The sequence below is a fragment of the Dunckerocampus dactyliophorus genome, chromosome 11, assembly GCF_027744805.1.
Source record: "Dunckerocampus dactyliophorus isolate RoL2022-P2 chromosome 11, RoL_Ddac_1.1, whole genome shotgun sequence".
In the NCBI taxonomy this organism is placed as follows: Eukaryota; Metazoa; Chordata; class Actinopteri; order Syngnathiformes; family Syngnathidae; genus Dunckerocampus; species Dunckerocampus dactyliophorus.
In genome coordinates this window covers 30,046,493-30,160,672 of record NC_072829.1, presented here as the reverse complement: position 1 = coordinate 30,160,672, position 114,180 = coordinate 30,046,493, and the positions used below count along the sequence as shown (strand labels likewise).

General features: G+C 43.4%; 8 protein-coding genes across 18 annotated transcripts in view; 4 read left to right on the top strand and 4 right to left on the bottom strand.

The window, feature by feature from the left end:
• Window positions 1-3,039: 3,039 nt before the first annotated feature.
• sparc (secreted protein, acidic, cysteine-rich (osteonectin)) lies at window positions 3,040-18,523 on the bottom strand. The gene is made up of 10 exons (XM_054792735.1): window positions 18,409-18,523; window positions 11,240-11,305; window positions 11,047-11,115; window positions 10,360-10,444; window positions 8,186-8,307; window positions 7,907-8,027; window positions 6,142-6,275; window positions 4,004-4,152; window positions 3,783-3,931; window positions 3,040-3,659 (listed from the first exon to the last, which is right to left on the bottom strand). The coding sequence occupies exons 2-10, from the start codon at window positions 11,294-11,296 to the stop codon at window positions 3,631-3,633; spliced, it is 915 nt and encodes a 304-aa protein (XP_054648710.1). The 5' UTR covers window positions 11,297-11,305; window positions 18,409-18,523; the 3' UTR covers window positions 3,040-3,630.
• A 7,440-nt stretch (window positions 18,524-25,963) lies between these two features.
• On the bottom strand, window positions 25,964-41,833 carry efemp2a (EGF containing fibulin extracellular matrix protein 2a). Its single transcript, XM_054791553.1, has 11 exons — window positions 41,660-41,833; window positions 35,065-35,247; window positions 33,117-33,165; window positions 32,832-33,020; window positions 32,372-32,494; window positions 31,371-31,487; window positions 29,607-29,726; window positions 29,419-29,538; window positions 29,223-29,349; window positions 26,587-26,782; window positions 25,964-26,503 (listed from the first exon to the last, which is right to left on the bottom strand). The coding sequence occupies exons 2-11, from the start codon at window positions 35,155-35,157 to the stop codon at window positions 26,330-26,332; spliced, it is 1,308 nt and encodes a 435-aa protein (XP_054647528.1). The 5' UTR covers window positions 35,158-35,247; window positions 41,660-41,833; the 3' UTR covers window positions 25,964-26,329.
• Window positions 41,834-44,121: 2,288 nt separating this feature from the next.
• fibpa (fibroblast growth factor (acidic) intracellular binding protein a) lies at window positions 44,122-58,963 on the bottom strand. Of its 5 annotated transcripts, XM_054791558.1 has the most exons (12): window positions 58,641-58,963; window positions 58,467-58,551; window positions 57,676-57,710; window positions 55,456-55,654; window positions 54,523-54,649; window positions 53,122-53,222; window positions 52,825-52,958; window positions 50,415-50,523; window positions 50,232-50,295; window positions 47,446-47,532; window positions 47,225-47,322; window positions 44,122-44,393 (listed from the first exon to the last, which is right to left on the bottom strand). In XM_054791558.1, exons 3-12 carry the CDS (start codon window positions 57,683-57,685, stop codon window positions 44,324-44,326), a joined length of 999 nt encoding a protein of 332 aa, XP_054647533.1. In that variant the 5' UTR covers window positions 57,686-57,710; window positions 58,467-58,551; window positions 58,641-58,963; the 3' UTR covers window positions 44,122-44,323. The 5 variants fall into 5 exon arrangements, with proteins under 5 accessions (XP_054647533.1, XP_054647531.1, XP_054647529.1 ...); XM_054791556.1 differs by lacking the exon at window positions 57,676-57,710 and having other exon boundaries at window positions 58,641-58,962; XM_054791554.1 differs by lacking the exon at window positions 57,676-57,710 and having other exon boundaries at window positions 58,895-58,962.
• Window positions 58,964-60,843: 1,880 nt separating this feature from the next.
• Window positions 60,844-66,782, top strand: ccdc85b (coiled-coil domain containing 85B). Its single transcript, XM_054791560.1, has one exon. The coding sequence runs from the start codon at window positions 61,529-61,531 to the stop codon at window positions 62,129-62,131; it is 603 nt and encodes a 200-aa protein (XP_054647535.1). The 5' UTR covers window positions 60,844-61,528; the 3' UTR covers window positions 62,132-66,782.
• Window positions 66,759-71,335, bottom strand: fosl1a (FOS like 1, AP-1 transcription factor subunit a). The gene is made up of 4 exons (XM_054791559.1): window positions 70,604-71,335; window positions 70,083-70,334; window positions 68,721-68,828; window positions 66,759-67,373 (listed from the first exon to the last, which is right to left on the bottom strand). Exons 1-4 carry the CDS (start codon window positions 70,721-70,723, stop codon window positions 66,768-66,770), a joined length of 1,086 nt encoding a protein of 361 aa, XP_054647534.1. The 5' UTR covers window positions 70,724-71,335; the 3' UTR covers window positions 66,759-66,767.
• Window positions 71,336-77,292: 5,957 nt separating this feature from the next.
• On the top strand, window positions 77,293-88,332 carry yif1a (Yip1 interacting factor homolog A (S. cerevisiae)). 4 transcript variants are annotated; one of them, XR_008572899.1, is made up of 11 exons: window positions 77,293-77,401; window positions 77,726-77,778; window positions 79,135-79,367; window positions 80,869-80,973; window positions 82,566-82,644; window positions 82,723-82,780; window positions 82,871-83,026; window positions 83,103-83,196; window positions 86,417-86,487; window positions 86,598-86,823; window positions 87,773-87,917. XR_008572899.1 is itself a non-coding variant. In XM_054792078.1 (9 exons), the coding sequence occupies exons 2-9, from the start codon at window positions 77,748-77,750 to the stop codon at window positions 87,929-87,931; spliced, it is 915 nt and encodes a 304-aa protein (XP_054648053.1). In that variant the 5' UTR covers window positions 77,294-77,401; window positions 77,726-77,747; the 3' UTR covers window positions 87,932-88,332. The 4 variants fall into 4 exon arrangements, 2 of the variants coding, with proteins under 2 accessions (XP_054648053.1, XP_054648054.1); XR_008572898.1 differs by having other exon boundaries at window positions 86,417-86,823; XM_054792078.1 differs by lacking the exons at window positions 86,417-86,487; window positions 86,598-86,823 and having other exon boundaries at window positions 77,294-77,401; window positions 87,773-88,332.
• A 152-nt stretch (window positions 88,333-88,484) lies between these two features.
• On the top strand, window positions 88,485-98,006 carry LOC129189896 (forkhead box protein N2-like). 2 transcript variants are annotated; one of them, XM_054792077.1, is made up of 5 exons: window positions 88,485-88,925; window positions 90,889-91,504; window positions 94,174-94,295; window positions 94,380-94,435; window positions 95,692-98,006. In XM_054792077.1, exons 2-5 carry the CDS (start codon window positions 90,929-90,931, stop codon window positions 96,030-96,032), a joined length of 1,095 nt encoding a protein of 364 aa, XP_054648052.1. In that variant the 5' UTR covers window positions 88,485-88,925; window positions 90,889-90,928; the 3' UTR covers window positions 96,033-98,006. The 2 variants fall into 2 exon arrangements, with proteins under 2 accessions (XP_054648052.1, XP_054648051.1); XM_054792076.1 differs by having other exon boundaries at window positions 88,485-90,055.
• A 9,468-nt stretch (window positions 98,007-107,474) lies between these two features.
• atl3 (atlastin 3) overlaps window positions 107,475-114,180 on the top strand; it is a 20,549-nt gene continuing 13,843 nt past the window's right edge. Inside the window, exons 1-4 of one of the 3 annotated variants that reach the window (XM_054792484.1) lie at window positions 107,523-107,634; window positions 108,875-108,976; window positions 111,170-111,392; window positions 112,376-112,510. In XM_054792484.1, coding sequence (XP_054648459.1) covers window positions 111,189-111,392; window positions 112,376-112,510 — 339 coding nt within the window. In that variant the 5' untranslated portion in view covers window positions 107,523-107,634; window positions 108,875-108,976; window positions 111,170-111,188. Of the gene's footprint in view, window positions 107,635-108,874; window positions 108,977-111,169; window positions 111,393-112,375; window positions 112,511-114,180 lie in introns of all 3 variants that reach the window. The other 2 variants (XM_054792483.1, XM_054792485.1) reach the window with 2 other exon arrangements.

Below are 114,180 nucleotides of genomic sequence, written 5' to 3'. Positions count from 1 at the left end.
TGAGTCTCGCGCCAAAGTTTAAAAACTCCGCCTGTCAACCCGAAGCAGTCAGCTGACTCCCGAAGCAGTCAGCTGACTCGGTCGGAATGAAGCAGTGAAGTGGTTCAAACGTCATCAGTGACGTCAACTGAGGCAAGCTCCGGCCCACTGCTTCACTACAGGCCGCCTATCGAGTTTGGAGCGTGTTTCGGAGCTTCAGTGTTAGAGGTAGCATCACTAATACCCTCCATAGGATGGGTAAGCCACAAAAGTTCATAGCTCAGGAGGCTGGTTGTTCACAGAGTGCTGTGTCCAAGCATATCAATGGAAAGTCTAGAGGAAGGGCAAAATGTGGCAGGAGAAGATGCACCAGCAAAAGAGATGACCGTGGGCTTCAGCGGATTATCAAACAGGGAAGATTCAAGAATCTGGCAGAGATCCAGAAAGAGTGGAATGAGGCGGGAGTCACAGCTTCAAAAACCACCACATTCAGACGCATCCGGGAGATGGGCTACAACTGTCGGGCTCCTCGGGTCAAGCCACTTCTGAACCTGAGCCAACGTAGGAAGCGTCTCCACTGGGCCAAGGAGAAGAAGGACTGGACTGTTGGCCAGTGGTCCAAGGTCCTCTTTTCCCATGAAAGTAAAGTGTGCCTTTCATTTGGGAATCAAGGTCCAAGGGTTTGGAGGAAGACGGGGGAGGAACAGAACCCAAGCTGCCTGAGGTGCAGTGTGAAATATCCACAGTCCATCATGCAACAGTCTACCAGAATGTTTTAGAGGACTTCATGATTCCTTCTGCTGAGGATCTGTATGGAGATGCAGATTTCATCTTCCAGCAGGACCTGGCCCCTGCCCATACCGCCAGAAGCACCAAAACCTGGTTTGATGCCCATGCCATCACAGTGCTTGACTGACCAGCCAACTCACCGGACCTAAACCCCATTGAGAATCTATGGGGTATTCTCAAGAGGAAAATGAGGGGCACCAGACCCAACAACAAAGAAGAGCTGACAGCAAGCATCAAGGAAATCTGGGCTTCCATAACTCCCAGGCAATGCCACAGGCTGATTGCTTCAATGCCACGTGGCATCGAGGCAGTGATTAAGGCAAAGGGATTCCCAACCAAGTATTGAAGATTGACATATCGTTTTGAAAGTACCATATTTTGATTGATTTGATGTGATCCTAATTTCTTTCTTTTTTTTCCTGCAAAAACTGAGAAGTAAATGGTGATTTCTTCACAGTATTCTAATTTTTTGAATTCCTGTTTTCATGGGTTTTATGAGCTGAAAGCCCAAATTATGTAAAAATAAACAAATAAATACTTGAAATCGTTTAAATTGTGGGCCCTGAATCTATAATCTATGAAAGTTTAACTTTTTGAATGGAATTATGGAAATTAAAAACTTTTCCGTGACATTCAAATTTTTTGGAAAGGGTCTGTATATCACACCCATATTTGAAACTTTGTCCAAATTTAATTTAACATGACGCATGAAGCGAGCAAACTATACACATTTGAGGGCTAGCGCTGCCCATTTACCAGGGCAGACAGCACCTTTAATGTCTGTAGTATTAAATGGGGATAGCGCCATACCTTTGGGTCCTGCATATACCTTATATAAAGACGAGCCGAATAACCGTCACGGAATTGAAAAGTTGTTCCTGTAGTTGCAGTATGACTTTATACCTCTACAGTTGTGCAGTAAGAGATCAATCATTTTTTTTCTCCATGTCCCCTCGGGGCTTCTGTATTCTTTTAATTGTTATTGCTTGGGCTGCTCCGCTGCCGCCTCTCTGCTCTCTGTTGCAGTCCACTTGCTGGGAGTTCCGGGGGCGGAGCCACCTGTGCACACCCGGGAGCAATCATCATCAGGCCTTCTTACGCGGCAAACCAAATTGTGATGTTTTCTTTCAAACTCCCTTTCATAATATTGTATTTAAGGGACTGAGGACAGCAAATGGGCCTGCTGCTGTGAATGTATGTGTGTGCTAATGATACTCTTCTTGCCACTTAAATGTAACAAGCAGATCCCGACCAGTGGTGTGGTGTGATAGTCCATCCTGAAAAAGTAGGTGTAAAGTAAGTCAATATACTGTAACTACAGTAAATTTGTCAAAGTAAAGGAATAATATGAAATAGATGAAAATAACTGACAAGCATTGTTGTACAGACTTGTTTACATTTTGGAAATTCCCTTTTAGGAGCACAGCTGCACATTCTTCAGTCTGGATGAGCGGGTGCGGATGGTGGCAGGGTGCGGCCTCCATTGCTGTGCTCACTGGAAGCTTATGTCCTCATATGTATGCGTGTGTGTTCATCTTCATATGAGCGTTCATTCCCAAACACGAGCCTGTCAGTCGCATTCACATCGCAAAGTTGAGTGATGTTCTGTGCTTTAGCATAAGGCGGCGCTGTGTCCCATTGTCTTCTGCGTCTTGATTGGCTGTAGACCATTGTCAATCAGTCTCCAAGTGTCGTCTCCTGTTGTGGTCATGGCTAGCAAACTAGCTACCCGTGTGAGGAAAATACAGCAGGAGCAAGGAACGGTGCCATGATGACGTGGCACGGTCAGGAGTGAAACACACGAGTCACTTAATAATTTCTCGTGTCCAACTTAGGTTGATCATTCAAATTCAAACGAAATGAGAACTTAGAGTGTTTAAACAAGATAGAAATGTGAGAACATGTATCAAGTGTATGGTGAGGGGTTTTACAGCCTTAAAAAATCATTGTGAACAAATAATGTTGGCTATTCTACTTAGTGGATTTCACTTATTGTGGGCTATTTTGGGAACCTATCCCCTGTGACAAACGAGGGAACACTGTATTTTCAAGGGGGGACACTTAAGACACTTACTATACTGTAAAGGTCAAGAAGGTGGTGGTGAAGGTGGGCTCCATCCCACACAATTTAATGGAGGGTGTGGGAGGTTCCATTTTTGGTTCCTGCTGGGACCCCCGATGAGGCATCCCCCACCTCCTGGACGAGAACGTGGAGGTCCACAGTGTCTCCTGAGGTTCTGATGCTGGACACGGACATAAAAGGCATGCAGAGATGTGTTCATGTTTTATTTCTTCAAGGAAGCTTTGCTGCTGTTGTCAGAAATACTTTCTTGACAAAAAAAAAACCTCTCAGCCTGCAAGATTTTCCCCTTGTATAACATTTCAGTCTTCTTTATTTGAACACGTGTGTTCTACGTCTCCACGGCAACCAGACAGCACAGTAGTCAGCCACAAAACAGACAACCAAAGTACATGAAGCAGCAGAAAGCAAAGCGCAGGGAATTATTATTATTATTATTATTATTATTATTGTTATTTATTTCCCAACTTTATTTTGGACTTTACACTTTTGTCTCCTCGGAGTTGTAATTGATGTTGATGATCGGAAGGCCTCAAACATATTTAAATATTACAAAAAATACATTTACATCATTACATTTACTGAACATACATTTACTGAACATCATACATTTACTGAAGTGATGTTAGTACATGTTTTTTGGGAAACTTTTTAGTGGTATAGGCAGCAAAGATGAAGGCAGTTAGCACCAAACTGACTTGGTTTTTTTTCCATTTGGGGATTAATAGCACCACTTCCCGAAAGAAGCAACTAGCTGTGGCACTGCTGCTGGTGGGCGGAGCTTAGATGATGAGGTCTTGGTCCACATCCTCTGTGAACACATGAAGTGCAACTTTTCAAACATCGATCATGATGGAACATCAGCCGTAACCTCGACTACAGTTGTGCGGGTGAAACAAGGAGAAGCGGGCTAGCCGTGGTGGTCGGTACTCACGCTCCTTGATGCCAAAACAGGCGGCCCACTCCTCCAGGGCGATGTACTTGTCGCTGTCGGCGTCGCACTCCTCGAAGAAGCGCGTGGTGCAATGCTCCATAGGAATGAGGGGGGCGCGCAGGGGGGCCAGCTCGGTGTGGGTCAGGTAGCTGCGGTGCAAACAAACGCCGGGTCAACGCGGTGTGAGAGGGACAAGGGCGGCGGCCGCCGAGCACTCTTACCCGTCGGTGGGGTGCTGGTCGAGCTGTCCAAACTGCCAGTGGACCGGGAAGATGTACATGTTGTAGTTCTTCACAAAGTCGTGGGCCAGCAGGTCCAGAGAATGCTCGCCGGCCTGAAGCCTCTTTTCGTTCTCGTAGATCTTCTTCACCTGAACGCCAACGACAGGTCACATGATCAAGTGCCTCCTTTATCCAGTCCCACACAAAATGAATCGGGGGCTGTGTCTCAATTGGTGCACGCCCGTACTTACACTTGTGAGTGCAGACGTACACTGTGTTCCAAATGATTATGCCAATGATATTTTTGCCAAAGAATCAATAGAAAGTCATCAACCTTTAGAGAACAATTTGAATGTTATTGGACAAACCTCCCAATTTCCAAAATAAAAAGTTCAAATTATGCACAGCAGAGTTTCAAAGCATTTCCCTGGTTGAACCGAAAATGGTCATTTGTTGAATTTGCAGCATCAGGAGGTCTTATTTAGTGAAAGCAGAAGCTACTTCAATCACTAACGTTTGAACGGGCTGAGTTACATGTTAACATAAGATCCCTTCTTTGACATAACCCTCATAATTGTTACATTGAATTGGGAGTTTTTGGAGCATTTCTGCTTGAATTTGTCAGAGTAGCCTCCCCCAGCTGCTTCCTCCCACGCTCATAGATTTTTTTCTTGACGATGCTCCATAGGTTCTCGAAAACAGGGTTCTCGAAACCATGAGTTTGAATGACAGAGAGGTAGGTATTCTTTGCATCACGAGATGGTGCATTGTCATGCATCAAGGTCATTTTGGTTCTTCATATTGTACCATGGAAGAAAGTGGTCAGTCAGAAACGCTACATACTTTGCTGAGGTCATTTTCACACCTTCAATGACCATAAAGGGCCTACCAGCTCTCTCCAAATGACTGCAATTCCAAAACATGACTCAGCCATGTCCTTGCTGACATCACAGCCTGGTTGAGATACGCTGGCCATCTTCTACTTCACTCTTATCCATCCGGACCATCCGAGGTTGCACGGCCCTCGTCAGCAAACAGGATTGTTTTCCATGCATTTGTTGGCCCACTGCAAGCGTTTACACTTGTGAGTATTTGTTGGGGGTGGCCAAATAGCAGGTTTATGCATAACTGCAAGGATAACTGGAGGGTCCTACACCTTGAGGTTCATGGGACTTGAGAGGCATCAGCAGCTTCAAGTACCTGTTTGCTGCTTTGTGATGGCTTTTTAGCAGGTGCTCTTGATTCCATACAAAACCTTTCTCATGATGCCTTCACCAGCACAGTCCTGGCTGTCATCTGAATCAACCATACGGAGGTTTTTGTGAATTATTGAATGTTTTCATGCCCTGTCCAAGGCATCGCGATATTTGACGCATTTTTGTCAGCAAAGATCCTTTTTCTTTCCCACATTGCTTGAAATCTGTGGCATGCTTAATAATGTGGAACATCATTTTTAAGGAGTTTTCTTGTAATTGGGCTCACCAGTCAAACTAATGATGAAAGTCGTCCGACACAATTCCATCCATCAGTTTCAGTGAAAAACAAAAACGTTTATCTTTGTGATACTAAAATCCTATTGGCATAATAATTTGGAACACAGTGTATGTTTGCACTGACAAGTACAGTAAAATGCACCGTCAGTACTCAGATGTTATACTCAAAACACTCAACATGGCGAATGAGCAGCCAGTGACCATCTTGGTTACGTAGCGCAACGGAAGCGGCAAACTCAAGTGGCTGCAATTCACCATTAAAAGGGAGAGAAGAAGAAGCAGAAACAAATATTGTGATTGACATTTACAGTAAGTGCGCGACAGCAATGGATTTGGGACACTGCGCAGCACACGGTGTACACAGCATACATATTCAAGTGTACCGGCGGACGACGTAGTCTCACACTATTGTACTTGCACTTCGTCTTCTTCAATCTGGGAAAAAACCCAAGACCCAAGACACTTCTTCTCTTGTAAAAACTAGACACTTGCAAGAAGCCTTAATGACACCTGCAGGACCGGAGTGGAACAGTATCGCATGCTTTCATCTGAACAAGCAGACTAGCTGCTAAATGAGGTGTGCAGGTGACTTGTTAAAGTAAATGTGTTCAGTCAGTGAAGGACACTCAGTCCGTGTGGACTCACCCTGAGCTTCTGCTTCTCAGTCAGCAGGTTGTTGTCCTCGTCGCGCTCATACAAGGTCACCAAGACGTTCTTCAGCCAGTCCCTCATGCGAAGAGGAAACTCGTTTAGCTCGTTATCCAGGCAGGGCTCGATGTCTGCACCAAACACACACGAGAGTTTTAAATATTGTTACTATGATTTGGTGACATGAAGAGTCAAAGTTCAAAAAGGTTCAAAGAGTTTGCGTGAAAATTCCCTCCTCTGGTTCTCCACTTGAGCCTTGCCAGCCCAGTGCCGACTGAGGTGTGTTCCCGAACAGCTGCACCAACTCGGCAGGCAGGCGTGTTTGAACGCATCCTCTGGTGACTGAGCTGACTCACACACACACACACACACACACACACACACACGCACACACAGCAGCAGCCGCTCAGTCACACGGTCCCACCTCAAAGTGGTGTGGTCCAATAAGAGAGAATGTAAACAACACCAAGAAAAACATGGCTGACGGCTGCTATTTGTGGCGTGTCTTCATTGCAGTGTGACGTCACACGCCCTGATTACGTCCACACGAGCACAGCTATTTTAAAAATGCACATTTCTCTATGCATTTGGCCTTTCATCCGCTACCAAATGTCATTTGTTTTTTTTGTCCTTAAAAACTGAGCTTTCGGAACTTGTGGCCACGGTGAAGTCCAGTCGTCCCTCGCTTGTGGCAGTTAATCAGCTCCAGACCCGACCACCAGAAGTGAATTTCCATGAAGTAAGATTCAATATTAATAAATGGAATATTTTCATACGGCGTAGAAAACTTTGACCATGATTAGAGCCCTCTAGACAGGAAATAACACCCCAATAATCACCTTTATTCTCATATGATCTAATATAGTAGATATGATCAGCGATAATAAAAAACGTACCACTTTTTTCTACTATGTAATGCCAGACTCTGCATCCACTGCTGGCTACGTGCCAAGGTCGTGTACTGCAAGGTCATGTTTCATCAGTGTAACATGACTGATGCCAAGTGACCACAATATGATAGTAATAGACCGTAGTAAACCACCAAACAGACATCATGATGGAATTCATTCATTAGTTCATGAATTTGAGCCATGTTCCAACGGTGCTGTGGCGAGGGACAACTGTGTTGTGGGTGTTTTTGTATGTGGAACAGCTTTTTTGGCTTGTGTCGTAAGAAATGTGCATCACTATCTCATGCATTAAAACCTCATCATTGACACTCCATCCATCGTGTATTTTAAAAATAGAACATGAGGCGCTGATTTGACTTTATGCAGTAGTAGAGTTCGGTACGGTGGCTGAGAAGTGCAAAACACATTCACGAAAAGGCGGGAGACATGTTCACTGACCGCTGCAGAAAAGGGGCGGTCAGTGAACATGTCTCCCGCCACGTACTATAAATGTCATTTGTAGGAATTTACCGTTCACTTTCAAAAAACAAAAAACGTGGAACATAACTACAAACAATATAGAACATATTTAAGCAAAGTTGATAAATCATGTCAGTGACCCTTTAACAACTCCAACAATCAGCCGCACGTGCGCGTCAAGCAGCTCAAATGTGTGCCACAAAACATGACGCCAATGTCCTCCGCCAACACCTGCCACAACTGCAAATGTCACCACTTCATGTCTGATTCGTGGGGGTGTAATTGGTGTAATTGTGGTTTGTTTTGCTTTTTGTTAATGTGTTTTGCGCTTCTCGGCCACCGTACTTAAGTGTGGGCGATGGAAAAAACATTCATGTTGTTTCCTGGTTCACCTTTGCAGGGTCCGATGTAGTCCAGGTGCAGCTTGTGACCCTTCTTGGTTCCCTCCAGGGTGCATTTGGTGGCAAAGAAGTGGCAGGAGGTGTCGTAGGTCTTGTTGTCAGTGCCACAAACCTGCACAACAGCAGAGCAGTGAGGCACAATTCTTTGGAATCTTTTAGCCCGTCCTGGTCAGTTCCTGTTTTGGGGGCCACTTGGACATCTCCCGGTCTCGATGAAAACACGGCACTAAGTAGGGCTTTTCTAGAAATGCTTGATGCCGATGAACTCACATGCTCAAATGGTCCCTCTGCGGGGGAGCAGGTGGAGGGGTCCTGACACACGCACATTGGGGTGTTGCTCTCGTCCACCTCGCACACTTTGCCCTTCTTGCAGTGGTGCTGCAGGCATGGGTCTGATGACAAAACACACCTGGGTCTTAAAATCATCACGAATATGATCACAGAGTACAACGGTGGACGCACTAGTGGTGCAACGATACACAAAATTCACTGTTTGTATACGTTTGTATTAACGTTCGATATTTTTTCGCTACAAAAATAAATTACCTTACTTTTTTTATTTTAATTTTATTGAAATTGCCAACATTTTTCAACATTTTCAGCTTGGTATGAATGTGGGAGGCGGAGCTCAGCGGCTCTGTGCTTGACAACGCAACCTAAGCCAGAGTAGTCGATTGCAGATACACTGAGCTTTCGGCACAGAGCGCCGTCAGAAGTTGATGAAATAAATACGAAACTGCGTATTGTTCGATACAGGGGTCACGGTTCGGTACACGTGTGTATTGAACGGTTCGATACACATACACGTATTGTTACACCCGCAGTACGCACACTAGGCCATTTGTACCGCGATGGACCTGAGGTAGTTACACAGAAGCTAAGCTAAGCAAAGGAAACCAGTTCATAGTATTCATGTGAACACTGTTGGTTTGATTTTAGCCGTTGTTAAAACCATTACTGTTGCTCTGTCATTCTAAATGAGAGTTCCAAAGTCTGGTCCCCTTCACAGAAAGAGCAGACTGACAAAATGAAGTCTTGGGACAAGGCAGTCACCACTGGTGGAGGCTCGTGTGGTGGCCTAGTGGCCACTCAGAAAACAATGGTGACACGTGAGTATTTAGACCAGCGGTCGGCAACCCGCAGCCCCTTGTTGAGGCTCCTTTTTTTAATACCAAAGTAGAAGAACTGTGCATTTTCAAAAACAGTGTGAAATATTCGACTCACCGCAACCCCGTGAATGCATCTACACCAGGGGTCACCAACGTGGTGCCTGCGGGCACCAGGTAGCCCCCACGACCACATGAGGTGCCTGCAAGCCTGCTTTTCATTCAGGTTTTCAGTTAATAATGAAAGAACAGTAGAAAGAATTGCATTGTGAAATACAACATGTGAGTTGTGGACGCCAGCATTTTGTTCATGTTTTAGTAAAACAAGCATATTTGATCTGTTTGGGTTGAAATAAGCTATGAAAATCATTTCTACAAAAATGAGTAAGCTCGTGGCCATTTGCATCTTCTAAAAGTAGCTCTCACAAGAAAAAAAGTTGGTGACCCCTGATCTACGCTGTGTTCTGACTGCTGATTGGATGAGCAAGGGAAGGGGGAGGAGGGCCAGTGTGATAATGACACACAAAAAAGACATCTTGAGTGTGCTACCCCCTCCGTAAGCTATTCATCCATCCATCCATCCATCTTCTATGCCGCTTGTCCTCACTAGGGCACTAGTTGCAGGTATGCTGGAGCCTATCCCAGCTGACTTTTGGGCGACAGGCAGGGTACACCCTGGACTGGTCGCCAGTCAATCACATATAGACAAACAATCATTTACGCTCACTTTCATACCTATGGATCATTTAGAGTCGCCAATTAACCTAACATGCATGGGGGTTTTGGAATGTGCAAACATGCCAACTCCACACAGAGATGCAGAGGAGTGAATACGCATGCGTCACGTAATACATTATTGCGTCCAACCGAGTGGCTTGATCATTACATTTTTGATTGCATGTATATTGAAATGATAGCTTTCAATGTGGTTAAAGAAGCTGGTGGCCATGATGTCATGCAATACGACAGAGGAGAAAGAATCATTTCATGCATGTACACTTTTGCAGCTCCATGCGACAGGCTCCTTCTAATAGCACGAAAGCAGTTCAGATCTTGGGGAAACTTTTTGCATCAAACTATGGAACTTTAAGTTCTTATGTGCGTACACCATATTATGGCGCAATAACTGCTACCGTGTGTGTCTTTGCGGTCCAGCTGCGCTGTTCTGGTTGTGTTTGTCGTGGCGCCTGCTTCCTGCACGCTGGTCTGCACTCTGTCATTACCCCCACTGAGGTCACGGCGCTCTCTCATTTCCATGCTGGATTTTCCACTTTGAGGCTAAAATGCAGCGCGGCTTGCTGTGGTCCTACGTGTGTGTGCGTGTGTGTGCGCACTCACTCTCAGCAACGTCTTCTTCAACCTCGATGGCCTCGTCAAACTCTCCGATCTCCACCTGCACCGGGTTGGCCCCCACCTCCACCTCCTGGGAAACAGAGGTCGAAGGTCAGAATGGAAGCGGATTGAAGCGTGTGACGCTCTCACTGAGGAATTTTCAAACACTGGAGTCTACAAAGAAGCTTTTATTTGCAGCTGCGGAGGCGTTGAGGTCAAACTGGACCACTTCCAGAGGGTTCCTCCCTGAAGGAACCGGCCTGCAAGCCGTGGCACCAAAACGGCCGACAGTAACGAGCATGAGGTGAAGTCGGTAAAACATCACGACTTCCTGACAGGCTACATTTCCAGCTGTGGTATTTGTGCTCCCACTGGTGCCCAGGGGAAGCCAGTGTTCACATGCCGACCCTCTTTTTGTTTCCTGGACAAACACTTTGGAACACAGTAAGAGACAGTAAGAGACTTTCACAACGCGTGTTGCTTCGTTATATCGGCTCCTACTTTCTGATCGAAACACTTTGACCTTTGCACCACTTGGATCACTCATGATGGTGATGATGACGAGGAAGAACAACAAACCATCTCGTTTCCACACTGATGGTATCAGCAGGACTAACGTGATGAGACCCAACCAACCCAAGACAAGAAGATGCTCCACATGGAGGAACTTTCCATTGCTACATGCCGACTCACCTCCACAATTGGATCCTCCACTATGGCCTCATCCACCACCAGCTCCTCATCCATTGGCTCATCCTCAGTCTGACACACACACACACACACACAGACACACACACCTTGTAAATGCAATGCCAGAGTATCAAGGAATAAAACAGGAAGTGCTACAGGAAGACGACAATGAAGAACTCATCCTCGGAGGACTTACTGGGGCAGCCATGGCATGTCCTGCCAGGCAGACGAGGAAGACGATCCACACCTTCATCGTAAACGTCTGTGGATGCAAACGCAACAGCACAGTGTCACACAACATGTACACAAAACAGCTCCAACACACTGAGGTGCTTCGCCTTTAATGTTTATGTTCTAAAGTGACCAGTAGATTCAAGATTCAGGAGTTTTATTGTCATGTGCATAGTAAAACAGCAGTTATGCTATGCAATGAAAATCTTATTCTGTTCATTCTCCCAAGAAAAGAAAGAAAACACAAGAAAGAATAAGAACATAAGAAACATATATACCAATAAATTAAGCAACAACAACAGAAGAGACATTAATACAAATAAATAATACAAATAAATAAATAAATAAATAAATAATTAAGTGCTATGAGTGTGTGCGTGTGTTGCGTGCGGCGTGTGTGAGTGCTTCGTTGAGAAGCCTGAGGGGAAAAGTAATCACAAACTTTGGAGTTTAAAATATAGTATACCATCCCGTGTGTGTGTATACTGTACAGTACATATACTCATGTATGTACAGTTTTCCCTCGTTTATCGTGGGGGATAGGTTCCTAAAACAGCCCACAATAAGTGAAACCCGCTAAGTAGCCAACTCGATTTTTTTGTTACAATGATTCTATATGTTTTAAGGCTGCAAAACCCCTCGACTGAGGTGGAGAGGGTGAAAACCTTCAAGTTCCTTGGCACACACATCAGCGAGGACCTCACCTGGTCTCACAACACCCAACAAATTCTGAAGAAGTCCCAAAGGAGACTGTACTTCCTGAGAAGACTGAGGAAATTTGGCATGTCCACCACAATCCTGAGTTGCTTCTACAGATGCACTATCGAAAGTGTCCTTACCGCATCCATCACTGTTTGGTACGGTAACTGTACAACACGTGATAGGAAGGCACTCCAGCGGGTGATCAAGACCTCACAGAACATTGTTGGGGCAGCCCTCCCCTCACTGCAAGACATTTATAAAACTAGAGTCCTACGAAGAACACACAACCTCATCAAGGACAGCACACATCCACAACACTCATTATTCACACTCCTACCGTCAGGCAGACGCTACAGGAGTTTGAAGTCCAGGACCACAAGGCTGGCAAACAGCTTTTACCCACAGGCCATCAGGCTTCTCAACGAAGCACTCGCACACGCCGCACGCAACACACACACACACACTCATAGCACTTTATTTATTTATTTATTTATTTATTTATTTATTTGTATTATTTATTTGTATTAATGTCTCTTCTGTTTTTGTTGCTTAATTTATTGGTATATATGTTTATGTTTCTTATGTTCTTATTCTTTCTTGTGTTTTCTTTCTTTTCTTGGGAGAATGAACAGAATAAGATTTTCATTGCATGGTATAACTGCTGTTTTACCATGCACATGACAATAAAACTCTCTTGAATCTTGAATCTTGAATCTTGAATTTGTACACTTTTCTCAGACAGGCATTAACATTTTATCACATTTCTCTCTTGTTTAAACACCCTCGAAAAAGGTCAAACTACTGCTCTGACCGTGCCCCTTCGTCGTCCTGGCGCCGTTCTGCTGTACTGTAGCGGTTTTTGTATCCTTGTTAAAACATATCGCTGCAGGACTCCGCCGCACTAAAAAACAGCGAGTCTGCGAAAGGTGAACAAGGTGAATGGCGAGAGAGCGGGGGAACACGGTACTGCATGTTACAGTATGAAATGCTAGGAGCAGTTGAGAAATGACAAGAATGTACATTTTGCACTGTTGGATCGTACAGAAGGTTCTAAAAAGAGCTTCAAAATGCAAAAAGAAGAAATGATAGTGAGACAAAAACGATATTCGTAAGCAATTTATTGCAAACAAAAATCCAACTGAAAGAGGTGGTAGTGATGCGCGGCTCAATAGTGAAAAACCTCCGATACCAGATCCTTAAGCTCTAAAATCAGTTCTCAAGCGATACTTTGACACTTGTGTAATTTGCAATAATGTACAACATAAACAGGAACGGTGGAATGTAGCTAAATGATTGAGATCTTGTCTGAATGACACATGGTTGGTTGGAACTACTTTTTCTTCCACCTGGGTAAGCGCGTCTCCTACCTCCCTCGCCCTGGCCATGGGCATTGGTGGAAAAGTGAGAGGACAGCCAGACAAGTAAAAATAAATCAAATCAATACACACACAAGGGAGCACAAGGGACGCCCTAAGGAGAAAAGTGGACCGTGCTTTCAACACATTCATTTATGTTCATTCTTCCCCGTGGAAGCGCAAAAGCGGTTCTATGCTCAGACTGTGGCACTCCCAAAAAGTATCACTGTGAACCTATGAGACAAAGCCTTCAAGTCTGCACTCAGGTCACAGAAAATAAACAGTCTCAGAGCAAAGTATGAACCATCCACCTCAATCCTCATGCTGGAGGCCAGTGGCTCTCAATCCTAACCCAGGGGTGTCCAAAATGCAGCCCGTGGGCCATTTTCAGCCTGCAGCTCGTATTTTTTTTATGGTGGATGAGGGGGCGGACTGGACCGGACCTCAGTGATGGTAGTGTAGTAGTAGTAGTAGTAGTAACGGTAGCAGAGGGCATGGTTTCCATTCCCAGTCAGAAAGAGCAGAGAGTGAAAACTAAAAGCATTCATGTGATTGACTAACTGTGGCAAACAGTGACAAAGGGCAGCCTTGGCAGAGGCCAACGTTCACCGGGAACAAGCTGGACTTACTGCTGGCAATGCAAACCAGGCTCCTGCTTGGGTTGTACAAGGACCGAAAGCCACGTAGTAGCGCCCCACGAATCCCGTACTCCCGGATCACAACCCCACAGGACGCTGCGAGGGACACGGTCAAATGCCTTTTCCAAGTCCACAAAGCACATGTAGACCGGTTGGGCAAACTCCCCAAGTACCCTCCAGTACCCTTGCAAGGGTGTAGAGCTGGTCTGGTGTTCAGCTACCGGGACAAAAACCACATTGCACCTTCTGTAGCCAAGGTTCGACTTGTTTCCCAGTTGCTGGTCGTCGGTGTTCATGTGCTCACAGTGTTCATTCTGTTTAAAACCGAAATATCCCCACACTGTGGCATCGCGTTTCTGCCGTCATTCATGTCTATGCTGGCTCACGAAGCTAACTGCTGCTGGGGTAGTAGCTAGCAGCCCCGCCTCCACAAAGAGGCTGAATGAGATGAGAGCCAACTCTCTCCATTCATTCCATTATAGAACCAATCCTGTCAGCCAGCCTGTGTATCTCAGAGAAGAGCAGACACGCAAACACACGCATACGTGCACATGTCAATTCATCAAGGGCGTCAAATAATTATCGACCTGTTTTTTTTTTTAATTGTTCGATTGGATTTATCGATTATCGTGACAGGCCTAATTATAATCTTCACAGAACTGCTGCCTCAAAACGGAACCAACTTTTCTCTGCATTGAACTTTCATGTGGAGTTCATTAGCATTTGCATACATGAGAAGGTTCCCTGGGAAACACCTCCTGTCCTCTTAAACATGGTTGACATGACGATGTCACTAGCGGGGGGCAGTGCCCCACATTGAAGTACACAGGTTGGCAGGAGCCGTGTGTTTGATTCCCAGATGTTTCATGGTGGCTGAACAAGACGTTGTTACAGACGAGAACATTCTCTGCCTCCATCGCTTGTGAAATGAAGATGTCCATAAAAGCGTCTTTGTTTTGACGCCCGTGCAGCGAGCACACAAAAAAACGTTGTTATCTTGCAGACATCGTGGAGAAATGCCGGGGCTCGTGTTCTGACCTGCTTTCAACATCAACATCTTGAACGTTCTTCATGCTCCGCTTCAGCTGACGTTCTTTGAACGACAACGACATTGTAGATCTTCCTGTGATGAAAGTTAGCGAGGGGTCGCGAAAAAAACCAACATCAAAACCACTCAACTAGTTTGATCTACTCTACACTTAGTTTGACAAGAAAGGACAGTTCTGCTCCGTTTAACTGTCCCATTATGTCGTCTTTGCCTACTGTATATTGACATGACGTACCGCTAGACCACCGAGCATTGTCAACTCCATCCATCCATTTTCTATGCTGCTCATCCTCACTCAGGTCGCGGGTATGCTGGAGCTTATCCCAGCTGACTTGGGGCAGGAGGCGGGGTGCATCCTGGACTGGTCGCCAGCCAATGGCAGGGCACATATAGACAAACAAACATTCACACTCACATTCATACCTATGGACCATTTAGAGTCGCCAGTGAACCTAACGTGCATGTTTTTGGAATGTGGGAGGAAACCGTAGTACCCGGAGAAAACCCCCACACACACGGGGAGAACATGCAAACTCCACACAGAAATGCCTAACAGAGATTCGACCCATTGTCCATTAAAATGGACTTGTTCCTCCTTTGCAAATAGAACGGCTTCCATTCCTCATGAAAGACCTTCTTGCATTGAGGAGAACGACCATTTGTGAAGTCGGAGGTCACGGTTCTCGTTCTTTGCCTTTACGGACCTCGCTTTGTCTTGCCCACAGCGTTGCCACATACAGATGTCCACAATGACTGCTGATGGTCCACAGACGTCATGGAAAGTTCCAGAGAGTGACAGTGTGCATAAGAAAGCGTCTCTTTGGGAGAAGCTGATCTAAATAAGGAAGAAAGCAACATTGAGCAGCGAATCCGTATGCTCTCATCCAGGTGTTTGACTTGGAGGGACACGACGCGAGGAGGTGACGTAAGAGCCAAACAAACTATTTTATTTGGAAAGCTACCGCCACGGTCAAAGTTGGCCTCATAAATGAGTTCTTTGCTCGCTAAATGTGTTTGATTTGCTGCTTTAGTGAGTGTCAACACAGCGCAGCAAAACAACCACACACACACACACACACACACACACACACACTTTGCAGCTGAAATGCTTTCTTCTCATCGCTCAAGCAGGTACAGTCTCATTTCCTTCTCTGGTCCAGACACATGAAAGAGGAAGTTGATGGAAGACTGGAATCTTCTTCGTCTTCCTCAGCTGGGAATCATTTCACGCATCCGTTCACGCAGGAAGAGCGTCCACACACAATGTTTTATTTATGAGCTAGTTGTGTCACCTACTCAGCTAATACAGCAGCGGTGGGGCAAACAACCTTGCTGTTACGTTTGTAAATGAATATTTGAATTATATTTGGGGGGAGCAAGACAAAGGTTTCACAGTTCAGACCAGGAAATGAAACACAAAGAGGCCCAAACAAGAAGAGGACATAGAGACAAACTCACTGAAGAGGAAAAGTAACCTGAGATGTTTTTTAAGTCTCTGTGCGACTTTCCATGAAGCAACGCCCACTCTGCCTGCCACAGCAACTCGCTCTCATTCCCTTTCCTACAAAACAAAAGCCTCTTGAGCTGGAGAAGGACATAATAAATCCTGCACGGTGCAAGACCCGCACACTGTGTAAGTGCTCGGACTTAAAAAAAATGTGTCTCCGACATAACGAGCTAATTTAAGACATTCTGCTGTATTGATTTTATACCACATGCATTATTTCTAAGTACATTTTTCTTATTTAAAATCCATCCATCCATTTTCTTCCGCTTATCCGTGTGCGGCTTGCAAGGGGCAGAGGTCTCAATAGAGAAGCCCAGCCATCCCTGGTCACCTCCTCCAAAGACAGACTCCCTCCAGCACGGCTCACCTTTCACGGGCTCGCTGTTTCGCTGATTTTTTTAGCGCAATTTTAGTGGTTTTTCGAGCCTGGCCCTCTAGGAAGAATCACATTGTGGGAAGTTGAGTGTTTCTCTCTTCCTTCCTCGTCTGTCTGCACCGCCCATTGTCTTCTGCGTCCTGATTGGCTGTAGACCATTGTCGATCAATCTCCTTCGTGCAAATCAAGTTCCCGGATTTCACTTATTGTGGGCTACTTTGGGAACATATCCCCACGATAAACGAGGGAACACTGCAGTGCATTTTTCTGTACTTCTCAGTGTGAATGCGCTGATGCACTCAAAGGAATACCTGTAAGTACAGAAGTGCGCCAACTGAGAAACATCGCCTGTGTTTTTATTAGCATTGGAGTTGTAAGGATGCATCAGGCGTTCTCGTTCCCAGCATGCACCTGCTTTGTGTCAGCTGCGTCCTGTAGGGGGAGCTGCAAGTTTCAGATGCTCCGGCTGGCATTCCATTTTCCAGCATCCAGGATCGAACCTGCAACCTTTAGGTTGGGAGACGACCACTCAACCACCTAACCATGCCGTCCCCTAACCCTAACCCTAACCCTAAATCTAACCCTAACCATAACCCTGAAATAGTATTTTCAGGTCACCCAGAACGTTGTTTCCGTATGGATGAGAGGCTGAAACCATAAAATACTTTGCCCTTTTGACCTGAAGATGTTTCTGTGTCACCAAATTGTCGAGAGCGCATTGAGCATTTGCTAAAAAAAATACAAAAGGCCGAGCCATCAACTCGCTGTCCAGCATGACTCCGGAGGCGTCAGGGAGTGATCTACCGGCGTGCTTTGGCACAGCTGCACAAGATGGTGTCCATTCTACTTTAAATACAAACTAGCCCATCAAATCCATTCATCACATTTGGAATTGAGGCTGAAGCGCTAACACGATGTGCAGGTCATCTCCAGGTTGAGATGGACAACTTGTCTGCCTTGTTCCACACAAAAAGGGAATATTCTGGGACATTCGTTCCGTGTGGGAATGTGTGCCTGAGTCTGCGCGTCTCGCAGGCTTGTGAAGCCGAGTAATCTTTGAACAGCTGCTGAGTGGTCGCCGTGGCAACGTGCATTCCTTCACAACAGGCTGAGACGTCGTCTTCTCTTTCCAGCAATTTTTCGCTCCTGTTAATTCAAAGATACGACTGAGGGCCTTCCCCCAGCCTCGCCCCCTCCCTCACCCCGCTGCCGATGTGGCAAACAAACTCCATCCAGCGGCGACTCTTTCCCACTGCGTTTACACGCACACACAACGGTCCCGCATTGCTCCAATTCCTACAGGAACATTGTGCGTTGGGCGGCACTTTGCCACATGACTGATACATTAATGCTGGCATGCAGACAACAAAAGAACAATTTTTAACTCCATTCTTTGCGTTTGAAAGTTTCCCGCACTTTTAGCTCGACAGCGCCGGTCGACCAACACGAGGGACGAAAGAAAGAAAAAACTGCGCGCTGGGAAAGTGAGCCTGAGTGAGCGCTCTTACCTTTCAGAGCAGAGAACCAGCAGAGACGTCAACGTGGGGGAGATCTGAGCACCTCCACACTTTTCTCACAGGACATTTGCTGTGGGACGTCCTCCTCAGCCACTGACCTCCCCCTTTCCAGCCTTCACTTTCGCCCCTCCCGCACACCAGCTATGCATGGCGGGAGGGGCTTTAACTACTCTTGTTGACATTAAACGGCAAATTACTGGTGAAGGGAAATAAATAGAAGCGTTGCATCGAGACAAGCAGTCTACGTTTGTACACATCTTGCCAATAGAAATCGTCTCTTCAAGCCGTTACGTGTGCAAGCGATGCTCGAAGTCACATTTGAACGTTGTGAAGTGAAGCAGTGTTCATAGTTCAAGAGCCTTGCGTTAACAGGTGAGGACACGTCAGCTGTATTATTGGGCAATACTTTTACTTCAATAAATACGCTGTGTACTTAGTTGAGTGTAGTGCTCGTGTAGTACAAGCCATTCCTGTCATGGCGCACCTACGCTTCTTCTTCTTCTCTCCTTTTTCATGGTGAATTGCAACCACTCTATGGTGCGTTACGCTGGTCTACACAATTTTTTAAACAAAGAAGAAACCACCTCCCCTTGGCTAATTGTGTGGCGCTGGTTTCAAATCTGATGTCCGTTTTCTCCATATTTTTGGTAATCTTATGCTCACTGACGCACTAAAAAGCTTAAAAATGCTAGGTAGCATACACAAAAAGCAAAGCAAACCAATTTCTAATCCGCCTTCTGTAGGCTGGATTTGCGGCTGTGAAAGCCAGATTCTTGCTGAAACTGCTCAATCTGCATTGGTTCCAACAGGGGTCGGCAACCCGCGGCTCTTCAGCCTTCTCGTTGTGGCTCCCTTTGCAACGCTGGAATAGTTTTTTACAACCCGAGTGAGGAAGATGTGCATATTTGAAAGGAGTTAAAAATATCCTGCTTTCTGTAAGAGCGTGAATGCACCATGGCCGAGTTCTGAAGCCGGCGCTTGCTTTGCCTGCTTGCGTTCGTTGAGACGTGACGGAACTTCTTCCCCTGCAGTTAGCTACGCAATAGTTTATGCCCCCAAAAGAAACATCTCAGAAGAAAAGAGTACTTTCCTTTTGGCGCGTCCTGCATGTTTGCTTGCGTGACAGTTTGGTTATTTTACTGTTTTGTGCATTAGTTCCGATTTCAGGCTCTTATTTTGCACTACTTCTTGTTTTGTTCAAGTCTGCTTTTGGTCTCCTTTACTGTCTTACTGTTAGTCAGCTTCACGTGCTGCGCAAACCTGTCTTTGCTGTATCCCTGCCGCTGCACAGCAGCTATGGTTAGTAAAAAACACATTTTACCTGCATTTGGGTCTTGCTCTCTGCATCTTGAGGTCGCCGCCACAACACCACCACGCCACAACGCCAAGACGTGAGGCCTTTTGTCTTCTCTGTCAACGCTGCCGGCCTAGCTGCATGCTAGACGTATGGCGGGAAACAACAAAAAACACTGAAACCCATTTTCAAAACAAGCACCCTCTACCTGAAAGGTACGCTAGGCCTGGATGTGTAAGCGGTCAGCCCTGCACACGCCGGGCTCGAACAGGCGACCACATAAGTCCACCGATCGATCGTTAAGTCGAGCAGTGTTTGCCAGCGAGCTAAAAGGAACAGGCTGTCAATCACTGTGCTGCACATTTTCTTGAGGCGCACTACCGCGACCCCACTGGCTGGCATCCGTCATGCACGCTATTCTTACGCTTGCTGTATTCTGTGGAAACAGCTAAAATTAACAGGTCAAATTAAGACAAATTTAAACTGTTTATAAGCTGTTACGATGTGCGGCTCCAGATAATTTTTCTTCAGTGCTTCAGGGGACAAAATGGCTTTTTTGATAGTAAAGGTTGCCGACCCCTGCACTAGAAGCAGGGGTGGTATTCTACCTCAGTGAAGATCCCATCCCACATTCATTTGCATAATGTCCCTCATTGGGTGCACAGAGCAGGTTCAGGGCAGGTTTGGATGGCACTACTTAAAGTAAATCATTCATCATGGCAAGCTATACCACCCGCTCTTCACCCCTTTTCTATTGCATTATTAACTCATTTTTTTTACTCATTGATCATTTATTTTTACGTACGTCAGCGTTATTATCATTTATACCCGATTCCCTTACTAGGATACCCACCTGCACTGTCCAGTACCCAGGTATTTATTTCACAGTCACACTGGTTGAATGTTTGGCTAAAAAGTTACTAAATGAGTCGCGATACGAATCGAATCGTTTTTAAAACGAATCATTACAGCCCTAGTAGTCAATAAAAGGTACTGCTGTTGCACACCTGCCGTGCTTATTTGCTCATTTGAGCGTGTTTCTTTGAGGTGGAAAAAGTCGCAAATGAGAGTCGTTCATTTGTTGGGCTCGCCTTAAAAAAAAAAAAAAGAACAGTTGACTATCAGTCGGTTACGGACAAAATCTAACAAATCGGATTCGACTCTGAAAATCCTGAGTCAAAGACAGGCCCGGCACGCTGGTGCACTGCATTTTGTGTGAACGCACTCGCTCACGCAAAAGATTACGTGGAATTACGGAAGCACTTGCGATATTACGCTGCAATCTCACAATCGTAAAAGTTTAAAAATCCGAACCATGCTGTAACGTCTCTCCTTCCTTTAGTTTTGTAGCTACTTAGCGTTTGAGAAAATATCAACTCACTTTGTGTGTGTTAGTGTTGTTTGGTCTACGTGCCTCAGTGACATCATCCTTCACATTCCCATGAAACGTGGTGGCCCGCTTTGACCTGGGAAACGTTTCCTGACACAGCTGCAGAGCACTGAAAGACAGAAGCAGTCGAGCATGTCGGTTATCCCGAGTAGATTATTCCTGTCTGTTCCCTCAGGAGAGCTGATGAGAGGAACAGCTGGATGGAGGAGGGGGATGAGGGTGCAACGTGGCGTTTTCCACCCTGCCTGGAACCTTCCAGACATGGTGAGAAGAGGGAGGGAGAGGGCAGGAAGGGTGGGGCGCGGCACTTATCCTTCTTTTTCAGTCTGTTCACTTTGTCTGCCCCCTGCTCTGCAGACGTGGCGGCGGTGTCATTCACATGACCAAGAATTGCGCGCACACACATCATGGAGTGCGTGACACCTTTCCAAAAGGTTGACGTCACGCTGTCCGTTATTCTATGAGGCAGGCAGAAAGGTGTGTCATGCCCCTCCTCCTCCTCACTATGCTGACCAAAACAAACACAAACATCACTGGAGCCCTTAAAATGACAAAAACAAACAACGTCTGCATGAGGCCATGCTTCTGGCCAAGTGCACTACAACACATATAACACTTACAAAGTTGACCATTTATCCTCAAAGTGCTGCAAAAGTCACTTTGTGCACCTTTCTTAAAGAAAAACTGCACTGTTTGGGGAATTGTGCCCATCATTGGCATATTTATTTCCATTTTCTGTGCGCTCTAATGAGAGAAAACGAGCTGGTGTGAGCCAGCTAACAATGCACGTCACGGAGGGACCTATTTTGACGCTAAAGCCCTAACAAAAAGCCTTCAAAAGAACGTCAACAGTGTTCCATTCACATAACTGACCTGAATATTAACCAAGCTACAGCGATATTGTACGGGACAGACGGAAGAGTGGATACTACTGCCGCTCAATTTTGCTAAGAAGACTCAACAAGATGCTCATTTGCCGTCAGCATTTTTGACCTGAGGACTTGTGGTGGAAGACACAGCCATCCCCATGAGAGCGGACACTGGAAGTGTCGTCGCTGTTTCTGTGGCGCTGTTGTTGAAGTAGTCGGAGGTAGCGTTAGCTCCTATAGGCTAAGTCTAATCAATGCACCAGAGAAAGAAGTTTCAATAACGTTTGAAATCATCAAAACACGGCAAGATGCTGTAAGTATGACACGTTATCATCAATGTACTTGTTAAAGCATGATCACAGCATGGATATAAAAGCATAAAAGAAGGCTTCATCGTCGAAACAGGCACCTCCCGTGGCGTGCAATGTTAGCTGGCTCATACGAACTTGTTTCCTCTCGTTAGAACGCACAGAAAAAGGAAAGAAATGTGTTCATGTTTCACATAAGGACTGTGGATGATGGGCAAAATTACAAAAAAGTGCACTTTTCCTTTAATTAACTTATTGAATTGTTGGGCCTTGGTGGCCGACGGGACAAATGCACAGCAAGTTCCAAACAGAAAACGCACAAATCCCATAAAAACACATAAGAAATGAAAAATGCTGCAGTCGCATAGGCGCAGCAGGATCAAAAAGTAATGCAAAAGAAAAATGCTGCAAATGCGAAAAACACATCCAAACAAGCAGGCAAGCAGTTTTGACAGTAGAGCCATACAGTACGTCTCACATGAACGTGCTAGAACGTGTCTGCGCTCACACACTGACAAGGATCGAGCCCCAAGAGTGAATGAGTGATCTGATGTGGATAAGGTGAAGGTAATGAAAGGTCGCACGAAGCAACTGCTAAAGCTCCTTAGAGCGTGTTGGAGACTTCCTCCGTTTCAACCTGTGGCATTTAGTTGACTTTAGTTGATCGGTGGCTGACAAAGTAGCTACTGTCTCCAAAGCCAGACGTAATTAGTGTCCTAATAAAACAACACCGACATGTAAAATATCAATCCACACAGATATCGTAGCAATACAGTTGCACATTACTTACAGACAAGGTACAAGAGTATTTTAAAGTATTCTCTAACAAAAAAGTGTTCAGTGTGCTCTGTATCATTCCAACGCAATTAGTTATTGCAGCCACAAGGTGGCGCCAAATAACCACCACACTTTCACTTAAAGGGATAGTTGGGATTTTTTGACATGAAGTTGTATCCAGTGTAGTGCATCAACGGCGACTTACCACGCCCCTACCCCCCCCCCTACGAGTGTGGCTTCTCAAAACAATACGCGTTCAAAAGAGTAACACATCTGCATCACAAAAATGCCTCCTCGAAAAAAATCTGACCTCACAAATCACTCTGCGTTACATGTATGGCTAGAAAAAAAGTCATGTATATATATTTCATTTATACATATTTATTGAGTGATTTGTTTTGTAGAAAGGTTTTTCAAAGTAAATGAAAAGGTGATTTAAAGCTTTGTATTTAAATACAATAACATTAAAAATAGCTCCGGTAACCCATTATTAAAAAACGCTCCAATGAGGCGAGAATACCCGTACTGTGCAGGCAAGCAAATCAAGTGCTCTTTTTTATTTTCTCTTGCCTATGACGTAAACTTGTAAACAAAGACTGACTTTCCAAGGAAGGACGTTGTACCAAATGTGCCGCGATGACGGGGGAAAAAAAAAATATCAAGTACACGAAAAACCTTGTCAGCCACCTGAAACGCCAGCGCCGCGGCATTTGAAAAGGTTTGTCCGAGACCTCCTTGGCGTCACACATGCTGCTTGGAGCATGTGCCCGAATACAGTGCACCTTGCTGGGCCACAGCAGGAGGCTCCTCCCACTCTATACTCTGGTCCTTACTAACATGTGCACCTGCAGATGTACGCATTCCAAGATGCAAACACACACACACACACACCCACAGCGTGCTCTTACCATACTATACTACTTACCATACCATACTACACTGAGGGAAAGGCTTCTTGAGACGTCATCTGTACTTCTGTGAAGAAGGTGTCGGACGTTTCGCTCCTCATCCGAAGAGCTTCGTCAGCGAACTAATAAGTGCTGGTAGCCTAGGCCTTAAATACAGTAAGAGTGGGCGGAATTGGTGTGCCAACAGAGCACTACATTGGGGAAACTAAGCAAATACTCCAAAAAAGGCTTTATCAACATCGCAGGGACAATTCTAGTGGTCCTCAATCAGCAGTACATCTACACCTTAAAGCAACCCATCACTCTTTTGAGGACAGCGATGTAAAGATTTTGGCCAAAGAAAAGAGATGGTTTGAAAGAGAAGTCAAGGAAGCTATTTTTGTCAAACAACAGAACCCATCATTGAATCGGAATGGTGGTTTGAGGTTTAATTTGGACCCTGTGTTCAGCAGGTTACTGACACCAAAACCCACAGCTCTTAGTCTTGCAAATGAGGTGAAGCCAGGGCCGAGCCAGAACAATAGATGCTAACGAGCCAGTATCAGAATCGTTCATACCCAACTCAGGGAGCGACACTTCCCTTTTATCTGAGGTGTTAATAGCAGGATAGGATTATACCACTACTCCGCCCAGGCTTAGTGTAAGGAACCAATAGGAGGAGGGGGTTGGCACACCAATTCCGCCCACTCTTACTGTATTTTAGGCCTTGGCTACCAGCACTTATTAGTTCGCTGACGAAGATCTTCAGATGAGGAGCGAAACATCCGACACCTTCTTCACAGAAGTACAGATGACGTCTCAAGAAGCCTTTCCCTCGATGGACAACTCCTGTACGACTGAGAGCCTACACAGACACATACCATACTACACTCTTAACACCAACGCTAGACAAGGTTATGTATTGAAGCAACACTCCTTTATTGAATGTCAGGAATGATTGAGCTGTGTGATGTTCTGCCCCCTGGTGGACACATGTGGAGTGTCATGATTACGTCAACAAGAGCTATGAGTCATCACCCACCCAAAGCGAGGACAGCTGGAAGGTGTGTGTGTGTGTGTGTGTTGGGGAGTGGGTAAGGTTTTCCTCATCTCGCAGGCACATTTGTTAGAACTCACCTTCCGTTTCGGTGACATTCCCCAATGACGTCATCGTGAAATCAAAGAACAGGACAGTTTTAGGATTTAAAAAAGTGAAAGGGGATTTCCCCAATTTAAAAAATAATAATAACTATAATAATTTTAAAGCCTAACCGTTTCCCAAGTATATTAGTGTGTGTGCGCGTATAAACGAGAGTCATTAAATTTAAATTTCTTTGTAGAAAGGCGCTTTCTGAAAGTAAGCCCATTGACTTGTATTCATTCAGGCGCAGCCTTGACACATCCAATATGGCGGCGACGTTGACGTACGGCTCAGCGCTCGATGCGGCGTCTACGTATATATGTCGATGGTGACGTTAGCCAACATAAGAACTGAATATTTCGACGGACATAACTCACTCAAGTCTTAATGACTTGCAGAAGTAATTCCACTTCTCGTAAGTCTAATAAAGACTTGAAAGGCGGAAGAAGACGGATTTATGTCTTTCTTCTTCTATGGTTTGGTGTGTCAAAGTGGTTCCGCCCGCGTGTTTGTTCACAGCGCCACACTTAGGTGTGCCTTCTGTATTACATCGTTTTCACGCAGTGATTGTTCGTCTGGATGCAGCTACAGTATTTATTAATGCGCCACAGTACAGATGCGACTTTTTTCAACCCGCCTGTCAGTGTGGACAGGGCCTTAATATCGCGAGATCTGGTGACACCCCTACTTAATAGTGTATCCAAAACATTGCAAACATGACTGCAAACTACAATGATAATATAAAATGTGCTTTAGGCTCTTGTGGGGTGTACCTAATGTTGTGGCTGGTCATGTGATATGCAGGCATGCCCAACTCTCTTCACCGAGTACATACTTCTAGCTACCAGCATGCAGTAATAAGCTGCATTCAGGGACAGCGGTAAATGGTATATTGTTTTATTGTAGTTAAAAAAAGTACAAAGACAATGTGAATGTGACAAACTTACGAGGTGAAACGGTGAAGGTTCGAACCGAGTGGTTGGTGCATCTGCACGCTGAGGTGAGAGAAATAAGGACAAAAAGGGTGGGGGGGGGGGATTAGTGCACCTGAAGGCAACATGTCACAGCCGTGTGTTATCGACCCTGAACCCACGAGTGCCAGCCAGCCACTCATCCACGCCGGATGATGCTGACTAGGAAGCACAACATAAACATACAAGAACATGTTGCATATTTCACTTAATAAGCTGGGCTGACATCACAGTTTTTGTTATCTTCTATCCTTCCTGCTGCTGCTGCTGCTGCTTTAAAAGGTGTACGGCCCAATGTAGATGGAGAGTCTGAGGGCGGAGCTGCTCTGGTAGCTTCCCTGGTAGCTGAGCAGGGGGTTGACCGACACCATCTCCAGGTCCAGCGTGTACTCTCTGGGGCCTGAGACGGCACGGGCCAGGACCAGCATGGCGCTAATGTTGTTGATTTGCTGCAAGAGCACACAGCGAGGGAGTCAGCACGGCAGGCTTACAATATGGACAAAAGACGCCATTTCTTTGCGCGTCTTCTCACCCTGATGTAGAAGTCGCCGTTGTCGTCGCCCGAGCGGATCCTGAAGGTGTTGTAAGCCCCCGGGGACACGCTGGTGGCCTGGATCTGGAAGATGTCCGAGGGGACAGAGCGCTCCGAGGTGATGCTCATGTAGCGGTGCACGATGGAGAACGGAAGGTCACGGCAGGCGGGCTTGGTGGCGGGACACACACAGCGACTTGAAAGGAAAAAAACAAAAACAAAAACCTCAATCATTACAACTGCACTTCACAAGTCAGCCAGCAGAGGGGGGTAAGAATTTACTAATGGACTGTGTCACTTTCACTAACTTTTCAGCTCTAATTCAGAAAAAAAGAAGTGGTTAGATTGATGTATTTATTCATTCTTTGAGTACAATAAGATATAACACCAAATAACATTTTATATGCTGTAAAATCAAGCCCAAAAACTATTAATACCCTGGGCACATTTTATTTTTATTAACTTTTTATTAACTATTAACTTTTATTATAGCACCATCCAACCATCCATCCATTTTCTATGCTGCTTCTCCTCTTGAGGGTCGTGGGGGCATGCTGGAGCCTATCCCAGCTGACTTCGGGGGACAGGCGGGGTACACCCTGGACTGGTCGCCAGCCAATCACAGGGCACATATAGACAAACAAGCATTCACACTCACATTCATACCTATGGACAATTTAGAGTCTCCAATGAAGCTAACATGCATGTTTTTGGAATGTGGGATGAAACCGGAGTACCCGGAGAAAACCCACACATGCACGGGGAGAACATGCAAACTCCACACAGAAATGCCCAGGGGAGAATCGAACCCAGGTCTTCCCGATCTCCAAGCTGTTGCTGTGTTGGCCAACATGTTATTATTATTATTATTATTATTATTATTATTATTATTATTATTATTATTATTATTATTTTTAATTATAGCACATAAAAACAAAAAAATATTTAACATAAAATAAAACTGACTTGCATTCAATTAATTTGTATTTTTAATTTAAAAAAACACCACATTTAAATGTAATTTAAATAGTTGGACAAAAATCTATAATTTTATCTGAATAAAGTCAAAATATTAATTAAGTAATCAAATGAGGGAAAAAAGTTGCAATTTTACGAGAATAAATTCGTAATATTATGAGGAAAAATAATATCATTTTAGTAGCATAGAACTGAAATAGTCAAGAAAATAACAGCGCTTTTTTTTGAAAGACATAATATTATGTGAAACTAATTAAAGAATAAAGTTTGTGGAAAATTAGGTTGGGGGAAAAGTTATAAGATTATGAAATTAAAGTAAACATTTTACGGGAATAAAGTCATATTTACAAGAAGAAAATTTACAAGAGAAAAGTTGAAATAGTTAGATTTTTTAAAATGCTGTAATTTTATGAGAATAAAATAAAAATATCAAGTTATCAAATGAGGAAAAAAAAGTCACAATTTTACAAGAATAAACTCATAATATTAGGGGAAAAATAATGTCATTTTAGTAGCATTTCACCTATGTTGCAAAGCTGAGAGGCAGTTTTTTCTTTTAATAAACAAACTTCGAAGCATATCTACACGCGTTGCTTTACAAAATATGTAAGTTCATTTTTCACTATGTGGCCCCCGCTGGAAAAAGTCTGGACACCCCTGCTCTGTGTCGATGATGCTAAAAGGATCCTTTAGATCGGTGCAAAACATTGTGCTTCCTCATGAAATGGGGGTATAAATAATGGTGGAAAAAGCAATGAAAATAGCAAAGGTGTCCCATTAACTCATTCAATACCAAAGACGTATTTATACATTTTGATAAACCCCAACGCCCGATCCCAAGAACGTATTTATGCGTCTTTTACGGGGGTTTTTTGTGCGAAAGGCAAAAAGAGCTGAGGACGCAACTAACTCTCCACTAATGGATTTCACTTCAGAGCAATTTGAAGCCATAAAAATGTCCACAAGGTGGCAGAAGTGCAGCGCTCGGCAGGGGTCGTGTGAAGGGAAAAGTCACACATGACAGGAAGGAGGAAGTGAGAGAGCATGGAGGAGTGTGGTGCGCAGAAGGCTACGCACTGTAGGGACATTTTTCCACACGCACACACATAGTTCAGTTCCAGATGTGAAAATTGTAAATAGCTCATGGTGCTATATTTGAAAGTAATTGTTATGTTGGTATAGTTGTTTAGATATTTGAGCTGTCAAAGTGAAAGTTATGCTTGAAATGTATCTTTTCCAAAAAAAAGCTGTTTTTCTCCCTTTTTTAGTTGGGAACTGCTATTTTCCTAAAACTTACCTATGTTCTACTGCTGATTACTAAAGAACGGAAAATGGTAAAAACAAACTTTGTTTTTCTGATGAAAGATGAGGGTCCAATCTTTCTTTTGGTAGGTCCCATGTTTATATAGCCATAGAACACAATATTCTGTGTGCCTTGAAACATCAGTCCAAATCATCTAAAATGGCCGCTACTGAAGGGGTTGTCTTTTGAGAACGTCTGGGATTGAATGAGTTCATATCTCACAATTACTCATTCAACAAACACAAACTGAAAATGTGACCTGGGTGTGGCATATGTGAGGTACTGCACCGTGTTCAGAAGGAAAGTTGGACTTTGGTGTGGGACCCCTATTCTGGGCAAGAAGGTAGACACTCACTTCTCGGACACCTGCACGTAAGGTTCCTGGCAGCGGTTGGAGTCCACACACTGGTAGCGTCCATGGAGATTCACGCAGGTCTGTGTGTCAGTGCACTGATGTTCGCCCGTTTCACACTCATTGACATCTGCGGAGGACAAAGTGATAGCGGCAGAGACCGGGAGGCGGCGGCTGGCGTGCGAGCGTCCTCACTCACCCTGGCAGAGTCGCGTGCCTTGCAGCCGGTATCCCTCAGGGCAGACGCAGGAGAACTTGCCCGGCTCGTTGACGCACTGGTGCTGGCACAGGTAGCTGGAGTAGCTGCACTCGTCCACATCTGTCAAAGCGGACACGCTGACGCTCAAACAAGTCCGGGGGGAGACGGCATCGGGGAGGACAGCTTACCGTTGCAAGCAAAGCCGTCCGGGCCCAGCTCGTAGCCGTGGTCGCAGCGACACAGGAAGGTGCCGTACGTGTTGTAACACCGCTGAGAGCAGGGGGCCCCCATGTCACACTCGTTCACGTCTAACACGGACACATGGACAAGCACAATCTAAGAAGACGCAATCCACAGCCGGAGCACAAAATATCTCCTCTAATGCTGATTGAGACATGGATTCCTTTCACAATAAGTTTATGATTTACTGCATCATGCTGACAGCTCGTATGAACATGTTCACCCTGAAGTCAATCAACAGTCCAAACCAGAAAGGCGCTGCATGAATCCAAGTTATTATGATTATTATCCATACTGTATATTACAAACATCCTTCAGCATGACACACTGGACCGCTGCAATCACAGTGAACATAAACAGGGGCGGATCTAGCTTTTTTGAAAAGGGGGGGTGTGGCCGAGGCCGTAGGCCTAGGCGCTGGAAATGGAGCGGGGGTTCTGGGGGCCCTCCCGCATAAACATTTTTAAAATTAGACCTCATTTCCTGCAATCTGGTGATATCTGAGGCCAATTTTATGTCCTTAATTTCAAGAGTGTGTTGTTTTTTTATCCTTGGAATATATCCATTTTAGTGGCTTCAGATTCATCTGATTTTAGACCCCCCAAAAAACACCACTACTACTACTACTAATATTATAAAGAAATCATTTCCATTCATTATATTTAATAACAAATTATATTACATGGCATTAAATAACAATATTTTTTTAGTATTCAAATGTTTAATTAATCTATTTTAGTGGCTTCAGGTTTATCTGATTTTTGACCCCCAAAAAGCCAGCACTACTACTAATAATAATATTATAAAGAAATAAATTATAATAAAAAAAAAAATCACTTTTAATCATTAAATTGAATAACAAATTATATTACATGACATTAAATAACAATATTTAATAGTATTCAAAGATTTCATTGATCTATTTTAGTGGCTTCAGGTTTATCTGATTTTAGACTCCTAAAAATGATATTAAAAATAAATAAATTTATTTATTTAAAAAATAAAAAAATAAACAAAAACAAGTTAGTTACAAGAAGCATTTGGCTTAAAAAGTACGGTAGAAACACATTTTGAAAAAGGATGCTATTCCTCCGGTACACAGGAAAAAAAAGACAAGAAGAACGACGTCAAAGTTGCCACAGGACAGAGTCAGTCTTCTCTTGCTTACATGAGGTCCTCTAAACACTATTCCATGATAGCGACAAGGCTGTAAAGCGTGATACGTGTTCTAGAACATCTTTTCACGGTGATATGTATGTTTACTGTGAGGAGCGAGGATATACAGTAACTTATATCTGGCTATGAAGACCCCTTTTACGCTCATTAAGAAGCAGGATAAGGATAAGCAACTCCAGAGTACGTTATACTTCTTGTTATGGTTCTTGAAGGTGACCAATCTTCATCTCCATGTCTTAAGAATTAAGTTCTGCAAGTTCTCTATTTCATCTTCAAATCAAACATGGCTCACATCTTGGCTATAATCACTGTAAACATCCTCTGTGTGGTTTACCAGAGTGATCGCACGCTGATGACGTCGCTTCCCGGAAATGAGACTAAGCAGCGAGCGTTAGCTCGTCGTGGCTAGCGCCATCAACTGTAAATGTGTTTTTTCTAAATTTACAAAAATAGAACATAATTACAAACGATATGTAACAGACACACACATGCTCCCTTTATCGATACGGAAATGCAACGCAGAGGCTCCTACTCACCGATGCACGAGCGGTTGTTTCCCGCCAGCTGGAATCCGGGTTCACACTGGCATGAGAAGGAACCGGGCACGTTGACGCAGCGATGCTGACAGTATCTGTACCTGCACTCGTCGATGTCTGACGCACAAGGAGAGGACATTCAAAGCTGACTTGCTAAAAGGGAAGTGCACTTTTTGGGGGGAATCTTGCCCATCATCCACAAGACATGAACACAAGTCTTTCTCTTTTCTGTGCCTTCTAAAGATATAGAAACCCAGGGCTGCCAAATGATAACAAATTTGTCTCAAATTAATCACAGTTTTGAAATTAATCGTTTGCATCTATGTGGGAAATATGCCCTTTTTTTTAAACTGTATTTGATGAACAAAACGATAAATGACGGGACACAATTTTACATGTTTGCATGATGCCACACACGTGGGAAAATGTAAAACACCAGTCTCAGCAATGAGGTGTTGCATTCAATGGCACCAAGTAATTTTTTTAAGTAGAATTCAATGTGTCGATGTGTTTCCTGGGATTTCCTAGCATACTTAAACGCAGCAAATTGTGCTTTCTTAGTGATAAGAATATCCACTTACTGTTTTTCTTTGTCTTTGTTTATTTAAACCACACGTACACTCCTAATAAAGACGTTGTGATGTTCGGGGTGTCCCTGAATGCGCCTCGCTGTGACAGTAAGGAAGTGTCGTTCCGATGAGGACCAGAGACGTGGAGTTGAAGGGAGGAAGGGAGTTCCGCTAATGCTTAAAATGAGCAAAATACCTGTTGCTACATGCTCACAGCATGGATATAAAACCTTGTTGGAGGTGTTTTAATAGCGGGCCTTCCAGGCAAAATAGGTGCGTCTGATTATGTGTGTTAATTAGCTTTTAGCTGTTTTTGGATCTTTAGAAGGCACAGAAAAGAGGAGGACGTGTGTGCTCATGTCTCACATAAGGATTGTGGATGATGGGCAAAAGTGCGCTCAAGTAAAACAGTGAGGCGTGGTTGTTCCTCACCGATGCACTCTGTGCCAACTTTGCGGTAGCCATCGGGGCACTGACAGGTGAATGCTCCCAGTGTGTTGATGCACTGCTGGCTGGGCTGGCAGTCGTGTTCGTCGCGCTGGCACTCATCGACATCTGGGTCACGTGATGGAGGAGACACAGGAATCTTATTATCGCCCCCTCATGTGCAGCCTGCAGCTGAGGGGATGTGGTCATGTTGAAGTGTGCGCGAGAAAACACTTCTTAATGTTGCTTTAGCGCAGCAGCTGTCCTCGCGTGAAAGCTACCAAATTCCTACACAGTCTGCACCCTCCCCCACCCCCACATAAACAAACATGCTCATTGACCCCCGTGCAGACTGTACGAGCACCTGCTCCGGCCACCTGTCCCCCTCCCTGAAATTCTGACAGTAAACGTCTGCAGTCGCATCCGCACTTTACGATGTCGCCTCCCCACCCCGCTGTACACCCACCCACACAGCTGTCTCCCTGCGGCTCGTAGCCCAGAGGACAGGGGTTGAAGGCCTCGGTGGGCGTGATGGGGGGCTCTGGGGCCGGGATGACGGAGGCGGAGCGGGGAAGGCACAGGTAGCCTCCATAATGGTTGAAGCATTTCATCTCCCCCTTGCAGGCATCCGGAATGGTCTCGCACTCGTTTATATCTGATGGGGGGAAGAAGGAGGCAGGAGGGAGGACATGTCAACATGACGTCGTGAAAACATGAGCAGACAGACAGAAGTCAAATGAACCAGCGTCACCTTTGCAGTGCTCCGTGTGAGGGTCCCAGTGATAGCCATCTGTGCATTCCTACAATCAGCAGCACAGTGAGTTGCCAAGAAACAACCAACACGTAGGAAATGTATGCTCATTTTATGGATACATCACAACATATGCAGATGTCGTATTTCATACATATACTGCACATTCAAATCTAAGATATCAATGTTGGGTGCACATCCATAAATCCATTTTTTCCCCCACAGAAGACACATCTCATTAAACCCTGAGTTGGTAATCATTTATAAACACTGGAATTTCACTAAGCGTTGAGATTTCACACTTTGTGTGGCAGCTCTTCAAGGCACCACAGTTGCTGTGAGTCCCGATGCGTTTAATTAGTGTGTGAAGCACGTGACGCTTCACACGGGGAGGGTTCTGGAGCTAAATCTAATCTAATAATAACACAAAATTGCAAATGGTAATCCAGAATTGGAGAAGAACATCAGCGTCATTATTTATTTTTATTATTATTTTTATGGGTGTCACAATTATGCCCGCATTATGGCCATTCGCGGGTGTTCCCAGAACGTAACCCCCGCAAAAAGCGGGGACCTCTTGTATAAACCTACGGTACATCATCTTAGTAACACAAATACTTGGAAATAAGTCCGGGTCGCAGGGGGCAGCAGTCTCAGTAGGGAAGCCCAGACTTCCTGGTCCCCAGCCACCTCGTCCAGCTCCACCGGGAGGACACTAAGGTGTTCCCAGGCCAGCTGGGAGACATAATCCCTTCAGCGTGTCCTAGGTCTGCCCCGGGGCCTTTTCCCAGCTGGGCATGCCCGGAACACCACACCAGGGAGGCGTCCGGGAGGCATCCGGACTAGATGCCCGAGCCACCTCAACTGGCTCTTCTTCATGTGAAGGAGCAGCGGCTCTACTCTGAGCCCCTCTCGGATGACCGAGCTCCTCACCCTCTCTCTTAGGGTGAGTCCAGCTACCCTACGGAGGAAACTCATTTCAGCCGCTTGTATCCACGATCTCATTCTTTCAGTCACGACCCAAAGCTCATGACCATAGGTGGGGGTGGGAACATAGATGGGGGGGGTAAATTGAGAGCTTTGCCTTCCGGCTCAGCTCTCTCTTCACCACGACAGTCCGGTACAGCGACCGCATTACTGCAGACGCTGCGCCGATCCGCCTGCCAACCTCGCGCTCCAACAGGTTGGACAAGACCCGGAGATACTCAAACTCCTCCACCTGGGTAGGACCTCATTCCCAACATGGAGGGTGCAATCCACCCTTCTCCGACTGGGAACCATGGCCTCGGATTTGGATGAGCTCAGTCTCATCCCAGAAGCTTCACACTCAACCGCCCTAGTAAACGCTGAAGGTCACATCAAGGTGAGGCCATCAGGACCACATCGTCTGCAAACAGCAGAGACCAGATTCTAAGACCCCCGAACTGGACTCCCTCCACTCCTTGGCTGCGCCTACAAATTCTGTCCATGAAAATGATGAACAGAATGGGTGACAAAGGTCAGCCTTGGCGGACGCCAACGTTCACCGGGAACAGGCTGGACTTACTGCTGGCAATGCCAACCTGGCTCCTGCTCTGGTTGTACAAGGACCCTATGGCACGTAGTAGCCACGGTCCAATGTTTTTCCAAGTCTACAAAGCACATGTAGACCGGCTGGTTGAAATTTGGAACACTGCTTGAGAGTGACCAACATCCGACAGTCAAATCAACATCAGAACCCGACAGTGAATGAACGTCAGCAAACGTATGTTCTTTCAACGCTGTGTTTGTGTTGCTCAACGCCATGACCTAATTCAACAATTTACCAACGTTGTTTCAATGTCGTGCGCCTGCTGGGAAGGAAAAAGGAGTGAAAACGCTCCTGTCACTGTGAAACGCGGTGCACTCAAATGTCCACATCACCACAACTGACAGTGAGAGAGAAAGAGAGAGATAATTACATCCGTACCGTGTAGGTGTCACTTTCTTGGGGCGGCTGTGAAGTAGCGCTATGGAGGAGGAGCATGCACACGCACAAGACAGACACACACACACCCTGCATGCTAATATGCTAGTGGATGAGACAATAACACACATAAACACACGCACGCACGCAGCTCAGATCAGGTGACTCAGTGCAGCCAATGGGCATCTGGGGAGAAAAAACACAAAAATACATTAGAAATGTTGTACATCTGCACAAAGTAGTCCCATTCGTGCCCTCCTGGAGTTTACCGCTGCATGAGCTGACAAAATGAATCAAATCAACTAAAGCCCAAAAAAAAAAAGCAGTCCGTCAGGAGCGAAACAGCTCGGACTCGCTCGCCTGTTTGTCGACCAAACAGCGCGGCCTTGATTGTGAGGAGCAACCAGCGCGCGTCCTGTGCTTTGCCAGGTAGGAGAACATAAACACCGTGACGTCCTTTTCACTTGCACATAGCATGAGAGAAATACTTCTTACAGAAAGCCCTCTGTGTCTTTAACCTGGCAAGACTGCAAGTGCTTGGAATAATACCTTGGCCTTCCAGTGAGTCACAGTGGGAGCACATATAAACTCTGAATGGTGATTCAGTCTTTTAAACAAACTATTCTTGTGTATCGCCATGTTTGGTAGACTCGACACGCTACACTCACTTCATAGTTGGTGGATTGTGCCATCCGTTATTGGTTAACCGTAATTGGTTTATTTGTGAAATATGTAAAAAAATATATATATATATTTGTTGCCAATAACAACCAGTAACAGCCTTGATGACGTGGGTACGTGTACTGCACTGACATCGGCTGGTTGCAGCTGCCGATGCTTGGATTCTATGGACACTATGTGTACCTAGAAAGACCATAATCATTAAGGATTTGCGTCCAACCAAGTAGGTTGATCATTAAAATTCAAATTTGAACTTTGATTAAACTTTGAAAGTGATTAAACAAGAGAGAAGATTTAAAGCCTGTCTGAGAAAAGTGGATAAAGTGTATGGTGAGGGCTTTTACAGCCTTAAAACATATATAGTCATTGTAAACAAATAAACGTCCGACACCTTCTTCACAGAAGTACGGATGACGTCTCAAAAGCCTTTCCCTCGACGGTAAACAAATAAAGTTGGCTACTTCACGGATTTCTCTTATTGCGGGCTATTTTGGGAACCTATCCCCTGCGATAAATGAGGGAACGCTGTATACAACTCTAGTATAACTCATGTAATTTGGGGTTTGACAAAAAAAACTCACTGCATGCAGTACAAGTTTTCTGTCAAAATTGACAGAAAAAAAATTGCAAGAAAGAAGAGTTATGTGTCTTGGATTTTTTTTTTTAAATGTGTATTTTTATTATCTTTTTAATAATAATAATTAACCCATTCAATCCCAGCCATTTTTCAAAAGGCAACCCCTTCAGTAGCAGCCATTTTAGACAATTTTGACTGATCTTTCAAGCCACACAGAATATTGTGTTCTATGGCTATATAAAGATGGAACCTACCAAAAGGAAGGTTAGACTCCCGTCTTTCATCAGAAAAAAATGTTTGGTTTTTCCTTTTACCGTTCTTTAGTAATCAGCAGTAGAACATTGGTAAGTTTCAGGAAAATAGCAGTTCCTGACTGATTGCTCTGAAGTGAAATGCATCAGTGGAGATTTGCATCATCACCTACCTCTTTTTGCCTCCCACGCAAAAAACACGTAAAAGACGCATAAGTATGCTGTTGGGATCGGGCGTTCGGGATTATAAAAACGTATAAACACATCTTTGGTATTGAATAAGTGCATAAAAAATAAACTAATTACAATATATAAATTTTTTTAAAGTATCTTTTTGATGTGCATTATTTCCAAGCCTTCGCAGGTCACATAAAATTATATGACGGGCCAAATCTGGCCCCCGGTCCTTGAGTTTGACACCTGCGCTTTATATTTCATTAAAATTAATTAATTAAAATAAATAAATAGAAATACAAAATAAAAAAATCTAACATAACAAAAGAAGGCATTATAATTTGTTTATGCACTGGTTATTTTGAAAGTTGAAACGCTTTACTCAGGCTTTCTGAGCAGCTCTCAATTATGGGTTAACAACAGCAAGTGTGGCCTCCTGCTTGCCAAATAGTGAGCTCACATTTAACTCTACTTTAGTTTTTTTCTTTTTTGTAAATAACCAGACATGCTAGTGCGCAACATACACTGTATTTTGCACCATAGATAGACAGTCTATCTATTTATCACTAATCACCCCCTACATGACACTGTGGGTTCCCTGAGCAGCTCCTTCAGCAGCAGACTGTTCCACCCACGGTGTAAGAAGGAGAGGTTCCGCAGGTCCTTCATACCGACCGCTGTCAGGCTCTACAACACCTGCACCACCTGAACCATGTTGTAGTCGATATGTATTCTTTACTTGCGTATCTTGCTTGCTGCTGTAACAAGTGAAATTCCCCGCTGTGGGATAAATAAATAAAGTACAATACAATAATATATCCGTCAGGGCTGTCACAAGACACAAGATACACGATACACAAGATTGGGTCTACGAGAACGAGACGAGACGAGACGAGCTTTTAACATTACTTTTAAGTAAAGTACAATGAAAAAATAGAAAAAAATATATGGCAACATACTGCAATCTATTAATTTCATTTGCACTACGTTACCCTCTTCTGCACTCTGTGTGTATGCTAGCGGCCCTGCCTCCCCCCACCGAGCCTTTCATGCCTTTGTTCTATGGAACAAATGCTCCACGGTGCTGAAACCAATGCACAGAGTGAACTCTCTTCCTGCCTGTTTGGGGACAATAGACGAGGGACAGAGACACGCATGCACGTGGCAATATACTGAGGCCGGCAAAATTATCAAATTCGCTTTCATTTATTGTGTTTAATTAATTTATGACCATCCCAGGCCTGGTGCTCAGGAGACTTTTTTTTCTGAACGAGAAATGTTGTCACGTTTTAATCTGGCCAGATCTTGTAATATCTGTGTATTTTTCACTCTCATTATTATTATTATTATTATTCATTATCATCACTGACTGGCTGTGAAAAGGGGCAAAACACTTGCAATTTATTTTTCTGTACAAACCGCAGTATAATCACCTGATAACCTTCGCAACAACTTCAAACAATTTCCAAGTTAAGTTCCTGGCCCCCCCTTCACACCTCACCACACCCTACACCCAGACAGCGACAAGCGTGGCGCCCATTTAGGCTGACGTTACCAATGTGGTTCCCCTGCCCATGAAGGGCTACGGTAAATGCTGCGCGCATTAAGTCAGTCAGTAAGACGTCTACAGTTTGAAAGTGTGACAGGAAGTTACAACCACGCCTGCTCAAAAGACAAAGAGCAGGCCACAGACTGACGTGGTCACCCCTCATGACAAGGGCGTGACATCACATGCTGTTTATGGGCCGTGCGTGGCGAAAAAGCAGCAAAAAGCATGTCTTCCACGCTAACACACACCGGCGTGGATTCAGATGGCCGCAGTACGTGACCCCTCGGGACAAACTGGCGGAAACGAGAAGCGAAAACCACCCGAAAACAAACTGACCATCCGTCTGGGGTCCAGTCATTGACTGCGTGGGTGTTGGCCTGCTAGCGCCGGAGATCAAGCGGCGGTGGACCTCTGGAATGCCCGTGGCGAGGATGTGGGCGCCATTTCTCAGCTGGGATGCCCTGGCACCGTCCTAGTTCCCAGAGTATCAGTTTCTGGGAAACCCCCCACGGATCATATAAGGGACAGCTCGCTACTGAGGGGGAAGCAGTGCACATCATGTGTGTTTGGACTACTGGCAAAGAAAAACATACATTTGGTTTAATCCTACCCCAGGAGGAGTTTGACATTATTTTGATCCAATAAGCATTCGTGACCCGACCTCTGCAGGTCCATTTTTAAATTCGAAGCCAGCCCAATTTAACAGGCAAAATGTCAGCTAGCTTATTACACAAGTGGCCACCTGTGGACTTGGAAAAACACACACCGGGACCACACGTGGAACCATGCACGTCCACACGGCCAGGAAGCTAGTCAGCTCGTGTTGTTCTACTTGTCGTGCACACACGGAGGCCCGGCGTCCGGCTCCAGCTGCGCCCTGGTACCGCTGGGAGCGGCACAACCTGCAAATCCTTGGAAACTCAGTGATGAATGGTGGCCTTTGCAAGAGATTACTGTTACAGGACACCCTCACCCCAGCGTGATGCTCCACCGGATCACCCTGCCAAGTGGGTCAAAGGCCTGATTTGTCGTCTGCGATGACAATATGGAAGAAGACGACGACGAGGTGTTTTCGCACCTGAGTCATTACATAATCCTGGGCCAAACGCCAAGCGAGGCCCCCTGCTGTCGGCCAGGGAAACAATGACACGTTCATCTAACTGTCCACAGGTGGTATGACATAATTCTACTATTGAAGCTTCTCCAAGCCTGTAGACAATCTGCAAAGAGTTAACTCGACTGTAAATGACATTTGTGGCGCCCCCTATGGGTTGTCGTCAAAATGCTTTGGAAGATATGCTGGCATACACATAATACAGATATCCTCCAAATATTATAATCATGAGACAAATGTTCGTTGGGTTACGGACAATTAGTTGCTAAGTCCCTACCGTGCCCCGTGCAGACGTTCTGCTTGACGGCTGCCATGTTTTTCACCCACGTGCTTGTCCGTGCCCTCAATGTGTGTACCAGATTTTGTGCCATTCAGCTAAACACCCCAAAGTTACAGTGGGTTTTGTAATGTCAATCTGACACAATGCTGATTTTTTTTACCCAATGAGAAAAACCCGAAGTAGGATATTACGAATCAGCTTATTACAGTCTTAAGTCAATGTAACCAAATTGGTCCCGAGGATAAAGAGCAGTGGTTTGCAGTCAGGGCCAGCAAGGCCTTCCCTGCTGGCCTAACCATTACCTGAACCACTACCCATTACCTACATTCCAAACTTAAAATTGTAATATTTGTTCCATTAAATTATATGAATGTATTCCCAACAATGTATTTTCTTCATTTTGCAGTGTGTTTTTGGCTCCAGTACTTTCCAGTAGTGTAGGTGTAGATCTTTTTTTTTGTCCAATCAGATTTCAGCTTCTACGTGTCGCCATATCAATGTAATCTGCCCAGGGCCTTTAGAATCAGGAGTGCTGGCCCCTGTCACGCACACGCTAGAAGCAATGGGGCTGCTGTTGTTTTTTTTTTTTAGCCAATCAGACTTATGATTCGACGCTCGGGGCCAGCTTGAACGCCCCCAGCCCTGATCAAAACTGCTCAAGATATGTTACATCCACAATGGCTGAGGAGGAGAAGCTGGCATCTCTGGCGAGTAGGTTTTATAGTTTTGTCCTGTTATTAGATAAATATTGACTGTCAGCTGCTTCAGATGATGTAGTAGTGTAGATGTTTTGAGTTGTCACAACATTTCATCACCGAGCCATTCTATTTATGCTCGTCACATTTGGCTGAGCGCCAACATTACAAGATTAAAACATGAAGATTTCTCGTTCAGAAAAAAAACGCCTCCCGGGCACTAGGCCTGGGACGATATTAAATTAATTCATTACACAATAAAAGAAAATGAACGCGATCATTTTGCCAGCCTCAATATATTGCCATGTGCATGCGTGTCTGTTTCCATCATCTCTCACCTCCAAAGAGGCAGGAACAGGGTTCACTCTGTGCATTGGTTTCAGCACCTTGGCGCGTTTGTTCCATAGAATAACAACATGAAAGCTGTGAGGGTTTTTATCAGTCAGTCTCTTTGTCTCAGAGGGTGGAGGCGGGGCCGCAAGCATACACACAGAGTGCAGAAGAGTGTAACGTAGTAGAAATGAAATCAGTAGATTGTTCACTGTACTTTTCTTTAAAATAATGTTAAAATCTCGTCTCGCTCTCGTAGACCCAATCTTGTGTATCTTCTCGTCTCGTGACACCCCTGTTGGAGACTATGTGTTGGAATATAAGAGGACTTAGATTGGTAAAATATTGCAGTTACTTAATGTATGCATGCGCCTGTGTGGCGCATCGCTAACGAGTCTACTGCTCTATATGGGAGGCAAATTTACTATCAGCAAGGTAGTGTTTTTTCATACTGGCTCTCACGGTGTCTGGCAAAAACAATTCTCAGTGGCCCACTGAAGGCCCAGATACCAAACATATCGCCCGCCACTGGTTTGTCAGAAAAATCATTGTACAGGCAACACAGTAGGGGTGCATGTTCTGACAATAGTTCACGGTTTTGTGTGCAGCGGTTCAGGAGTAGAAAAGGTTCATTAACTCCAGTATAGCTCTCGCACCTGTTTTTGTTGTACAACTTGACTCGGATCATCCGGCTGTCATTTCCTGTGAAGCTGAGATGGTGACAGCGTACAATCACACCGTCCCTGTGACGACTGTCTACCCTTCCATTACACGGAGCCAAGATGAAAACTACAGTGATTGTGAGCCGCGTTATTTCGACTCCAGCGAGCCGGGAAAGCAGATAAGTGGTTGAAAGTCTGTCCTGTAGCAAAAAAGAAGAGGTTCTTCTCACCTCTCACTACGTTTAAAACGCCGCGATTCATATTTTAGCCGGGATGTGAACTCACCAACAAGTCCTGCGTGGTCTTTTGTCAGTCTGAACCCTGGTGTCGGACCTCCGGGCTGGTCACAGGCAAGTGGTCCCTAAAGCTCCAAGCGGTGCACCCTGAGAGAGAGAGTGAGTGGAAGACAGCTGGAGCAGCTGAACACATGTAGAGGGAGGGGGAGCAAGCCAGAGACAAGAGAGCAAGCTGGGACCGCCCACTCTTCTTACCCCCCCTCCCGGACGGCCCCCTGCGCAGCCACCCTGACTCCCCCGACCACCACCACCGCCTCTAAGATGCGAATTCCTGGTCTGTGGCCCAAATCCCCAAAAATCCATCCAAATGGTGAGTGAACAACAACTTCACAGATTCACACACACACATGACCCCCCCCCCCCACACACACACACTCCCACACCCCTCTCTCCCACACTAAACCGCCGTCCATCCTGGTCCAACAACACACCTGGTTTCATTTAAACTAAAAACCCCCGCAAAAGCCCCAAGCTCTCCCACCCTTGTCCCATTTTACCCCCCATACACCTATATTTACCTCACACCCCCCCACCCTGCCGTCGTCTCTCTTTTTCCATGAAGCCACTAAAAAAAGAACCTTCTTCCAATCTGACGTGCAGGGTATTTATAGCCAGAGAGCCACTGAGAAATAAATGGAATGTTGACAAAAATTAGAGAGTGGAAGAGAAGGAGAGAGTGTGGAAAAAGTGTCTGTGCTTACTCTGCAGAATGAACCGGCGGCCCTTTCTGCCTTGAAAAGCTTTCAAACAAACTCCTATCATTATCATTCTCTTTGCTGCACACCGTTTGCACTTGACTAATCTGTTGCTCCACTTGGAATCATTTCCGGCTGCAGCGTGACTCCCAAAACACGCATCCTGATGTGTTGCAAAGCGGTTGGGATGTTGCTTAACCCGCGTTAGTGTACGCGTGACTCAAGCTACACTCGCTACGGCTTCATTCCAGTACATGATGAGATATTGTCCTTCTTTCTGAGTAGTTAAAAAGACAGCGTTATTTGTGCTCCGTGCTGTGTCGTTGCAGTGTTTGTTTCTGGGTGGTGGCAGCTGTCATTACAGGCGGATCTTGTTAAAAATCACACTGTCACCCCCCCACGTGGGCCAACTGTGCGGCTCACCCCCCTGCATGGTCCCCTTGTTTCTCTGACCACACACACAGGCGTCTCACAAATTGGTCAAATGAAAACCAGCGCATAAATGCTGTTTAAAGGGTCCCTGACATGATTCATTAACTTTGCTTAAATATGTTATATATTCTTTGTAATTATGTTCTACATTGTTCCATTTTTGAAAGTGAACAGTAAATTCACAAAATTTATAGTTGATGACGCCAGCCATGACGAGCTACCTCTCGCTATTCAGTCTCACTCCCGAAGTGACGACATGGGAGTACTATCGCCCAGGTAAACAAAGATGGCGGTGTACGAGACAGAGGATTTTTACAGTGATTATAGCCAAGATTTGAGCCATGTGTCAATAGTTTTCGACAAGGAAAGAAACATTTGGAGATGAAAAAGAGAACTTGCAGAACACGGACTTAGGCCGTAAGACTTGGAGATGAAGGTTCAAAACACCAAATGGTGAGGATGTGCTTATCCTTCAATTATTGTTTTAAATCGGCTTAATGAGCGTAAAGCCTTGTCGCTATCATAGAATTGTGTTTAGAAGACATTATGTAAACAAGAAAAGACTTACTTTGTTCTGTGGCAACTTTAAAGTTGTTCTCATCTTTTCTTTCCTGTGTACCAGCATCCTTTTATTAAATGCGTTTATAGCGTACTTTCATGCCAAATGCTTCTTGTAAAGGTGTTCCTTCATAGCAGTCATCAGTGAAATGATCACTGCAAAGGACGGAACTCGAGGTGGGCATCCATCTGTCTCTCGTTCTCTGCACTTGCTTTGTCTATTGTTGTCTTAAACCTTCCTCTTTTGGAAAAGAAAACAAACTTACAGTATCACTGGGATACTGCGAACATCCAGCAGCAACACCACATTTTGGCATGACTACTATTTTGATGAAAAATATACTGAACCAAGTCAACCATCTACGTCAAGAAGCGTTTGTTTACTCTGCTTTAGCTGAGAGGTGTCACTCCGATGACGTCACTTCCGGAAATGAGGCTGAACAGCGAGAGCTAGCTCACCATGGGTGGCGCCATCAACTATAAATGTCATTTTTACAAATTTTACGTTCGCTTTCAAAATTCTAACAATGTAGAACAAACAATATTTAACATGTTGAAGCAAAGTTGATGAATCATGCCAGGGACCCTTGAAGGGCTTATTTTGCGGCTACAGTCACTCTTGTTTTAAAAATGTGGCCTTCATTCTCCCGTTCCAACTCTTATCTCCATCCAGCGTGTAAACCCAGCGATCTGGACTGGCTTTTAATGTCGTTATAAGCCAGATAAAACTGTGACATAAAACAGCACAGCAACATAAAACACTATGACATCTTGGTGTAAATATGCTCTTTTTATTTACAAACCAAACATATAGACACCGAGAGGACACCAGCAGTCCGGGGGATATAATAACGCATAAGAATTACTCACAAGACAAACAAGGGGAAGCACAAACCGAGGGGGATAAGATAACAGCTTGGACGGGGGTTAAACAAAACGACAGCAAGAAGGGGTGGAGAAAAACCTTTTCAGTCGTGATACATTTTGAAGATGCAGCTTTTGATGACGCCCATGTATCTGTCCCACACAACTTGATGTCTGATGCAGGAGAGAGAGAGAGAGACCCGAATCAAATGTAAGCGCCAGAAAAGTGAATTAGTGAGTTGGAGACAGGCCACCTGTGTTCACTCAGCAAAGCAATGGGCTGCGCTCTGTTTCTTTTTATGAATATCTCTTTGTTAAGCGCGTGGAGGTGCCATGCAAACCTGTAGCGGATTTCATTCCACAGTGCTTACGTGAAAAACAAGATACAGTGGAAGCTATGCAGGTCAACGGCCATCAGGAACAATTGTGTGTGTGTGTGTATATTTCAATTTAAATTCTATTTACATTGAAATAAATTATTAATTAAATAAATGAACAATTTAAAGCTATTGATTTATTAAAAACCCTGAAGTATATTGAGGTAGCGGGGCTATTTACAATATAGCCAAGCTCCTGCTGTGTGAAAATGAAAGAAGAAATGTTTAACATTAAAATCATTTTTAAAAATAATTGATTAATTATCAAGAACCACTATGAGAATGAAAACGTTCATAATTCACACACGGCTCTGTTTACGATCGGTCATCGTTTAAAAAACAAACAAACAAACAAACAATCGTTTCAGTCCAACATTACCTAAAATGACGGAAGTGTCGAAAGTATCGATATTTTGATATGGGAATCGATTTTAGAGAATGAAGAGCTGTATCAGATGTATTGATATTTCAGCGTCGATCCGCACATCACGAGTTCCCGCGTGTTTGTTGAGTTGGAGAAACATACGTGGTGTTGGAACCGCACCGCTATTGATGTGTTCGGGTCAGAATAAAGTTAGCAAAGAGTGACGGTGTGACTCTGTGGTGGCGCCGCCTTCTGTGGTCATGACAGAGAGGTGCGGCTTGCCATGATGCGCATGCGTTAAAGGGGACCTATTATACTCATTTTCGGGCCTTTGTATTGAGTTCTGGACTGCTATAGAGCAGTTGCACATAAAGCTTTCTAGATCTCTGCACCTCTTTCTGCAGTGTTTCCTACCTCCCGCCCAAACGATCTGTGTAATTTACCCCGTCCTCTAGGTACGCCTCCCACCAAGCTCACACTCCCAAGCGCTCCCAAGGACTTCCTCAGTGCTTCCAAACCCCTTTGTCAGAGTACTGACACAAAATAAACATTTACAGATAAATTTCCTGGGAGCCATACATGCTAACACGACAGAGCAGAGCGAAGCAGAGCGGTGTGAAGGCAGGACTACAGCGTTTGCCTGGGCATGCCCATAGAAGGAAGTCTGGATTGCACTAACATCAATAGAACTCGGTGTTAAAAAAACAACAAACTGTAAAATACAGCGTGGAGAGCCGTCCAAAACTGCTTACAGGTCTCACTTCCAAATGTGCAAACCTCATCATCTGTCGCACTGGTTTAACACGAGAATACAACATTGTAACAACATTTATAAGTCAGAAGAAACGAAAAGCATAATAGGTCCCCTTCGATGACGCAAAAAAATTTAACGTAATTAATAAAATAAATTAAGTTAGCGCCGTTAACGCGCTATTTTTGACAGCCCTAATAAATCTTAGTTCAATGAGAGTTTAACTGTGTTTGCGTCTTTGCTTTTTGACCCCTTGTCTGAAAGCAGAAGCAGCCTCAATTATTAATCATTTTAAGCAACGCTATTTTGTTTTACTTCTTTTTTGTTTTACTTCTTTGTAGACTTAAGAACAGTTAAGAATGTTTACAATTTTGATGTGTGAGGTGCATCTCCAAGACATATCGCGTTCACAAGAATGAAGTTCATCCTGAGGACTAGCAGTACTAACTCCTGAGATCCTTTTGTTGTTACAGTAATCCCTCGCGATATCACGCTTTTTCAGAAATTAAGGAATTCATTAATGAGCACCGTTTTCTGGTTATTACTAGTAAACAAAATATGCATATTTAGGCAAATTGTACTTATTCTTGGCTTAAACTCAGCATTTTCAAGCATAAAATGGAGCAAACTAAATGACCTAATACACAAATACAAGGCAGAAGAAGCATTGTAGTTGTGAATGTAGTACTGTATTTTACATTGGCCACTGCTCTTATTCTGTCTACAATATTGGATAATACAAGTGTAAAGCCATTTTAAGCCGCAAGGAAGAACGCTGGTAGAGAAAATCAACAAGGAACTGCTAACGTGCGATAACGTCTGTTATCTTATTTATGTCTAATATGGTTTATTTCCTCTATTTCCTCTAATTATCTATTATATTGGGTAACAGGAGCGTAAATGTTACTATAGAAGTGTTATTTCATGTCTTGAGGGCTCTAATAATGTTAAAAACCCGTATTTAGAAGATCATAAACAGGTTTTCCATGCCATCACTACAAAAATATTCTATTTATTCTGACTACAATCCTACTTTGCGGAAATTCACTTAGCGCAGTCAGGTCTGGAAGCAATTAACCGCAATGAACAAGGGATTACTGTATAGGGATCTGATTAATTACAGTGGTTAGCTTCTTTTCACACTCGTATGACTGTTCAGAAAGTTAAGATGTCGCCTAAAGTTGTACAGTGACCTTGGAACAGATCATTTCAATGTTCATTACTTCCTCTGGGAAAACTGTTCGAACAAACTGTAGGTCGGCCAGCGTCCCACCATGGTTTGTTTTTGAACTGAGGTTCCACTGGAACTAGAGTTTAAGGAAGCACTGATGAGACAGTGTGACACCGCGTCTTCAACAGGAGGACGTATGACGTGACGAGCAAGCACCAAATGGCCAAAGTGTTTATCTGACTGTGTTTAGTTTTCTCAAAGTAGCCCATTTTAAAGAGTGGCTCCTGTTGGAGGCGATAAAAACATCCTTGGTGGGCCTGGTGCCACCCCAGGAATACTCACTTGAAGGTGTCCAGTATGTGTACGGAGTTGGCGTAGTGAGTCAGATACAGCTTCGTGTCCGACGCCGTCCATCGGTCGGAGCGACACGGCTCAATAAACTCCAGGCACAAGCGGGAAGGGAGGGGAGAGTGTTAACATAACGCAGCTTCTAGCCTTGCAAACCTGGCCCCTGATTGACAACTACACTGCACTTTGAGGAGGAAGAAGAAGAAAAAACACACCTTCTCCACAAGGTCAATGAAGAAATCACGGACGTCTTTTGTGTTGGTTAACTTGGCTGCGATGTTTACTAGGCCTCTGGAAAGATTCTGGAATGATGACCAGGCATTCATTTGTACGGTGGAAAGTAAACAATTTGACATTTGGCCAAAAAAAAATACAGTTCTAAAATTGCAAACAACCAAAAACACGATGGCAAGCTGAACTAAAGTGTAGGACATGTGTTGGACACGTGTCTTCACAGGATCAAACAGTTAAGACCAGTTGAAAAACTGCAAGAATTTACATTTTGCACTGTTGGATCTTAGGGAAGTTCTAAGGAGGAGTGAGACAAAATCCTTTGCAGTAAACAATTGATTGCAAAGAAGCATTAAAGGGACAGTTGGGATGAAGTGTATGAAGTTGTGTGACATCAACGATGACTCACCCCACACTTGGTGCTGTGAGCGCAGTTCTGGTCAGATTTTGGTGATGAGAAACCCAATTCCATTTAGTTGCTCGAGTCATGTAAGTAAAGAGTTTGGGTTCTCAACAATATGCGTTCAAAAGAGTAATTCAGTGTTCTCTCGCTCTAATGCAGTTCACCTTTTGCGGATCCGCTGTTTCACTGATTTTTTTTTGTGCTTTTATTTATTTATTTTTTATTACAACTATGAAGGCTGTTACAGGCCGAGCCTGGCCCTTTAAGAAGAATTGCATTGTGGGAAGTTGAGTGTCTCTGATCTGTCTGCACTGCCCATTGTTTTCTGCATCCTGATTGGCTGTAGACCACTGTCAGTCAGTCAATCTCCTTCGTGCAGTCCTGCCGTGTCTTCCTGTGTCATCGCTAGCTTGCTAGCTTGTAAATGAATCTTGGGTTCGTCTGCAGCAATATGTTTTAAGGAGGATAAAAAAAACGCTTCAGTACAGCGGAACGGCACCAGGACGAAAAGGCACGGTCACAGGAGTGAAATATGCGTGGGTGACTTAATCACTTTTTGTGTTGATCATTAAGGTTGATCGTTAAAATTCAAACAAAGGTTTGAACTTTTTTGAGAGTGTTTAAACGAGAGAGAAATGTGAGAAAATATTATTGCCTGTCTGAGAAAAGTGTATAAAGTGTATGGTGAGGGGTTTTACAGCATTAAAATATAGATAATAACAATTGCAAACAAATTAAGTTGGCTACTTCGAGGATTTCACATATGGTTGGCTATTTTGGGAACCTATCCCCCGTGATAAACGAGGGAACACTGTACATTTGCATCACAAAAAATGCCTACTTGAAAAAATCAGACCTCACAATCACATGGTGTTACTTTCTCTCTACCAGTGTATCACTGCACGCTGTCGCCTGTCCATTGTTGTGTATGTGGTGAAGATGGCTGCCACGCTCGCACCTTCCTCCGCTGTGGAACACATACCTAAAAAAGCTGGCTGCAGCGCTGGCGTAATGACACCATCTTCACCACGTAAGAATGGACAAACATTTTTGTGAGGCAAATGTATTACTACTCTTTTTAACGCATATTGTTTTGAGAAGCCAAACTTTTTACTTAAGTAACCCCAGCAACTAACCGGAAGTACGTTTTTCAGCGTGGGGTAAGTCACCGTTGATGGACTACACTGCTGACGGGGATGTCAAAAAATCCCAACTATCCCTTTAAAGTGAAATAGGCCGTTCATCAGTCGATCAAAAGTTCTAGAGCACAGCCTTGAAAAGGCAAAATGTTGGCAATAATGTGGATAGAATGTGATTTTGTGTTTGTGTCAGCTTTCTCTCTTTGAACGCGGTGGGATTGTTGAGCTGCATGAATAAGGCCTCTCGCAGCACTCCATTGCTGATGAGGTTGGACGGCATGAGACAGTCATTTCAAACTTCTGAAAAACATCCTGAGGCTCGTGGAACAAAAAAGTCAAGCGGTAGACCCAAAAAAAATGAGCCGGAGGATCCCGTTGGCTGTTCGTCAAGACCCTCGGCCCAAATGAAGGTTGTTACTGGTGTCGAGTGCAGTCCAATAACCACCACACTTCATCTGCCTGAGAAGGCTTTTAAGAAGAAAAAAGCTCTTCAAAATCGGGCATTTGGAATATGCAGGAGAGCACCAAACATGGGACACTGAAAGGTGGGAGAAAGTTTTATTCTCTCTTGATGGTCATGATGGCTTCCAACGTTGGATGTTTCCCACACGGCACAGTGGAGGGGGCGCCATCATGATCCTTCAATGGAACAATATGGCTTCAGGTTGTGCAGGGGCGTCAAACGGCAGATGGCTATGTGAAGATGCTGCAGGGGGCATCCTTCATCCCTGTGTGGTAATGACTGGATTTTTCAACAGGATAACGCTGCACCTCACAAAGGACTTCTTCCAGAGAAATAAGCTCACTCTTTTGGACCATCCTGCATGTTCCCCTCATCTAAATCCAATGGAGAACATTTGGGGATGGATTTATAAAATGGACATCAGCTCCAGACAGTGGATGCCCTCCGTGAAGCCATCTTCACCACCAAGCATGCCCAAACCCATTTTTCTATTTTTTCTATTTCGGGGGGGTTTAGGGTCGAGCTATGATCTTAAACCTTTGATCAGCAGATGAACAGCCTATTTCACTTCAATGCTTCTTTGCAATAAATTACTTTTTTCTCACCCCCGTTTCTTCTTTTAGAATTTGGAATCTCTATGTAGAACCTCCTTAAGATCCAACAGTGCAAAATGTACATTCTTGACATTTTTCAACTGGTTTTAAAATTTTTATCAGGAGTGTACTCTCTAGCAGAAAGATAAGGAACTTTTTCCAAGTTTTTCACCTTGAAATTGGCCTCCATCTCGTTATAAGCTTTAGTTTTCCCCCTGAGGGCCGTGCAGACAAGACTGTATGGACGCAAAGCATAGAAAGGACAAAAGATTAAGCTCATATTGGGGAAAAACTCATTTGTTTTCACTATTCAGCAGCAAACGTCTGCGTATGTTTGTGTGTGACCGTGTCAGACCTTTTGTGTTGATCCAGCAGATCTTTGTCAGAGATCAAAATCTTCAGCTCTTTCAGCTCTTGTAGAAATTCTTTGTCTAGATCCACGTCCATGTCATCCACCATGTTATCTAAAAGAGTAAGACACACTGACGTCACTTTATAGGATAGCGCTGCGTTTTTGTTGTTTCCCCCTAAAGTTTTTGCTTTATTTTTGTTGTTTTTTCAGCCAAATGTCAGCTCAATACTAACTCCAGACTTAACTGCTTAATCTTTCTTTCAGTAACAAGGAAGTGGGCTGAACACAGCCAATCACCATAGTAAAGAGTCCGACTACTATATAAAATGCCTGTATGTCTTATATTTCTGTGAAAGTCTCTACACTTTTAACCACACCTCTTGTTTTATTTCAAATCCATGGTGGTGGAGTATGACGTCTGCCAATGTCCAAATACGTTTGTAGCACTGTTAGCCATTCAAGTATATCATCTCTCTCAAATTCAGCTGTAAAACCAAAATACACTAAGTCCCCAACTTATGAACATCCGACATGCGAACATTCGGAGATACAAACGCAAGCTGACTGGTCTATATTTTCATGTATTTTGCCTTTTGGAACTCCATATTTATACTGCTACATGCTTGCCCGGTAGAAGGCACTGTAACACTGCTAATGGGACCAACAGGTAGAGGAAGAAGAGGAAGAGGAGAGAGAAGGCTAAATTGTAGCTGTATGATACAACCTGGACAGAGCGTGTGATTAAAGTTTATGAAGAGTTAATAGGCCTGCTTAATTCTACACCACCCACAGAACACTACCTCTTTTAGAAGAGTCTAACCACGACGATTTGTCCTTTTTTTCCAATATGTCTGCCTCCACCACTACCACCAACGGCGTATGCTCGACCACTCCTCTTGAAAGGTAAATAACATTTATCATTACGTATTATTATATCACTTTTATAATTGTTTTTTTCATTAATTATCCTCATTTAATATTACTACTACATGCAAAGTCATATTTACATCCATACACATATACTGTATATGTATACACGTACATGTAGTACCTATATCATTGGTAATATTACCTTTTGTTGGATTTACGAACAAATCGACTTGCGAACGGTCGTCTGGAACCAATTGTGTTCGTTGGTTGGGGACCTAGTGTAATCACCTGTCATTCTTTGTACGGGCGCCTGAGGACCTCTGGTGGCCAACAGACATAGGAAAAACTTTGACAAAGCGTGCCGAGGGAAGGGAAAGCACTCAGAATTTTGACCTCTGCAAAGGAAGTTTATGTTTCCATTGCCAAGATTACACAAAAACTGTTTAGCAAGCAGGCATGGCCTTTTGGTGCAGACACCCTTTACACTTTAATATTACTCGAATATTAAAGGTAGGGCTGTCAAACAATGACAAACTTTAATCAAATCAGGGATGCGGCGGGAGACAAATACAACACCGAGCAATTTGTGAGGTCTGATTTTTTTCAAGGAGGCATTTTTATGATGCAAAGGTATTACTCTTTTGAACGCACATTGTTTTGAGAAGCCAAACTCTTTACTTATATGACCCAACAACTAAACAGAACTACGTTCTTCGTTGCGGAAATCCAACCAGAACTGGACTTGCGTGACCAAGTCACTGTTGATGGACTACACTGCTGATGGGGATGTCATACAACTTCATACAACTTCATGTCAAAAAACCCCAACTATCCCTTTAAGTCCATGTTCTGCAAGTTCTCTATTTCATCTCCAAATGTTTCTTCATTAAAACTATTGACACATGGCTCAAACCTTGGCTATAATCACTGTAAACCTCCTCTGTCTCGTACACCTCTATGTTTGTTGACCTGAGTGATAGTACTCCAGAATTGAGGCTGAACATCGGGGGCTAACTCATCATGGCTGATGCATCAACTATAAATGTCATTTTTGCAAATTTATCGTTCACTTTCAGAAATGAAACAATGTAGGACATACTTACATAACAATATATAACATTTAAGCAAAGTTGATTAATCACGTCGGGGACCCTTTAAGTAAAATTGACAGCGTTTGTTTGTGATGCAGCTTAGGTCAAATTTTAAAATCGTCATTTTGAAATGTTAGCGCATGTTGGTGTGAAAGTGTTTTATTTGTTTTTTTATGCAGCCCCAATGAAGGTGTACAATTTGATATTGATACAAATGTGGTGGTGGTCGGCCTTATGAGTAGCATTCAAGTTGCACCCTCAGCCATCATAAGCAAAAAAAAAAGAAGAAGAAAAAAAACCCTACTGCAGAGCGGTGTTTTTCTTGGATGTACCCCTCTGGCTTTATCTCCTCTGTAACACTCACAGTTAAACGTTAAGACAGTTGGATAATGGATGCCTCAAACGAGTCGCAACGTCACTTTCATCTCATGCGAGCAAACAAAATCCCTCACCAACGGCTCCGACTGTCCAGTGGCTGATAAGCTGCCCGGCGCAGAAAGCAAAGTCCTGGAATGTGAGATACTGCAGCTTCCTTTTCCCCGTCTCAAAGCGATTGTTGGCAAAGAAAACAATGGCAGCGTAATCCCTGAAACAGGCCAGGAAGGGCAGTCAGTTTTTTTTTCTTTGGTGTGAATATCCTGGATAGTTTGTTAAAATCCTACATTAGTTAAAAACCTAAGTTGTGATACATAAAACTAAAATTAGCAATACTTTAGTAGTGAACTCAAAAGCCTAAAAGGCATGTTTACCTTGCAAGCTTGTCAGAGAGAAGGAAATGCTGACGTATGTTCTCCACTAGGGGGCCCTTTAGCTCTTCCACGACTTTGAAAACACGCTTGAAGTTGTCAAACTGAAATGAGACTCATCTATTAGAGTACCCACACGCAGCACATTAACTCCCTTTCAATGAAACATACATATGATGATGCAATGAAGAAAAACACAAGGTATTCGGTTATGCTTGGTATACAGTGGTCGTATCGAAATTCACTTTTCTTTTAGATGACTTATGGCATATTCCCACAGGAAATGACCAGAGGAGGAATGGAGCGAGTGAAATACTTGGGAAAATGGCAGTTGAGAAATGGTGGAATGGAACGTCCATGTGAGCGTCACCTACTGTACAAAGCCGGAGCACTACACGTCTGTACGTGGACAACAGTCAGCAACAAAGCAATGGACATGAGCAGATTCTTTTAAACAGTGTTTGTTATTGAGGTTGTAGTAACTGCACTGCATCATAGTGGGAGTGTGTACAAAATATAGTATTTTTACACTCTTCCCAGTAAGATGCAGGACAGTAATCCGTCTTATATGCAGTTAATTGGATCTAGACCCCAACCGTGATAAGTGAACTTCCGTGAAGTACTATTACTTATTGATAAAAAGGAGTATTTTTATAGTTAGGAGCATAAAAACCTCTTTACGACCTTCTAAATATGGTTTTTAACATTATTGGAGCCCTCTAGACATGAAATAACACCCCCATAGTCACTTGTGCACTTGTATTACCCAATATACAGTAGTAGACATAATAAGACAAGACATAACATAGACTCACACGTTAGCATTGACGCCGTATTTCCTGCCGTGGCTATTGTCTCATCAATGTGCCGCTACTGACACATCGTGACCAGTCTGACCACTGTTTGTGATTAAGGAGAGACTCATCATGCACTTTGATCGGCTCATTAACAAGCAGAGAACACATAACAAGTGAACATTCACGCATGAGCTGCTGTCGGCCACAACTCACACAAGTCACTGCTGTATACTCTCCACCCCAGCGTCTGCTGCTAACACTCAGGTAAACACAGTCAACTTTAGCTAGCTGACATCACACACGTCACTTCCCAGTCAGTTATTACTCTACATTTCATATCTTTTGAATGCATTATACTTGTATTTTCATTCATTGTGCTATTTTTATTCTTCAAAATGCTTAATTTAAGCGAATAATACGTACAATTTGATTAAATATGCTTTTTTTTTTTTTTTTTTTACTAATAATGGGTCATATTCAACCACAAACACCAATCGTTTATTAATGAATACATTTTTACATTTTTGAAGGTGTCAAGCAACCACTAACACACATGAGACTGAACTAACTCAACATTCATTCAGACTGGCTTCTGTGTGAGACTTACCTGACGTCTGCAGCTTTTCAGAGTCACACCCGTCTTGGCACTGATATCGTCCAAGTCTTTCTTGGTTCCTTTTGACAGCTTCTTCCCCAGAACTTCACGCACAAATGCATCATCAAAAGCGTAGTATCTAAATCAGAAGCACAGATTGAAAAAGAGGTGACTAAAGTTAGACTCTCAATGACTTTGTCAGGGAAGAAACAAGGAACTACGTAAATAGGCCAACGCATTTGATCTTAAAAACAGAAATTCATACATGGGGAAGTAAACCCCAACCCCTAAAGAAGGACGAAAGTTGGAGACCCTGCAACCTGGACACTCAATTTATTCTCTTTAGCTTAAGCAGGATACTTTCTATTTAATAAATATATTTGTATTATTTTCTTCTGTTCTGGCCCTTGGAAGTGTCTAACGGCAGCCCTGGCCTATAGCACTCATAAATAAATAGAGAAAGGTACACATAATCCATGTGATAGGTATCGTATCGGCTGACCTCAGTCAAGGGTGATCGGCATCGGAATGGGCAGCATAAAACCCTGATGGGAGCATCCCTAACAGCAACATAATGACTGAAAATTCTTGAGCTCCTTTCTAAAACTGCTTCTGTGTACGTGGACGCGCTACGGAAATCTATGCGAATATAAGACAGCGATGAGTGACCAATCATCTTATTTAGGCCAAATGACAACGTACGCCAATTTTTATGCAGGAAAAATCCAGACATTATTTGTAACGTATGCCAGCCGCCGGTGGTGGTCTTGCTGTTACACGTGTATGACTATTAGAAATTCCTTAAAACAGATAAAGATTTCATGCCGGCAACAGTGGGAAGCATAGTTTCCAAATCCAAAGAGCACAAACCTTAAGCATTCTACTGTAACTGTTCAATGAACGGATCAGTGTTGCTCAGAACAACATCACGTCTCACTGCATCACCTCTCTATCAGCATGGCTTGTCGATGAGGCGGGATCTGGAACAGCAGCTGGTTGGCCAGTTTGGCCGGGCTGTGCAGCAGACGCTCGCACATCTGGAAAGTTCTGTACTGGTCCATGGTGTCGCTCAGCAGAACATCTGCACTGGCTTCGCACTCCTCCAGCACGCCGCCCTCCATTCTTACCTTCACCGCGTCATTTACTGTTAAAGTGAACAAATCAGTCGAGACTGGTTAATTCCACGTGTCCATTCATTTTCTGTTCCACTGACCCTAGTAAGGGTCCCAGCACAGGGAAGTGGGGGTTGCGCATGCTCCGTAGCTTAGCATGACCGAAGACAAGAAGGGATGTAAATAGTAGCAGGATGCTAGCTCGTCACTGCGAAAACGTTTCAACATATCAGCACAACGTACATACATACAGTGGTATGAAAAAGTATCTGAACCTTTTGGAATTTCTCACATTTCTGCATAAAATCACCATCAAATGTAATCTGATCTTTGTCAAAATCACACAGATGAAAAAACAGTGTCTGCTTTAACTAAAACCACCCAAACATTTATAGGTTTTTATATTTTAATGAGGATAGCATGCAAACAATGACAGAAGGGGGAGGAATAAGTAACTGAACCCTCTGCCTCGGGAGACTTAAAGAGCAATTGAAACCAATTTTTACCAAACAATTCAAGTCAGGTGTGTGCCCAATCACTGATGAGTGGTTTAAAGCCGCCCTGCCCACTATAAAACACACAGAATTGGTAAGAATTGTCTTGATGAGAAGCATTGTCTGATGTGCACCATGGCTCGCTCAAAAGAGCTGTCTGGAGACCGATCAAGAATTGTCGATTTGTATAAAGCTGGGAAAGGATACAAAACCATCTCTAAAAGTCTGGATGTTCATCAATCGACAGTCAGAGAAGTTGTCTACAAATGGAGAGAGTTTGGCACTGTTGCTTCTCTCCCAAGGAGTGGCCGTCCACCAAAGATGACGCCAAGAGTTCAGCGCAGAATCTTCAGAGAGGTAAAAAAGAACCCTAGAGTGTCTGCTAAAGACTTACAGAAATCACTGGCACAGTCCAATATCTCGGTGCACACATCAACTACATGTAAAACAATGGCCAAGAATGGTGTTCATGGGAGGACTCCACGGATGAAGCCACTGCTGTCTAAAAAAACATTGTTGCTCGTTTCATGTTCGCAAAAAGGCACTTGGACACTCCACAGAAGTTTTGGCAAAATATTTTGTGGACTGACGAAACCAAAGTTTAATTGTTTGGGAGGAACACACAACGTCATGTGTGGAGGAAAAATGGAACAGCTCACCAACATCGACACCTCATCCCCACCGTGAAGCATGGTGGAGGGTGCATCATGGTTTGGGGCTGTTTTGCTGCCTCAGGGCCTGGACAACTTGCAACCATTCATGGAAAAATGAATTCAAAAGTTTATCAGGATGTTTTGCAGGAAAACCTGAGGCCGTCTGTCAGACAGTGGAAGCTAAAAAGAGGATGGATGCTGCAACAAGACAATGATCCAAAACACAGAAGTAAATCAACTTCAGAATGGTTTCAGAAGAACAAAATACACGTTCTGGAGTGGCTAAGTCAAAGTCCACACCTGAACCCCATTGAGATGCTGTGGCATGACCTCAAGACAGCGAATCATGCCAGACATCCCAGGAATCTGACTGAACTACAGCAGTTTTGTAGAAAAGAATGGGCTAAGGTTAGTCCTGATCGATGTGCCAGACTGATCTGCAGCTACAGGAAGCGTCTGGTTGAAGTTATTGCTGCCAAAGGGGGGACCACAAAATATTAAATGTGAGGGTTCAGTTACTTATTCCTCCCCCTTCTGTCATTGTTTGCATGCCATCCTCATTAAAATATGAAAACCTATAAATGTTTGGGTGGTTTTAGTTAAAGCAGACAAAGTTTTTTCATCTGTGTGATTTTGACAAAGATCAGATCACATTTGATGGTGACTTTATGCAGAAATGTGAGAAATTCCAAAAGGTTCAGATACTTTTTCATACCACTGTAACAGCCATCTCATTTATCTTATTTATGATGGATTGGGTAAAACTAAGACAGGAACAACATCAAATTAAAAGCACTAAATGAATACAGAACCACTATCCACCAGTACGAGCCTGGACTTGTTTTTCAGAGAGGCTGCATACCACAAATATGCTCATTAGTACTCAATAAGGTCATCAAATCTTACCTTTATGCATTCCCACATAGTACCAGCATTTGGGACTAAATATGAGGTGAAAGAAAACGGGTACAAATGCAGTATAGTAGTCAATCTGTGTGAGTTTCTCTTAGAGATGAATAAAGTGTCTATCTGTGCAGCGTGTGAGAACCTGAGAAGGTGCGTTCAAGGACCGTCAAGTGGGACAAATCGGCGCTCGCATTAAAAAAAACAAAAACTGGAGGATTTCTAACCGTATATTATTTTTTTATCAAATCAGGGCCCATATTTAAAAAATGTAGAACCCTTTACATAAAATGTGATGTATTTAGCATTGTAGTTGAGTATCAAATTGTTTACCAGAGATTTACATCCCTGCATTTCTACTTTTTTCAACCATAATTAAATGTAATTATCTGTTAATTATGGACAACAATGTGATTAATCACTATTAAATATTTTAATCCATTGACAGCCCCTAGCTCTTGCACATGTGAAAACACTGTGAGAATGCTACTCTGATAGAATTAGCTTCTTCAAGATCAATGTCCACCAGGGGCGAACTTAGTCATTGGGGCCCTCCACATCCTTTCCTTTTCATTTAATTTTCACAAAATATGAGTATGTAATTTGGGACACGTTTTTTGCTGCTGCTGAAATCCGTTACAGTTATTTGTCAGCCGAATCGAGTCGTATCGAATCGTTCTGTTTTTAAAGTCTATAGTTTTTGAATGGCATCGTAACCCGTGTTTACATGCGTGTCGAATCGTCTATCACAGACAGATTTAAACCGCCAAAGAGGAATGGGTGTCGTACATTACCTGTGTATCCATCCAACCAGAGCTGATAAACCTCCTCGTCCATAATGGTGGTGTTACCCACAAACACATCCAGCTCCACAGCCATCTGCATTGAAAATACATGTTAACATTGTTCAAATCAACCAGCAGTCTGTCATTTAAAGTGTTAAATATTTAGTCACGGTGACACAACACCTTGTTATGGCGTCCTCCCAAACACCTTTAGCGACAAACTACAATCACATGACTCTCTGTCTAGCTTAACTTGTTGCTACATGCTAGCTTCTCGTGCTAGCCTCGTCGCAAAGTTTGCAGCGTCGCGAAAGGAAAAATGCCAATAAAGGCACACCAAAAGGCTAAACCAGAATAATCATAAAATAGTGCGGTAATTAACTAAAGTCTTCCTTAAAGCCGATTTTGTTTTCTTTACTTCAGGTCAACGTACGTACAATGCTGTGGATGCAAACTGTCAACAACAGCAGTCGCCACACATCTACTTCCGGGTTTATAACGTCACCGGAAGTGTTGTTTACTGTCTCGACGCTACGCGCCAACACCATACGTAACACGTCTCGGTTTATCATGACGTAATGTCCAAGCCACCTTATAAAAATAGCATTTGTGTTCAAGAGAATGTAATCGGTTCATTCCGCTTGGTGTATTTGTCTTACATAATCCAAAAGTACTTTACGTAATCGTGTCTACTGCTGATCTTTTTCACATATTATCGAATCTCTGCAGTTATGCTCTTTTAAGAGCTTATCATGCGTTTCATGTTAAATTGTGATATTTCTGAGCAGATAAAAGTTGCAGAGTATGTTTCCCATGCGGCTTAAACTGATCCTGTACATACAGTATTGTGGCCAGACATCGAATGAATATTAACACTAGTGTGTGGGTCATTGCAGTCCAACCATAACCATCCTCTTTTACTTACCTTGTGTGAAATGTTCTAATCCCCTTACAGATCGTACACATTATTTTACAGTATATTCAAATGTCAAAGCTTTGGACATTGGTGGATTTGCCTATTAATTATTTCCTAGTTTCTTGAAATATTCAGAGCACATCCGCCTGAGAGCTGGGACACTTGAGCTTGCTGCATGAAATACACAATCTGCTCTCTTTTCCTCCGGCGATTAATCTAAATAAATCCCTGCAAATCCCTAGTCTCACCCTCCCTTTTCTGTGTTCCTGCATGTGTCCTTCAGAATGACTACATGCAGGGGGTGAAAGTATCCTTTTTGTTGGAATCCCTCGGCTGCACATTTGATTTCTAAACTCACATGACAAGCTCTGATTCCGTCACCAGCAAACCCCCTCGGTAGGTTAACACCCCACATTGTTCTGGTCTCCGTGTAACAATGGAGGTGGGACACAGGGCGGAAGGATGTGTATGAAAGCCTCAGCACAAAGGTATTGAAAAAGGGCCTGCAGTCACACTTTCCACCATTGTTGTTGTTGAAAAGAAACGAGCAGCCCGACAAACATATGGTGCCTTTTCCTTGCTGTTAGCGCCTGGCATGCATCTGTCATTCTGCAAAGAACATCGCAGAGAAAGCAGTATCAGAGGCATTTCCTTGGAAATGTGCTTGCGTTTTCATTGCATGGCGCACTGTGCACTGTTGTTCTTGTTGAAAAGAAGCCAGCAGCTGACAAACATATGATGCACTTTTCTTACTGATAAGCCTAAACGCCACAATACATGTTATGGCATCTGACATCCTGCAAGGAACGTCCCAGAGGAAACGGTTCCAGAGGCATTTCCTTGGAAATGTGCTGGTGTTTTCATTGCAAGGCACACTATTTTTGCACCGTTGTTCTTGTTGCTGTTGAAAAGAAACGAGCAGCTGACAAACATATGATACATTTTTCTTCCTGGTGAACCTAAACACCACAGTACATGTTATTGCATCTCTCGTCCTGCAAGAAACATCCCAGAAGAAGTTTCAGAGGCATTTCCTTGGAAATGTGCTTCATCCTGTGGATTGGATGGAACCTGTGGCAATAGTCCTATTTTTAAATAAGAGCATAGCCTTTTAATATACTTCTAAGATTTTTTAATGGTGTTTTCGATATCAAGAACCAACCGGGAGAGACTTAAGCAGATGACCAATATTTATCATCTACCCCTGATAAAAAAAAACATCAAAACTGTTAAATGACGTGCTAAAAAGACGAGTGCTTCCTGTAAAATTCAAAATAAAATATCGACAACTACAAATGAGTGATCATTGGAAGGTAAAATAAAAATATTGCGTTTTAACTCAAATATTGTTGGTCTGAAGTGTACACGTTTGTCTGTTTTAACGACAATGCGTGCTTGAGCGTAAAACAGTGTGACGCGTGTGAGTTTATTTTGAAGTACCAGTAAAGTTGTTTCCGGTAAAGTCTTTAGCTTGATGCAGTTAGCTGCTAGCAGATTCACAAACCGTGAAAGTGGCGGAGGCGGACATTGTTGTGCTGACCGTCCGGCCCGAAGATGAGCAGAAACCGTGACATTAAGCTGAAGAAAAGGGACTATTTTTAAAATTCGCTTCTTTTTCACACGCTTCGTAATGAACCGTTTGTGAGAATCTCCTGCTTTCTTCCCCCGCCGTCGGCAGCCACCGAACCGGGGAAGAACCGAATCCATTCAGCCGAGGCGAGCGGAGGACAATCTGATCAGACGATGGCAGCGGTGGTGAAAACACAACATCTGTGGGCTGTGAACCATCGGAGCCCAATGGATTAAAAACAAACAAACAAACAAACACAGTGGATCGAAGTAGGTTTCGCATTTGCAAACTGCTACCTTCAGAACACCATCAAAAAACGAGCACAGTTGCGTTCGTGTTCCTGTGGAGGCCTGTTGGAAGAAGCTGCTTACAGGTTGATTTTGTTTTGGTTTGTAATGCACTTCACTCATTGAGCACAAAACAGTCACCGTGCATCATAGAGAATCTTCTAACTGAAGCTTTCTGCCCTTGGCGTGATGTTTACACCGGAAAGACAACGCTGGATGAGGGTGTTCAGCTCCTGAAGCACATTTTCCATTCTCAGGGATTATTACCGCAGAGGGGTGTTGTGAAATCACAGACAAGATGAGCAGTGAAAGTGAGCTCCTGAGCAGGGAGCTGTCAAAGATGTCCGATGAGGATCTCTTGGCGTGCTCCAAAGAGGAGCTCCTGAGTCGTCTGCGCAAGGAGGAGTCCGAGAAGATCTCAGCCCTCATCCAACGTGGGAGGCTCATCAAGGAGGTGAACAAACAGCTGCAGGGCCACCTCCTGGAAATCAGGGAGCTCAAAGTCATCAACCAGCGGCTGCAGGAGGAGAACATGGAGCTGAGGGACCTGTGCTGCTTCCTGGACGACGACCGGCTCAAAGTGAAGAAGCTGGCGCGGGAGTGGCAGCTCTTCGGCCACCATGCCGCCAAAGTCATGCGGGAGGACCTGGGGGGCTACTTGAAGAAGCTGGCCGAGCTGGAGCGTATGCAAGACGGCCTGGTGAAGGAGAATCTAGACCTGAAGGAGCTGTGCCTGGTCCTGGAGGAGGAGTGCGTCAGCAGGAGCGACTCCAGCCCCGGCGGGTCCACGGAGCTCACCTTGCCCTGCATGGTGGCCCGGGATCTGGGGGACGGGAGTTCGAGCACAGGCAGCGTGGGGAGTCCGGACCAGCTCCACTTGGTGTGCTCCCCTGATGACTGATGCAGCTTTGTGCGGGGAAAGGGCTTAAACGTGGATGCTGAGGGCTAGACGAGCGGCGATGCGGCGTGCATCGCCAGCTTCGTCGGGCATTTCCATTGAAGCCTTCGAATGCTGCCGGACTTGCCGTGTGCCGTTTCCGCTCACATTTCATAGACTTGATAACGCAAGGTCAATTTTACAGTTTTTTCTAATGACTTCTCTTTTTCGAGGGGCGAAATTCTCCTTTTTCGGTTGTTTGTTGTTTAAAAAAAAGGGACCAATACACTGGACTAGCCTACACTGGTAGAAAAAACCCAGCAGGCCCACGACGTTGAAACAACGTTGATAAATGGTTGAATTGGCTCATGACGTTGAGCGACACACGCACAACGTTGGAAGTGATGTTCAGTCACTGTCGGGTTCTCACGTTGATTTGATTGTCGGATTTTGGTCACTTCGCAACCTTGAATCTTGAAATTCAAACCCTTTTTTTTGACAAAACGGAATTAATAATAAAACTAGTCAAACAAAATAGTCTATCTGTACGACTACAGGTATTTTGCAACGTTGCAGTAGAACATTGCTGAAACGTTACAGCTATTTTGCGACGTTGTTTCCCCTTGAAACGTTGAACGCCATGAGTGTTTATTTGACGTTGCATCGATGTTGCGCGCCTGCTGGGATGAAGCCTTGTTGTCTGTTGCACTGGACAGCGCTATCACTGGTCTTCTAATCAAAGATCAATTTCAATCCAGTTCTGAGCCATATTTAGCCTGTGGAATCCCAGGCACTGAAATAAGGTGACAGAAGAGCGCGGTTGATAGCAGCATTTGCAAGGTTCCCGACAATGTGTGATATTCCGACGCACTCTGCGCGTCAGCGCAGGATGTGGCTGCCGTGGTGCATGCATGATGCTTGTTTTTCCCAGCGCTCTAACGTGGCGGCCCTTCAGGTACGAGCCAGAGCCAAGACCAGGCCGGCGCACGATGATAGATGTTTTTGGACCTCACTCGGACCTGATAGTTTGACGCTTTTTAAAACGGAACATCCAACTGGAAAGTCTTTGTATCAGACCGGAAGGTTTCTGTTTCGGTTCTACTGCATTTTTCATTTCTTGCTGTTGCTAGTCACTTTTGGGGTGCGTTCACACTTGCCAAGTTTGGTGGTGTTAAAACTGGGGGTGCACCATAATTACGTCAGGGAATGATGACCTCATACCGATAAATCCGATCACGTTAAAAATAGCTCCGATAACCGATGATATAAAAAAAAATTACAGCTGTTTTTACATTTTTGGTGTTTTGTCTGGTAAACATTGTTTTTCCTAACAATACGACAGGTTTATTCTTCGTATGATTTTTTTTTTTTTTATTTCTTGCAAGTTTTCTTTTAGTAATTTATGACTTTATTCCCATAATATTTGGACTTTATTAACTTTTTCCACAACCTAATTTTCACCTAATGACAACTTTACTTGTTGTTTAGTTTCTCCCAATATTACGAATTAAAAAAACAAAAATGTTCTTCAATATTTCAACTTTATGCTACTAAAATATTATTTTTCCTTTGAATATTACGTTATTCTTGTAAAATGAGGACTTTTCCCTTGTGAGACTGTAACTTTATTTTGGTAATATTGTAACTTTATTCTGGTAAAGTTACTTCTGGTTTTTGCATTTCTGTTTTTTTTCCCAACTATTTCAAATTATTTCTTTTAAGTTTTCTTCTCGACTTTTTTTTACATATTTGACTTTATTAACTTTTCCCGCAACCTGATTTTCCAAAAATGTAGTTTGTCATAATATTAGGAATAAAAAAAAATAATCTTTTTTTTTTTCAATATTTCAACTTTATGCTATTAAAATGTTATTTTTAAGTTATTCTTGTAAAATGACGACATTTTCTTGTTAGACGACAATTTTTTTCTCTTAATATTTGAGCTTTATTCAGGTCAAGTTACCGTTTTTTTGCATTTGTGATGGGTTTTTTTTTTAATTAAATTGTTTAAATTTCTATTTCAAATTTCATCTTGAAATTTTCTTCTGGTAATTTGTGACTTTATTCCAATAATATTTTGACTTGAACTTTTTCGACAACCTATTTTTAAAAAATGACAACTTTTGTTGTTTTGTTTGTTTCTCACAATATTACGAATTTCAAAGCAAACATCTTTTTTTATTGAATATTTCCACTTTATGCTACTAAAATGTTATTTTTAGCATTGCAACGTTATTCTTGTAAAACGAGGACTTTTTCTGCTTAGACGACCACTTTTCTTCTCTTAATATTTGAACTTCACTCGTGTAATATAACTTCTCCCGCAACCTGATTTTCCAAAAATGACAACTTGATTTGCTGTTTAGTTTGTTTCCCATGAGATCAGGACTTTGAAATGATAACGTCTTGCTACTAAAATGAGGTTATTTTCCCTCCTAACGCTGTGACGTCATTCTTGTACAATTAGGACTTTTTCTCATTGGACTGCCACTTTTTTTCTCGTCATATTTTGACTTTATTCTTGTAAAATTGCTGCTGATTTTTGCTTTTCTTAGTATTCTTCTTGTTAAATGATGAGTTTAGAATGTGCTGCGGGCCGCACTTTGGACACCCCCGTTTTGTATTCTTCACTGTGCCCAAGTGTGAAGGTCAAGCGCACCAACGCGTGCACCAAGTACCTTTAAAAAAACCCTCAAGTACCGAACCTCAAGTGTGAACGCAGCCTCAGCGGGTGCTCTTTCAGTCTGCTCTGCTCTGTATGCTTTGTATTTACCCTGTACCATGAAGGATAGTTTGACCTTGGACCCCTCTTGGTTTGTATGTACGAGCCGGCATCACCAGCTCGCCCTTTTAGTTGTACCGAGCGGTTCCTTCAGCTGTCTGTGGTGGGCTGTACGCTTGAAATACAGTACAGTGCGATGACACGATTTGCTGCCCCGCCGACCTTTCTTTGCGTGAAACATTCACATGACACGTGCTGACGGGATTGATTTGCACACATGTTGTTCTGACCTTCACGTCCCCGCCAGGCCGGGCCGGATTTATGCCCCTTTCGTGTCTGTCACGCGGGCCTGACTTTCCAGATGTTCATCAGTTTTATTTTTGGGTCCCGCACTGAAGAGGGTAATGCTTTTACCCACTTAGTGCTGCGACAGACTTCCTCTGACAGCATTTTTGACGTGACGCTGCATCCCACCCCCCACCTCTCAATCTGTCTCTCGCTAAGCCAGGTTTAGCAAGGGTATCACTCCTTTTAGTAACGCAGAAGACAAACAAAATTAGCAGATGCATTGCTTGCATGCTAACAATAGCATGATAACATTTTTAGCCATTTTCATAAGTGTAACCCGCCCTGTTGCACACTGCCCGCACCGGGGATCGAACACCAGACCTTCGTAATGGGAGGCGAGAGCGCTGACAACACGGCCAAAAGCCCAGACTGTCGACCACGTATTCAGCGCAGCTCTCAAGGCAGAGGGAGTGAGGTTTACCAACATACACTTGCGCAGCCTTACTGGCTGGCATCCGTTACACTAGCACAGGTGTACATAACCACTATTATGCTAGGTGTTGGCCTAACATTAGCATGTTAGCACATTAACGTTAGCATACTAACATTTTTATCTATTTTCAAAGGTAGACACATAAAAAGTTTGTGTTATGCTAGGTGTTAGCAAGATAATGTTAACATTAGCAGACGATCCTTCTGACTTTTTGGGTTTCCAGCAGGAGGTGTCACAAAAGGTACCACATGGATAACTGGCTCTTCCTATCATTGTGAAGCAGAATTCACCAAGCGTTGGATTGTTCACCCACTAACAGGGACCGTGAGCTGGGGTTAGACAGTCGTCAGACAGGTTAGTTTTACCCTACTGATGATGTGTTGTTGCAATACTAGCATAGTAGATTTTTTGGGCCTTTTTCACAAGTAGACATATAAACACTTAGCACTATTATGCTAGGTTTTAGCATTCTGATGTTAGCATACCAACATTAGCATAGTGGCATTTGTAGCCATTTTCATAAGTACTTATATAAACACTTAGCACTATTATGCTAGGTTTTAGCATGCTAATGTTAGCATATTTTTGCCCTTTGTATAAGTAGAACTCATGTTAAGTGTTAGCATGCTAAGGTTAAGGACCTTTGACAACATGTTTGTGTTTTCGCTTGAACACCGCAATGAATTTGACACCGGCACCGCTTGAACAGCTCTTTTATTGTCTCTGAAACAGCGCAGATGAAAATACTAAAAGTAAGGCACTGCCCACCCAAAAATGTCACCCTTCAGAGAACATTATCAAAAATATATTAAGACACTCTAAAATAAATATAGAATCTCTATGAAGTCCTACGGCCCAGCCTTAGTGGTCGATACAATGTTAAGGCAACGTTATCAAATAGTAGAAATAGTAAATAGTAAACAATCATAGTCATTCTAGAAAATGTCATGTGTGTGACTAATATGTTAAACAAGTACAAAGGAGAGCTATGAAATACAGTGTGTGTGTGTGGTGTACAAATGTGGAACCATGATAATGCCACTTGAGAGAATGCCTTTATCTTCCCCACCCGCCCCCCCCAAAAAACATTTTGAAATGGTGGTTGTTTCCGTGTTGCCTAGCAACACCCGCCCGCCCGCCCGCCCCTGGACGCTCAATCACAGTGTGAGGATAGTTGGCGAGTGCAAGGAGTGATCGGATTGGTCGCCGCTGCTACTGCTGCGGCGATGTGCGACGCCGCAAGGCTGCGGGGCTTGACATGTCGGGAAATTGCCCTGATGCGCCGCGGCGGTGACGGCGGCGCCGCTGTCCGAGGCGGCCGAGGGGTAAGTGAAGATCATGCTGGCCGTGAAGGGGGTGAGGGACGGGGTGGATGCGAGGATGGGGGTGTGCAGGGACTCAGACTCCTGGCTGACGGCGGGGGCTAAAGATGTTGTTGTTGATGATGATGATGATGATGATGATGATGATGATGATGTCGCGGGTTTGGTGGGGATGGTGATCTTTGGTTTGGGCTTCTCCGTCTTCGTTGCCTGCTTCCTCGACGGCCCCGGCCTGCTGCTGGAGTCCTCGGGCTCCATTTTGATGCACGCCAAAGACGACAGCGCCGACACGGGGTCCGAGTCCGAGTCCGAGTCGGAGTCCTCGATTTTGCAGATGGGGCGGTGGGCCTCGAGGACCAGCTCCAGCTTTTCTTTCTCTTTTTGCAAGTCGGCGATCTCCTTTTGTAAACGAGACTTTTCATCCTCAAGCTCATCGGTCTCCTGAAAACAAAGCAGAACGGAATGAACGTTCTCTGGCTTCAGCTCAGTGAGCAGCTCAAGCAGGGGTGCCCAAGGTGTGGCCTGGGGGCCATTTGCAGCCATTTTAGTGGCCTGTAGCACATTCTAAAACTATAGTTCAACAAGAAACTTAAAAAAAAAAACGACAAAAATTGAAAAATCAACAGTAGTTTTACAAGAATAAAGTCAAAATATTAAGAGAAAAAAGATGGAGTCTAAAATGTTAATAAACTCATATTTTGAGAAAAAAAATTGGGTAATATTGCCAGCACAGAGTTGAAATATTAAAGAAAAAAATGCAGAATTTTTTAAAGTCATAATAGCATGAGAAACTACGACGGACTGTGAGGGCCACATTGGGAAAATAAACGATCTGACACTCCGAGATCAAGTCATACATTTACAGGAAAAAAGTTAGAATATTACGAGAATAAACTTGTAAATTAACGAGAATAACGTCAAATGTACGAGAATAAAGTCGTACATTTACAAGAAAAATGTACCATTACAAGAATAAAGTCGTAAATTTATGAAAAAAAAATGTATTCTTGCAATATTACGACTTCATTCTCTTAAATTTACGAAAGGAATTTCTGGTAAATGTACGACTTTATTCCCGTAAATGACTTTTTTTCTGGTAAATGTTTGATCTCAGATGTGTTTCTTGCCAATGCGGCCGTAATGCTCCGTCGTCACAAACAAACAAAACCAAATCAAGTTGTAATTGGTGGAAAGTTAGGTTGCAGAAAAAGTGATAATGTCACAAGAATAAAGTCGTACTTATGAGAAGAAAATTTGCAAGAAGAAAGTTGAAATAGTTGGAAAAAAAAACCTCAGCAGAAATGGCAAAAAATGGTTGCAATTTTACAAGAATAAAGTAAAAATATTAAAAAAAATAAAAAATTGTCATTTTAGTAGCATCGAGTTAAAATATTAAAGACAATTTTTCTTTTTTAAAGTCGTAATATTACGTTGCCATTTTTGGAGCATTGGGTCGAATTTTAATATAAAATAAATCCTAATATTACCAGAAGAAAGCTACTTGAAAGTTGAAGTATTTGGACTATTAAAAATACAAAAACAACAGCAAAAATGGGGAAAAAAGCGCAAAGAGTGAAGTTGATGCTGATGTTCCACCTGTGTCACAAAGCTCACCTGCACCAACTGAACCATCAACTCTCCAAGTGCGTGTTGCTTTTTCTTTGGCTTTGACAAGTATGAGCGTACGACTTATCGTTAGCGGCGGTCAGCTTCTTTTTACACTTGTACGGCAGGCGAGCATGTTAAAACGAGTCGACATTTTGGTGCAAAATCAGAGGTTGGGCTCACATTTTGCAGTGAATCCGTCAGCTCCCGGCGACGGTTGCGACATTTTGCTGCTGCCAGCTTGTTCCGCTCCCTTCTTAGTCTTCGTCTCTCCAGCTCTTCTTGGGACAACTGGAAGAAAAGAACAGTCCAGTTGTTTAGACGTGTTCATCGGGCAAACGACCATATTTGGAAACACCAACCACAGATGCCATACAACACGATAAGACAGGTGGGTTTACGGTATATTGACAGACTGACACTGACAAACACAAAAAATATCCCTCGTCTTCCTGACCGTCTTTTTTCAGTGAGAGTGCTTTTACTTTTTACTTCCTTAAAGCTCAAAAGTCAAATTTTTCATATTCAGTCTGTTTTTTTTTTTTTACTTTCAGCTTGAGCAGTGTTTTTTTTTATGTCTTTTTGGGCGCTACCACTTGATTCAGTGCCCATACATCTTTTTCTACAACGGCCAAAATAATCTATTTTCAATAGCAGCCGCCTGGGAGGATGTGAGTTCTCTCCACCAGCCAATCGGTGGACAAAAGTCATGACAATAACCAAAAAATAAATAAGATGGAATAAGAAACTTGATAAATGTACTCAAGTAGTGGATCTCTGGGGTTAAAGTATCACAACACTGGAAGTGACCTGCAGTGGTGTAAACCTTTCGGCTTCGCCTAACAATAATTCCACATTTTCAAGGTACGGGGTAGGACTTTGGGCCTGGAAGAGTCCCCAACATGACACAGAAGAAGACGCTAATATAAATATTAGTCATCATCTGCTCCTTTGTGTCTCTGGCTTCATCCGGCACTGTGCTGGATAGCTGCTGTGGAGCCACTATTTCCCGCCCTTTCAAAGAGTGATGAGTCACCCTCAGACCCGAATGGTGACTCAGGTGTGAGTCACATTACACGACTTGCGGGCCGTGCCCTCCCTCCGTGAGTCATGTGCGAGTCCGCTTCCTGTACAATTAAGACTTCGGCTGTGATACAAACGTGACGGAGGGGGACTCACCAAAAAACAAACAAACAGCACTTTTGGTGAAAGTGAATCGGGTCATTACCATCTTTTTTTTTTTTTTTTTACACAACCCTGCTCTGCCATCCATGTTTGTTTGTCGCAGCTCATCATTTCACTCAGTCAATATTGTCTCCAAGTCAACTCAGGAAATAAACAACATGTGCTCACACGTCAAATATCAAATTGACCTGAAGTATCAAACAGTCCTTCGCCGTCTTTAAGTTGTGCAAGTCCCACCGAGGTGGCGCGTATGTGTCACGGCGAGCGTTACAGGATATTGCACACTCGTTTTGACGTTGTTTCCCAATAAGTCAACGGGGTTGAGACATACGTTCAATCTTGCTAACATTTTTGCCTTACATGTTCGTCGTTCCTGCGCCGGGTGGAAACAGTTGCTGTGTTGGCGCTTGCCCTTATGACCCCCGGCCTGATGAAAGGGGAGTGGGGCGGGCGCACCCCGGAGAGGGACGGCGGCGGGTAAGGAGGCGCCGGAGATCGAGAAGGACCGGGTGGATGCATGAGGGAGGGCTGGACCAGCCACTGGAGGTCCTGGTTGGTTGTGATGGCGTTGAGGCTGGGTACAAACTGACCGCTGCCCGCCATGGAATATTTCTGAGGAGAAGAGTTAGTGGAATAAAAGAACCTGCATAATCGGTATAGTAAATAGTGGATTATGTCCCATGTATTGAATTTCCCTTTCAGCAAATGTACACAAGCGCAAGGTGTTTAGGTAGACTAGGGATACAGGTTTAACACACCAGTGGAAGGAATACTTTTAGGAACTGTCCATTCCTCTTAGGAAACTGCCAATAAAAAGTATGTACGTGCGTTAGCATGTTATAATAGTCAGTACCCAAGAGCAATGACAGGTATAGGCTCACCTGTTCCTGCTGTGTCGTCGAGGCGCTAGTAGTGCTTTCCAGGGAAGCAGAATTGGACCCAGAAGCGCCGCCTGCGTACGCTGGGTTGCCTCGTCCGTGGCCCCCTAAGTTTCTGTACATACTTACTATTGAAATGAACTCAAATCAATAAGTAAAATTGGTCCCCGGGGGGTGGATTGCGTACTCCAAAGGCAACTTTCAGTTTGTGTGTCACTTGGAAGTGACTGCGAGCCAAAGTATCGCGACGAGTCGGCCGAGTCCAAACGGCTATGAATCCAAGGGGTGGAGACGAATGAAATAGCGGCCTATTCCCCCCCCCCACAGTCGTCCTTCAACGTTTAAAAATGTCTCTCTGTGCGATCGTGCTTAGTCACACACCTACAAACCAAAGTCTGGGAATGATTGTGTCGTTGTAAACTCTTAAAGCGGCAAGATAGTTTCGCCACGCCCCTCCCCACTTACGGGAAATAATGTTGCCTGGAATCTCTAGCTGAACCCACCACGTGACGTGACGTCATTGACCTAATATGGTGAGAGTTTCCTACAGCCGAGGGATTCCTGCGGCACTTTCCGCCCTCGAGGAGAGATAACGCCAGCATGTTCTAGAAAGAGTTGGGGAAACATTACAGCAACGTACGAAGTGTTTGAGATGAATACATTGGCGCTGTTAAATGATGAAACATTTTAATCAAATTGATCGTATTAACAGCTCCAAATGAACTGGAAATTTCATTTTAGCAGCAGAGAGTTGATTATTTTTCTAAAGTTGTAATATTATGAGAGGCAAAACAAAAGAAAGTTGTAATTTTTGGAAAATTAGGGTGTGAAAAAAATAATATTATAAAGTCAGAAATTACGAGGAAAAAAACAGTCATTTTAAGAGAATTAAAGTAAAAATATTAGGTATAGTTGAAATATCAAATACTTGTTTTTAAAGTCGTAATATTATGAGAAACAAAACAAAATTAAGTAACTTTTGGAAAATTAGGTTGTGGAAAGTTACACTACAGAAATAAAGTCATAATTACGTACGTGAAGAAAATTTGCAAAAAGAAAGATGAAATAGTTTTAAAATGAAAAAAACCCATCAGAAATGGAAAAAAAACTGTAATTTTACAAGAATAAAGTCAAAATATTAAGAGAATGACAACAATTCTGCAAAATTCCTCCCCAGCACTGTAAGAGACTCATTGCAAGTTATCACAAACGCTTGATTGCAGTTGCTGCTCGGGGGGGCCGAACCAGTTATTAGGTTTGGGGATTATGAATATGATTATAAGTTTCATTTACTGCATAAAGTGTTCAGTTGTGTTGTCATTGACTAATATTTTAATTGGTTTGATGATCTGAAACACTGAAGTGTGACAAACAAGCACAAAAAAGTAAGAAATCAGGAACACTTTTTCACACCACTTTATATGAAAATAATACAATTTAAAAAAGTGTCTTTTTGACAGGCATTATTTCCAGGCTTTTGCGGGCCACATAAAATGATACGGTGGGCCGAATCTGGCCCCCGGGCCTTGAGTTTGACACCTGGGCATTCAATAACAAATAGCAAAGAAAGTCGATGATAATGCCTGCATATGATTGGTTAATGCAATGGATGGAATTCTGTGGTTCCAAGTCACTGATAAAGCACTCATCATTGCATTATAGCACTCGTGTTACAAAATATGATCATTTCAAGGTTGCACCTCAGGGCAATTATGAAATATGGGGGTGTGAGCAAATTGTGCGGCTTTCTCTTGACAAACCACATCAATGTCACACACATGCCTGCGCAGATGAGTCAGCGTGCTACCACAGAGCTGCTGAATTACATCTCCATGCACTTCTTTCTTCTTCTTCTTCTTTTTCTTAACACTACTATTACACCTAGCAAAAATGCACTACGGTGTAGATTGGGTAAGTTGTCACAACAGCTGCTGCTGACCTTGCTGTCCCTCGGGAACTGAGTTCCCGGCACGAGCTGATTTGTCCTGGCTGCTGGCTTGTTTGGCCGACGTCTCACGTTACTGCTAACGCTCGGTCCAAAGAAGACGGCTGACAATTTTATGACGAGACTTACTCATCATGTCACAGTTAGCGCGGAAGAGGAATAAAAAACGCAGACCCCTTGTCATCCGTGAGGTTCATGTGACAGTGCCACCGAAGCTACCAAGCGCACGGGGACTTGCCCCAGCTTGTTGCTCATTGATCCAATTTAGGTGTCCCGTTTCAGAACACTATCTCGTCATAATGAGGGCAAGTTTACAGGAAGTTGTTTGTTCTGCGTGTATCACATGGCAATATGTGGTAAAGGTGCGCGCCACATGACTCAGGCTTGTGGAACATGGTGGTGAGGATGACACTCGCACGCTGGGACATGTCAACCTTTCACCCAGTTACACTCCATCCTCAGCAAATGCCAATCACACCTGCCCCTTTTCAGAAAGTCCACCAATACTTCTGTTTTCATCTCATTTCCTCTGCTCACTTTCCCTCCAAAGAAAGTTAACCTTCTCAGGGGGGAGATGAAGGAAGTGTGGATTCCAATGCAGTTTACTCACTCTTAAAGCGCCATATTTAGTCACTTAGTCATTGGCTACAACACCCACATCCTACATATAAGCACTTACTTCAGTGACACATGTTGCACTGTTGGCTCCAGAGGAGGTTCTAAGTAGAGATTCAAAATGCAAAAAGAAGAAGACAAAAACATTCACATTACCAGCAGCTCTGCAAAAGCCTATGCCACTTATCCTCATTAGGGTCGCAGGGGTATGCTGACTTCGGGAGAGAGGCGGGGTAGTCAATCACAGGGCACTTATAGACAAACAATCATTCAAACCTATGGACAATTTAGAGTCGCCAATTAAACCAAAGTGCGTGTTTTTGGAATGTGGGAGGAAACTGGAGTACCTGGAGAAAACCCACGCACGCCCGTGGAGAACATGCAAACTCCACACAGAGATGCCCAACGGAGATTCAAACCCAGATCTTCTGACTGTGTGGCCAACATGCTAACCACTAGGCCACCGCGTGGCCCGCAAACGTGTCATAATAAACTCTCTGCTGTGTTGAAAAGTCGCATGGCGCGGAGGAGGAATGATCCGCTCATTCTATCAGTGGAGCAGGGCAGTGATAGTAATCTGCCACTGAAACTGCTCTTCTGTGTGTTGGATGATGCTGGTTGTCCATGATAGAAAGGAGCCTCCTCAGTGTCCTTTGCTCTGCCACAGATGTCGGGCTGTCCAGTTCAGTGCCAATGACAGAGCCTGCCTTCCTCACCAGTTTGTCCAGACGTGTGGTGTCCTTCTTCTTGAGGCTGCTCCCCCAGCACACAGCTGCATACAGGAGGGCACTGGCTAGCACAGTCTGGTAGAAGATCTGTAGCAGCGTCTTGCATACGCTGAAGGACGCCAGCCTTCTGAGGAAGTACAGACGACTATGCTCTTTCCTGCACAGAGAATCCATCTTGGCCGTCCAGTCAAGTTTATCATCCATATGCACTCCCAGGTATTTGTAGGTGTGAACCAGCTTCACACGGTCACCTTTAATGAGAACAGGTTCTGGGTGTGTCCTGTTTCTCCTGAAGTCCACCACCATTTCCCTGCTCTCAGTGGTGTTAAGGTGCAGGTGGTTTGCGTTGCACCAGTTGACGAAGTCGTCCGCGTACTTCTGTACATGGCAGAGGTCAGAGCTGTACTGAAAGGCGGACGTGTACAGTGTAAACACAACAGGATAGAGCACAGTTCCCTGCGGTGATCCCATGTTGCCGGTCACAGTGTCAGACCTGCAGTTCCCCAGTTGCACATACTGAGGTGATGGCACCTCAGTGCCATGTGCCAGGTGGTACTTTTGAAGGCAAAGGCAAAAAAGCTTTCTCTCTTTGAACGCAATGGGATTGTTGAGCTGCATAAGCGAGGCCTCTCACAGCACGTCATTGCTGCTGAGGTTGGACGCAGTAAGACAGCCATTTCAAACTTCTGAAAAACATCCTGAAGCTCGTGGAGCAAAAAAAGTCAAGTGGTAGACCCCAAAAAAATGAGCCGGAGGATCCCATTGGCTGTCCGTCAAGACACAGAATCTTCCTCGGCCCAAATGAAGGTTATTAATGGTGCCGAGTGCAGTCCAATAAGCATAAGATACCATCTGCCAGAGAAGGTTTCAAGAAGAAAAAAGCTCTTCAAAATTGTGTTTGGAATTTGCAGGAGAGCACCAAACATGGGACATTGAAAGGTGGAAGAAAGTTTTATTCTCCCTTAACGGCCCTGATGGCTTCCAACGTTACTGGCATGACAAGAAGATCCCACCTGAGATGTTTTCCACACGGCACAGTGGAGGGGGCGCCATCATGATCCTTCAATGGAACAATGGAGCTTCAGGTTGTGCAGGGGCATCAAACGGCAGACGGCTATGTGGAGATGTTGCAGGGGGGCATCCCTCATGACCGAAGGCCCTCGTCTGTGTGGTTCTTCCAGAGGAATGAACCCACTCTTTTGGACCACGGTTCCCCTCATCTAAATCCAATGGAGAGCCTTTAGGGGTGGATGGCAAGGGAAGTTTACAAAAATGGACATCAGTTCCAGACTCCGTGAAGCCATCTTCACCACTATTAATAAATTGCTTACTGAAAACATTTTTTGTCTCGCTCTTCTTTTTGGATTTTGAATCTCTACTTAGAACCTCCTTAAGAGCCAACAGTGCAAAACGTCAAATCTTGAAATTTTTCAGCTGCTCCAAAAAGTTTGATAAGGAGTGTATTTGTTGCTGTCCCAGATTATGAAATTGTTATATCCTAAAGCAGTCTGGAAATAAGACTCCCCCAGGACAGCAGTAACTGTGTCACTCAGGAATCGGTGTGTTGCGCTGATAACGTGACATCTGTGATAAAATATGATAAAACCTATGTGTAATGTGTGAAATATCACAAGGGTACAAGTAAAGAACTGTATTTGATACTGGAAATCTTTGTCTAGTAGCAGTCCTGGTATTTTTGCCTTAGCTCTTCTTCTACACTCCGGAACAAAACGTATTCACATTTTGTGTTGGTGGATTTCATCCAGATTGTAAGTAGAGCATCAAAGTGCAACTTGAAGAAACAAGAGACAAAAGATAGTCTGCAATTTATTGGAAACCGTATTTCAACTCAAACAGGCTGTTGATCAGCAGATAGTAACTTTAAGACCATAGCATTAAAAAGTCAAAATATGGGCTGAAATCTGGCTTTGGCGTCATTTTCTGTCAGACATTCGCACAAGGCTTTCTGTCTTTGGCAGGATGGTTGAACTACACAAGCTAGGCCTCTTGCAGCGTGCCATTGCTGCTGAGGTTGGATGCGGTCAGTCATGGAAGTCAAGGTGTAGAGCCAAAAAAATGGAGCAGGGGTCTCAAACTCAATTTCACTGGGGGCCAGTGGAGGTAGAGTGTGGGTGAGGCTGGGCTGCATCAAGTATTGGGAGTAGGGCTGGGAATCTCAGGGTACCTCACGATACGATACATCCATGTGATGACACCACTGTTAGTTCAGTGTTGGTGTTTACTTGCCCCTGCAAGTATGGAAGTAACACTGAGCTTGTCCGGATGTTGCGGGCTGCAGTTACACTACTCTTTGATATCCAGTCGCGGGCCGCAAGATACGATTTAGTGGGCCGCAAATGGCCTGCGGGCCGCGAGTTTGAGACCCCTGCTCTAGAGGATTGATGCCACTGCATAACCCGAAGCTCCAACTTTCAGCCCTTCTCTGATAGATGCTGTCTTACGGTAGTCGGGCTGTGGTAAGCATCTGTTGGGATCTTCATTTGGGTCGTGGATGGGAGCCGTCAGTGTGTCGGATCCTGCGTCTATACTCGCCGCTGACTTTATTGTCAAGTTTGCGACTCGAACTGAAGTCGCATACAGAGAAAGACTTCAGACTTGACTTGGACTTGTGCTCAATAGACTTCATACTCGAGTCAGGCTCGTGAACAATCATTCTGTTTTCTTTTTTACTTTCTTTTGGTGTATTAACATTGGGGAAGCTAATCAGTACTGATACTTTATGCTAATAGATACAAGTTGGGAAAATAACACAGTAGGTGCTTTGAATTTATTAGATACTTATTAGAAGACTCATTAAAACAAGAAGAAACATGAGCGATTTACTGTATTTTTTAGAGCCTTAAAAATTGACTTGGCCTCGTGACCAAAGACTTGAGACTTCACTTGGACTTGCAAAAAAAAAAAAGACTTGCCAACATCTCTGCCATTACCCTCCGGATATTTTAAGATATTTAAAATCACCGTCTTGCCATGGCGTGTTGCAAGAGGCCTCGCTTGTGCAGTTCAACAATCCAGCTACTTTCAAAGACAGAAAGCCTTTTTACCTTTGCCATCAGCGTGACGCTCTGTTTACAATCGGTCTATCTCCACCAGTGCAAAATGTAAATACTGGGACTTGTGGGGTCCTACCTTAAGATTTTGTTGAGGAGTGTATTGGGTCTCCTTTGAATGATGTATGCCTTGTAATGTGGCTTGTGTGTGACATGACAACAAACGCGGCAATTTAATTAAAAGCAGGAGTCCAAATTATTACACTTTTAATTTATCTTAATTAAATTTAATGTGGCCACTCTACCGTGCTGTCACACAAACAGTTAACCACGTTGAAGCAACGTTTCCACACGGAAGTACTATTGCTCACTGTCCCTCAACCCATCCTGAACGTTCACTGCCACGCAGGCAACGTCAAGTCAACCAATCACATCAGAGTGGGCGGGGACAGGCCAGCGCTTCTGATAGCCACGTACTAGCTACCAAACGTTAGCAGGCTAGGTAAGTTTTCTTTCTTTTCCACATTGTATTCTCTTTTAAATAGTTTGAGGTGACGTTAATAATTATGCCACAGATGTGTTTTGTGTTAGCTGCAGTGGTGTCACTTAAGACCTTAACACCTTTGGTTTGATAGCGAGCTAACGTGAGGAGGAGGAGGCGTTAAAGTTTATTAAAGGTAATGTTAGCTAAGTAGATTGCGAGCATACTTTGATGGATGCAACATTCATTTTACCGCCACTAACGTTTGCAGCGTAAGAGCGTAGTGTTGTATATGCTTGTAAACACATGCTCTATTAGCTAATGTGTCTGTTTTTATCTTGGAAGCTAACGTCAGCGAACGTTACAAATGGATTTGCCACATCATGGATACCGAGCAAGTAAGTAGAAAATGAATCACCATGCAGCTCTTTTTGCAAGTATAACTTCAGTCCATGATCAGTTCTTACTTCCACTTTTTTGCTCGCCAAATAAAGAGGTCAGAGTGCTTAGCTGCTGGCACAAGGAAGCAAAACAGGGACCATAACATTACACCTGCGGTGTAACACGATGCTTTTACAGTACTTTGCTAATAATACTGGTAATAGTTGGCTGCCAGCCATCACATATGACAAGTGTGCTTGTCATTTGCACTGCATCACACAGAGAGAGAGTTGTTAATACAGTGGTAATCGTCTTGTTAGCTAATGTTTGGATCAAAGGTCCGCTATTGTACACAGTACACTTCTTCATGATCTAACAGTAACACAGAGGTGCCAACATTTGGTGCTGGCAATCCAGTAGAGTCCACGTTTAAACCGTCTAAATTCCAGCATCATGGCTAGATTTTGGGCAACATAATTCTAATACATTATTGTGGCACCTCCTGAGGCTTATTAAAATTGTAACATTTCGCTTCTTTTTGTGCAGTGGCGTCAAACTCATTTTAGTGGGCCACATCACAATTACGATTGGCCTCGGAGGGCCGCCTGTAACAGCGAAACCAAATAAATGTATAATAGACTCATGATATTACAGTTTTATCCCTCGTTTATTGTGGTTAATTGATTCTAGACTTGACTGCAATAAATGAATTTTCACGATATACAGTTAGAATTCAATCTGAATAAATTTAATATTTTTTGTAGCTACAGTATAGAAAACCTGTTTAGGACTTTCTAAATACGATTTTTAACATTATTGGAGCCCTGTCGGCATGAAATAACACCCCATTAGTCACTTTCACACTCTATTTTACACTCTATTCTGTGTTTGCGACTCTTATGCTGCAGGGACTCAAGACGGCCGCTAGCTAACCAGTTGGCCTCGAATTTATTTCTAAACGTAGGAAGCCAAAAACATACGACTTCCACATGGAATTGGAGAACTTTTTTTTCCCACTCTGTCATGTGAGACATGCCATGACTGACTTCATGCAGTGTTAGTTAAAAAAAAGAAATTATATATATATATATATTTGATAATCTTTTTATGTAATAAAAAAACCCATAATAATGAATAATAATAAAATAATTAAAAAAATATATTTTTTAAACAGTGTCTTGTTGACATGCATTATTTCCAAGTTTTTGCGGGCCACATAAAATGACATGGCGGGCTGAATCAGGCCCCCTGGCCTTCAGTTTGACACCTGTGTTCTAGTGGATCTCATTGGACTGTGCAGTTACCTGATACAGAGTCCAATCATTGTACATTCCAGACATTTATTTATTCTGTTATATTCACCCCCTCCCCAGGTAAACAGAGAGGTCGTGCAGCTCCCATGGGAGGGGAATCTGTGCTTTTTGACGATACCAGCACATCAGCCGTCAATAGTCAAGGTTATTACACTCCAGGCTACAACATGGCAGCGCCCTCCAATGATATGCAGGCTGGAGTGAACAACTTGTTCACCGACCCAATGGCCAACGCTGCCATGATGTATGGCTCATCCATAGCCAACCAGGGCAAGGATATGGTCAACAAAGAGGTGAGCGTCATCGCTCCATGTTCTTCTTATATCATGTGTATCATGTGTGTTGTATACGTTGTTTGTAATTATGCTGTACATTGTTCCAATTTTGAAAGCGAAAAGTAAATTGGCAAAAATGACACTTATAGTTGATGGCGCCAGCCATGACGAGGTAGGTCTCGCTGTCCGGTCTCATTTCTGGAAGTGACGCGATCGGGGTACTACTTACTCAGGTAAACAAACATAGCAGTGTACGAGACAGAAGATGTTTACAGTGATTTTAGCGAAGATTTGAGCCATGTGTCAATAGTTTTCAAGGAGAAAAGAAGGGAGAAAGATTTGGAGATGAAATAGAGAACTTGCAGAACTTGGACTTAAGCCTTAAGACATGGAGATGAAGATTGGTTGCCTTCAAAACACAGAATGGTAAGTCTAAGTTACTCTGGAGTTGCTTATCCTTCAATTATTGCTTTAAATTAGCCTCTTAATGAGTGTAAAAGGGGCTTTATAGCCTGATTTATTTTAGATCTTATTGCCATTGCAGCCTTGCCCCCGCCTCCCACAGTAAACATGTATATGGCTGTGAAGAAATATTTATGTAACATGTATAATGCTATCCAGCATTGTCGCTATCATGGAGTAGTGTTTAGAAGACATTATGTAAACAAGACACGACGTACTCTGTTCTGTGGCAACTTTGACTTTTTTCCTATGTAGCAGTGGAAAAGCATCCTTTTTTCAAGATGCATTTGGACCGTACTTTCAAGCCAAATGTTTCTTGTAAAGGCATAGTCAGCATAGCAGTCATGAGTGAAATGATCACTGCAAAGAACAGAGCTCGAAGTGGGCGTCCATCTCGTTTTTGGCACTTGCTTTCATCCATTGTTGCCTTAAACCTTCCTCCTTTGGAGAAGAAAACAAACTTAAGAGTATCACTGGGACACTGTGAACATCCAGCAGCAACGCAACATTTTGGCAGCTGGCGTCACCCCCGATGACGTCACTTCTGAAAATGAGGTAGAACAGCGAGAGCTAGCTCGTCATAGCTGGCGCCAACAACCATAGATGTCATTTTTGCAAATTCATAAGAACATTTTTGCAAACAATATATAACATATTTAAGCAAAGTTGATGAATCAGGTCAGGGACCCTTTAATGTTCAATTATGTGGGTCAATATGTGAAAATGGAATCATCCTAGCCCATTCTGCCCGGACAAACTCATCTTTTGACTGAACAACAACAGTGAAAGTATTCCTATCAACCCTCTTCCCTATTGTTACAATTAAAACATGATAATGATCCATACATAACTAACTTAATATGCACTTTGATAGGGAAAGGCACCCAAATAAAAATAAATGATGCTGTTCTGCTGGGCTGACAACAAAGTGCATTTTCTCTGTCCAACTCAAATTTTGCTCCACGTTGTTACCACCTACATTTTTTAAATGACTCATCCGTGTTTATTGACTTTGGCAGACACGTTGAGCACATCCGACCAAATGTTTGCCTTTCAGATCAGCAGGTTCATGTCAGTGAACAAGATGAAATACTTCTTCGCCGTGGACACCAGATATGTGCTGAGGAAACTCATGATCCTCATGTTCCCTTACACACATCAGGTAATCAGAACGTAGCAGCACAAAGCGTTCACAAGCTGCGGTATCATACTTTCTACTACTTATCAAGCTCAAAGGAGATAGTCTTGACGTAATTGGTGCCCGGTAAGAATTAGGAGCGCCATCATGCTGCATGTAAAAAAAACACACAACTTTTTCACTTCCAATATAATACAGAAATGGAAGCCTTAAATATCGATCCGATATGATATCAGCACAAATCAAACATACTTTTATGATTTATTTTGTAGTGTGCAGTGTCAGAAAAGGCCTTGATGAAGTCATACTACTCAAATAGAGAACAATAAACAGCAACATTAAGTAAAAGAAAAACTAACCCATTTATGATGAACCATAGGATTGCATCATTTTAAAGGAAAAGGGAAGTTTTGGGGGAATTCTACCCATCATCCACAATCCTTATGTGAGACGTGAACACACGTCTTTCTCTTTTCTGTGATATAAAAACAGCTAAAAAGGGGATAAAAATGGGATTCACCCATTCCGCCTATAAAGCCCTCTAAAAAAGCTCCAACAAGGTTTTCTGGTTTTCTATCCATGCTGTGAGCATGTAGTAACGGGCACATTCATGATAACATGTCATACTTTTAGTATTTTGAGAACTTCCTTCTTGGGTGCATTGATTTCACACAGCAACATAGAAAGAAACACTACACCTAGCATGAACTTCTCCAAACTCCAAAACAAACACACAGAAGCAATGGCGGCAGCTCCCATATGCTGTTTGTGTGATGCTGCTTCAAATGCGTGACGACATTGGCCGTGTTAAACTTCCCCGTTTTTGTGCCGCCACGGGAAACTTGTACATGAAACCTTTACTCAACTGCAACATCTTTTTCAGACCTTATCGGAAAATGCCTCCGCACGGCCGACATCACACCTCTTCCTCGCTACTTTGTCAGCACATCTGCACACGCTGTGAGGCGGCTTAATGGTTTAACCAGACAAAAAAACGAAGCAGTTTTCGGTGCCTCATTTTGGTGCTAAATTACTGCAATCAGCCACCTGCAACAAGTGCTTGAAGGTGATACAGTATAAAGCAAATAATGTCTTGTAAGTAATCCATTGTCCTGATCAAGGAATACAGAGTCTGACGCACTTTTTAAACTTTATTGCCGAACTTAACACACCAACAGCAGTGTTGCATTTCACCACGGTAAACTTGCACACATTTCCGCCTACACCAGCGGTGGCAGGAGCCAGGGGGCCAAAACTCTGGTTCTCCTGACCTCCATAGCGACACACTGGCTGCTCGGAGCATGTGCCCGAATACAGTGCACCTTGCCGGGGCACGCCAGGTGGCTCCTCCCGCTCTATACTGGTTCCCCTGATAGTTGTAATGCCATGACATTTGATTAGGACAAATCAACAGGCACCGTTGGTCAATTCCTAATTTGTTCCCGTCCTTCTTACCTCCAAGTGTGCACAAGCTACACTTAAATCTAAATGATAAAAGTAAATATAAAAAAGTAATCTGTTATGGTAGCGCTGGAGTCGTACAAGTAGTGCTTTCAATAACGGAGTGAGTGAGTTCACGTAACTTCCTGTGTACATTCTTCTGCGGCTCTTGGTAGGATTGGGAAGTTCGCTACCATCGGGACACTCCGCTGACTCCAAGACAAGATGTGAATGCGCCTGATCTTTACATACCAAGTGAGCTTGCATATTATTTAACTGGGATCAGAAGCCTTTTGGATTTTTAGATAATGACTTGTCTTTTTGCTTTTCTAGCCATGGCTTTCATTACCTACATTCTACTTGCTGGAATGGCTCTGGGCATTCAGAAAAGGTGGGAAGTTTCCCTTCATTCCCTAATTTACTGTAAGGTCAAATGTTTTAGATGCTGACACCTAATTGACTTCTCATGTTGTGTGTAAAGGTTCAGTCCGGAGGTCCTTGGACTTTGTGCCAGCACTGCCCTTGTGTGGATCATCATCGAGGTCTTGGTGATGTTGCTGAGTTTGTACTTGTTGACGGTACACAGCGACTTGTCCACCTTTGACCTCATTGCTTACAGTGGATACAAATATGTCGGGTAAATGTTTGTCCTTTCTGTGATAAATGAAAGGAACAACAACATGGTGTCATATTTGTTGCTGTATTTTGTCCAGGATGATCTTCACCTTGCTGTGTGGCTTGCTCTTTGGCAGTGATGGCTATTTTGTGGCCCTGACCTGGTCCTCTTGTGCCCTTATGTTCTTCATAGTAAGTACAGTAATCACAGAAGTCCCAGACTTCCTGCCGTGGCTGTTGTCTCGTCAATGTAATGTGATGGCGGCTGAATGTTGCCACGTCAGGATGGATGGCTATAGGTTTATGTGAAGTAGACACAGGTACTATGTCTGACAGGCAGAGGCTCCAAACACAGCACGAACACTTCAACACTTCCTAGTTCTCTTCTTCCACGGACTGACTTCCTAAAAGCTGAACGTCACTGCCCTGTATAGCCCACACTCAACCACCAGCCCAGAACGACACAATACACCAGCGCTACAGGAACATGACTGACACCTAGTGACCAGTGTAGAATACTGCACTACATATCACTTACCATCATGGGTCATTAGAATTTTGTTTCATTTAGCCATTTTTATGCTTGAAAATGCTTGTTTTAGGCCAATAATAGTTCAAATTTGCTTAAATATGCATATTTTTTTTTACTAGTAATGGGCTGTATTCAACCACAAAAAAACATGTACAACACTTGCACCACCTGAACCATGTTGTAGTCACTATGCATCCTTTACACTGTAGTCTTTACTTGCGTATCTTGCTTGCTTGCTGCTGTAACAAGTAAATTTCCCCGCTGTGGGATAAATAAAGTACATACATACAGTATGTCACAAAAGTGAGTACACCCTTCACATTTCTGCAAATATTTTATATCTTTTCATGGGACAACACTGAAGAAATGAAACTTTGCTACAATGTAAAGTAGTCAGTGTACAGCTTGTATAACAGTGTAAATTTACTGTTCCCTTCAAAATAACTCAATACACAGACCTTAATGTCTAAACTGCAGGCAACAAAAGTGAATACACCCCAAGTGAAAATGTCCAAATTGGGCCAAAAGTGTCAATATTTTGTGTGGCCACCATTATTTTCCAGCACTGCCTTTACCCTCTTGGGCATGGAGTTCACCAGAGCTTCACAGGTTGCCACTGGAATCCTCTTCCACTCCTCCATGACGACATCACGGAGCTGGTGGATGTTAGAGACCTTGTGCTCCTTCACCTTCAGTTTGAGGATGCCCCACAGATGCTCAATAGGATTTAGGTCCGCAGACATGCTTGGCCAGTCCATCACATTCACCCTTAACTTCTTTAGCAAAGCAGTGGTTGTCTTGGAGGTGTGTTTGGGGTCGTTGTCATGTTGGAATACTGCCCTGCGGCCCAGTTTCCGAAGGGAGGGGATCATGCTCTGCTTCAGGATGTCACAGTACATGTTGGCATTCATGGTTCCCTCAATGAACTGTAGCTCCCCAGTGCCGGCAGCACTCATGCAGCCCCAGACCATGACACTCCCACCACCATGTTTGACTGTAGGTAAAACACACTCGTCTTTGTACTCCTCACCTGGTTTCCGCCACACACGCTTGACACCATCTGAACCAAATAAGTTTATCTTGGTCTCATCAGACCACAGGGCATGGTTCCAGTAATCCATGTCTTTAGTCTGCTTATCTTCAGCAAACTGTTTGCGGGCTTTCTTATGCATCATCTTTAGAAGAGGCTTCTTTCTGGGATGACAGCCATGCAGACCAATTTGATGCAGAGTGCGACGTATGGTCTGAGCACTGACAGGTTGACCACCCATCCCTTCAACCTCTGCAGCAATGCTGGCAGCACTCAGGCGTCTATTTTCCAAAGACAACCTCTGGATATGACGTGCACTCAACTTCTTTGGTCGACCATGGCGAGGCCTGTTCTGAGTGGAACCTGTGATGTTAAACCGCTGTATGGTCTTGGCCACCGTGCTGCTGCTCAGTTTCAGAGTGTTGGCAATCTTCTTATAGCCTAAGCCATCTTCGTGTAGCGCAACAATTCTTTTTTTCAGATCCTCAGAGAGTTCTTTGCCATGAGGTGCCATGTTAAACTTCCAGTGACCAGTATGAGAGAGTGTGAGAGTGATAAAACCAAATTTAACACACCTGCTCCCCATTCACACCTGAGACCTTGTAACACTAATGGGTCACATGACACTGGGGAAAGAAAATGGCTAATTGGGCCCAATTTGGACATTTTCACTTAGGGGTGTATTCACTTTTGTTGCCTGCAGTTTAGACATTAAGGTCTGTGTATTGAGTTATTTTGAGGGGACAGTAAATTTACACTGTTATACAAGCTGTACACTGACTACTTTACATTGTAGCAAAGTTTCATTTCTTCAGTGGTGTCCCATGAAAAGATATAATAAAATATTTGCAGAAATGTGAGGGGTGTACTCACTTTTGTGACATACTGTACATACATACATACAATGAAGCCGTGAAATTTGAACTGCAAAGTGGCAAGGGACGACTATCTCAGAACATCTGGAACCAGTGTCTTACAAAGGTGAGCACACAATTGAGCAACCATACTGTATTTTTACAAAGGATAATACCTCTCAAAGTAAACATGGATATGCTTTCAAGTATTGAGTGCACAGCTTGTATAGCAGTACAGTAATCGTTTATGCCGGTTAATTGGTTCCAGACCCAACCGCAGTAAATGAATTTCTGCTAAGTTACAGCATAGAAAACCTGTTTATGACCTTGTAAATACAGTTTTTAACATTAGAGCCCTCTAGATATGAAATAACACCCCTATATAGTCACCTTTCCACTCACATTACCCAATATAGTAGACATAAGCAGAGAAAATAAAACATTTAAGACATAAATAAGACACGTGCTCATGTGTTGTTTCAATAATTTTTTCTGGGCGTGTGGACAAGTGATGTCGGGGATTCAGAGTTGAGTTTTAGCTGGAGTGCAGCTAAACAGCCAGTGTTGTTATTATATATTATATTTTATCTTTGTGCTTGTTGTGAGATAACATGAGAACATTTTATGCTTGAAAATGATTAAGATACGTAACATTTGCTTAAATATGCATTTCTTTGGACTAATACGCTGTAGTCAACCACGAAACAGCGATCATTTATTAATTTCTGAAGCAAAATAGTGAGGGAGCGATGTGCGAACCACGATTGAGCGGTGGACGACTGCATAGATTTACTATCCACTGAAAATGAGTCAACACACAGTCCTTATTGTCTAAATAGCTGGCAACACGAGTGAGTGAGTACACCACACAGGGAACATTTCCAAATGGTGTCAACATTTAGCTTGAGTACCATTTGGTATCTAGCACTGTCTTAATGCTCTCTGACATGATTAATCAGCTTAAATATGTTATAGAAATATGCTCTCGCTGTCCAGCCTCATTTCCGGAAGTGACGTCATCGGGGTGACACCTCTCAGCTATAGCAGAGTAAACAAACGCTCTCGAGGTACAGTAGATGGTCTACTTATTTCATTTTTCATCAAAATAGTAGTCGTGACAAAATGTTGTGTTGCTGCTGGATGTTCAGTGACACTGTAAGTTTTTCTTTCCCAAAAGAGGAAGTTTTAAGACAAAAATGGAGGAAGCAAGCGCAGAGAAGGAGAGACAGACGGACGCCCACCTTGAGTTCTGTTCTTTGCAGTGGTCATTTCATTGATGACTACTATGAAGGAACACCTTTGACAAGAAGCATTTGGCTTGAAAGTACGCTATAAACGCATTTTATAAAAGGAAGCTATTCCACCCGTACACAGGAAAAACAAGAACGACGCCACAGAACAGAGTAAGTCGTCTTGTTTACATAATGTCTTCTAAACACTATTCCATGATAGCGACAAGTTGCAAAGGCTCATACATGTTATATAAACATCTTTTCACAGCAGTATGTATGTTTACTGTGGGGGGGCGGCGGTTGCGAGATTGAAACATAACATAAATCAGGCTATAAAGACCCCTTTATGCTCATTAAGAAGACGATTTAAAACAGTAATTGAAGGATAAACAACTCCAGAGTAATTTACACTACAAAACCATTCTGTGTTTTGAAGGCGACCAATCTTCATCGCCATGTCTCAAGGCTGAAGTCCATGTGCTGCAAGTCTTCTATTTCATCTCCAAATGTTTTTTCCTCCTCAAACTATTGGACACATCGTTCAAATCTTTGCTATAATTACTGTAAACATCCTCCTCTGTTACTTGAGCGATAGTACTCTGAACGCGTCACTTCCGGAAATAAGCTCAGAATGGCTGGCGCCATGAACTCAGTTTTGCAAATTTACCGTTCACTGTCAGAAATTGAACAATGTATAACACAATTACAAACATATTAACGTGTTTAAGCAAAGTTGATAAATGATGTCAGGGACCCTTTAATCCTCTTGAATATGGAATTGACTAGAGCTGCACAGGCGCTCGATTGGGTTCAGGTCTGGAGGAGACATACTTGGCCTCTCAATCACCTTCATCTTTAGCTTTCTCAGGGAGGCGCTTGTCATCTTGGAGGTGTGTTTGGGCTCCTGATCATGTTGGAAATCTGTTCATGCAGCCCAGTTTCCTAAGGGAGGGGAATATGCCTCTAGCACCGCCATGCTAAAGTACATCCATGTTTCTTTAGTATTCATATTGTGAAAAGAATACTATAATAAAAATGCTTGCTGGAATGTGAGGGGTGTCGTCACTTTAGCGAAATACCACAAATGTCATCTTTTTCAATGTTTTTCCAATCTGGACAGGTCCGTTCCCTGAAAATGAAAATCCTCACCTCGCTGGCGTCGGACTCCATGTCAACCGGCTCCAGCGCCAAGCCCCAAGTCCGCATGTACATCACCGTGGCAACCGCCATCTTCCAGCCTATCATCATTTACTGGTTAACGTCTCACCTGGTCAGGTGACTGTGAGGCGTTCACGTGACCGGACGTCCAAATGTTTGCCCAGAAAAAAAGCGTGTGTGACTGTTTGTACGCTTGCCTTCTTTAATACATGTGTTTGCCAGCCAAGTCCAAACGTGCGTGCGCAGTGTTGAGGTCCTCAAGCAGTGAAGATAGAACATTGTGTGCAGTGATCCTGACAAATACTCATTTTCTGCCGCCTAATTTTTCTTTTGTTTTCTTTTAAGCAAGGGCTGTTAAGACTATAAGGTTTGTCAGTCGGTGGAGAGTTGCTAGTTCACAAACATGACTCAAATGTCTGCATCATTTCCACCAGTCCCAAATTTTATTTATCTAAATACGACAAAGCATGACGTTTGGATTTTTTGTAGGAGGAAGAAAATAAATATATTCAGCTTTGTGTATTCAGTTGTATATTGTGGGCTACTTCATTGGTTTTAAAGACAGTTTTGGAGCCTGTCTTTGAGCTGTAGTCGTGAAAGGTGCTGTCGTTCATGATTAGGTACATCCCGCTTCCTCTTCAGCCATGACTGCTCATTTTGGATAGCTCCTCTGAGACAACGTATACAATAATTCCTCGTTTATTGTGGTAAATTGGCTCATAACGCGATATATGAGTCGATGTTAATAAAGTTAATATTTTTGTAGCTGAGTTTAACATTATTAAAGCCCTGTAGACATGAACTAACGCCCCGATAGTCACTTTAACGCCTATTAGGCTTTGTTTACATCACGTGGGCAGGCTACGGGGATAACTGCAGGGACATAACAGACGGCCACCACCAGCATAGCAAGCTACCGAGCGAAGTACTTAGCCTCTCCAGTGTAGTTACTCTAACCTTAAAGTCAACAAAGAGTGGGGAAGGAGGTCAAATAACACAAAAACGTACCACTTCCAGACGGAATGAGAGGAGAACCTTCTTTTCACTCGATCTCAGCCACGGCATGTCAGCTGGGCTCTGCTGGCTCAGTAGCCAGACTCAATGCAGTGTGAAAGGTAATGTCATCTTACGTCACGTCTCATAACATTACTGATGCCTGAAGACCAAAAAACTACAAGATAACTTGTCCGTCCAAATTTTTGATGAAAAAATAGGCCATAGTCAACTAAAACTAGTGAGGGCGCGATATTCAAACTGTGATAGCAAGGGATTCATGTATGTTAGTGATGTGCGGGTCGAGACTGATATATCGCTTTATCAGCTAAAATAAAGTTATCATTTATTTAAATGGCTTTATTAGTTTACTCTTTAAATTCCACCAATCCATTTTCTATGCCGCTTGTCGTTCACGTATTTTATGTGATTTTGTCCTGTTTTTTTCTGTTGTTGTATATTAGCTTGTCTATATGGCGCGGCTCCCTCAATATACTCCAGGGTTTAAAATAAATTACTTCAATAAACAATGAAATTAATTGATTTGAATTAATAATTTCTTTAAGCGCCGTGTATTCTTTATGCTATGATATGAAATGCACAACTATTTTATAACAATTTACCAGACAGGTGAATTTGCACAAAGTATCGGTATCGCCGATGCTCGCCTAAATTTGACTCAGTATCAGATCGAACACGGCATCGGCGGGGTCGGACACCACCACTGTATACGCCAGTGCACGAGGCGACACTTCCCACTCCCCCTTTAAAGGCGGAACGACAAATTTTCAGTTTAACTCCTTATTGTGAAGAATATAGACACTTTTTGTACAATCTGTGCTCTGAAACCACTATCGGGAACACATGGTGGTGCACTTATATTTTTTGCGGTGAAAAAATTTGCATGACGTTCACAAAGCGTTACCAGAAGAGTAACAACTTCCTGTTGGTGTCCCAATGTTTGAGTCAATGTTTTTTTTTCCAAACCACTATCTTGTGAAGGTTTTGTGTGTTTGCATCTTTCTCAAGCCGTCTGTCTTGTGACGCTCCTCCACCGGGTACGCGCTCGCGGACTCGCAGGCAGCAAAGCGTCCCTTTGGTTTCCATGGCAACTCAACCACAACTCAACACGCACTTGGAGATCCGCCACTCTCCTGACTTTAAGTTTTGGTCCGCATAAATTCACCTTTAACCCCGACAAAGGCACATTTTGGCGGCCTTCCTTTCCAGTGCAACTCTTTGGCCTCCTGCGGTGAGTCTAATCGTTTTCGCTTTATTGGTCACAAAACAAGAACGATTGTGGACGAGCTCCTCACCTGAAGGGAACAAAAGGCGGCTTCTTGAAACTTTATATTCTTCCGCCATTTGCTATTTGAACTGCATGCTTTGTAGACAACAAGAGCCTTATAGTGCACGTAGAATGTTAAAAGAAAACACGTCTAGTCCCCAATACATAAGTTTATAACGTCATGATGATGGTGGCGGTGGTGGGACACCACCGGTGCATGTAATGGACTTTGATCGTTACGGTGGATGAACAGCAGAGTGTGGAGTCTGTGGACCGAATGGCTAACATTTAACTGCTTAAACGCTGCCCATCTTATTTATGTCATTACTGTTTCATGCAGAAAATGAAAGCTAACTGTCCACCTGCACAACAATAACTCGTTATTATCCCCGAGCACTCAAAGTGAAATAGGCTGAAAGGTTTAAGACCCATAGCGAAAAAAACAAACTAAATAGAAATAAAATGTGGAAAAAAGGAGTCAGTGATGAGCAGCTGTGCCATTCTTGTTAATGAGGTGAAAAATGGGTTGGGGCGTGCTTGATGCCAGTGTTTCCAGGAGGCTGGTGGGAATGTTGCTCCAAGTGGTGAAGGTGGCTTCACCGAGGGCATACACTGTACATTTTTGTAAATCCGTCCCAAATGTTCTCCACTGGATTTAAATGAGGGGAACACGCAGGATGGTCCAAAAGAGTGATCTTATTCCTTTGGAAGAAGTCCTGTGTGAAGTGCACCGTTGTCCTGTTGAAAAAGCCAGAATCCCAGTTGTAGAAATGTTTGTCTTCTTGTCTTTATTGCAGCCGTAAAGGTGAGTGACAGAAGCGTCCTCCTGAGAGCGAGATGGACAATAGCTGTCACACACTGCCCCGCCTGTCTCCGTGTCCTATCGCTTTCGGAGGCCCCTTCTCTCCCTCCCTGCCCAGCCACCACATCTCCCTCCCTCTCTCGCCCATCTGCTTCCCGCCATCCCCGACCTCCCTTTCTCCGGCGACAGCAGATTCTCTCCAGTCCTCTTCGTCCCCCCTTTCCGACTGCACGGCGTCCCATCACCTGGAGGGGGGACCTCCTGCGATAAGTCCCTCATACCAGGATGACCTGACCTGCCTCAGCTGGCTGCATCAGAGAGGAAACCTGCTCCCCCTGCAGCCACTTTCCAAAGCGACACCGCCGCTGCTTCAGCTGGAGTCGGCCAGCCAGCATCCTGCCTCCGCCAAGCCACCGTATTCCTTCAGTAGTCTGATTTTCATGGCCATAGAAGACTCGCCAGACAAGAGGCTCCCGGTGAAGGACATCTACGGGTGGATTGTGGACAATTTCCCCTACTACAGGACGGCCAGCGCAGGATGGAGGAACTCGGTGCGCCACAACCTGTCCTTGAGCAAGAGCTTCTGTCGCATCGAGAGGGACAAAAGTCAGGTGAGGACATCACACGATGCACACATTTGATCCAGACGTTCCTCTCCAATAGAATACATAGAAATATAATGAAGTTCATATCAACGTGGAAAGCAAGTATCTCCAAATCTTGGCACTTTTATTTATGAAAATATGTTTTAATAATTTGATATGATTAGGTTTTTGAAATAATAGAATGTTGAGATTCATGCGTTTTAACTTGCAATAATATGCAATAACTTATCACCACCGTCAGTCCGAAAGCACAAATCTCCAAATTTGGGAGTGTTTTTTATTTTTATTTTACAAAGATGACAAATTAATAATTGTAATAAATGGGTTGCAAAATGTATTATTTTTGGAGATTCATGCTTTCTACTGCGGGCCGCACGGTGGTCTAGTGGTTAGCATGTTGGCCACACAGTCTGGAGATCAGGAAGAGGTGGGTTTGATTCTCCCTTGGGCATCTCTGTGTGGAGTTTGCATGTTTTCGCCGTGTGTGTGTGGGTTTTCCCCGGGTACTCCGGTTTCCTCCCACATCCAAAAGCATGCATGTTAGCTTCATTGGCGACTCTAAATTGTCCGTAGGTATGAATGTGAGTGTGAATGGTTGTTTGTCTCTATGTGGCCACCAGTCCAGGGTGTACCCCGCCTGTCGCCCGAAGTCAGCTGGGATAGGCTCCAGTGTGACCCCGATGAGGAGAAGCGACATAGAAAATGGATGGATGCTTTCTCGTGCATCATAATACAGCTGATTCCATTCAAAGTCATCATCATGTCACACACTCTATAATAGCAAATGTGATTTCAAGACAAAGTTAACATATTTTAAATAATTTGATTTTCTTAATGATAAAAATAGAATATTTTTAAATTTGTGCTAAATAACATAACTGATAATGCAATTTATCACAGCCGTCCATTGAAAAGCACGCATCTCTAAACAAATAAAATACATTTAAGTGATTTTAAAAATTTGTTCTACTGTACATACGTATTTTTAAAATTGTATACAGTGTTCCCTCACTCTGTTGTTCACCTTTTGTTGTTTAGTGGAATTTTTTTAGTGCTTCTTTTTTTTAAATTACAGCAGGGGTCTCAACTCAATTTACCTGGGGGCCGCTGGAGGCAGCGTCTGGGTGAGGCTGGGCCGCATCAGGATTTCAACAAGAAAAGCTCTGATAATAACATTGCAATGTTCTCAAATATCTTTATTTTTTTTAACACAAAATAAGATTAAAAAAAAATAAATTAAGAATGAGAAAAGAAATCATACTGATTGGTTGTTTTATTTTCTTATTCTTAATTAATTACAATTATAAAGAATTATAATAACTATAACTTTGTACATTATTTCATTTTGAACCCTTTTATCATTGTGATAAAAGGGTTCAAAATGAAATAATGTACAAAGTTGTAGTGATAAAAGGGATGGATGACAGTATGTAAAGGAGATTAATGATATGAAAAGTGGAATATGGAGAAAGCATACCTTCTTCCCTAGGGTTACAGAAACAGGGAAGAAGGAATATGAATATGAATATGAAATAGGAATGAAGAATAGCGGAAACAAGGGGAATAGGAGGAGGGGGCAGGAAGCACCAAAGACATCAATTAAGTAATATACTGTAAAGGTGTGTCAAAATAAAAGCCATCTTTGTGTAACTATACATAAAAGGAGACATTGAAAGTGCACTGTTACATAGGTCGGAGTTTGGGAGAAGAACAAACACACAGCAGCTATCTGAGTGCGATCGGCCATGATCGAGATCGCGACAGACAGACATAGGCTGGATCACAGATCACAGCGCCTCCTTCATTTCTGAGCAAAGATTGACGGAGAAGCAGCGGAGTCAGCGGCGGAGTCAGCGGCTTCACGGCTTCTCCTCCGCCCAGCTGAGTGGAGGAATGAATGAATGAGCGACTGACTAAAGGTGGTGAGGCGTTGGACATACTGCCCGGCCGAGGTCCCGCCCTCGAGAGCCATATAGCTCACTGTGATTGGTTCGTTCAGCCGAGGTCTCGCCCTCGAGAGCCTTATACCTCACCGTGATTGGGTTGTTCAGCTCCGCACAAGACAAGGGTCATTCATATCAAACTTGCAGGCCACACTAACATTAATCTTTCATCTTAAGACGGGGGCCACAAACTATCGTCCGGGGCGCAAGTCTGAGACCACTGAATTACAGCATATGAACGCTGTTACAGGCCAAGCCTCGCCCTTTAAGAAGAATTGCACTGTGGGAAGTTGAGTGTCTCTCTCTTCCCTTGCTCGTCTGTCTGCACCGCCCATCGTTTTGTGCGTCCTGATTGGCTGTAGACCACTGTCAATCAGTCTCCTTCGTGTCTGTCCATACAAGTAATGAACAGAACCTGTGATATACGGCAGCCCTGGTGGAGTCCAACCCTCACGGGAAACGGGTCCGACTTATTGTTGGCTATGCGAACCAAACTCCGACACCGGTTGTACAGGAAACGAACCGCCTGAATTAGGTGGTCTGGTACCCCATATTCCCAGAGCACTCCCCACAGAATTCCCCGAGGAACACTGTTGACACAAAACACATGTAGACTGGTTGGGCAAACGAGGACCCTTAGGAATGAGGCATCAAGTTCAAGTTCGAGTCATGCTTTATCAGAGAGAATCAATCGCAGACTCGATTTGACATATTTTAAATGGTTGTTTCCAGTCGGTTGGGAAGGGATCTCTGTGGTGTGTGAGTCCAGAGCATCGAGCGGCGCTTCTGGAGGTGTTGAGGAAGATCCACACGTTCCACAGCACCAACCGCAACCTGGTGAACAAGCCTGCCCTGTAAGATGGATGACCTCTATTTACCTTTTTAAAATGCACATATGACAAAGCAGACCTCTTAGTGGCTGTTTGTTTTCCATCCAGGCTGGAAGGAGCAGACTATGGCATGTCTGCAGTGTGCGACTCGATGGAAATGTCAGGTCAGTGAGTGGATGAGGAAAGGTTTTGGAAATGAGATGTCAGGACACACACGTGACCCGTTTGAGCCATTTCTGCTCCTTCTGTTTTATCGCGCTCTGTGTCACTTCTACTAGTGCCAGCTTCTCAACCTCTCGCCAGCTTTCTCAGCATGCAACATTGTTCCTGTGTTTGCGCTCTGTTGCCATAGCGACAACCTTCTATTTCCTTGGTAACGCAGCAATATATATTCAGGCCTCTTTCTATAAATATATATACTGTATGTATGTATATATACTGCTAAAAAAATTAGAGGAACACTTCAAAAACACATTAGATCTAAACTGGGGGAAAAATGATGTTCAATATGTTTCCTGATAATAAGTGGGTGATGTATTAGTAACAAAATGATGCCACATCATTTGATAGAAATGAAAATGATCACCCTATAGAGGGGGGAAATCAAAGACACCCCAAAAATGAAAGTGAAAAAATGATGCAGCACACTGGTCCATTTAGCTAAAATGTCATTGTAGCAACTCAAAATGATTCTCAGTAGTTTGTGTGGCCCCCACGTGCTCGTACGCATGCCTGACAACGTGGGGGCATGCTCCTAATGAGACTACGGATGGTGTCCTGGGGGATCTCCTCCCAGATCTGGACCAGGGCATCACTGCGGTACCTGGACGCATGGAGGAGATTCCAGGAGACAGGTAGTTACTCCAGGAGAGCTGAACAGGGCCGTAGAAGGTCCTGTGTTTCTGTCCAAGTGTCCCTCTAATTTTTTTGAGCAGTGTATATATATCTATATTAGAGCTGTCAAATGATTACAAAGTTTGATCAAGTTTATCACACTTTTTAAATGAATTAATCATGATTAATCGACATGAGCAACTATGTCTGAAATGTGCCCATGTTTACTGCATTTAATCTATCTATCTGTCTGTCTGTCTGTCTGTCTGTCTGTCTGTCTGTCTGTCTATCTGTCTGTCTGTCTATCTATCTATCTATCTATCTATCTATCTATCTATCATTGGTGTGCCGATATTATCAGACATCCCTAATACATAATATTCTTGTAAAAAAAGTTTTCAATTTTTGCCTTTTTTTTTACTTGCTAAATTATATTTTTCAATGGTGCAGCGGGCCAATAAAAACACAGCCGCCCTCCACAAATGGCCGCCGGGCCGCACTTTAGACACCCCTGCCAAAGCGTGTCCTGTTTCTGCGCCGCTTGTATGTGTGCTTCCGTTGTTTCCTTTTGTTGTCTCTCTTCCAGATTCCCTTCCTCACTCCCTCATGCTCACCCCAACCCTGGCCTCTGATAATCCAGCGTTTGACAACCACCCGGATTTTCCTTTGACCCCGGATCACGAGGAGCTGGTCGCCATAGAGCCGGTGGAATACCGGCAAGAGGAGCTCAGCGGGGACTTGGAGAAAGACCCCCTGGCCGACAGCGGCTACATTGAGTTGCATTACTACCAGTCTCAAGAGTACCAGTACCTGGTGTTGCCGGACGACACCGAGCTGGACCTGGAGACTGTGGAAATCCTCCAGCTGGATGCCGATGCCCAGGAGGCTGCTGGGTCACTCCTGGACTTAGCAGGGGGAGGATATTAAGATATTAATATATTAATACCAATGGATTGGATAATTGTTGCCTTTTCTGCCTCTTTTCTGTGACGAAGGCACTGCCCAGTGATTTAGTTGTAGTTCACTTTCCTTGTAAGTCAGCACTTTTGCCCATTTGTGGACAAAATATACACTCTTTGTACTCTTTAGGGGGAGTATTTCCAATTATCTGTAATTCTCCGGTCTGGAAGATGTCCTTCCAACTCAAATAACACCACTGTTTCTTCATACAGTCTTTGTCCTGCTGTTACATAGATATTAATGTGCATCATAACCCCCCCCAGTAGCCTAAATATTGGAAAGCTTTAATGAAGTCTTTAATGAGGCAAAAGAGAATATGATAGACCAAGACAGACGTTTTAATGTTGAACCCATGATCTTTATTATTTTCGTGCATTCCATGCAGAAGAAATGAGGGGTGCCCAAAGTTCAGCCCGGCGGCTCATTGCAGCCTGCAGCTTGTTTTTTATTGGCCACGTGGCCTAATTGTAGAAATTAAAACCGACCACCAGCTGCATCATGACACAAAAGTAAGGGTGCACGATCATTATCATATCATTGATATCATTGATAAATCCGATAGCATTAAAAATAGCTCTGATAACCGATAATTTAAAAAACGCTCCAGTGAGGCCAGATTACCCATACTGTGCGGGTGAGCAGATCAAGCGCTCCTCACTTCTCCTGCTTCGTAAATTTGTATCTTCCCCCTGAGCTTGCTTGTAAACAAACTTTCACTTTCAGGGGAAGACATTTCGCGTTGTAGTTGTACCAAATGCTTCACGAGGAGTGGGAAAAAAAACATTGATCACACAAAAAACCTTAAAAGCCACCTTAAAAGCCACCTGAAACGCCAGCCACACGCCGTTTGAAAAGTGCAAAAGGTTTGCCAGAGACCTCCGTGGCGTAACACCGGCTACTCGTAGCATGTGCCCGAATACAGTGCACCTTGCTGGGCCACACCAGGTTGTGCTTCCCACTCTATACTCTGGTTCTCTTGACCTCCACAGCGGCACACTGGGCGCTTGGAGCATGTGCCCAAATACAGTGCACCTTGCTGGGTCACAGCAGGTGGCTCCCTCCCCTCTAGACTCTGGTTCTCCTGATAGTAGTGATGTACTAAGGTGCAGTTGGTCAAATCCTAATTTGTTCCAGTCCTTCTTATCACCAGGTGTGCACAAATTACACTTATATCTAAATTTTTAAAAAGTAGAATGAAAAAAGTTATGGGTATAATATCGGGCTTGAGAAGCAGAAAGTTATTGGTATCGGTTTAAAAAAAAAAAGATACTCTGCGTCTCTGAAAAAAAGTTAACACGTTGTGAAAAAAAATAAAAGGTATTGAAATAGCTATCACAAGATTAAGATCAAGCTAATACTAAAAACTATTTGAGTGTAACACCTATCTGAGATGTAGGCCGTTAGTTTTCCCGAATATACATTTCATTGCTTTCGATATCGTGACCTACATTGGATTGCTTTTGGCGTGTGTTATAAACAAAAGGTTAAAAATGACAAGAATTGGATTTTTCTGGAGTGGAGCAAGTTTGGACACCCCTGTTTTAAAGTAAAAAAATATATAATACTAACTTTTGTTCTGTTTTAACACTAAACTGTGGCCTCAAAGTACAATATATACTAGATGTAAAAAAAAAAGTCCTCCACAACAACTCTGCAATGACCCATCATGCTACACTGACTCACTATTGCCCACCAGATAAGGCATAGTGTAATACTGTATATTCATTTGTTTATCATTTATTTGGCTTTGAATGTGTTTGAATGTTTATTTGGCTTGAGAATGTGCTTATTTATGAATGTCCTATATATACACTTCCAAAACAGCAACACTGCCATTTCAGGGTCCTCTCCACTGTAAACCTCAATTCCTACAAATTGTATTTTTTTTATTTTTTTGCCTTACTTTTTTTAATCTAACAAATTAAATCTGTCATTCTGTTATTGCCAGTGTGTCTTTTTCAATCTGAATTTTTTTTCAAGTGTATTTTTATATGGTTTGGTGGGTATATTTTGACACAGCCTCATGGTAATGTACTATACATCTACTATACTATACATCCATCCATTTTCTATACCGCTTCTCCTCATTAGGTTCGCAGGGGCATACTGGAGCCTATCCCAGCTGACTTCGGGCGACAGGCGGGGTACACCCTGGACTGGTCGCCAGCCAATCGCAGGGCACATATAGACGAACAATCATTCACACTCACACCTATGGATTTTTAGATTTTTAGAATCACCAATTAACCTCACCTGCATTGACGTTTTGCACTGTGGGCTCCAAAGGAGGTTCTAAGTGGAGATTCAAAATGCAAAGAGAAGAAGACAAAAACATTCACATTACCAGCAGCTCTGCAAAAGCCTGTGCCACCTATCCTCATTAGGGTCGCGGGAGTATGCTGACTTTGGGAGAGAGGTGGGGTAGTCAATCACAGGGCACTTATAGACAGTCATTCAAACCTATGGACAACCTATCTACAGTCGACAATTAAACCAAACCAACGCGCACACGGGGAGAACATGCACACTCCACACAGAAATGCCCAAGGGAGAATCGAACCTGGTTCTTCCTGTGTTGGCCAACGTGCTAACCACTAGACCACCGTGCGGCCCACTATCATATAATAATTATAAAACGAATATATTATGACTATTTGATTTGTTGTTCTGTTCTATTGTACAGTTATTTTGTTGTACAATTGTTGTGTGACGTCACATCACTTTTAAACAGATGTACATGTTTGACATACAAAACTGCACGTAAATATTTCATCTGTAGCTGAATCTATATATAGTCGACATTTTAAAAGCCCTAAATCATATATACTCTACAAAAAAATCGTTTATGCGGCCTTAATCCTCTGTAAAACCAAAACACCTGACGAGTATGTGGTTCACGGAATAAACCGTAAATTCGTATTTAGGCGTAAATAACTACATTTCCCATTCATCAAAGAAGTTTAGTAGTGCGACGGGTATTGTAGTTTTACTCTGACTGACACTATGGTTTGTGAACGCGCATTGAAACCCCATTCCCCATAAGTCGTTGCGCGGATTTAAACAGGAAGTCTGTGCGATTAGTGCCTTGCAGTAAGTTGACATGGTTGTTGTTTTCATGACAGTCTAGGGGAGGGGGGGACGGGAAAAAGTTACGTTTGTCTCTTCTCGATTCATTAACGAGCTTGTGCTGAAGCGTTTGAAGGCTTTTACGGTTACACAACACTTCGCAAGGGAGGAGAATAATCCACAGTCGAGGTAACGTGGTTGTGTTTTAACATTCTTTTTGATCCTTCCAACAAAGCTGCGAGTTGTGAAGAATTGGTGTGTGGTTTACCGCTAAAATGACTAAATGTTAGCCTTCGTGTTGTTGTTGAATAAATGTCGACTATCGACAATGCTAGCTAGTTCTCCGTGCGGTTGTTGCATTGGGAGCATGTTAGCTCAAACTTGTTGCTCCATTGCATTTGACTGCGGATGTAAGCTGTCCTACTCTTCGTCAGCCGAAGCGAGATTTGTGTTTATTACAGCAACAAAACGTATGCAACGACAAATGCTTTAGAGATATTTTGTGCGCGGCTTTCTTTATGAAAGAGGCAAGTGACAAAGCAATCATTACTAGTGATATTGACAAGGCACTGGGGTGATCCAACACATTCAGTGCACAGCAATGTTTGGCATGGTACCTCTGCGCGCCACACCCTTGGACGGCTCACCCCTTTGGTGAGAGACGAGAGTAAAACATGAGATTAATAACCGCAGACAACACAGTGAGCGCCCTTGTCTTACTCATTGTGGGAGATGACTTCTTCCACACAACAACAAAGGATGTCCTTTAAGGATGTCCAATGAATTGAGTGCTGGTAGCTGGAAGCACACTGCACACATATTTATTATTAATACACAGCTCAACATTCTTTCAGCTCAGTTACACTGAGAGCAAACTGCAACTTAAATCATGTCCTCCTTGTTATTGAGTTCATTTTATTGGTATACCACAATATACACGGAGGTTGAAGACGTTCCTTTCCGTAAGGATGCTTGGCCTCCAGTTTGTTTGGATTTAGAAGCCATTTTTCCTCAACAGGTATGAAGAAAAATTTAAATATTTGGTTCCAGAGTCGGTGCCGTTACATTCGATTTTAAAGTAATATTTTAAAGGGATAGTTGGGATTTTTTGGACATGAAGTTGTATGATATCCCTGTCAATTGGTCCCCTAAGTGCAGTTGTGGTCGGATATCGGTGATGAAGAGGGTAGTTCCAGGTAGTTGCTGGGGTTACACAAGTACGTAGTTTGGATTCTCAAAACAATATGCGTTCAAAAGAGCAATACATTTGCCTCAAATCAGATGTCACAACTCGCTCGGCATTATGGTTGTCTCCCGCCGTAACCCTGCGCACTGTCACCTGTCCGTTCATGTGTATGTGACAAAGGAGCTTGCATCTTCTTCCACGACAGAGCGCCACGGCCATCTTCTTTATGTGTGTGTTCCACAGCGGAAGAAGATGCGAGCGTCTTCGTCACATGCACATGAATGGACAGGTGACAGTGCGCAGGGATGCCACAGGAGACAAATATAACGCAGAGCGATTTGTGAGGTCTGATTTTTTTTTTCCTCAAATAATTTGAGTACCTAATAATAATTGTAAAAAAATTCGTTTAAATTTTTAAATTTTACATTTTTTTTCTGTCTCGAGGAATCGCTTATGTCACCAACGTGCTTACGTCAACATACGTATTTTTAAAATTGTATACAGTGTTCCCTCACTCTGTTGTTCACCTTTTGTTGTTTAGTGGAATTTTTTTAGTGCTTCTTTTTTTTAAATTACAGCAGGGGTCTCAACTCAATTTACCTGGGGGCCGCTGGAGGCAGCGTCTGGGTGAGGCTGGGCCGCATCAGGATTTCAACAAGAAAAGCTCTGATAATAACATTGCAATGTTCTCAAATATCTTTATTTTTTTTAACACAAAATAAGATTAAAAAAAAATAAATTAAGAATGAGAAAAGAAATCATACTGATTGGTTGTTTTATTTTCTTATTCTTAATTAATTACAATTATAAAGAATTATAATAACTATAACTTTGTACATTATTTCATTTTGAACCCTTTTATCATTGTGATAAAAGGGTTCAAAATGAAATAATGTACAAAGTTGTAGTGATAAAAGGGATGGATGACAGTATGTAAAGGAGATTAATGATATGAAAAGTGGAATATGGAGAAAGCATACCTTCTTCCCTAGGGTTACAGAAACAGGGAAGAAGGAATATGAATATGAATATGAAATAGGAATGAAGAATAGCGGAAACAAGGGGAATAGGAGGAGGGGGCAGGAAGCACCAAAGACATCAATTAAGTAATATACTGTAAAGGTGTGTCAAAATAAAAGCCATCTTTGTGTAACTATACATAAAAGGAGACATTGAAAGTGCACTGTTACATAGGTCGGAGTTTGGGAGAAGAACAAACACACAGCAGCTATCTGAGTGCGATCGGCCATGATCGAGATCGCGACAGACAGACATAGGCTGGATCACAGATCACAGCGCCTCCTTCATTTCTGAGCAAAGATTGACGGAGAAGCAGCGGAGTCAGCGGCGGAGTCAGCGGCTTCACGGCTTCTCCTCCGCCCAGCTGAGTGGAGGAATGAATGAATGAGCGACTGACTAAAGGTGGTGAGGCGTTGGACATACTGCCCGGCCGAGGTCCCGCCCTCGAGAGCCATATAGCTCACTGTGATTGGTTCGTTCAGCCGAGGTCTCGCCCTCGAGAGCCTTATACCTCACCGTGATTGGGTTGTTCAGCTCCGCACAAGACAAGGGTCATTCATATCAAACTTGCAGGCCACACTAACATTAATCTTTCATCTTAAGACGGGGGCCACAAACTATCGTCCGGGGCGCAAGTCTGAGACCACTGAATTACAGCATATGAACGCTGTTACAGGCCAAGCCTCGCCCTTTAAGAAGAATTGCACTGTGGGAAGTTGAGTGTCTCTCTCTTCCCTTGCTCGTCTGTCTGCACCGCCCATCGTTTTGTGCGTCCTGATTGGCTGTAGACCACTGTCAATCAGTCTCCTTCGTGTCTGTCCATACAAGTAATGAACAGAACCTGTGATATACGGCAGCCCTGGTGGAGTCCAACCCTCACGGGAAACGGGTCCGACTTATTGTTGGCTATGCGAACCAAACTCCGACACCGGTTGTACAGGAAACGAACCGCCTGAATTAGGTGGTCTGGTACCCCATATTCCCAGAGCACTCCCCACAGAATTCCCCGAGGAACACTGTTGACACAAAACACATGTAGACTGGTTGGGCAAACGAGGACCCTTAGGAATGAGGCATCAAGTTCAAGTTCGAGTCATGCTTTATCAGAGAGAATCAATCGCAGACTCGATTTGACATATTTTAAATGGTTGTTTCCAGTCGGTTGGGAAGGGATCTCTGTGGTGTGTGAGTCCAGAGCATCGAGCGGCGCTTCTGGAGGTGTTGAGGAAGATCCACACGTTCCACAGCACCAACCGCAACCTGGTGAACAAGCCTGCCCTGTAAGATGGATGACCTCTATTTACCTTTTTAAAATGCACATATGACAAAGCAGACCTCTTAGTGGCTGTTTGTTTTCCATCCAGGCTGGAAGGAGCAGACTATGGCATGTCTGCAGTGTGCGACTCGATGGAAATGTCAGGTCAGTGAGTGGATGAGGAAAGGTTTTGGAAATGAGATGTCAGGACACACACGTGACCCGTTTGAGCCATTTCTGCTCCTTCTGTTTTATCGCGCTCTGTGTCACTTCTACTAGTGCCAGCTTCTCAACCTCTCGCCAGCTTTCTCAGCATGCAACATTGTTCCTGTGTTTGCGCTCTGTTGCCATAGCGACAACCTTCTATTTCCTTGGTAACGCAGCAATATATATTCAGGCCTCTTTCTATAAATATATATACTGTATGTATGTATATATACTGCTAAAAAAATTAGAGGAACACTTCAAAAACACATTAGATCTAAACTGGGGGAAAAATGATGTTCAATATGTTTCCTGATAATAAGTGGGTGATGTATTAGTAACAAAATGATGCCACATCATTTGATAGAAATGAAAATGATCACCCTATAGAGGGGGGAAATCAAAGACACCCCAAAAATGAAAGTGAAAAAATGATGCAGCACACTGGTCCATTTAGCTAAAATGTCATTGTAGCAACTCAAAATGATTCTCAGTAGTTTGTGTGGCCCCCACGTGCTCGTACGCATGCCTGACAACGTGGGGGCATGCTCCTAATGAGACTACGGATGGTGTCCTGGGGGATCTCCTCCCAGATCTGGACCAGGGCATCACTGCGGTACCTGGACGCATGGAGGAGATTCCAGGAGACAGGTAGTTACTCCAGGAGAGCTGAACAGGGCCGTAGAAGGTCCTGTGTTTCTGTCCAAGTGTCCCTCTAATTTTTTTGAGCAGTGTATATATATCTATATTAGAGCTGTCAAATGATTACAAAGTTTGATCAAGTTTATCACACTTTTTAAATGAATTAATCATGATTAATCGACATGAGCAACTATGTCTGAAATGTGCCCATGTTTACTGCATTTAATCTATCTATCTGTCTGTCTGTCTGTCTGTCTGTCTGTCTGTCTGTCTGTCTATCTGTCTGTCTGTCTATCTATCTATCTATCTATCTATCTATCTATCTATCTATCATTGGTGTGCCGATATTATCAGACATCCCTAATACATAATATTCTTGTAAAAAAAGTTTTCAATTTTTGCCTTTTTTTTTACTTGCTAAATTATATTTTTCAATGGTGCAGCGGGCCAATAAAAACACAGCCGCCCTCCACAAATGGCCGCCGGGCCGCACTTTAGACACCCCTGCCAAAGCGTGTCCTGTTTCTGCGCCGCTTGTATGTGTGCTTCCGTTGTTTCCTTTTGTTGTCTCTCTTCCAGATTCCCTTCCTCACTCCCTCATGCTCACCCCAACCCTGGCCTCTGATAATCCAGCGTTTGACAACCACCCGGATTTTCCTTTGACCCCGGATCACGAGGAGCTGGTCGCCATAGAGCCGGTGGAATACCGGCAAGAGGAGCTCAGCGGGGACTTGGAGAAAGACCCCCTGGCCGACAGCGGCTACATTGAGTTGCATTACTACCAGTCTCAAGAGTACCAGTACCTGGTGTTGCCGGACGACACCGAGCTGGACCTGGAGACTGTGGAAATCCTCCAGCTGGATGCCGATGCCCAGGAGGCTGCTGGGTCACTCCTGGACTTAGCAGGGGGAGGATATTAAGATATTAATATATTAATACCAATGGATTGGATAATTGTTGCCTTTTCTGCCTCTTTTCTGTGACGAAGGCACTGCCCAGTGATTTAGTTGTAGTTCACTTTCCTTGTAAGTCAGCACTTTTGCCCATTTGTGGACAAAATATACACTCTTTGTACTCTTTAGGGGGAGTATTTCCAATTATCTGTAATTCTCCGGTCTGGAAGATGTCCTTCCAACTCAAATAACACCACTGTTTCTTCATACAGTCTTTGTCCTGCTGTTACATAGATATTAATGTGCATCATAACCCCCCCCAGTAGCCTAAATATTGGAAAGCTTTAATGAAGTCTTTAATGAGGCAAAAGAGAATATGATAGACCAAGACAGACGTTTTAATGTTGAACCCATGATCTTTATTATTTTCGTGCATTCCATGCAGAAGAAATGAGGGGTGCCCAAAGTTCAGCCCGGCGGCTCATTGCAGCCTGCAGCTTGTTTTTTATTGGCCACGTGGCCTAATTGTAGAAATTAAAACCGACCACCAGCTGCATCATGACACAAAAGTAAGGGTGCACGATCATTATCATACCGATAAATCCGATAGCATTAAAAATAGCTCTGATAACCGATAATTTAAAAAACGCTCCAGTGAGGCCAGATTACCCATACTGTGCGGGTGAGCAGATCAAGCGCTCCTCACTTCTCCTGCTTCGTAAATTTGTATCTTCCCCCTGAGCTTGCTTGTAAACAAACTTTCACTTTCAGGGGAAGACATTTCGCGTTGTAGTTGTACCAAATGCTTCACGAGGAGTGGGAAAAAAAACATTGATCACACAAAAAACCTTAAAAGCCACCTTAAAAGCCACCTGAAACGCCAGCCACACGCCGTTTGAAAAGTGCAAAAGGTTTGCCAGAGACCTCCGTGGCGTAACACCGGCTACTCGTAGCATGTGCCCGAATACAGTGCACCTTGCTGGGCCACACCAGGTTGTGCTTCCCACTCTATACTCTGGTTCTCTTGACCTCCACAGCGGCACACTGGGCGCTTGGAGCATGTGCCCAAATACAGTGCACCTTGCTGGGTCACAGCAGGTGGCTCCCTCCCCTCTAGACTCTGGTTCTCCTGATAGTAGTGATGTACTAAGGTGCAGTTGGTCAAATCCTAATTTGTTCCAGTCCTTCTTATCACCAGGTGTGCACAAATTACACTTATATCTAAATTTTTAAAAAGTAGAATGAAAAAAGTTATGGGTATAATATCGGGCTTGAGAAGCAGAAAGTTATTGGTATCGGTTTAAAAAAAAAAAGATACTCTGCGTCTCTGAAAAAAAGTTAACACGTTGTGAAAAAAAATAAAAGGTATTGAAATAGCTATCACAAGATTAAGATCAAGCTAATACTAAAAACTATTTGAGTGTAACACCTATCTGAGATGTAGGCCGTTAGTTTTCCCGAATATACATTTCATTGCTTTCGATATCGTGACCTACATTGGATTGCTTTTGGCGTGTGTTATAAACAAAAGGTTAAAAATGACAAGAATTGGATTTTTCTGGAGTGGAGCAAGTTTGGACACCCCTGTTTTAAAGTAAAAAAATATATAATACTAACTTTTGTTCTGTTTTAACACTAAACTGTGGCCTCAAAGTACAATATATACTAGATGTAAAAAAAAAAGTCCTCCACAACAACTCTGCAATGACCCATCATGCTACACTGACTCACTATTGCCCACCAGATAAGGCATAGTGTAATACTGTATATTCATTTGTTTATCATTTATTTGGCTTTGAATGTGTTTGAATGTTTATTTGGCTTGAGAATGTGCTTATTTATGAATGTCCTATATATACACTTCCAAAACAGCAACACTGCCATTTCAGGGTCCTCTCCACTGTAAACCTCAATTCCTACAAATTGTATTTTTTTTATTTTTTTGCCTTACTTTTTTTAATCTAACAAATTAAATCTGTCATTCTGTTATTGCCAGTGTGTCTTTTTCAATCTGAATTTTTTTTCAAGTGTATTTTTATATGGTTTGGTGGGTATATTTTGACACAGCCTCATGGTAATGTACTATACATCTACTATACTATACATCCATCCATTTTCTATACCGCTTCTCCTCATTAGGTTCGCAGGGGCATACTGGAGCCTATCCCAGCTGACTTCGGGCGACAGGCGGGGTACACCCTGGACTGGTCGCCAGCCAATCGCAGGGCACATATAGACGAACAATCATTCACACTCACACCTATGGATTTTTAGATTTTTAGAATCACCAATTAACCTCACCTGCATTGACGTTTTGCACTGTGGGCTCCAAAGGAGGTTCTAAGTGGAGATTCAAAATGCAAAGAGAAGAAGACAAAAACATTCACATTACCAGCAGCTCTGCAAAAGCCTGTGCCACCTATCCTCATTAGGGTCGCGGGAGTATGCTGACTTTGGGAGAGAGGTGGGGTAGTCAATCACAGGGCACTTATAGACAGTCATTCAAACCTATGGACAACCTATCTACAGTCGACAATTAAACCAAACCAACGCGCACACGGGGAGAACATGCACACTCCACACAGAAATGCCCAAGGGAGAATCGAACCTGGTTCTTCCTGTGTTGGCCAACGTGCTAACCACTAGACCACCGTGCGGCCCACTATCATATAATAATTATAAAACGAATATATTATGACTATTTGATTTGTTGTTCTGTTCTATTGTACAGTTATTTTGTTGTACAATTGTTGTGTGACGTCACATCACTTTTAAACAGATGTACATGTTTGACATACAAAACTGCACGTAAATATTTCATCTGTAGCTGAATCTATATATAGTCGACATTTTAAAAGCCCTAAATCATATATACTCTACAAAAAAATCGTTTATGCGGCCTTAATCCTCTGTAAAACCAAAACACCTGACGAGTATGTGGTTCACGGAATAAACCGTAAATTCGTATTTAGGCGTAAATAACTACATTTCCCATTCATCAAAGAAGTTTAGTAGTGCGACGGGTATTGTAGTTTTACTCTGACTGACACTATGGTTTGTGAACGCGCATTGAAACCCCATTCCCCATAAGTCGTTGCGCGGATTTAAACAGGAAGTCTGTGCGATTAGTGCCTTGCAGTAAGTTGACATGGTTGTTGTTTTCATGACAGTCTAGGGGAGGGGGGGACGGGAAAAAGTTACGTTTGTCTCTTCTCGATTCATTAACGAGCTTGTGCTGAAGCGTTTGAAGGCTTTTACGGTTACACAACACTTCGCAAGGGAGGAGAATAATCCACAGTCGAGGTAACGTGGTTGTGTTTTAACATTCTTTTTGATCCTTCCAACAAAGCTGCGAGTTGTGAAGAATTGGTGTGTGGTTTACCGCTAAAATGACTAAATGTTAGCCTTCGTGTTGTTGTTGAATAAATGTCGACTATCGACAATGCTAGCTAGTTCTCCGTGCGGTTGTTGCATTGGGAGCATGTTAGCTCAAACTTGTTGCTCCATTGCATTTGACTGCGGATGTAAGCTGTCCTACTCTTCGTCAGCCGAAGCGAGATTTGTGTTTATTACAGCAACAAAACGTATGCAACGACAAATGCTTTAGAGATATTTTGTGCGCGGCTTTCTTTATGAAAGAGGCAAGTGACAAAGCAATCATTACTAGTGATATTGACAAGGCACTGGGGTGATCCAACACATTCAGTGCACAGCAATGTTTGGCATGGTACCTCTGCGCGCCACACCCTTGGACGGCTCACCCCTTTGGTGAGAGACGAGAGTAAAACATGAGATTAATAACCGCAGACAACACAGTGAGCGCCCTTGTCTTACTCATTGTGGGAGATGACTTCTTCCACACAACAACAAAGGATGTCCTTTAAGGATGTCCAATGAATTGAGTGCTGGTAGCTGGAAGCACACTGCACACATATTTATTATTAATACACAGCTCAACATTCTTTCAGCTCAGTTACACTGAGAGCAAACTGCAACTTAAATCATGTCCTCCTTGTTATTGAGTTCATTTTATTGGTATACCACAATATACACGGAGGTTGAAGACGTTCCTTTCCGTAAGGATGCTTGGCCTCCAGTTTGTTTGGATTTAGAAGCCATTTTTCCTCAACAGGTATGAAGAAAAATTTAAATATTTGGTTCCAGAGTCGGTGCCGTTACATTCGATTTTAAAGTAATATTTTAAAGGGATAGTTGGGATTTTTTGGACATGAAGTTGTATGATATCCCTGTCAATTGGTCCCCTAAGTGCAGTTGTGGTCGGATATCGGTGATGAAGAGGGTAGTTCCAGGTAGTTGCTGGGGTTACACAAGTACGTAGTTTGGATTCTCAAAACAATATGCGTTCAAAAGAGCAATACATTTGCCTCAAATCAGATGTCACAACTCGCTCGGCATTATGGTTGTCTCCCGCCGTAACCCTGCGCACTGTCACCTGTCCGTTCATGTGTATGTGACAAAGGAGCTTGCATCTTCTTCCACGACAGAGCGCCACGGCCATCTTCTTTATGTGTGTGTTCCACAGCGGAAGAAGATGCGAGCGTCTTCGTCACATGCACATGAATGGACAGGTGACAGTGCGCAGGGATGCCACAGGAGACAAATATAACGCAGAGCGATTTGTGAGGTCTGATTTTTTTTTTCCTCAAATAATTTGAGTACCTAATAATAATTGTAAAAAAATTCGTTTAAATTTTTAAATTTTACATTTTTTTTCTGTCTCGAGGAATCGCTTATGTCACCAACGTGCTTACGTCAACCGCGCAGAGGACGAAGCGGATGGGGAGAAGAGGCGAGAGAATGCGACAAGGCTACGACGGAAAACAAAGAATAAAATAGAAATTTTGCCGCCAAACAGATTGTAAAAAAAACAGGCAGAAAATGTGGCCAAACAGCAAGTTGAACACCGTGACGTGTATCCGTTGTAACGCGGCGCTTACACACCACAACAGCACATCTTGTATGTTGCGTCATCTCCTCCCAAATGGAGCGTAAGATCCGAGACACGGTTAAATTGACACAGCGCAAATCAGTGAGATTAAGATTAATCTACTTTACTAACATAACGTTAGCCGCATGGAGGGCTAGCTTTCTCTTAATCATGACTACTGTCCAATGTGTGGCAGTTCATTACCATGGCAACGTGACTTAATACAGGGTTTATTGATGGAAAATAAAAACATTTTAGCTCACTAATCAGTAGCTGCTCATTTCTCGCAGACAATATGGAACAAGGAAGTGCGTGTCTCACTCACTTTGTCTTCATTTTACTTTGAACACTGCAAAAAGTCAATAAATCACAAAGACTATTTCTTATTTTTAGTCAGCCTGTCTACGTTTAGGATTTATAAATGCACAGCCATCAACATCATGTAATATGTCAGTTAGTCGTAGGCGGGAGTTAAATCCCGACGTACGTGTCACCACATGCACAGGGCCGCAATTTTTGGGACATTTGTTGACCGTGGCCAGCACGTAGAGGAAGTAGGATATCAGGGGGGGTTGCAAGTGTGTCGTAAGTGATTTGTGACACCAACGTGCTTGCCGCTCTCCCTCCGTTGGTGGCTTTTAGATCGTGAGTGCAGTGTGCGACTCGTGCGAGGCTCGTGAAGCCCGCTCACTTTGATTGCAAGGGGGCGTACTGGCTTCCTACGGCTATCGTGACCGGGAGAACCAGAGTGTACTGCTGGAGAAGTTGCCCGCGACGGGAGGACCCGCTGCCGTGGCTGGGCAATGTACACAACGTGCTTTTAAAATTTCGAGACACGCACTCCTCCTCTGCCTTGCTCTAGTGACCTGACCGCGTGCAAGGTTTTCCTGCACGCACGCGGAAAATCATTTGCATCCCAACTTTCTTCTTGCGGGCTTTGTGTGCTGTCTGTGGGTTTGAAAATCTGTGCAGGCCACTTGCGGTGTCTCTCGCGATTTTCCCCATTTTTGCACGTAACCAGCACGTAGGAGCACGCACGTTGGGATGCAACTCCCCCTTTAGTAATGTCTCAGTAAAGTCATTATTATTTCTCTCCTGGATAAATTAATGTACAAAAGCACCACCATGTAGGCCATCACACCCAAGAAAATACACTTTCTTCCGATGCTCAGTGTCAGTTTAAGAAATAAAAGGCTTGATTATCGAACAAAATTAAACCGATTGGTCGTTCATTATTTAGTGAACTGTTTTATTTTCTCTTTTGTATTTATAATTGCACTTTAAACAAGGAAAAATGTTTTTTCCGATTACTCGATTCATCGAAAACATTTTCATAAGAATACTCGATTACTAAAATGGCCAACTGAAAAATAGCTGACAAGCACACTTGTCATCGTTTTTCATTGCAGCAGATCTGCTAGTCCATACGGAAATGGCGAGCCGGCATTTTCAGATTTTCCCACGCTGGAAGCCGTTTTAAAAAAATACCGTTTCAGTTCCCGCCGTTCCCGTGTGGACGAGAAGCTGAAACGATACCATGCTTTGCCGTTTTGACCTGAAAACGTTTCCGTGTGGCTATAGGGGTGTTATTTCATGTCTGGAGGGCTCTAATAATGGTAAACACTGTATTTAAAAAGTCCTAAATAGCATTTCTGTGCTCAAACTATGAAAATATTCCATTGATTAATATTGAATCCTATTTCACGGAAATTCACTTGTCACGGGCGGGTTTGCGACCAGGTGACGGCAATAAACGAGGGACGACTGTACATCCTCCACGTACTTTAGATCATTCTTTTTGGCTCCTAAAACAGAATGTTAGCTGCTTCTGAGGAAGTCATTTGTGATTGTTTTCACTCGCTGATGCATGACGTGTATGTTCTCCCGTAGGGACCAGCAGCGGTGAACAATGGGCAGCGAGCCGGGTCCAGTTCAGATAGTGACGGTGTGTAAGGAGGAGCACTCCTTCACGCTGAACGAAGAAGCGCTGGCACGCGTTCTGTTGGCGCCCGAGGTCCGGGACAAACACGTGGTGGTTCTGTCGGTGGCCGGGGCCTTCAGGAAGGGCAAGAGCTTCCTGCTTGATTTCATGCTGCGCTACATGCACAGAAAGGTGGGCGGCGCTCTCACTTGGGTAGCGTTTCAGGGGGAAAGTGCGGTACAGTAGAGAACGTGCATGTTGTTACTCCTCTGACTGCAAGCTTAGGATAAGAATCAGCCAAAGGCAACAAAAGCTGCAGGCAAGTTGCATTATTGCCCCTCCCTGCTGCAACATGTGAACCGACAAGTTTGCTGAAGAGAAATTGTTTGGGGTTCATCACGCTCTCCTGTTGTGTGAGCGTACCAGGTGACTGTTATTGTAAGTGTCGCAGCAATTAATGCCGCATCGGCTTCAGACATCACACCGGTTCAGTCGCCTCAACTAAATGGGGATATACAATCGTGTGGAAATCATCCCGTAGGGCAGTGGATCTCAACTTGGTGGGGCGCAGACAGCAGGTCAAAAATGCCATGAAAATATGTAATATACAACTCATGTCTGACTTATTTTGAAGTCAAATTGAGCAATATTTTCGTCATCTTCCCCCCCAGTATGTATATTTAATTTTAATGGGATATGGTCAAAATGCTTGGGAAGCCACACTAACCTCCAAGTAACACACATATCCTCAAAGCTTGATCAGCATTAAACAAATGATCAGTTTGTTGCTCGGTCCCATGGCGGCCACGCTTTTCATCCACACGTGCTTCACAGTCCACCAAAGGTGTGCCGTGAAGTTTGATGCAAGTTACATTGGGTAGTTTTGTGGTAATCACATTCCCCTTCCTTCAAATTGAGGGTGAACGAGTAACGTTTGCAACAAACGTAAATATAATTGGGTTCAATAAGCGTGCATCTTGAATTGTGCAAGTGTAAACGTGACGTACTTTTAATGTAATGTTTAAAACAAAGTAAACTGTTAGAATTTGAAGATATGACTTAAGTGATTACAGACTTGCTACAGTCGGTTCACCGTGCCGCGCTCTCTCTCTCTCTCTCTCTCTCTCTCTCTCTCTCTCTCTCTCAACCCGCCCCGTGCCGTCACGCTCCTGCAGGGTGATAGGAACTGGCTGGGTCAGGATGACGAGCCACTCACCGGATTTTCTTGGAGAGGCGGTTCGGAGCCGGAGACAACCGGCATCCAGATTTGGAGCGAGGTCTTCCCCATCCAAAAGAGTGACGGAACAGAGGTACGATAGTCTGACTTTAAAGATAGAACCGCTGTACACACAATGTGAGCAAACATGTGGGAGACATTCCCGACTCTCAGCTACTTTCTGGATGTAACATAGTGGGGGGGGTCCAAAGTGCGGCTCGTGGATGTTTTTTACATTTTTTATAATTGGCCCGCAGCAAATTCTGAAAATCTAATTTAACAAGAAAAGTCCAAACATTAAGAGAATAGAGTTGTAATTTGACAAAAAAAATGCCGTAATGAGAATAAACTTGAAATATTCTGTGGAAAAATAAAGTCATTTAAGCAGCATAAAGTTGATATATTAAAGAAAAAAAATATTCTTTTTAAGTCGCAACATTGTGAGAAACAAACAAAGCAATGAATACAACTCCTGGCAAAAATGATGGAATCACCAGTCTCGGAGGATGTTCATTCAGTTGTTTAATTTTGTAGAAAAAAAGCAGATCACAGACATGACACAAAACTAAAGTCATTTCAAATGGCAACTTTCTGGCTTTAAGAAACACTAAAAGAAATCAAGAAAAAAAGATGTGGTAGTCAGTAACAGTTACTTTTTTAGACCAATCAGAGGGAAAAAATTATGGAATCACTCAATTCTGAGGAAAAAATTATGGAATCATGAAAAAAACAACAACAAAAGAATACTTCAAACACACCACTAGTACTTTGTTGCACCACCTCTGGCTTTTATAGCAGCTCGCAGTCTCAGAGGCATGGACTTAATGAGTGACAAACAGTACTCTTCATCAATCTGGCTCCAACTTTCTCTGATTGCTTTTGCCAGATCAGCTTTGCAGGTTGGACCATTTTCTTCAACTTCCACCACAGGTTTTCAATTGGATTGAGATCCGGACTATTTGCAGGCCATGACATTGACCTTATGTGTCTTTCTTCAAGGAATGTTTTCACAGTTTTTGCTCTATGGCAAGATGCATTATCATCCCCAAATGCCCTTTCAATTGATGGGATAAGAAAAGTGTCCAAAATGTCAACGTAAACTTGTGCATTTATTGAAGATGTAATGACAGCCATCTCCCCAGTGCCTTTACCTGACATGCAGCCCCATATCATCAATGACTGTGGAAATGTGCATGTTTTTTTCAGGCAGTCGTCTTCATAAATCTCATTGGAACGGCATCAAACAAAAATTCCAGCATCATCACCTTGCCCAATGCAGATTCGCGATTCATCACTGAATATGACTTTCATCCAGTCATCCACAGTCCACGATTGCTTTTCCTTAGCCCATTGTAACCTTGTTTTTTTCTGTTTAGGTGTTAATGATGGCTTTCGTTTAGCTTTCCTGGATGTAAATCCCATTTCCTTTAGGCGGTTTCTTACAGTTCAGTCACAGACGTTGACTCCAGTTTCCTCCCATTTGTTCCTCATTTGTTTTGCTGTGCATTTTCTGTTTTCAGGACATATTGCTTTAAATTTTCTGTCTTGACGCTTTGATGTCTTCCTTGATCTACCAGTATGCTTGCCTTTAACAACCTTCCCATGTTGTTTGTAGCTGACTGTGAACAACCAACATCTTTTGCAACATTGCGTGATGATTTACCTTCTTTAAGAAGTTTGATAATCCTCTCCTTTGTTTCAATTGACATCTCTTGTGTTGGAGCCATGATTCATGTCAGTCTACTTGGTGCAAGAGCTCTCCAA

Excerpts from the sequence above, each read along its gene's own strand:
- sparc (XM_054792735.1), bottom strand. The coding sequence starts at position 11,296 with ATGAAGGTGTGGATCGTCTTCCTCGTCTGCCTGGCAGGACATGCCATG. Across the intron at positions 11,116-11,239 it reads GACATGCCATGGCTGCCCCA|ACTGAGGATGAGCCAATGGA; the intron begins GTAAGTCCTCCG and ends TGTGTGTGTCAG. Across the intron at positions 8,308-10,359 it reads TGAAGAAGACGTTGCTGAGA|ACCCATGCCTGCAGCACCAC; the intron begins GTGAGTGCGCAC and ends TTTTGTCATCAG.
- efemp2a (XM_054791553.1), bottom strand. The coding sequence starts at position 35,157 with ATGCAGGGTGTGTGTGTGTCTGTCTTGTGCGTGTGCATGCTCCTCCTC. Across the intron at positions 33,021-33,116 it reads TCACACGGAGCACTGCAAAG|ATATAAACGAGTGCGAGACC; the intron begins GTGACGCTGGTT and ends TCCCCCCATCAG. Across the intron at positions 26,783-29,222 it reads TACGTGCAGGTGTCCGAGAA|TCGCTGTGTGTGTCCCGCCA; the intron begins GTGAGTGTCTAC and ends TTTCCTTTCAAG.
- fibpa (XM_054791555.1), bottom strand. The coding sequence starts at position 58,557 with ATGCAGATGGCTGTGGAGCTGGATGTGTTTGTGGGTAACACCACCATT. Across the intron at positions 54,650-55,455 it reads CAAGCCATGCTGATAGAGAG|ATACTACGCTTTTGATGATG; the intron begins GTGATGCAGTGA and ends CTTCTGATTTAG. Across the intron at positions 47,533-50,231 it reads AGATGGAGGCCAATTTCAAG|AATCTTTCCAGAGGCCTAGT; the intron begins GTGAAAAACTTG and ends TCATCATTCCAG.
- ccdc85b (XM_054791560.1), top strand. The coding sequence starts at position 61,529 with ATGAGCAGTGAAAGTGAGCTCCTGAGCAGGGAGCTGTCAAAGATGTCC.
- fosl1a (XM_054791559.1), bottom strand. The coding sequence starts at position 70,723 with ATGTACAGAAACTTAGGGGGCCACGGACGAGGCAACCCAGCGTACGCA. Across the intron at positions 70,335-70,603 it reads CGACGACACAGCAGGAACAG|AAATATTCCATGGCGGGCAG; the intron begins GTGAGCCTATAC and ends TCTTCTCCTCAG. Across the intron at positions 67,374-68,720 it reads TGACGGATTCACTGCAAAAT|GAGACCGATGAGCTTGAGGA; the intron begins GTGAGCCCAACC and ends CTTTGTTTTCAG.
- yif1a (XM_054792078.1), top strand. The coding sequence starts at position 77,748 with ATGGATTTGCCACATCATGGATACCGAGCAA. Across the intron at positions 77,779-79,134 it reads ACATCATGGATACCGAGCAA|GTAAACAGAGAGGTCGTGCA; the intron begins GTAAGTAGAAAA and ends CCCCCTCCCCAG. Across the intron at positions 80,974-82,565 it reads TGTTCCCTTACACACATCAG|GATTGGGAAGTTCGCTACCA; the intron begins GTAATCAGAACG and ends GGCTCTTGGTAG.
- LOC129189896 (XM_054792077.1), top strand. The coding sequence starts at position 90,929 with ATGGACAATAGCTGTCACACACTGCCCCGCCTGTCTCCGTGTCCTATC. Across the intron at positions 91,505-94,173 it reads TCGAGAGGGACAAAAGTCAG|TCGGTTGGGAAGGGATCTCT; the intron begins GTGAGGACATCA and ends GGTTGTTTCCAG. Across the intron at positions 94,296-94,379 it reads CTGGTGAACAAGCCTGCCCT|GCTGGAAGGAGCAGACTATG; the intron begins GTAAGATGGATG and ends TTTTCCATCCAG.